The sequence below is a fragment of the Nannobrachium achirus genome (genome assembly GCF_963921795.1).
Source record: "Nannobrachium achirus genome assembly, chromosome: 15".
In the NCBI taxonomy this organism is placed as follows: domain Eukaryota; kingdom Metazoa; phylum Chordata; class Actinopteri; order Myctophiformes; family Myctophidae; genus Nannobrachium; species Nannobrachium achirus.
In genome coordinates, this window is record NC_137822.1 from 31,545,394 (window position 1) to 31,665,393 (window position 120,000).

A 120,000-nucleotide genomic window follows, 5' to 3' on the forward strand; every position below is an offset into this window, starting at 1 on the left:
CTGGATGATGATGACTTTGCTGCTGTAGACAGTGATGAATAACTTAGGAGGGCTGCATGTAAACTCTTTGAGATAATACCTTCAGTGGCATTTCATTTGAACACCAGCATCCTTGTCCTGGGGGTATCTCCTTTTGGAACCTCTCCCTCCGCTATGCAGCTGCGAGATGAGGTTCCTCAATGTCGTCAACCAGAATCGGCCGACTGGGGAGAAGACACTTCTTACCTTTTGTGAACATTCTATCCAAAAAGTAAAGGTCCTATGCCGGTCTCTCATCTGTTTACTCCTCAAGTGTTGGAAGAAAATTTCAAAGCAACGAGTTGAAATAAAGAGTTTATATTGCTCATTTTGTCAGCCGGTTCTATGTTTTCCCCATAGACTGTAGCTCTGGAGCCCGGAAGTTCCAGATAGGCTAAAACACAGAACCGGCTGACAAAATGAGCGATATAAAAGCTCTTTACTTCAACACATTGCTTCGATTTTCTTCCACGCTTGAGAAGTAAACAGATGAGAGACCGGCATAGGACCTTTACTTTTTGGATAGAATGTTTACAAAAGGTAAGAAGTGTTCGCGAACAGCGGATCTTCCCCCTAGTCGGACGATTCTGGTTGACGACAGAGAGGAACCTCATCTTGGAGCTACATAGCGGAGGGCAGCCCATTCTCACCCCCTCTGCGTCACCCTCCCGACGCGTTCCCAACTCGCTTTCTGCTTCACCCGTGCGACGCTTTGGAACGTTCACAGCGTCTACAGTCAGACGAGAACGGAGAGTCTTAGTACGAGAACGGAGAGTCTTAGTACGCATGCGCCGACATGTGTTTACTGGAGTATTTTCCAGTCACGGGGAATCAAACCCTGGTCTCAATTTTAGCTGTCATCATGCTCTACCGACTGAGCTAAGGGGACGACTGGGAAACCTCTTTTTTTGGGCTTTTATCTTTGACAACATGGATAATAACGTAGTCCCTTCTTTGAGCCGCATTCGGAGGCGGAAGCAGTCCCCTGGTCAAAATGTACTATTCTGTCCATAACGGCACATAATTCGGTAACGCCGCTGAGTCGGCTCATGCGCCGTTCGCACCGTTCGCCACGGCGACTCGGTCGCTACCGCTCCCTCTGCGGCGGCTCTCGGGGCTCATCGCCGCCTGAGACGGCGCGGCTCCGTCGTTTATAGTGGCGTGAACGGTAGCGTCGGGTGGCTGGTAAACCCTTCATAGCGGTATCGAATCTCGCTTCGGGAACTACTTTTTTTTTCTTTCTTCTTAGACCACTGGCCATACCCAATTCGTCCAACCCTTGACACAGTAGGCAATCCCAAAGCGTCCCATCGTCCGACGCAGGACAGTACTTGACAATGCGTCGGTTGTATGACGCTATAAAGGTGAGAATATGTTGCGGAGGGAGAGGTTTCGAAAGGAGCTATATGTCATAGACATCATAGTGCAATAGTGTAAATAATAGATCTACAGAGCTTGTAGATTGTCTGCCTGTGCATGTGTGTGAGTATGCATTCTGTGTGTGAATATACATACTTTTGTGTGTGCACATGTGAGCCGGGCGACAGTGGCTCAGGAGGTAGTTTCTTCAGACCTACAGAGACCTCGAGCTATCCAATCGTCTGGCTCTGCGAGACAACTCGGGAGGTACAGTATAGAGAGCGGCCATCTGGGAGACTGAAGGTTCCTGGTTCGATTGCCTCCTCCAGGCTGTGTGTAGAAGTGTCCTTGAGCAAGAAGACACTGAAACCTTGACTGCTTCTGATGAGCAGGTTGGCGCCAGGCACTCTTTACAGAATGGGTTTGCCGCTCTGACATGACACTCTGGCTTCACTGTGATGTCACACTAACAGAGTCCCACTTATGCCCATATATGGAGTTCCCTGATGTCATCAATATATTAAGCCCATATCTAACAGGACTTCATATGGAAATGCCCATATATGGAGGCCACATCGGCCAAATACCACACTAACAGAATCCATATATGGCCAAGACAGTCCATATCTGTGAGGCTGGTTCTACAGACAGGGATCTCCATGTATGGGCATAAAAGGGTATGATGTCAGATGTCATAGACATCATAGTGCAATAGTGTAATAGCCCAATAAGTGTAATAGTGTAATATGGTAATACGTGTAATAGTATAACAGTGTAATAAGTGTAATAGCGTAAAGGCACAATATAACTGTAATAGGTGTAATAGTGTAATAGCACAATACGTTTAATAGTGTATATAGTGTTTTGGTTGTAATTAAAGCTGCAAGCAGTGATGACCGGCTCCTCGCAGCTCTGCACGTCGCAAGGGGCATCACAGGTCATCTCACATTTGGGTGACTGGATCCCCTGCTATGGAGAGAGCACAGTGACAGAGCACAGCAACCAGTGAGAATCACTTCATAGAGGTCCCTAAACGTCACACTATCAGTCTATCTGGTCCATCGTTGCTGTCGGGCAGAAACCTCTTATCTCCATATTCTAACTTTCTATGTTTTTACATAAATTAATTTAGGCCTGAAAACATTATTAATATTATTATTGCTTATACTGAGCAATATTTTATGCTTTAAATATTAAAAAATAGCAGATCTACAAGCTGTGAGCTTGTATATTTTTCACTGGTTAAAGCATTCAATAATTCTAGGCCTAAATGGGTTAAAGGTTTAGTTCACCCTCAAAATGTCTTATTTTCTAGCGATTACTCACCCCATGCAAACTTAAATTCATGGATATTTGTTTTGTTTTTGTCGCATTCCTAAGCCAATCATTTGAGGAGACTCTTTGTGTCTCCATAGGGAACAACGCAGGCTCTTTGTGTCTCCATAGGGAACCACTGCTGGTCATCAAATTACTGGCCTAGGAATGTGACAAAAAACAAACAAAATATCAATGAATTCAAGTCTCCACGGAGTAATCGATAGAAAAAAATATTTTTTTGGTGGTGAACTATACTTTAACAGCCTACTTGATCATACCACATCATCACACAAAAACATTCGTGCCGCGTTTTGAGCTTGAAGATCTACTACTTTTGAATCCTGAGACAGTTTTGGAGATGTGAGGTTTCCACAACAGAGACGCCAATTATGCATAAATAATTGTGATTACCAAATAACTTTGATCAGGTGATGGTTATGTCGTGATTGTGACAGGTCTCACCTCAGGCTGTGGAGTGGGCCAGTCTTTAAGTTTGTCTTCTGTAAACCTGTACCCAGGAGGTAGGGTGTCCTCCCTCTCCCCAACACGAACGCCCTTCTCTGCATGCACTTCCCCCTCCTGCTTGCAGTCACACACCACCTGATTCGAATGTTATCATCAGATACCATCTGAGATTATCACGTCTTATCAGCTGACATTATCCAGCTGCCGACTGAAGCGTGTATCGACATGCCCTACAGACTGAAAAAAAAAATCCCTATAGTGGGATTTGAAATGAGCCCCATAAGTCACTGCCGAGCGAGCGGCAGCGAGCGAGTCGTTGTGACAAACGGTGCGACTGGCGCATGAGCCGACTCAGTGCCGTTACCGAGTTATGTGCCGTTATGGACAGAATAGTAAATATTTACCAGAGGACTGCTTGTGTCCGAATGCGGCTCAAGGGGACGTTGTCAGAGATAACACAAAAAAAGGAGGTTTGGCCAGCTACTCGGTAGCTCTGTAAGTAGAGTAACGTGGCTACTATAACCGGGTCAAGATGTGTCGGCGCATGTGCACTACACTCTGACCGACTCAGTCGGCAGAGCATGGCCCTTCTCCCCTGGATAATATCGGCTGATAAGAAGTGATAATCGCAGAGGATATCGGATGATAACGTCCGAAGTGCGGGCGATCGTTATGTCATGATTGTGACAGGTCTCACCTCAGGCTGTGGAGCGGGCCGGTCCTTAAGTTTGTCTCCTGTAATCCTGTACCCTGGAGGTAGGGTGTCCTCCCTCTCCCCAACACGAACACCCTTCTCTGCATGCACTTCCCCCTCCTGCTTGCAGTCACACACACACAACACAACACAACAATACAGAACATGCTGTAAAATGACAAATGAACCCATGACGTTGTACCATTGTACATTTTGTTTGTGTACACACACGCACACACATACACATTTCAGCTTGGCAAATAGTCTAGTAGGAAAGGGGGGGTCCACGTGCATAGGGTGGATTTTCGCCACCTGTTTTTTCTTAATCCTTAAAGGGTATATTTTAAGATTCTGCCAGTTGCCAAGCTGAAATATTGTCCCAAGGGCTTCATTTTAATGATTGCTAGCACCTACCCATTCACTTGGTATACAGGAAAAAAGACCCTCCAAAAACATCTTCTTTAAGTAGCATGTGAGGGGACTAACTAGGGTTTTTTCATGATTAATCCATTGCAAGCATTTGTTTTGCACTAAAAACATTCCTTGGGCCAAAAACTGACCCACAAAACTAAGTTTTTTCACAGTTTTGTGGGGAGTCTTTTTTTTCTTCTATAGTAAGTGAATGGGTAGGTGCAAGAAATATAGAATATCTGCTGTGAAATAAATACATTGGTATTTACCAGTAAGACTCCCTAATCCATGCTCAGCCCTGCACCAATCAAAGATACTGGATTGAAAATAGGGACTCAACAAAAGACACTGGTCTACATGACAAGAAAGAGACACTGGTGACTACATGTTGGCAAGACAGAGAGAAGAGAAAGTGGTACAGTCAGCTTGGTCATTAAGGCCACTGTGGCCTCAGGGCACGTCATTTTTGAAGGGGTACAAGGCCAAACTGAGGGGCAACGACAGCCATGGCCTTCATGGCCTCCATGAAATTCCTGCCCTGCCTGACGATATTTCAGATAGGTCAGATCAGTAAAAACTTGCAACATGCAATAATTTGTCTATCAGCAATGAGCTTGCCCAACAATAGCGACTTAAGCTGAAACTTGGCTTCTTCGGCCTGGTTATGAAAACTGACGAACCACCAACCACCACAAACAGATGCATGTGCAAGGAGGCTGGCAAAGAGGCCATAGCTGTGTGCCATCCTAGTTGTAAAATAACATTAGCACCATGACAAAATGGTTAAAAGGCACCGAACAGCCATCAAACAGTCATCAAACTCATGGGACAGTTGAGAAAGCACACACAAGCAAAGCTATCATGAAGATGAAATGGTGGGTGGATAGATACATACATACCATAAGTTTGAGAGTTTATCCCCTTTATATTATGTTTTATGTATATTCCCAGGATCCTGTCTGGAGAACAGATAACCTCAGATTCCCTCTGTAGAACCACTGGAGGCTATGGAGTGCTGTGTGTCGCATACTAACACATAATTCACATAAACACACATCTACACACGTACACACCACAGCACAAACTTGCTGCTCCTCCCATTGGACCCAAGCCCCTCCCTTTCTCCCACAGTAGTTGACCAGCCTCAGTCAGTCAGTCCAGTCAGTTTGCATGTAGGGGATGTCGTACATACCTAGACCAGTAAGACTCCCTAATCGGGAGATAAGTGACCATCAGGTCGCATACACAAACCTTAGAAGGCAATGGTAGCCAATCAGTAGGGTATATGGTCCATGTTGATGACATGACTTTAGAGATACTGTGTACCGCTTTGCGTGATTTTAGGGCAACGTCGGTAGGAGCAGTGTCCAAAAATGTGTTTTGCAAAAAAGTGGGGCATGTGAGAAATCAGGGGCGGAGGTTGTGGTTTGCCAGCCAAGGAGTGTGTGTGCAAAGTTTGGCATGGATAGGGGCAACGGTGCTGGAGATAAGAGTAGGGCCAAAAGTGTGACGTGACGGACAGACGGGATTCCGTATTTGGGATTTCAATATTTGGGTCTTACCAGCACATTTATTACTTCCATCGCACATTATGAGCCAAAGGGTTATGTAGGTGCAGAGGTGAGTGTCATATGGTTTATTGTAGAAATTGCTGGCTTGTCAGAGGTTAGTTGAGGTGAGGAGGAGATCAAGTTCTACCAGTTCTGCCTTATCAATCCAAAACTATTTTTTTGATATCTTGATGAGAAAGTCTTAGACCTTGCATAGTTGTGATGCAAGATATGTGGAAAATGGAAATAGAAAGGTCATGTACTGTACATGACGTACATGACCAGTGATAATGATAAAGGGCATGGCAGGTCAGGATCTAAAGGAATGCAGTGTCACAACTACTTTCATGCAATGTCTCCTAACTTTAATCAGAGGTGAGCAAATTTATAAGCTGGAGGTCTGATGGTGAATGTGGACCCTAGGCTGATTGTGGAGTGTTAATACAGTTTATAGTTATTTTTGGACACTTTCAAACGAAGATATTTTTCATCAAGCTTTACTGGTCCGGTCCTGTTCTGCCCTCACACTAAAAACTGCTGGGTAGATTCATCTACCCAAAATCTGAGTAAAAAATGGTTTACCCATTATGGGTTATTATAATGGTGATTGTATGTATAATGGGTTGTTTTGTACAGCTCATACATTACCCAGCTGCTGGGTAAAATTGTTTTACTCAGTATTGGGTAGTTTTAAACTTAAGTTGGTCACCTGGTATGCAAAGCATGCTGGGAAAAGCATTTCTCTAGGTTTTCAGGGATATTTCTAAGCTTTTGGTAGCTAAAAATGCTAAATGTATCATATCCATGTGTCTGCCTTGGCAAGCTGACTGTCATATGTCAGAATTTCATTTGAGCCAAAACCCTAACCGTAACTGCTAGGCTGCTAGCTTATGGTTGAGCTCCCTCCCCCTACTGTCCTGAAAGAGAAGAACTTATGATACATTTGAGATTATTGTGTTGATCTACTCTAAATTACTCTGATTATAGCTTTTCAACATTGTTGCATATATTTACAATTATGCACCTTTATGTTGATATTGCTATACTTGTAACAAATTATCTGAGAAAAAAACCCTGAAACAAATCTTATCTTATGTTAATGTCAAATAATATTAGCATGGTCATTTACGACGAGTAAAATATTCTACCCACATGTGGGTAAAATATATACTAAATAATAGTGGTTGACCCCAGAGCTGAGTAAAAAATTCTACCCAGGATGTGGTAGAATATCTTACTACGTGCTGGGTAGAAAGGACCTACCCATTTTTCTGTGTAAGATTTACTACTGTTGGGTAGGTCCAATAGTTACCCAGGGGTGGGTTATAATACAACCCAGATCGGGTTATTTTCAACCCATCCGTTTTTAGTGTGCTCCTTTGCTTTTGTAGCAAATAGATCTGAACAGATCTGTTTTTGATATTTTCCTGCAAAATGTTTCACTGTGGTCCCATTGACTTTAGTTGTTTCATTGTCTGACCACACCATATGAATCCATTGTCCAAAAAATAGGTTTCTCCAACAAAGGATTAAGCACACGTTTTGCTATTTTCAGGGAATTAAGGTAGTTATTATCAAACATTACTTATAGCTGTCTTCTCATCTGAGGCAATCATGTACAGTACCATGTACAGTACCACAAATCTCCTGTAATATAATAAGCAAGTCATCCCAACACAATTAGGTACTCACCAAAGAAAATATTTATATAGACTATATTTTTCATTGAAAAAAAATAAACAAAATGGGCACAGACAAGACTTGACACGGACACATTTGTCCTTGTACGGACATTTTGATGACCACTGTGCTAAACACATTGTGTAAATGGGAGGGGAATACACAGTTAAGTGAGATACTTGGTCATTATCTTGTGTATAAACTAAAACTTAAGCTTACTCAGCTAAGATGATTTTCTTAAGACATTTGAATTTAAATGATGCAACAATGTAAATGATCAGCTCATAATTTCAATCATGCAAAATGTAAATGATCAGAAACACTTCCTGTAGGCCTACTAGTACTAACCCTATTCACCCTGAACTGTCAATCCCCTCATATCTCCATATACAGTACATGGATCTCCATATATGGGTACCAGGGGTCTCCATTTATGGGTAACTGGTCCGATATACATCACTGGTCAGATGGTCAAGACATGCTTGTCGACCTTAGGCGTCTTACTGGTATGTAGGCCCAATTTTGCCACGGACCCCCATCCTAAATGAACAGGGACCCATATGCAAGATTTGTGTTTTGGGTTGTGAAAAGATTCAAAACCTTTCACATTTTGTTTAAGATCTGCCAGCTCACAACTTGCAAAGTAGATTTAACCATTTATTGCAACAAATGGAATACAGTTTAAACTTGGCATCAAAGGGCTCCGCGTTCAGAGATGTTCCCCATAGGGATGCAATAGTAATACAATAGAGCAGGGGTCTTCAACGTTTTCAGGCCAAGGACCCCTTAGTTGAGAGAGAGATGGAGCAGGAACCCCCACAACCTGCAGATTCCATAGTTTCATTGTTTGACAGCACAATCATCAGAGTATTTTGGATTCATGTCAATTTGTGTTTTCAGATATTTAACCACTTGAACCGTCAATACTTGTAAAACTTGACCTTTTCACTATGTACTTAGTCTGCTCTTTCCCCCTCTACACCAAAGCTCTTTGCCAAAAATAGCAGATGTACAAGCTCACAACGCCTCGCAGCGCGAGGCGTTGTGAGCTTGTAGATTGGCTATTTTTGGCTAAAGTTCTCAGAATATGGATTCTAGGGTTCAAGTGGTTAATATAAAAAAAGTCACTCAAAGATTTGGAGGACCCCCTGTAGTAACTCTGGGGACCCTCTAGGGGTCCCGGACCCCCTGTTGAAGACCCCTGCAATAGATGTATAATAGCTTGAATCAGCAAAATCACTTTTATTTGAGCTTATACCAGACTATGATCAAAAGGTGGAGGAGACTTCAGAGAAGAGAAAGCAAGCCGTATTTAAAGAGGCCTCCCTTACTGTGCATGAGCTCTGATTGGAGTAAGACAGTGTGACTTAATGACCAGCAAATCTGTGAATGAGGAACAGGAAAGGAGCTGACTGACAGCTGGGCGGGCAAGACTCTTGTGTCCTGCATAAACTAACACTATATGCTTAATTTTGTTAGCTTGTAGATTGTCTATAGTTGGCAAATAGATTTTGGTGCAGACTGCAGAGGGATAAAAGGCTAGGTGGCCCTATATAGTCAATAATATAGGATTTAAGTGGTTAAATGATATAGGTCCGTCTTTACACTCTCAGATTATAGAGTGGAGTAGAACAGTATTAAGGGCCCAGGTAAAATGTTTTACAACGGAAGATCTTTACTGTGCACTTGCTGACCTCAGCGCGGGCTGTTAACCTCACAGGTCTGGGCCAGACTGGGTGTACACAGTAAAATCCTCAGTATTAATTTATCCATGTAACCGTGAGCGCAATGAATTGTGAGCTTGTAGATCGTCTAGCTTGGACACGGCACGCTGTCCTGTGCGACAGAAGTATAAATCAGGCTTTATGCGCTTCCTCCCCACGCCCTGCGTCTCTCTCTCTCCATCTCCAGCTCCGTTCGTCCGCCTGGGTTTCCCCCTCCCACTCCCCTCCCCTCTCCTCTCTTCCTTTAGTGTCCCCTCCCCCACTCCTCTATTCCCCCAGCCTCTCCCCCTAACCTCCTGCTTGAATAATGTACAGCTGCAAGGACCATTGTCCTCGCTCCAATGTTAATGTTGTGTCCTTGTCACCGGGTCACTGGCGTTCCTCGCGGTTAATCATTGTCATAGTCATAGATACATAGACACACAATGCACACATAAGGAGAACAAAGGGACACGTTCGTGTAGCTTGTAGCATGTAGCATGTAGCCTGTAGCGGTTCAAAATGCCACAGTTACAAACGTTGCGCACCGAAGATGCAAGCACAATCACTATTATGGTTCCATGTCAGTGAACCCTGTTTGTCTACTGTGCCAATTTTATTACGGCTTAGCGAGGTAGGAGGCCAGCCATGCATAGAAGAGATTGTGTGCGCGCGCGTGTGTGTGTGTGTGTGTGTGTGTGTGTGTGTGTGTCAATTTACCCACACTGGCACTGCCAGTATAGGCCAAAGACGTATACTGTCACGTGTCACACATTAACATTTTTTATGGCTTTATGTCTCCGCCATGCCTGGAGGCATTGTATTTTCCATTTGTCCAACTGTCCGTCTGTCCATCCGTATATGTATGTCTGTATACGTACATACTGTATAGCCAGGCCAAGTATAACCTATGACGTACTGTAGGTCCCATCCTACGGGACAGTAGGGAAGTTTCTCAAACTTTTAAATTTCAAGTAGGTCTCCCCTCATTCTCTCGAGACAGAGTCTGTAGCTACTGAAAGGAGGAGGGACAACCCGAGTGGGCGTTCCCATTTCTTTGACGATGGCTAGCCAGATTGGTCTCCCCTTAACTCTAACAGTGTACAAATGGAACCAAATGGACCCCTTAGGGTTCCTTTGGTTCCATTTGTACACTGTCAGAGGTACAGACTTGTATGGGTCCATTTAGACTCCCCTAAAGGAACCCACAGTCCCTGGAATCCACTTTGAGAAACACTGCTAAGTTATATCTTAGGAACGTCTTCAGGGAATTGCATAACATTTGGCACAAAAGTCCAAACAAGAAAATAAACTTTAATTAACAGATTAACCTTACTGTCAACAAGGAAGTGCCCCAGTGAATGTCTAGCCTAATTTATACTTAGTTGCACGCACAAAAATAGTCTACTCCCATCTACAAGCTCACAATGTGCCGCAATGTATAAGTTGGGCACAATGGTCTACTCTACACAGTCCTGTTGGGATTTCCCATCAGTGTGGGCTGAATCCGTGGCAGGCTACTTCTCCACAAGTCTTGATTAGTGAGGGTTTATGGATTCGGTCTGGGACTGATGTTAAGCTTCAATGGGTGGGTACACAGTTTTAGAGCACAAGTGTGTGCCCACATACTGTAAGAATGTGGGCCTTGCACGCGCACTGTGTGCGCACGCACGCGCGCGCGTGCGTGCGTATATGTGTGTGTGTGTGTGTGTGTGTGTGTGTGTGTGTGTGTGTGTGTGTGTGTGTGTGTGTGTGTGTGTGTGTGTGTGTGTGTGTGTGTGTGTGTGTGTGTGTGTGTGTGTGTGTGTGTGTGTGTGTGTGTGGGATGGGGATTAGGTTAAATAGAACCATTAAAAGATGAAAGGTTGTTGACAGCTGATGAGGGAGTATAAATCCTCACTTATACACCAGGGCTAGAAGCTGTGTGTGTGTGTGTGTGTGTGTGTGTGTGTGTGTGTGTGTGTGTGTGTGTGTGTGTGTGTGTGTGTGTGTGTGTGTGTGTGTGTGTGTGTGTGTGCGTGCGTGCGTGCGTGCGTGCGTGCGTGCGTGCGTGCCTGCGTGCCTGCGTGCGTGCGTGCGTGCGCGTGTAAGTGAGAGAGAGCGACAGAGAGAGAGAGAGAGAACCAGGGTGGGGGCCAGGGTTTAGGTCTAAGTGCTGTCAGGGTGCTATCATGTTTGTTTGATGGAGGTTAATTAAATAGGTAATAGAAACCAGCCTACTCTCATCTCTATCGATAGGACATGCACACAAGTGCACGGACACACACACACACACACACACACAAACGCGCGCACGCACAAACGCACGCACTCAGTGGAGGAGAGAAAGAGAGAAAGGAGCAAGAGACAGAGAAAGAAAGACATGACCGTTAGAGAGATGGAGAAATAGAAACAGGGGGGACAGGGAGATATTATACTGTATGACATGAATAGATCAATGTATTATTGTATTATTTAGTTTTATACTGGAATCAACTCAGAACTCCATTATAATATACAGTATAATACCGGTATATACTAAACAGAATAAAAACGTTCAGTGCAGCAACTTCATCATATCAATGGTTGATTATTACCAATATGTTTTGGTGTGTAACATTTAATAGGATGTTGATTGATCCTTGATGAAAGGTTCGTCCATAGAAAACACAAATTAGACTATAAGTCCCTCTCTCATGTCTGGGTCTTTGGAACGATGCAATCAAGGGGCGGCTGATTGCATTTGTTTGCTATGCGCTGACATCCCTGGATGCCAACTTGATAAATAATCATTAGGCAGGCCTAAGCATGAATAATGAACAGGACAACAAAAACGAAATCTCCCTCTATCTATCTCTCTCTCTCTCTCACTCCTGGCCTCTCTGCCTCTGAAGACCCTTAATGGTTGCGTAACCAACTGTCTGGGGTGAAATCGGTTTGCTGCATTTGTGTGTGTTTGTGTACATGGACATGCATGTGTATGTATGGTTACAGTATATCGTCATTGTCGGGTGGAGACCTCGTATCTCCAAGTTTCAAATGTGTATGTTCTTTCGCAAAGTAAAGCCCTGCTTCATCATACAAGGCCGTGTGCGAGGCGTTGTGTGCTTGTAGATTGGCTGTTTTCACTAGTTTGAATCCTTTTTAAAATGATAAATGTAAAACGAACGGTTTTGGACATACAAGGTTTTCACCCGACAACGACGATACGTTATGTATGGGTATAGGTGCTTGTGTGAAAAAGCAACTATAGGGTGTGTGCGTGCTTGTGTGAAAAAGCAACTATAGGGTGTGTGCGTGCGTGCATGTGTGTGCATGTGTGTGCATGTGTGTGTGTGTGTGTGTGTGTGTGTGTGTGTGTGTGTGTGTGTGTGTGTGCGTGCATGCGCGTGCGTGCGTGTGAATGTGTTCTTGACCTAGAAACGTCTGATGGTCTCTCTTGGCTTCATTAGGACGTAAACTGAGAGTTCAGAAAATATAACCTTCAAATTATTACACCACCCTTCACGCAACACACACACACACACACACACACACACACACACACACACACACACACACACACACACACACACACACACACACACACACACACACACACAGATACATATATACACATGCATGCACGCACGCACTCTCTGAGAGTCACTGTCTTTTTTTCTTTAGGTTTGTTCCGTATCAAGCTCCTCACTTGGCCACTTAACCCCTATATACCTTGTACATTTTTGATTTTTCATGACAATATAACATTATTATATTTTCATAACATAATACAACATAATAATAGTGCTCAAACTAGGATAATTTTCTTCACTATCACCAGCTGTTACCACGTCTCATAGTCTTTGCCATCAGCTTTCCTTGGACAAAATGAATGTATCTGTTTCTAGATAGAATGCCAATAACAAACATTATCCCATGCATCAGAGGAGAAAATTGATCAAGATATCTTGAACTCTAACTTGTAGCCTGGCTTGACCAGGCCAGATGTTGCATTTAAACCTGACATCACAATTTTGACCATGATTATTATTATTCATGTCCACAGAACTCCATCTTCAGTCGAAAACACAAACCTATTAATTCATTATGAATTCCGGGACAGCCAACATGAGGCATACTTTTTTCACATGCACTGAACAAGAGACATCATAAACGCATACTTTCACACAGTCAATTAAGAAACAATACCTCAGCTGCAGCAAAGGAAAGGGACATTTTTGTACTAATTTTAATTTCAATGTGCCCCCCCAAACACACACACACACACACACACACACACACACACACACACACACACACACACACACACACACACACACACACACACACACACACACACACACACACACACACACACACAGACACATGCATGCACACACACACGCTCGTCTGCCTAGTTGAAACTGGAGCAACGTCTTAATCGAGGCTCTGAGACGTGAGGGGAATTTCTAAGCAACCCCCATCTCTCTGCAGCATAGTCACACACACACACACACACACACACACACACACACACACACACACACACACACACACACACACACACACACACACACACACAGTCACCACCACACACGCTGCTTGGCATGGCAGCCAATTAACAGCATGCCATCCAGCGCCAAAGGGAATAACTGCATGTTGATGAGCTGGCGGCTGTGTGTGTTTGTGCACCGCTTGTGTGTGTGTGTGTGTGTGTGTGTGTGTGTGTGTGTGTGTGTGTGTGTGTGTGTGTGTGAGCTGGTGACAGTCAGACGTCGGAGCCGGTTACACAGAGAGAGGGATATCTCTTTTATATGTTAAAGAAAAAGGAGAGGATTATGATGCATTATGAACCGGGAGGTTTATAGGAGGTGGGAGTTAGCGTAGGAGATAGTCTTTGTGTGTGTGTGTGTGTGTGTGTGTGTGTGTGTGTGTGTGTGTGTGTGTGTGTGTGTGTATGTGCGTGCGTGCGTGCGTGCGTGCGTGCGTGCGTGCGTGCGTGTGTGTGTGCGTGTGTGTGTGTGCGAGCGTGTGTGTGTGTATGTGTGTACATGCTTGTGGGAGGAAGAACAATGAAGTTTTTTTTCACACTGAGCAAATCCTCCTCCTCCTCATCTTCCTCGATCGTCTTTACCCCTCTCTCTCTCTCTTTCTCTCTTTCCCTCTCTCTCCCTCTTTCCTTCACTTCAGGGAGTTCATCCAAAGGTGAGCACTTGAGAAGAAAATTTGCCCCAAATAAAAATCAAAGGTGTATTTCCATCATCTGTCAACGATACGGATGCGAGCCTTGATGAGGCATCCCCCACCACTGCACCACCAAGGCATCATTGTCAGCCTGTCAAGGTTTCATTGTGGTTTCCTTGTTTCTCGAGAGGAGCGAGATCTTCAAAATATTATTATGCATCCGGATGCTGCATCGTGTGTTTGCCGTCCCGTGTTTCTTTTTCCTCTGTGTTTTTGTCAATTTCCATAATACACGCTCTAATAAAAAAAGAGAAAGAAAACGAGATATTGCACCAAATCATATCAGTCTTCCTGTGTTTCATTGTTATTCTTGTTTCTTGAGAGACGGTACCTTCAACAGATGATTGTGCATTCAAATCCTGCACGGCTGCATTTGATGTCCCATGTTTCTTTCTTATGTGTATTTTATCAATTTTTATTTACACACGTTCTCAAAAAAGAAAAGACAGGGTCTAATAACAGCATGGCTTCCCTCTGCAATCTACAGTAGCTATGTTTAGCAACTTCCTTGGTGTGCAGTTGGTGAACGAATCAGCAGTGATTATGCTAACATGAACTAGAGCGTGAGTTAAGCAATGTCAATTGAGTAGTGATATGCATACCATGAAACATGGCAACACATTACCAGTGATGTGCTGCTAACACAATGTGAGATGTTGTGTACATGCATACATGCATGCATACATACATGTGGCACATGTAATACCTATACCAGTGTTTCTCAACCACTGTGCCTGCATGGGGACCTTTGGTGTGCCCCTGAGAAGGGTCAAGTGTGCCCCTTGAAACTGCTTGAAAGAGAGAAACAGTATTGTATTTATCATTTTTAAAATTATTTAAACTAGTGAAGCAAGGCGTTGTGTGCTTGTAGATCTGCTGTTTTCACTACTGTTGTTGTGCGACAGCCTTGTATGATGAAGCAGGGCTTTACTTTGCGAAGAAATGTACACATTTGAAACTTGGAGATATAAGGTTTCTTCCCGACAGTGACAATATTTACACCCCTGTATTATGTTGGTGTGCCCATGGATTCTTGGGACATGAAAAGTGTGCCCATGCAGAAAAAAGGTTGAGAAACACTGACCTATACACATACGTTCATACATTCATAGTGTGCTTACGTATACGTACATACCGGTATATACATACATACAGAATCCTAATCAGATTTATTTGTCACATCACAGCTTTCCAAGTGAACCTGTAAATATACAGGCTGCCAACCCTCCAGGATCCTGCAGGAGTCTCCTGGATTTCAACCTCATCTCCTGGCAGACTCCTGGATTGTCATTTCTCCTGGATTTCTCCTGGATTTGGTATCAAACTCCCCAAATTCACCAGAACACAGGATATGACACCTACTACTGTATGTTAAACTTTTTTCTGGGGGAGGCACCACACAGACCCCCATGGGCAGTGCATGCAATCAATAAAATCATACAGAGATATTCACAATGGTTATTATTAAAGATGGTTCTTGCATTGCTTCAGTCATCAAATCAATTTCTGTACGCCTACTTTTGCATTTTAATGGCTGAAATACCCATAATTGTCCAATGCCAGTAAAGCAAGCCTGATAAATGTATTAAACACACAAAATTCACCAGAAAATACATCTACTCTGTTCAAAGGTTTCGGGAAGAGGACCCCAGACCCCCCGCTTAGGGAGTAAGCGTGCGGTTTGAAAGTGTTCATGCCAATTAAGTCACCCTGGATATAAGAGTATCCTTAAAGGCCTTAATCAGTGTGGTTGCTGTAGCCAAAAGCAACCACATCGGTCCGAGGTTTTTTCCCCCAGCAAAGTGAACCTGTGTTTTGTAAACTTGAGTAATGTTATCCGGGTTGGGCAGCTGCACAACAGAAAAGTGAAGCTTTTGGTCATGCTTCACTTGACATCGCAATATATACTATATATACTCATGTCACGTCAACCACACTTGCAATTTCTCAGAATTGCATCTTTCTAGTTCTAATCGTAACTATTTCTTCAATTGTGACAGTCTAGGCTAGAGAGAAGGGTCGGGTGAGGGCAATAGAAACCCCACAGAGTACTCCAAACCCCAAAGCGGTGGTAGGGTGCTCCTGAAGTCTTGCAGTGCAAACCTATTAAAAAAGGACACAAGAAACGGCTCAGTAGAGTAGTCCTTTCATTGTATATCTTAACCCAGTTAAATTATAAGAGACTATTCCTCTCCCGTTTAGTTGAGCGCGCTTTCTGACGGAATTGAGCGGAATTGAGTTGTCTTGTTCCTTGACAACGACATTGTATTTTCTTTTTGACCTTATGGGTATTTATCAGGTCTTCATCAGGCAAATGTGTGTGTGGGAGTCACACCACACCATGTCGATTTTCATTTTCAACTGACTGAATCAAGTCAGTTGCCTGTAGCTACTGCTGATCCTTAAGTGCAATAGAACATGGCTGACATCTAGTGGTACATGCACTGTTAGCACAGGCCCTGGATATCTAAGTAGACCTATATACTGTATGAGTGGATCAAACCAAACTAGGTGGAAAAAAACTCCCATGTCTGCTGGATGAAAAACAACAAACACAGCAGCAAGAGTTTTGAGCTGACAGAAGAAGGATGTCCATTGTCCACTAAAACACAACCACCCTAAGGTCCATCAAATGTGCACAGAGAGCCTACTGATAAATACATTTGAAAACCTACTGCTACCTCTGTAGGCCTACTTTTAAATCGCTTGCACCTGAATATTGCTATTTGCCTCACAGGTTGTATACCAATGACAGTTAACCTTGAAATATTGCTATGTGTTCCAAAAATGCTTTAAACCAATTGTCTTGATGTACAGTACTATAACTGCTCTAACCTCGCCTACCAGGCTTTCTGGGAGGAAAATGCTCCTATAGTTATACAGGATAGACGCCTTTAACAGCAAAAGCATTATTATCCTAGTTTTGCCAGATAGTTTTCTAATGTGACACAGCTTTCTTTATTCCCTTTCATTTATTATTTGATTCTATTTTAATCATTTTTGTACATACATTTTCTTTCTTACTAGTCTAGATTTATGTTTATTTTGTTAGTTGCATTTTTGCTTTGGCAATGTTTTCTCATGTCAATAAAGCCCCTTTGAATTGAATTGAATTGATTGTCAAACATTTCCATATCAAGGACAATACATTTATAGGCCTATGTATTTGGCCAATCTGAAAAGATGTTGTGCCAGGGACCCGGACACCCAACACAATGAACAAATGAACGAATGAATGAATGAATGAATGAATGAATGAATGAATCAATCAATCAATCAATCAACCAATCAATCAATCAATCAACCAATCAACCAATCAATCAATCAATCAATCACGATTTTGCTGATCTGCTATTTTCAGGGAGACGAGAAATTAAATGGGGAACTGTACCTCATTTTGCTGGGGACCCACTGGAAGGAACCCCATCAAGGATCCCTGCGGCTGGGGGTCCCCGGGTCTGATGAACCCATAGAGTATATGGATGAACCCACCATATTGACCACAACCAGATCAGTACTTTTATACCTGCTTTTATCCAGGGTGTCCACAGGAGGCGGTGTTTCCCATATTTCTTCTTCATGTCTTCTTTCAAACCAACATACGTCACGCTGTTCTTCCGGCCGGGCTGCTGCGTGCATGTTATCCACACGTGTTTTCATCTGTGAGTGAAACGAGTCAAGGATTTACCAAAACATTTAAAAAGGACTAACTTCGGGACAAACGCATGTATCACTGGATTATTGGACCTTTTATTTACCCTTTTTTTTAATATAATAGTAGTTATCAAGTAAGTGTGTCAACAGTCAAAACTGAACTAGTTTGAGAAACGTGTCTATGGCAGGCTGTCCTGTGCACAGACATGTTGTGACATGTCCTGACTAGAACAAAATGTGGACGATATGAGAAGATGTAATGTAATGTCACCTCAATTCAATATCATCATTCCACGGAGATAAAAGCCCGTTTTGGACACATCCCCGGACGCACCTTGTCATCAACAGATGGATTCTACATTCCCACATCAGCTCTTCCCGACCTATTTCAACTCCGGGCCGCCGACTGGAGTGTTCAAACACACCGCGACTGGATGGGGGCAATACGAGCACGCTGTTGGCGTGTGCACTCAGGTAACGATTTTTACATGAGATGAATCACACACTGAGCTGCTGTAAGTAACGCTCATAACTCCTGATAACAATGAATGACACTGTTGTTACACTCACTGTAATTACTTAGCAGTTGCACAATACACCCACTCAGACCCGGGGACCCCTAGCAGCAGGGGTACTTGAGGGTGTTCCATTCCAGGGGGTCCCTATCCACTCATCCCACTCCCAAGCTACATTTTTGGTAGTTGGGAAACGAAATGGACCTTTACAGGTCTGTAGCTCTGGTCCATCGCTTTCACAATGCGGGAGGTGAAAGCGATGGACCAGAGCTAACAGGTCTGTAACTCTGTACACTTAAGTGATAAATTATGAATTACTATCAAACTTACATGGGGGTCCTTGAAATTAAAAGGTTAGAGAACTACTCATGTAAACAGACACACTATCCATCCAGATAACAACAAACACCCTCAGTCAGCCCAGGTACTAACAACACAACCTTTAACTCTGAGAGTAGAAAAATTGATACTACAATACAGGACAGGTCCAGTGGATACATTGTTACAAACTGTATGTAACGCAACACATATCTTTATGTGATGATTTTTTTTCTCCCACTGGACTGCATGTTAACATCCATCCATCCATCCATCCATCCATCTTCAACCGTTTATCCGGAATCGGGTTGCGGGGGTAACAGTTCCAAAAGAGATTTCTAGTTTCCCTCTCCTGAGCAATATTATCCACTTCCCCCTTGGGGATCCCCAGGCGTTCCCAGGCCAGCGTGGAAATGTAATCCCTCCAAGTGACTGAACTTCTCACCCTATCTTTAAGGGAGATGCCCCACACATGATGACAAACATGAATTGAATACAATGCCATTACCATGTTGGTATGCAATATTTATTATTTAGGTCTCTGTTACTCTTGTCTGATGCTATTAAGAACAACAGTGGTGTATTGTTAGTATTTCAGGGTTTGCTCTTGTCTTTGCAGGATGGGTCCAGTCAACTTGCTGACTGGAAGTTTACGACCAGCCATCAGTTCAGAGGAGAAACATGGCTCCCAACAGAGCCTGTAGCAGTGCCTCTAATGTCTCCTAAAACCGGTATTATTATTATTTTATGACAGGAATGTTGAGTGATTTTGTATGTCGTACTTTTGTTCCTCACATTTGCACTGTTACTGTGTCCCTATAAATCCAGTTGTTTTAACCCCATTTTATTTATTTGTTGAGTCCTCATTGCAATCTAATGCTTGACAATATACTGTTTGGTCAGTGTGATAGATGTGAGCAGGCATTGACACTAGTAAGGCTTGCCCACCTGCCCCCGGCAGGTAAACAAAACTTTCGGGCAGGTGGAAGTTTGCTTTCAGGTTGCCTGACCGGGCAAGTGCTCATTTCAGAGGGGACGCAACCGTCTGCAAATGTAAAATAAGAGCACTGCTGACCTATAATGTGCTGTTTTTACACTTATACTTGTTTTTACACTTCTCTGAAACCTTAGTGTCAACCCCTGTGTGAGCTATGATATAGGGCTGGGAAGTTAACCGGAAATGTGTCGGAAGCGATATTTAATTGATTAGCCTGTTAACCACTTAACCTGATATTATACTTACTTGGCTTCTTCTTGTTGCATGCCAGCTCACTCATATCCAATTTCCCACAGGTTTGACATGCCCTTCAGTTTCCCCAGGAGACATGGACTTCGTACACCACGTGAGTTCATTCATTCAGTACTTCTGAAAGGAACACAGACCAGGGCAGGAAACCAAATTTTTACCCATATAATCCATTTTCCATCCATAACAAACGTATTATGTATCATGTCCTAATTCTACAGGCAGAGCTACATTCTATGTAAGGAAGAACCTGTTAAACTAGTAGCCAAATTTCTTATTTATTTTTTCTCTCTACATAACCTGTAGCAGTGCTGCAGCTGCTGCTCTGCAAAAGCTGCACAGAATTTATCTTTTGTCTGTGACTTGCCCTGTATTGGTAGTGATCATATCTGCTCTGGTACTGTACATACAGTAATAAGTATGAGTGATGATATCTGGTCAGATCAGATATAAATGCTTGTAAGTAAAGTACAGACATAGGGTACGGGCAGAAAGTCAGCATCAAGCAGCAGAACTCTCATCCACTCCCATGTGAAGGGGGAAAAAAACGAAAAGTCTCTACCGAAGCGTCAGTGGGCTGCAGCTGATGCGCAAGAGAGGCAGACAATTCTCTCTCTCACTAGTCATGTCACAAGTGTTGTATCATGTGATGTAGTTCTGGATATCCACACACAGCAAACTACTTCTCCAACTGGGTCCTGCATTGGAAGTCACTCGGTTATGTAGGCTGTACTGTATATTGCAATGACAATAATATTGTGCTGCCAGCGTACAGTTGCCAAGTGACTGATGAGCTCAGGAAAAGCTATGTCAGTTGACCAGGAGTTTAGGACAAAAGGGATTTGTATAAATAGGTTTCTATTGTATGTACACATTTCTCACATGTTGAACTCCTTGAGTTGAATTTGAACATCAGAGATGTTGTGTGTCACCCTACCTATTGTTCTGTGGAGCACTTTCTGGCCTGTCAAGTTTATTATTACATGCTTTTTAGATGCAGAACTTTTACTTGGAAAACTATGAGGATGCGTTTTACTCCACCAGCCAGGTGTTGGGAGAGCACTTATTCTTCCGCAAGAAAAGAAATCAGGTAAGAAATGGTAACAACATTTTAAAAATAAGGCTGTTGTAGAACATCTAAGCACTTCACCGATTTTCAAACTTATCTCTATCTGAGTTTAGGAAAACTGTGAAATTGACTGAAAGATCAGTTTCCCCTCTATCTTCCTCTAAACATACAGTATATTGACAATTGTGGTGGACATGAAAACTATAGGTTAGTTTAGCTTAAATCTCTATTCTCCACCGGTCTCTCTCTGTATTGTAGTAGTCAGTGGGCAGATTTTCTGCGCACAAATAAAGTATGTGCCTTGGAGTCCCAAAAAAACGTAGAATAAATTCCTTACCAATACATTTCTTCCCCAATGTGTTTGTAAAGGTGTCTAGAAACACATCTCACAAAGATTGAAATTCAGTTTCCCTAGGGGAATCAGTGACAGCTGCTTAAAGTTGGGATACCATTAACTTCACTATACAGGAACAAAATACAAAAAAGAAACTGCTTTAAGTAGCATTGTGAGGAGTCAAACTTTCTTTTTTTTTTTTTTTTACAATATGTTTATTTTGTTTTTTTCTCGTTTTTTTTTAAAGACAACATATACAATACAACAAAAGACCACACTCAAATCTCAGTGTGAGGAGTCAAACTATGGTGTTTTCATGATTTTTAATCCATTGCAAGCATTTGTTTGCAATGGAAAAACACTCCTTTGGCTAAAAAAAGAAAAAGGTTTGTGATGACCTGGAAAAGTGGCTATGGACGTTTTTAGGTGCTGCTGACATGCATTTGAACTTTGCACTGAACTAACTTCACACTTGCACTTGATCTGGGTGCCCTCCTCTGCAGACAAGACAGTGACAGCTATTTGTAGAACAAATATATTTTCCAGTCATGTTAGACATGTATATGTAAAATTAAAGTTTTAGTCTGCAAGTTACAAAAAAACTGTTTCTGATCAGGAGAGGTAAACAAATATTTAACATTTAATAGTATTAGTATGTGACAAAAACACCTTCAATATTGGTGCCCACTTTGTGTACAGTACCTTGAAGGTTTGGACAAAATGTAAATACAATATAAATAGGCAGATTAAAATCAGAATAGTAATTGCAATAGCAGCTGTACAGATAAATATGTAATTGTATATTCTATATTCTGTGTGTGTGTGTGTGTGTGTGTGTGTGTGCGCGCGTGGTGATATTGGAGATACGGATACAAGTTCAAAGGGAATAAAAATAGAGCAATAGAAATGCAGTATAATCTTTACAGACCTTAAAACTTTAATTCTGTACAATGTGCCCCCATTTTAAAGACTCATGCCTGAGGATAGAATGTGTCCCTAGCTCCGGTTCCATTTGCCAGACAGTAACAAGTCTATTGACCATAAATAGCTGGACTCCAGCGTTAGAAACATACTAGTCTACATTCATGCTGGCCAGCTAGCCTAACAGAAAACAGCTGACTGCAGTGTTGAGTTACTACACAGTAAAATCCACAGTGTTAACCACTTAAACCCTATATCAGGGGTCTTCAACGGGATGTCCGGGACCCCTAGGGGGTCCTCAGAGTTACTACAGGGGGTCCTCCAAATCTTTGAGTGATAGAAAGTTTTTTTCTCCTTTTTTATATTAACCACTTGTCCATATTCTGAGAACTTTAGCCAAAAATAGCACATCTACAAGCTCACAACGCCTCGCAGAAAGAGCTTTGGTGTAGAAGGGAAAAAGAGCAGACTAAGTACCGAGTGAAAGGTCAAGTTTATTAAGTATTGACGGTTCACGTGGTTAAATATCTGAAAACACAAATTGAGATGAATCCAAAATACACTGTTGATCGTGATATCAAACAATGAAACTATACGGAATCTATGAAAAGGGGAATCTACGGGGAATCTACGGGGAATCTACAGAATCTATGAACTAAGGGGTCCTTGGCCTGAAAACGTTGAAGACCCCTGCCCTATATACTTAGTTAGTCCCCCAGGGCTCGATGCTTGGTATGCTTCTCTCTCTGGTGTTTTAGGCGAGCATGTAGATAGCCAGAAATACCCGATATACTGTACAAGCTAATTTGTGACGATTCGATTTTTGTGGAGCAAATATGAGCGTACCAAATGCAAGTATAGAGGGTTTAACTCATCCTGTGCCGATCCCGAACTAGTTCGGCTTTATTTCAATCCAATACAATTTTTTTTTATTAATTCACTTACCCCGAGCTGCTTGTAGAGTCGTGGGTGGTCCTGGCTCGCTAGCCAGCTAGCCATTCTACTCTGACAAAATGGGAATAGCCATTCTGTTAGCATTATCATCCGGGACCTTTCCATGACGTGCATGAACGTGAGCACGTGAGGTCCTGGAAGGTGAGGTCCTGGAAGCTAAAGCGCTCGCCTATGAGAGATACCCTGGCATTCTATGGCCCCTAGAGGGCGCTGGCACTAAATGAGTTAAGTGATACTGGAACTGCAGCTCAACAAAAGCAAATTCATCTGATCCTAGTGTATAACAGTGGACAATTTCACAATAAAAGTAAATCTTCTCGATACAATTATTGTGTTAGTTACGAGCTCATCCCATCCCTAGCTTATGATACCTAAAATAATGAATATATCTGTTTTCACTTTCAGGGCTCAAGAATTGGAAGAGCTGCAAAAAATGCAAGCGCAAAAGAAAAAAAAATAATAATCAACATGTGGAGGACCAACCGTTTCATGGAAAGACTGCCATATAAGATGTAATAAGCATTATTGTAATTTTTTGGATAGAATCAATGTCATTATGAATGAATGAGTGTGCCATGTGAACAGATCTTTAGTTATATGAAGATGTCTTCTTGTGATTATTGATCTAGTTTCTAGTTTGGTGAATGTTGTGAATTTCTAGTTCTGCATCTTAAACTTTTATTTGTCAATCCCTTGTCCCCCCACCACCCTCCTTCCAGATGTGAACGCGGTCACCTTAACAACTCTGTGATCGGCTACAGCAACTTGCTGTACGACGTCGTCCCCGACGTCCCAGTAGATCTGCTGGCCAGCCTAGTTGAAGAGGAGCTCAACCAGCACAGGGACAAACTGCAGTTGAACGAGCAAACCATAGGGGGCGCCCTAGCGTACATCCCCTTCACACAGGGCAGCACAGGAGGCTCCCAACATGGCTGTCTTGTCTACCCCGGGAAAGAAGCCTTCAGCCTGCTCAGTATCCTTTGATTCATTTTTCAAGGAGCCACAAACGGATACCGGTTGAATTCTTTTTTTCTTGGCTCCTAGAGCCGGTCCTCATGTATGTGTTAAAGCAGTGGTTCTCAAAACATTTTCATGTCAAGTACCCTCAAATTGATATGACGCGTTGTGAGCTTGTAGATGGATTTTTGAATAGGGCTCAAGAGGGTAAAACCTATGATCTTAATAGTGAATCTTAGACATTCTCTAAATTCAAATTCTTAAAATGTTCCTTATTTTGCTGGGGACCTCCCGAGAGCCCTCATGTTAAAGTATAACATTGGTGTTTTTTATTTTAGTCCATACATCATGAAAATGATGAACGCTGCGAGCATACAAAACAATACTTAACAATGGCACTGACAGATAAAAGTCACGCAACAAGTAGACATACTAATGTGTTGTCAGACTAGTGTCACTTTGCGTATTCAGTCACTTATTACATCCCTGTAACTTCACTGAATTGCAAGTTTGCACAATGGCTGGTCTAGCTCCTTGACGCAGTACCTCAGAGTTCCACAAGGTGGTGATGGAGTTCCAGGAAGGGAAGCCTTCCCATCTGGACACAAGAAGCAACAAACCACTCTGTTTCCAACTCAAAGGACCCATCAGACAGATCTCCTCCGCCTCCCTGCTGAACCAATGTGAGTGTAACCCAGCTCATATTGAATTGGTACAGCCTCTTGATTGTATCTCAGTTTGTCTTGTCTTGGAATTATAGCTGTATTAAAAATTGTATTTTTAGAAAATGCATGATGTTTCCATAGTTAACTCTTTTACTGCCATTTATATGATTTTATAAGAATCTAAGGATGTCTTATAACGCCATAAAAGTAGCTTACCTTTGCGATTTTATAAAAAATTATCCATCCATTATTTCCAACGGCAGTTTTTTGTTAAAGTGATCCCTGATTTGTAAGCCATGTAGGCCTTAATCTATCTATAAATGCGACAAATCTCTGTCTGTTTGTTTGTTTGTAAGCCGCGTATCTCGAGAACCGTTCGTCCCACCGGCTTCAGATTCGGCACGCGCGTTCCCCGCCGCCGCGCGGAGTGCAGTGCCGGGCCTCGACCCGACCCGACTCGCGGTTTTCCGAAACCGGCGCGAAACGTTCGGAATCTCCTTATGCGGAGCTGATTGTTGACATCAGGCTGTTCCGGAGGAAATCGGCGCAAGCGCTGAGTCATTGTGACATCACTTCATAAAAGGCTCTGACATCACGTACGCCACATGAGTCAACACAAAATCTCTGTGAATGTGTATGTATGTATGTAATCCGCGTATCTCGAGAACCCTTCTTCCCACCGGCACGCGCGTTCTCCAGATATGGGCATAAAGTCTGACATCAGAGTTTTCTGCAACCGGTACTGTGTGTGCAGAGATCTTCATATATGGGCATAAGTGGACAAAGACAAACAGATGGTCAAAACGTGTCCTATGACAACAGGTATATTGGGGTTTGCATTAAAGGGTGGGGCATTCATGGGGTTTGCATTAAAGGGTGGGGCATTCATTCCCTATTTCAAATTCGGCACGTGCGTTCCCCACCGCAGCAGGTAGTGCAGTGCTCGGCCTCGACCCGACCCGACCCGATACACGATTTTCTGGAACCAGCACGAAAGGTTCGGATTCTGATGTCTGACATCAGGATTTTCCGGAACTGGCACTGTGTCTGCATAGATCTCCATATATGGGCATAAAATGGATGCAGACAGACAAATACAGATATCTCCATATATGGGCATAAATGGACACAGGCAAACAGATGGTCAAAGATCTCCATATATGGGCATAAAGTGGACGCAGACAGACAGATACAGATATCTCCATATATGGGCATAAATGGACACAGGCAAACAGATGGTCAAAACGGGTCCTATGACAACAGGTATAATGGGGTTTGCATTAAGTTTGTCTCCTCCTCCATCTGTTTGTCTGTGTCCCTTTATTCCCATTATGGAGATCTCTGTATCTGTCTGTGCCTCCGACTGTGTTGCAGACACAGTGCCGGTTCCCCCTTTAATGCAAACCCCATTATACCTGTTGTCATAGGACCCGTTTTGACCATCTGTTTGAAAAAGCGACAGAAATCTCATATATGGGCATAAAATGGACGCAGATAAACAGATATCTCCATATATGGCATATATGGGCATACAATGGATGCAGAATCACAAAGATCTCCATATACGGGCATAAAAGGGACACAGACAGACAGATACAGAGATCTCCATATATGGGCATAAAATGGATGCAGATAGACAGATATCTCCATATATGGGCATATATGGGCATAAAATGGACCCAGAACTATAACTGCAGTGATCTCCATATATGGACATAAAATGGACACCGACAGACAGACAGATACAGATATCTCCATATATGGGCATAAATGGACACAGGCAGACAAATGGTCAAAACGGGTCCTATGAAAACAGGTATAATGGGGTTTGCATTAAAGGGCGGGGCATTCATTCCCTATTTACATTGTTCCGAGTTGGCCAGGTCGCCGACTAGACGCTGGGCCGCCCGAGCTTCTAGTATGTTATAATAACCCTCTTTAACTGAAATATACCTTTTAAAACACTTGGAATATATTCCTTTGAGAGAAAAAAAGGTATATGTTCAACCCCTGGGGGGAGCCATTGCACTGTTCGTCGCATGCAGTGATGACGTAGGCAATGCATTTTGGCTGGTCGGGCCCATTTAAAATGGCGGTGTAAACAGGTTTTAGATGTTGAATTAAACACTTACAGGCACGGCAAAACATCCTACTTGATATGAACAGAACAGAAAAGCACCACACTACTAACTACAGTTAATCTGAGCTTCAAGACAATGTTTTAAATATTGTAAAGAGAACGTTGTTTTGACGTTCCATATTAAACCTATGGGCCCGACCATCCAAAATGCATTGCCTACGTCATCACTGCATGCGACGAACAGTGCAATGGCTCCCCCCAGGGGTTGAACATATACCTTTTTTTCTCTCAAAGGAATATATTCCAAGTGTTTTAAAAGGTATATTTCGGTTAAAGAGGGTTATTATAACATATTAAGGCCTACATGGCTTACAAATCAGGGATCACTTTAATGACCAGCGTATCCCTCATCGTGTTGTGAAAAAAGAAAAAAAAGTCGAACGGGCGCTGCCGTTCCAATGAACGAGGCTGAAGTTTGTACCTCGGTTGCACCAGTTGTAGATATAGAAATACAGATCTACAATATAGAAATACAGATCTAAACTAGATCCAGGCATAGAAAACCACCAGAAAAGTGATCCCGCCACCATTGTTGTTTATGTGCGCTCCAGATTTGAGACTAGCGTCACAGGAGCTGCTGCTACTGTACACACATGCGCTACCCCTCATCTGCTAACAGTGCTCAGACGGGGAAAAGAACAAACACTCGTTATGGCGCGGAGGATAAAATAACTAGCGTTCGTTGTGTAATCGTGTTAAATAATCGTGATCTCAATATAGATTAAAATCCTTGTGATTATAGTTTTGGCCATTCTCAAGCAGCTCAGAAGGAGAAGATGCATTCATATACTGTACATCCAGGCTAACTTACTGTTAAAAGTTAAATAGTAAAACATTTAAACACAATCACATTCATTATCACTGCCTCCACATGAACAGTTTATGTAGCCTTACTTGCCTATAATGGATATAAAAATGGGATGTTTGCAACCAGCCCTGGTGTTGCCATTGTTACCATTTTGATTATTGAAAAAATAAATGAGAGGTTTTCACTAAATACTTTGTTACTCTTACTCAAGTAATAATTTGGATAACTATGTTTTATTTCTGCTTGATTCTTATTATTCTAAAGTAACAATACTTGAACTTGAGTGCGGTTTTCGGGCTACTAGCTACTAGCTACCTCTGGTTGCTCCCTAGGTGAAATAACAGCATGCCTGGTTCGGGGTTTTGTCTTTGATGCAGGTTGTGTTGGTGTGCGGTCAGACTACCTGTGTGGGGTGTGGAGACTGGATGAGACCATGACACCACGTCTACTGAAGGTGGTGGAGACCCGAGAGCCTGCTTCCTGCATCAACGTCAGGTAGGACTGCTTGGACTGTATAGAGGTGGACTGATGGGTAGATAGTATTATGGATAGATTGATTGTTTTATGATTAGATAGATAGATAGATTGGATTAGATGGAAGTATGGAGTAGGGTTGTGCGATATATCGGCGGCCGATTAATTATCGGCAATTATCGTCTGTTTTTTAATTAATCGGTATCGGCGCGATATTCAAAAAGCTCCGATTATTTCAGCCGATTATTGATTGATTGCTTCTGTGTCAAAATTCTGTGCTTCTGTGCACTAAAATGTAAATGTTAACACAAATCTTTGCCAAATTAGCCAACAACTACCAACAATAGAAAAGGATTTATTGTGGGATCGATAAGGAACCCATGTTTAATCATTAAACATGGGTACAAAATCTCCCCTGAGATATTTTTGTCCTTTTGTGCCTTTTTGTTAATGATAAATTGTTCTTAAAATCTGACTTTCCTAGACCTGCAGATACCCTGTTACATGTATTTTTCAGAATTGGCAAAATTATTATTATTATTAAATACATCGGCCATAACACCAATTAATTATATCGGATATCTTTATCGTCCAGAATTTCACAGAATTGACACAGATCAGTTTTGTATATTTTGATTGGTGTGCACACAGACATAATATTTCTGCTATGAATGAATTTATCAGTTAATTAACCATTGTGGTGTGTTTATTTTGTCAGTCCCCATGTCCTAGGTGAGGTTCTGGTGGCAAGTCAGAGTGGAGCAGCTCATCTCTGGACTGTCGGCAAAGGGTGAGGAGGGCTAATAACTTAATATTTATGGCAATACTTCTCAAAGACAATGAATGAAAGAAATGTTAAAGCTGCTATTCATAGTCTCCACATTTTGCATACTACATTTTAGCTTAAAAAGCTCTCAGTGCACCTTTAAAATCTATTCTCCATTGTGAAACTTCATGTGGGAAAATGGGAAAATATCGTGAATATGTAGAGTGATTCTAGTCGAGACAGAAATTGTGATTATGCATCAACACATCTTTTGCAATGGAGACGGGATGCTGAGAAGGCAACATTTATTGAATATATGAAAAACATACATGTTATGTTATGTTATGTTTTATTTATTTGACATGGACATTGGACGAACCAGATGCATTGATATAAATGATTATAGCACAAGTGCTAATTCTCATCACCTGTCCACAGGAGGCCTTTCTATATTAGTCAAATCTAACAGTCAAGTACAATAAACATTAATACTAATCTAAAACCCAATCAAGTAAAAAATCTAATACTAATCTAAAACCCAGTCAGGTACAAACAATTATAATATGTGTTTACTAATAAGAACTAACGAATGTTAGACATACAATGTTTCCGCCCGACAGCGACATTATCCATGGCTAACTATTAGTCATGCCCAAAGTGCTCAATAGGCGATGTGCTCTGTCCCGTCAGGGTGCAGAAAGTCAGAGAGGAGGACAGCAACATGTACTTCAACGCCCAGTCTCCATGGCGATGGTGTGATTTCTCAGGCCACCCCAGGGTGATGGTGTACGCGGACAGGACCGGAGCGGAGCTCACAGACATCAGGGTAAGACGACATGGGGGCAGTTGTGTGGCTACAGGAGTGCGTTTTTGGCCATAAGGTTCCCAGGTCGATCCCCTGGAATTGGCAGGAAAAATGTGTGGATGTGAAAATTAACGAGCAACACGCACCCCTCCCTCAATTCCAGAGTTTCCGTTAGCCGGCATTTATTGGACATTACGGTTTCAGATACTGGCTGAAAAGTATTATTATTATTAGGCTATTACCATCAAAACAATGGGTTGCTGTGATTAAACTGAGTAAAAACAAGACCAGTTACAGGGTTAAATGGTTTAGTCAAAGGCTGTGTTACTTGTTGGATATGGCTACATACAGTATTGAGACACACAAAGTAGCACACATTAGACTCAAAAAGAAATTTGACTGTGTTCACATGCTCAAATAAATCGAATGTTCTCAGTCATGTTTTTCTTACCCTCATTAAGACCAAAATCCAGCTTTGGAAATCAGATACAATTACCATTTCAATATACAGAGAGAGTTTTGGGTTCAGCATATTTTATGTAAACTAGGTTATTATTTCAGTACTTGTCTGTGCTCCCTTTGTCTCCCGCATTGTAAAAAGTGATAGAACAAGGCTAGTTATACTTTGTATTGTCTAGGCCAGTGTTTCTCAAACTTTTACATTTCAAGGTCTACCCTTAACTCTTGACAGTCTACCCGTGGAACGGGTCCATTTGGTTCCATTTGTACACTGTCAGAGTTATAGACTTGTAAGAGTCAATTTAGACCCCCCTAAAGGAACCTTATAGAGTCCCTGATATCCACTTTGAGAACCACTGGTCTAGGCCCCTGTGTGATTTAATATGTTTATTTTTCTTCCTCTTGTTTTAAGTTGGTTTGAATGAAAAACTTCTCATTTGCTCTATCTCTGTCTGTCTGTCCATCCTCCCTGCAGACTAGCCCCTGGTCCAGTCACACTCTGTTCCGTGTGGGTCAGGGTCCAGACTGTAAGAGTGGGGAGAGGGTCATCAACACCAAGTACCTGGGAGACGCGCATACCTTCCATCACCTCGTCACCACACAGGTACATGCACACACACGCACATAACACCTTTTCCACTGCCTCTCTCTGCCACCATCTCTCTCGTGGTTTCTCCTCTACCAGCATCTTCTACTCACTCCAATTGGGCAATTCTTGCTATTCCTATGTGTCATTATTTCGACTAAGGGTTAGGTTTAGGCATAGTTTTACTTAGGTTTGGGTTAGGTTAGGCATAGTGGTTAACATTCACCAGGTTAGCATTCACCAGCGTCGGCAGGTTAGCATTTCACCAGGTTAACATTCACCCGCGTCGAACAAATCGAACAAATGTTATGTTGCACGCTCGACACGCTCCCCTCCAATTCACCTCCTACAACCCCCATCGTTCTCCTTCTCACATATCACTCCTCGTCTGCTCTCAACCTTCTTGCTCTCTCTCGCACCGTCTTCCCCTCCCTTTTCCTTCTCCCTGTTTGGGTAGAGGGGGAAAAGAAGGGGTCCTTGGCCTGAAAACGTTGAAGACCCCTGCCCTTCTTCTCCTGTACCTATCTTCCCCCCTCACCTTTCCCTCTTGACCCTCACTCTCTCTCTCTCTCTCTCCCTCTAGTTCTCAGCTTACATCCTGGATGAGCGTGTCCCTGGCGTGCCCATGTTGAAGTGGGAACACATGATGGAGTACCCACCCGTGTTTGGTCATGTCCTCCCAGGCTCCGCCTCTTCCTCTGTGGTGGGAGGTGCCAGCACCACCAAGGTTGTGCTGGGTTCCCAGACCTCGCAGGACCTCACCCTGCTCCAGTATTCAGGTAGAAGGTTACTGTAGATGTGTTATAACATCTACCGTCCATGACACTGTCCTAGTGAATTAATGAATGTGGTTTTCAGAGGCGGAGCGACTGACTTGAACCAATACTATAACACAAGGGTCTTCAACAGGGGGTCCGGTCCTCCAAATCTTTGTGTGATAGAAACTTTTTTCTCCTTTTTTATATTAACCACTTGAACCCTATTGTCCTTATTCTGAGAACTGCGAGGCGTTGTGAGCTTGTAGATCTGCTATTTTTGGCAAAGGTGGTTTGGTGTAGAGGGGAAAAAGAGCAGACTAAGTACAGAGTGAAAGGTGATGTTTATTAAGTATTGACGGTTTTATCTGAACAAATTGACATGACTCAAAAAAAAAAACTCTGTCGAGGTGCCAACTTGCACCTGTGTACTTGTGGCCATGTATGGCCTACTTGTGCGCCGGCAGAATACACCTTGTCATTTACATCAGGGCGCACTTGTTGATGGTGATGTCACCAAGAATGCTGGTTCCTCATTGGCTGTTGAAGGTGACATCACCAGGAATGCTGATCCTTGATTGGCTACGGGCGTAAACACAAACAGAGGATGCGACAGAAGGCAGTATTAAGTAAATATTACATGGTTATCAAGAAACACCATTTTTATTCGAAACAAGCTCTGATTGTTCCCTGTGACTAAAGGCATCAACCTATATGAAAGAGGCATTAACTGTATGAATAGTTTGGATGTGAAATACTAGCTGGTGAGACCTTTAGTCTTTAATATGCAACCCCCAACCCTTTTTATATACCGTAATATAAAAAGAACCCTTCTTATGCAGGTCTGGAAAGTGTGAAAATGAATTGCAAAAGTATGCACGGAAAACTATTATGCAGCTTAAGAATAAATAAGTACTATACCGTCGCTGCCGGGCAGAAACCTTGTATCTCCTTATTTCAACTTTTATGTTTTTTTCATAAATGAATGCCCTACTTCATCATTCAATAGTGTCACATGAAAGTAGTGAAAATAGCAGATCTACAACTCACAACATGCCGCGTCAAGCTTGTAGCTCTCCAATGTTCACTATTTTATATTATTTTCTTTTGGACATGCATGGATTCTACCCGACAGCGACAATATATTGTATAACAAAAAGCTTAAATTATTATGATAGAGATGACGATACTTGCTCAAATGGTTCATCTCCGGGCTATAACTAGTTAGACTGAAATCTTCTTGCCTCATTTAATCATCAATCATTCAACGTGTGACTCTGAAAGCAACATATTGACATATGTCACTAAGCTCAGACCGAAGCTCAGAATCGGGTGCGACTGCATTCTTAACCCAATTAAGAATGTTGTGACGTGACATTTATTTAAGATTTATTTCTGTTTGCGATGGGGAAAGGGAGTGTGGAGTGAGGGAAGGATGGATGGATAGTCAGAGAGAGAGAGAGAGAGAGAGAGATGGAGGTAGATGAAATTGAAATAAATGGACGCATAGATGGGTACAAAAATAGATTGACTAACTGGGCACACAGTCAACTTTATGTTCCCAAACTTCCCACTATATCCCAGTATGGCTGATCTACCTCCCCAGTGCTTTCCCATTATATCTACAGCATGTCCCCGTTATGTCACCTTCCTATATGTACATTTTCATAACGTCCCCCAGTGCACCCGGCACTGCTCAGACAAAAATGACATGCAAGAAGGACTGGTTCACACATTCGTGACACATTGACATATATCACAGCACTGGGTCGACTTCCAGGCTGTTACGTAACCACTGAAACTGATCTAACTTCAGGCGGTGGGACTGATGGTATGGTATTTAAACATGTTTCACATGCTTGAAATGCAAGGGGGGAGCGGGGAGAACGAGTGGTGAAGAGACAAACAGTGGTGGGAAAAGTACTCACATTTTTTACTCAAGTAAAAGTATCAACACTGCAATGTGGAAACATTTGGTACATACCAAATGTACTGAAAGTACCAAAAGTAGAATGTACCATTTCACAAGTTTTTAAATGTGTAAAATGTATAAAACCCTTTTGAAAATAGCAGATCTACAAGATCGGCTATTCTCAAATGGCTGAAATGTATATAGGACTGAAGTGGTTAATGTATGTTTCGTATAATTGTAGAGGAGTAAGAAGTTCAATATTTGCCTCTGAGATGTAGCGGAGTAAAAGTATAAACAATTGGAAATACTCCAGCAAAGTAAAAGGACCAAAGAAATTTAAGTACAATACTTGTGTCATCTACCCGCTGGAGACGAGTAGATGGCCTAGTATACTTGTGAGCAGTACATACACTGTGTGCACGTGTGTTTACCGTCTGGACAAATAACGTAAATAATGTCAAATGTATTCAACAATGCATTATTATTATTATGTATTACTATTATTAGTTTGAACCAATAACCACTAGAACCCCATCCATATTCTGCGGGGAACACAGACCAAAAATAGCAGATTTTCACATGTTAGCTTGTCAATCAGCTATTTTTGGTGAAGATATTTTGTGTAGATAGAAAAACATCTGTACATTTGTAACTCAGACTAGAGGATACATTGTTTTACAAGTTAGGGTTGGGGTTAGGGATATAAATGGAAGTAACATGATGTGGAATAAATAAAACATAGAGATTTTTTTTTAAATAAACAATGGCATAAAAAGGCAAGAAAGAAAACAATGGACTCATAAGACCTTCAAAATTGCATAACCATTCTACCGTTTAGTCAGGTCATATCAAGTCACCTTTATTTGTAGAGCACATTTTAAAACAAAAAGTGCTTTCCATTCAAAACAACAACATGTAGAGTAGACCTCAAAATTGGAGATCACTTTAGTCAATCAGTAACAGAACCTCCCGACCTTGTACCATATACTGATTTGCAGAGCAGGGCTACATAATCCACTGGCCACAGAGTATATAATGCAGTGTACTAGTTCAAATACATTAAGTAATAGCTCTTCCAAGCTCGGCCGATGTGTTGGTTTGGACGATATATTGGTCACTCACTATACAACCCTTTCTTCTTCTTTTATTGTTTTCCCAATGTGTCAAAATGTGACATGTTGTGTGCTTGTTGATCGTTTATGTTTGTATTTTATATTTACTTATTTGCTTGCTCATTACTGTATATTGTTCTTTTTTTTCTTGCGCAAAATGTCGGTCAAAACATCAGTAATCAGTCGTCTAGGACTCCCTAAAATCGTGATAGTCATCTGACCCAAATGTCTGGCATCGGTCGGGCCCTATAGCTCTCCATAGGATATAAGAACAAGTAATAACCTCTTGGCGCGCCAGGGCCTAAAGCTGCCTGAGGTGTACCTTTTACAACCTCAATCAATCATCCATAAGTCTACCCCTACCTCCCCTCTTCTTCTTTCTGATATAACTTATGACTATTTTAAGGTATTTCTGTGTTGTCTAGACAGGACAGTGGAGTGAGAGAGAAGAAGAGTGATTTGTGACAGGCACCTACAGTAGGCCGGAATAAAAACCAGGACACCCTTTATATTTGTGTTTAGGTGGTTGGTGCCTTAAGTTCATTGACACTTTGTTAGAGGTCTGGGTTGTTTTAACTTGTGTAGTTATGTTGCTGTGATATAACTACAAACATTGGCAAGATATCTTCTCCATTGATTTAGAAATTGATAATCCCAAAAGGTTTCCTCATAGACTCTTTTTGCACTTAAATAAAGGCTAACAAATCAAATTCTGGCAATACGTAAGTTCACAAAACCCAGGCTAGTACACTAGTACACATTGTTATTTTGCCGTTTGTACCAGGAAGAAGTCCCAGATCTGGGTCTTCAACAGGAAGTTGACATTTATCTTAAAAAAATAAAAGAAAGAATAAAGAAAAAGAGAGAGCCTTTGTACTGGGTTTTGTGATATTATATATTGCATTTGTTTAGAGAAGTGGTTCTCAACCTTTTCAGGCCGCGACCCCCCCATCCTGATGAGCACCAAGAGTTGAGGCATTAAGTTTTGTATAACACAGTTCTATTGTGAAAATATCAGATCTACATGCTCACTTTAGAAATGTGCAGATACCCTCTATGCACTTAAACTTTATGTTGGTTTGTTTACTAGAAAACAATGTTGCACATAAAGCTAATCATCTGGGGACCCCCCAAAATAATTTCCCCGACCCACAGGTTGAGAACCACTGGTTTAGGGGCTAAAACAGTGACTTTGAGAGTTGTTTCGGTGTGCAATGTTTTCTGTATCTCTGTCTCTAAATTCTGAGGATTAAAACGCAATAAAAACGAATGACAAAATGTGTGTGTTGTAGGTGGCAGAGCTGAGGCCTGTGTTAGTGTGGGTCCTCCCCAGACGTTACTCAGACCCAGGGACAGTCTAACACATCTGCCTGTTCAGATCCCTCATCGCCTGCAGGCAGCCCTCACCAGAATATCACAGCCTGCTGCAGGTATGAATACTTATCCAATAGCTCCCTATTTACAACTTCACTGAAGTGTGTGTGTGTGTGTGTGTGTGTGTGTGTGTGTGTGTGTGTGTGTGTGTGTGTGTGTGTGTGTGTGTGTGTGTGTGTGTGTGTGTGTGTGTGTGTGTGTGTGTGTGTGTGTGTGTGTGTGTGTGTGTGTGTGCGCGCGCTCCCATTAGTTTCTCCATGGTTATTGTTGTTTATGGATGCTGTCATTAATACATACTGTAACTATTTACTAATGTATTAAGACTTCTGGGCAGGTGCATGAATGTGCATTGCTTTTTCCTCTGGCTGTAACGCACACTAACCCAGAAAGGTTATCTATTGCTAGGTCTGACATGTATCCAGAACAATGGTGGTGGTGATGGAGGTGGTGTGGATTCCATCTGGGTTCTTCAGCTGACCGAGGCGGGAGACATTTTCTACCAAGTCCTTGAAGAACAAGAACAACATGGGAACGACATGTCACGGCCATCACAGGAAGAGTCAGCACGGCCTCAATCAGGAGGAATAGACGAGTCTCCGCAAAAGCAACACCCACTGCCAGCATCTCAGACAGACACCACCGCGTTTCAGGGAAAGCAAACCGTCAAAGAAAGAAAACTACTGTTGCAGGACGGGAAGCCTAATTCTCAAATGCAACCGTTGGTAGCGGACACGTCTAGCGATGAGGATATAATTGGGCCATCTCAGTCTGAGAGTTTTGTGCCTGAAACTCAAGTGATGGAACACCCGCAGTTACCATCCCTCGCAATGGACATCAGCAGACAAGCGAGGGGAATGAGGAGAATGTCTGGGTCCTCCTCTGATGATTCACAGGCTGAAGGCCCTCGACGGCGCCTCCTGGCCAGCTTGGGCCTAGAGGTGGTCGTCAATGCAGAACGTGACGAACATGACGACTGTGACGAGAATCCTTTGGCAGCGTCTGCGTCGCAATCGACTGATAAAGACACTGATGTCGGAACACAGGAAACTGTCCTTTCCGTTCACCGTGCGGAGGAAAACACAGATGGTTTGAGTTGCATTGATGTTGAACGCACCGACCCACCAAGTTCGCCGGTAAAACTCGGCGATGGTGCCCTTGCTGCGTGGAAAAGATGGCTACAAACACTGATGATAAAGACTCGCGTGAAAAGGCAGCCGCAAAAGCAACCCCTGACAAAACATCCCCAGACCTACCAAACGGTGCCAACCAGAAAACTCCCACTTTCTCCGTGCCTCCACCCCAACCAGAGCAGAGATGCCATCGAGGAGCAGCGCTTGGCAGGCTTGAGGCAAGACATGAGGGCGTGCATGGCGAAGGGGTCGGTCTTGGTTAATGCCAGCACTACTGAGCTGGTACCCCTGCCCAACACGGTGGACACTACGGTGTGGATGGATGATCTCAGTGAGCGACTGACCGTCTCCTGGAAGGGGGAGGAGGAGTATAACAACTGGTGGCACGAGCACCTGGGAATGAACAAGGAGGCAAAAATGGATTCGCTGAGGAATAAAAGAAAGCGGCAGAAGGAGGAGAGGAGGAGGAGGAGGGCCGCCTCTGGTGCATCGGAATTCTCCGGGAGCTTCTCGAGTGCTTCCGGCTGGTCCTCCTCCACGACTGGGGTTGACGGTGGGTGGAGCGACGTTGACCTCGACAGCAGTGTTGGTGGATTCTTGTCCCAGCAGGAGTTTATGTCACAGTCCAGTACGTTGGCAGCACATCTTTCCGACACGTTGGCTGCCGTGTCAGAAAGGCAAGAAGCAGGTCAACAGCAGCAGCTGGATGCAGGGACCGCCCACGATGGCTCTCCTGACCGGCCCATGGAACGGTCAAGGCTTTCGTATCAGGAGAATGTGGACTCATTGGCTCCATCCCAGGTAGGATGAAACGCACAGACACACACATTCTTATCCCACTTCATTGCCACACAAGTATGCTCACCTGCCAGGTGATCATTTTTATTGTCATGTCATCCAATCCTGGCTACCTGATATTGCTAATACACAATCAATCTGTGATTCAATCAGCAGAAGCCTATCACCTACGAGTGCTTCTTTTACCATGTGCTATATAAAGGACGTATGCACGTACACATACCACACATACATGCACGTGATAATTACTGATTGACACTGGCATTGAAATATTTTTGATGATCAGATGGGTTGGTGATGAGCATTTTGGTGATGCTTATTTGTATGGCAGTCCAGGTGTACAGTATATACAATACATCCAATGTGTGCTGGGGAAATCTGATTGCTAAAACCACCTCAGGAAGTGGATACATTTTACCACATTAATAATAAAATGTAAAGTCAGTGCATCTCTCATCAGTCTCATGCAATAAATACACTACAGCTACTACATGAAAGGAAATAACACTGCAAATCAAATTAACCACTTGTACACCTAGATTAGAAAACGACTAAACCTGTCATTTAAACTAGCAGGGACTTGTTTTTTATTAATTAGATCAGTGATTCTCAACCTTTTTATCTTCAAGGACCTCCGGTTGATATGCATTAACCCCATTTAATATGATGTTTATCTCTGGAACCCCAATCTACACACTATAACATCCTCAGTGTTCTTTTAGAGCTACAGACCTGTAAATGTCCATTTGGTTCCTAACTATCTATCATTTAGCTGGTGACCCAACATGAGAATCACTGACTTAGATGACAGTTGGTACTGTATGGAACACAATGTGGCTTGCCTTCTTCCAAAAGGTTGTAGATTATGTACTTTTACATTTTGAGTAGGAAACCCATCCGATAGCAGTGTGTAAATGTGTAAATATTATAAACTGGCTAAATAATATCTGGACGCTACTTAAACGAGACTCATAGTATTGCCAGGTATAAATAGGGCTAATGTTCTTTTTTTAAATGTTTTTTACCAAGGAGGAATCCAGAGAGGCACAGAATGTTACTGTGGATGACGTTGGGACTACTGCCATCGATTCAGCAATCCCCGACCGGTCCGCCACTCCCGCTTCGGCTTCGCGGCCCTCAACTCCTGCTTTGCGGCCCAGTACTCCTGCTTCGCAGCCCTCTACTCCTGCCCCACGGCCCTCCACTCCCGCCCTGCGGCCCTCAACTCCTGCAACACAGCCCTCCACTCCTGCCCCGCAGCCCTCCACTCCCGCCCCGCGACCCTTCTCTCCCCTTGGCTCCCAAAACACACTGCTGTCGACGCCACAGGATCCCATAGCCAGAATGGGATTCTCTCAGCCCACTGTTCTGCCATCCTTTTCTTTACAACCTTCCAAGGGGGCTAGGCTGAGCCTATCACAGATACAGACACCCAAGAAGAAGAAGTCACGCATGGGATTTTGAATTTTCTCTCTCTCTCACTTTTGGGGGGAGTTATTTTGTGGCATCGATTAATGGTTGCGGAATTACAAAAGAGGAAGGTGGAGTTGTTGTGACATACTCGAAAAGGAATTACCTCAGGAACCGTTTTTCAATTTTTGTTTTTTACAGCAGTTTGGGATTTTCCAGTGCCTTTGTCTCTCTAAAAGAGGACTTTTCTCAAATGTTAATAAACAGGTTATACTGATTGGAGCTGCTTGGAATTCTTGGGACATAATGTTATTCTGGACTTCCCCCTATTCTTATCGTCACTCCTGTCCTGATGCTAACCTACCAGGCGTGTTTCTTCCTCATCTCCCTTTTGACGCTTGTTCTTCTCCAGCCAAACTTGGGTGTCTCGTCCTCATAAAAAGATGTGTTGTTGAAGAACACACTGTCTTGATGACGGCAAGTCCCATTTATTATCATGTTTGTTTTACCATTTAAATTGTGTGTTTGTGTGAGTTAACTTGTCTGCCTATGCTTTTATGAAAAATGTTGAATGTTCTGGCTTTTGTGGCACTGGGTGCAGACTGAGTTAGACATGAGGCTTTTATGTTGATTTGGCATTGATCATAAGATGTAGTTTTTCATCCAGTTTATTTTTTTTTATTTGCTGACCTAAATAGTGGAGTTGTTGTAACTTGTCTTCCCCAACACACAAACCGAAACCAAAGGCATTCACCAAAATAACTTCTCCAGATAAAATTGTAAATTGTCAAACAAATGACAGGGAAACAGTTTAAAAATAACTTTTTTTTATAAGATTTTTGTTTTCATACAGTTGACAAAAATGAATAAATACGTTATCTACAAAGAGCTATTCACAGTATTTTTTTTTTTACATTATGTACAGTTTTACATATTTTTATAAACATTTTTTTACATTTTGTAAAGTTTTTTAGCTTTTTTTGTGACTCACGGTCAACCTGTTATTCCACACAACATTCCCGCTTAAGAGCTCTAAAACACCAAAAGGTTAACGCTACATCCTAAATTGGCATTTTGTTAAACGTTTTTACAAGACTCATACATACATCCACACACTTACATTTCTGATCATAACACCATGCAAACAAATCAGATATTCGCTCCTTAAGTTTTAATCATAGGGCTTGAGCCTCATTTATACTTTGCCGTACGACAGGGTCGCTCACCGAAAATGGACCATCTACAAGGTTGCAACACTTGCAAGCTTGTGGATTGGCTAGGTCTGGCGAGTGACACCATCATACAACACGGTATAAATTAAAACGCTATACTTGAAAGGGATACCTGGACGTTTTAACATTTTAAATGTTTAGAAAATGTGCCACCATGTTCCAGAATACGTACTGAATATTCCAACAAGGCAGAGCTCATTACCAAACAAAAATGTCAAAATACATTGAGGAAACGAGCAAAAATCTAAATACTGTAACGTCAAAAAAAATTTCTTCTCTTAACAGGCACCAACTATCGTCCTTTCAGCCATCCAATGATATAACACTTAATGAAACAAAACAAACCTGTGCAAATTACAGTCTTGGGAAGAAAACCCCTGACATGATTCTTTTTCTTTTAAACAAAAAAACAGTCTTGTTTTACAACAGTCAAAACAAACAGCGTTCTGTTAAAGAAATTATATCGATCTTTGTCAATAAAAGCACTATGATCAAAAGAACTTGGCAAAGAAAAGTTGACATGTTCCTTTGTCTCCAGTGGCCTGGAATGTGACATATCCCAACATGCACCACCAGCTATCAAAATATTTAACTAAAATAAGTCCTAACACAACTACTAAAAAGTACATTTTTTTCTTTTTTTTACATTTTCAGCTGCCATCATTGTGCAATTTACCCTTTTTTCTTTTCTTTTTTTTAACCACAGTACAATTCCTGAACTGGGCGCTTACCGTATGTTCAAAGACTACAGTATGATTGCTTTCAATATAGTTGTAGTCGTGTGGGCCAAGCGAAACGGTGGCCCGGACACGTAATAACAATAATATTAAATAATAAATAAAGATATTGGCTAAATAAGTATTTGTTGCGTTAGAAAGGTGTCGTTTTCTTCTTCAAAACGAGGCACTGTTGGTGGAGGTGGTGGTCTAGGGGGTGAGGTGTTTGCGTTGCTTTTGGCTGCGGAGGTGGAGGGGGAAGTAGAGCCCCTCGGCGTCGCTGCCAGGAGAGCTGCTCAGGCTTTCCTCCCCTGAACTCAGTTCTTCACAGGAGTCCTCGCTGGAAGGAGAGAGAGATGAATGTTTAGCGTTTGAGTATTTGAATATCACTAGAAGGACACACAGTTCTCTGTACAGCTGTCATTTCTTTCCAGAGAAAGAGGAGGCTCAGAATTGTTTTCTTCCCAGTGCCTGAGTAATGTAGAGCCTTTTCCTATAATATCGATGAACCACTTAACTTCTATTTTGTACTCTAATTCATCGCACAAATGGTGTCGTTTAGAGATGTATGCATGTCAGTCTCACCTGTTCTTGCATCAGTTGGTGTGTATGTGACTGAATCAGTCACATGTCATTCACAAGGAATATGACACATCCATTTACTACACCACTAGTTGCATTAACTACCGCTGCTACAAAACAGAAACTGCTGGAGGCCTTCGGCCTTCCCTAACCCAGTCTCTGACGTCATGGAAACTAAGTTACAGTGGTTGCTAGGACGTTACCAACGACAAGGACTCATTATCTCAGTCCTGTCTGGAGGTACGAGAGAGAAGCGTGTGAGAGTCCAGACAGCGTAGTGTTGCTGTCGGGTGGAAAGCTCATATGTCCAGAACTGTTACTGTTCAGTATTGAATTAGAAAATAGCAAAAGATGCGACGCAATGCTACTTTTGTGTGACACTGTAGCATGACAAAGTAGGGCATTAAAAAAGTTTAAATGTGGAGATAAGAGGTTTTTGCCAGACAGCGCTGATATGAGAGTTCACAGGAGGTGCGGTGGATGTTATGAAACCAGGGCCAAAGGGGGAGAGAGAGAGATAGAGTGCGTTGTCAGAAAGAAGTGTGAAAGAGGAGGAGACAGACGGAGGGTTGTCTTGGGTGTAATACAACCAGGCGTGACGTGGGGTTACAATAGACAAGAAACTCCCTGTCTTCTTGTTCCCCAGCTAGTTGCATAAGCAGAGCAGTACAGAGAGTCTGTGAAAACTGTCTTATTCACTTATTATGTGAAACGAGATGATTTTCCCCCCATTTTATTGGGACAAGTTATCCCCCAATAAGCAATTTTTTAACCGAATTGTCTAGAAGCTGAAGCTGAACTTTATGGTCTCGTTCAATTGCAGAACCAAGTTTCAATTATCAGACAAAAATGTGTACAAATTCAAATTAACCCCAGATTTCATAACTGACAAGGTTTTACAGTGCAGTGCTGTTGTAAGAGTAGAGGAACTGATGTGATGTCAAGTCACAGTGACACACACAGAGGGCGTGTCTGTACGGTTCCTTTAAATGGATGTTTGTTGTGTTAGTGAACTGCTGGGTAATTTCCATAGAATTCTCCGTGCCAAGCGCGCCCTGACGTAGGCCTTCTACCCCTTCTGCTATTTTCTCCACCACTGTTACTTCTGTGTTGGATGGATCCAGCTTATGATAGCTGGGTTGGTTTTTGTTTTGTTTCTCAAACTAAGCTGTACGTGTGTCTGTGTGGAACTTACAAAACTTTCCCATGTACTCTCAGGCATTTTTAGTATGCCTAGAATCAGTGGGGAACTGAAACCTTAAACTCCGGCATGGCAGGTGCCTTGCTCTTGCCACCCAGTTACAGAGAATGGAACCCTCAACTCTTGGTTGTATGACAGTGCCTGCCCCAAAATGTATTTGACAGAAGTGCCTTGCTCTACCAGTTATTCAATGATGAAAATCATTAGCTGCAACCCTAGAACGCAGTTGAGGGAAAGAAGGAAGAAACAAGGTAGAGAGGCAGAAAAGTGAATAATGCATCAGTAGGATTTACCTCTCGCTCTCGTCCCAGCCCCCCTCGGGGATGGTGGGCAGCTCCGGCACGCTGCAGTAGCTGCTCTGCAGGTTCTGGGCAGTACGGCGGGACACAATCCACACCAGCTTCTTGTGGTTTGGCTTGCTGCACTCAGGCGAGGCGTAGTCCGAGAGACACTTGGCTACCAGGTCACACCAGTACAGCAGCTCACTGTCTGAGATCTGGAAAAAACAACAACACACGTGTTCATGGTCATATACTAAAAATGTGTTTTTAAGGTTTAAAATGATATGGAGACACTTTTAGTTAGTCTATTTTGGTTCTATATGATTACAATCACAACAATTGGTGATATTGGTAGGTAGGGATTTTAATTACAAATGTTTAACAGGTCTAAAAGTCATTTGAGTTTTCACTGAGGCTCTTGTAGAGAGATTATCAAAAATGTTTCCAATAGAATAAAAAACAATGCAAGCAAAGAATTGTGTGCACCACAAAGGCCTGAACCACAGTTAGTACCATGGCAAGAGTTTCTTGTGCATATAACAGACACCTCGATAACCGGTTTTCCCCATTTCTGTTTTTGAGCACAGAAACCCTTGCCCTTCCCTGGGGTTGTGAGATTGTGGAGAGAGGCGACACAACACCAGTTTACATAATAGTCTGTCAGCAGAAATACGTTTTGGGCAGGATATCAAACTGCCAGTGGTCAGTAGTATCAACTAGACGCTGACTGCCCTGGCATTCTAACCCTCCAGACCTCTATAGACGAGGCCATGGCCAAGTCACTAAACTAAGAATAACCCCATGCTATTTTAAATACAGTACCGCTGTGCATGGCACAGGGTCAACTGGAATGTGAATTCAAACAACTCGTAGGAAGGAGATGATTCTTAAAATGACCTGGCCTGTCATTAATAATGAGCTTTGTGTTAAATTACAGAGCAAATGTAGTTTGACTCCTGCATTCATGACCTATGACAGTGCTTCTCAACTAGGTCAGGTCTCCAAAGTGGGTCAATTCTGATTCTGTTGCCAAACAACTTGAATACGGGGATGTTTATGTTTTTGATGTTGTAGTCAGTGTACTTTGCAATGAAATCTGGTACCCAGCAAAGACGAGAAAGCATCTACAAAGATGCTGTGCTGTAAAATCAATCCAGAAAGTCACAATCTGTCGAAAGTCGAAACCTTAGCTTTTCTGTGTTGTGTTTGTGTAAATGTGATAATGTCTGGCCCTGGGTGTCCTTGTACTAGAGATAAGGCCCTGGGGGGCAGTTAAGGGACTTGTTCAGTGGTGTTTACCTTGAGGTGTCTCTGGACGTGATGTGCTATTTCCAACATGTCTGCCAGCTGACCAGCTTCTATCTCCTGCATCAGGAGAGACAGGGCCAACACGGATGGCTGGAGAGAGTGAGAGAAACGGCAGGACAGACAGGAAAGTGGGAGAGACAAACCCAGAGCAAAGAGGTAGAGAGTCACAGAAGATTACCCAGGTGGGATACAAAATAAAGTCGGAGGAGCAGAAGAGAATGAAAATTGAAGTGGAAACAAGAACAAAAAAAATGAAAGATTAGTTTTGCTACCAGACCAACTCAAAATTGCACAAAAAACAACAATAATAACCTAATTATCTGCCATACGTGAGGCTTTTTACTGCTATAGGTCTAAACTGACCCTAAAAGGCCTCATAAGACTAAATCCTACCTTGGCTTTGGAGAATGAGATCCGACACAGGCAGGCTTTGAGCTGAGCCTCCAGTTTATCCAGACTCAGTGTCTCCTTCCTGCCAAAACATAAAAGGCAAAAGTCAGATCAAAAGTTTTTATATCAATTGTATTAGCATGCACTGACTTGAGTCACACTTGTAATGCAAAGCTGGTCATTTTTTATGGTGTTCACGTCGCTGACCATGGCATTTTAAGCATTTTCTTTTATCAAGGATACTACAACAGAGTTGGTTATTTTAAGTTGCTGAAGCTGGACTTTCATCGTATTAACAGCAGATTATCTTGCTCTCACAAAATGTTCTCTTCTTTCATGAGTCTATTTAACAAGTTGTTTCACTTGATCCATGACAATTTTTTTAACCACCCTTGTAGATATAGAACAAAAGCAGCCAGCTCATTGTAATCTGTGATTACCAACCAAAATGTTGTCGCACTTAAGAGCACTTCTATCAGGGTTATGTAAGTGTGAGGTGTTTGTTATGAAGGTAGACTGCAGCAAATCTTATCAGTGCAGTTCAGTGTGACACTGGGGTTGATTGATAATTCACTGCTGCTCAACTTGGACTTTTCGCCTACAATGATAAAAAAAATGTATGCCGTCGATGTCATGTGGGAACCCCTATTCACCATTGAGTAGTTATCACCCCTGCCTTTTTATTAGCATGCCAACATTTGGCAGTTGGCACATACAGTATAGAAAATGCCCACTCCATACACATATTCTAGGTTTGTTCTGTACATTTTTGCATGCACATAATGTTCTACAGCCCACAGGTCAGAGTGTCCTGTCTGTTCCACACACACACCCACACCCACACACACCCACACACACACACACATCTCACCTGTCCGTGCAGTGTGAAAGTGCTATCTGGTGATACAAGTGCAGAAACGTTAAGGCAGTGATCGCTTTGGACTTGAAGTCGAGCTTCTCGGACACAATCTTTTCCATGCGGCTGAGGTCGGACACAGTGAATTTGCACTGGCCAATGCGGATGAGCTCATCCGTGGAGGAGAGGTTGCACTCTTCCTCTGTCACCTTGGCAGCCATGTGGAGACAGCTGACGCTGACACAGGACAGGTGTTTGGGCTGAATCTGAGGAGAATGTACACATTGTAAAATTAAAACACATACAATTTGACAATAAAGGACTAAAATGACAAAAAACAAGACACGGGGGAGAGGCTATACTATAGTGTATACCAATGACTATATAAGTGGGTAATGTTGAAATGTATATGGTTCATTGTGTGCCTACTATTTACATATTCTGAGTGCACCGACAGAATCGGACGCCAATACTTGAAGCTTAGCAGATCTGTCTGAATTAATATTTTATCCACACCACTATTGCATATAAAACCGTATTTACCCTTATCATGGCTAGGAATCTGTCCAGTAGATTGACGGCCAGGACAAAAGTCTGGGTGCTGTAGCCAAAGAAACTGGTCAGACTCCACAGGTCTTCCACCTTGGCATCTCGACACTTGGCCGAAATCCGACATTTCATGTCATTCTGGAAAGCAGAGACACATATCCGTGATTAGTTTTGCTTGCGAATATTATTGGACAGCTTTAAAAGGAGTTCATTTGAACATGACAAAACAGGGACACTTGAGACAGACACAAAAGTGGACAAACAAAAACATTAAAATTGTATTTAATATTTTTCTTTTTAAACCGTTTCAACTTATATTATAAGTTGAATTCGGTTAAACAGGTTTCTAGCTAATATATAGTAATCAATCCACCGAATAATGACAAATGTAGCCTTATTTTCAAAACACCTAAACCATGACATAACATGCAGAGGCACAGCCATTGTTCAGTAAAGTGTGCCACTGTGAGCACACGTTAACATATTAATACCGCTCTACACCAGAAACAATATATATTGTGTCCTAAATGTGTTGTATAATGATATGGGTCAGGCCTATCAGGTTACCTGTGTTGTGGATTCAATGTAGTTCAGCCCTGTCTCCTTGGGAAGGTAATAAACTTCTTGTTCATAATTCGCCCTCAGTTCTTTCATCAATTTGAAGGCATCCATCTCTCTTGACACTTGGCACTGGATGCAGTGATCTCTTGAAGGGTTATTTCTTTTATCACAGTATTTTAACTGAAAAACAAAGAAAGTGTGTTGTTGTTGTTATTACAGGGTGACATAGTAACTACTGTTGTAGTCTGCATTTACCCAGCCAACCGATAGGGTCAAATATTTGCACCAGGCATTTTTTTCTCAAACATATATTCTACAAGGCTGCTCTTCCTGCTAGGCTCCTTCAGTTCAAAGACAAGATCAGAAGGGGAATACAAATGTTAAGTCAGCACCTGATAAAATGTCTACTGACTTCTGCCCTCTCAATCATTTTCACAGACATGTCATAGCAAGGTAAAGACAGACAGCTGCAGCTAATCAAATTTCCCACTAATAATTTCATCGGCTGCAGCTGTGTTGTACCCTGATTACATCTAAAGACGCTTCTCCTTCATTCACGTTTGTTGAATGTAGCCTTGGCCAGGAAGAGTTGACTTGTATGACTGTGAAAAGCATCTATTGTTTAAAATATCAAATAGCATAAATTATAAAACATTCCAAACCAATCATTTGCATTTAATCATCATCATTGTTCATTGTATATAGGCCCATAAAAATAAAAGGTGTTCTGCAATATCCTTCCCCAAAATAGTGTGTACGTGAGCTTCGTTCATGGCAACAAAGTGCCTTATACAGCGTTGCCAGGTTTTGTGAGAGAAACAAGCAGGTCTATGAAAACAAGCCCTTTAAACCTCAAATAGCCTATCTAGTAGCTTGTAGATCTGCCCCCTTGTAGATATTGAACAACTCAAATCATGAAAATGTTTGAGAAACAGCTGGTTTAAACAACATTTAGGAACTACATTTAAGAACGAAGCCCCCCCTCCCCCCGCACGTAGCAAGCAACCCGCACGTAACAATATTTGCAAGCAGCTTATAACAAGCGGACATGGCAACCCTGTTAGCAAAGCTTTACCCAACCCCCCTCTGCTCTGCTCTCTCAGCTGGGATTCAGTGTCAGATTTCCTTCGTCGGTTAACGCCTTCTTCTTTACTTCGACTCGAAAACAAAGATTTTTTTCTTTTCTTCTCAACGAACCCCCAATCATTTCATCAATCGTAACTTAATAAATAACCCCAAAAGTCCATCAAATGTGTGTATTTCGATGTAGAATACACAACCCTGCCAGTTCCGACTGTAATAACATGATAGTATTTTTGAAAAGCGGGGGGAGGGGTTGGATTTTTTCCATTCTCCTCGATCAGCTGGTTTTACGTTCGGGGCCAAAAACAACAAATCTCAATTTGATGCGCAATTCTTGAACACAAATCCAAGTGTTTACATTATATTATTGCACACAGACACATACGCACCGAGTACAATACGACTAGTAAAGCTATTGGGGCTATTCTCGGCAGTAAATACCGTGTTTACGTTTATGACGGTGTTATACACAATTATCCGCACATAAACACATCATTACACAAATATATCACATTAATTCGGATACATAAAGCCTATTAATAGTACGCTTCGGAATGCATTATGCTTATGGCCATATAAGATGTATACGCAATTCAAGTGATATTGTTGTAATTCAAATACCTGCCTGTGTGGTGCTGACAACATACGAAAAACATCGATCCACGCAACTACATTTACATTTAATGCTGTAAATGTAGCCATGAAACAAAACTAACCCTATAGATTGCCATTAAATGGTCTTGATTGTGTATTGTTGCTGACTACACCAGAGACGATTGACCAATAATAATGCGATCGAAGGGAAAAATCAATTTCGACCTCCCTTCGAGCATTTTGCATGGAAAAACACACTTAGTAGAACCACATTATCGACACCAACGATGTCAAATACATGTCAGATTTGATCAATGACCCAACAACACTGATCTAACACTGGCTTTAAGTGTAATACATATCCAGATACTTTGAGGTTGTGTTAGCCTACATTTCCTCTCTCCGATCCCATCCTACAGTTAACATCCCCATGTTTTACTCAAAAACACTGTAAATAGAATGAAACCATGGGGTATTTTGAATAAGATGAGTTGTTAATTACCTGTAATGTTCAGTTAAATCAACATCGTATAGTCTTTCTTTCTTCTACTGCTCCGTCCTTCCCTTCCTTCCTTTCTTTCTTTCTTCTCTACTGTATCTCTCTCTGTCTCTACTCTCTCTTTTTTTTTTCTTTTGTTGATGTTGAAAACGGCCACGCCTACTCGGTGATAGCAGCCAATCAGGGAGCGGAGCGAGCGTCAAGGACCGGCCCTCTTTGACGATTTAAAACAATTATTGTGTTTGTATCTTTTGTTCTTCGAATGTTTTAGCACGGCCGCGTTGCATACAGTTTGATAAGGTTTTATTTGGTGTGCTTGTGTATTTTGATTGAGTCGTTTACCTGAGGAATCGTTGTCGTCAGTAACAGACGAGACGAGCCCCTCCTCTAATATTGACGTTTCCAGCAGCCAATCATTTCGTGTCATTTTGGTCCGTTCAAATAGTCCGCCCAAAATCAGAGGTTTTAATTGGCTTTCTGCCCTGGCCTGTATAGAGATATTAAATTACATCATATTAGATTAGAATCATGTAGGCCTGGCCAAGTGCCTTGTTGTGTTCAGTGTGTTGTGTTGTGCTGTGTTTGTTTGTTTGTTTGTTTGTTTGTTTGTTTGTTTGTTTGGTTGATTGATTGATTGATTGAAGACTTTATTAGAAGTTTGCATATAGGAAAGGTACATGACACAGTGACAGTACAGTTCACTGGTACAAGGTCAACTGTGTTGTGTCGTGTTGTGTTGTGTTGTAATTGTGGTGTGGTGTGGTGTGGTGTTGTGTGGTGCTGTGTTGTGTGTATGGTGTGGTATGGTGTGGTATTGTGTTGTGTACAGTTGATACACTCTGACATGAATCCTATGTTGTCATTGTCATCTATGTTTTTTATTTTCTTTCTTTTTTCTTTTTTTATAAGGCTATTTTGTCATCCAGACAGAGAGGAATAAAAAGTGACAAAATACACAATTATGTCAGACTTGTAATAAGATGGAAAATTCCTTGTGAGAGCCTATTGAAAGTCATAAGACGGTATTGCTCTCACTTGATCATAACACTATAAATACATTAATGAATAAATAAATAGGCTAATGTGAGTTAAACAAAAAAAAGAATAAGAAATAAACAGGATTTTTATGGCACTCCTACCAATGTGGGCGGAGCCTCTAGATCCCATTGCCTGGCGGGACAGTCGATATGATTGGCTTGTTCGTTGTCAAGCAATGAAGCAACTGCCAACTGCAGACAGAAAATAAAAATACATTTGAAATCCGAATATATATATTTTTTTATAAAGATTTGTATTTTATTTTTTATAGGACAGCAAATAGGGAGAGAGAGGCGTAGTGACATGCAGTAAGGCCAGGGCTCGGGAATCGAGCCTGTGACTCAGCAATAGAACCACGACTAGGCCATTGGCATCCAGAATGCATTGCACATTTGCCATTGGTCTTCTCTCTCTCTCTCTCACTCTCACTCTCACTCTCACTCACTCACACACACACACACACACACACACACACACACACACACACACACACACACACACACACACACACACACACACACACACACACACACACACACACATTTTTTGTTATTATTACAATGTAGCCTCGAGCGACTCTAGGCATAGATTGTCTACCTGGCAACCAGCTAGCCAATCACATCACCTACGCCGTCTCTTTGGGCCATGGGATCTTGTCTGTGTGCGTTCACTCCTTCCTGGTCCCTTCCTCGGAAGTAGACGGTATCTGTCTATATTCCGTTTTTATTTTTATACCCCTTTTTTCCCCAAAAAAGGAGCAACATGGACGGCAAGATGGACGAATAAATAAAAGGACGGGAGTCAGGATTTCGCCCCCTTTGTTTTTTTCATGAATTTAGTGGACCGGATGAAATCCAACTGCTTCGCAGGGGAGGTGAGTGGCTCCGTCTACGTACTGGAGAGAGCCAGGGCTATGTGAAGAAGGAAAGGTCACATACGTCAAGTTCACGGGCAAACTGCAGTTGAAAGTTTGATGGCTGCAGCCTGCAGGCAGCATGATGATGCATGAACGAGTTAGTATGTGAAAGAGCGGAGTATGAATGAATACGCATTATTAATACAATAAACTTGAATCTTTGAATTACAGCTACCTTTGTCAAATAAAACGCTTTCAGGGAGTTTAATAGCCTAACACTAAAGCTGGACTTGCACAGCACTACAAGGTCTTTATACAATCTTAGACGATGAAATCTGGTAGCATCACACACACACCACAGGATAATATTATTTTATCTGATGATAGTGTAGTTTACAGTACTATAAGATTATTTTATTATATTTTAGTAACTCTGTGAGCTCCTTCTTAAACATACTCCTTGGAGCGAACACCGGCTTATCACTGGAGAAAAAAAACGACGTCCCTTTAAAAATGTCCACTGCAATGTCCCTGAGCCACACACATTATGATTATGAATCAACACTTTTTGTTGATATTATTTATGAATGAACGCTTATGATTATTATGTATGACACGAACTAGTATGAGTATTGAATTTATTAATTTGAAATCTAAATTATGTTCCAAATGAGCAAAAGGTATATTTGGTCCGTGCAAACGACAGGGTCGCTATCATGGTGTTTACTTTGATGTTTCAACTTCAAAGGAATACCAGGGTGGCTACTGGCTACTGTTAACTACACGACAGAGTGTAACAAATGTAACCAAAACAAAGGGGCCCACGGGTGAGGGTTGATATGGTTACATTTTGGTTACATTTGTACAAATGATGGATGAATGTCTGAACACTGAACGATTTGTACTGTGTCATGTTGAAACAGCAGCTGTGTGTTTGTGTGCCAGTGGATAGTCTGAGCCAGAAAATTAAATAAACCATAGCATATCTGTAGCTGTCCTATTTGGAGGCTATGTCCAAACCCAAAGGCGTTTTTATCATTTTGTTTACTGTGACGCATTGTTATTTAACAGTGCCTATAGCTTATCTACATAATGTACGTGCTAAATGTCATGTCATGTCATGTCATGTCATGTCATGTCATGTCATGTCATGTCATGTCATGTAAGGGCAGACCGGGATGTAGGTAGGGATGCAACATTTCACCCCCAATCAGGTCAAAACCCACAGTGCCTGCAGGTGTGCTATTAGAGTGTCAATTTAACTCTTGAGAAATGTATCTTTAGTGTAGTGGACCCACTTTTGTACACCGAGTTACAAATGGATTTATTAATCCTGATTATTTTACTGACAAAAGTGAGGAAATTGTGAGCAAACCATCTTTGCTTGTTGTAGCCTATCTACCAGTGCCTGTTTATTTATTTGTTGTTGTTGTTTTTGCAGCCATGTTGTCAGATAATCAACCTAAGCCATGATCTTTTCAACTCCCAACTGTCCCTTATCATTTTGGTCAACTAACCTGGCTGAGTTTAGGGATTTACTACTGCTATCTACACTCACACAGTCATAAAATAAACCAGGGTCAGTGTTACAATGCAGTAAAGGCAAGGTCAGTTTAAATGTAAAGCACATTTCAACAAAAAGGCAATTAAACATTCTGTTTAAAAGAAATGCAAAAATAAACACTTAATAAAATGACATTTGGAGTAAGGTTAATGCTCTGCAGTTGCAGCGCACTGCTTTATGCAGCTTGATGTAAATGTCAAATGTATATTTAGTTTGCACGTAACCATAAGTCTCATAAGCCATAAATCTGCACATCCAAGCCATGCTGTGCTTGAATAATGTTTTGACATGAAATGTAATATCTTGGTCTCTGACTCTTTGTAAGTTGAGTCAAGTTGAGTCTAGTTAGGAAATCAACTAAACGAAAGGTACACAGATCGCCATTTGAACTGAATAGAACATTATTTATTTTATTGTCTATGTTTTGAATGCAAAAGGTAGAAATTTTATTTATGTATTTTTTGTGTGCAATATATAACATTCTGGAAGGAAGTACACATTAAAATACAATACAAGCAAAAGTTGCAACATTAGAGTAGGTGCATATATTACTGTAGTGTCATACAGGGTAATATGGTAGCGATTTGACTTAACTTTCTGTTTTCTACCGATTGCTGTTCCAAGTGTTGCACTATAGGAGGTGATCAGTATTGTTATATGTCATTTCCAGGTTGCTGTATCCAGTGGGGAGGTAGGCTCAACCAGGGGTGATCGTAATGAAGTACACCGAACCCTGGGAGCACCAGAGGCTGTCTTTTCTTCTGGAAAAGGCAGCCTCTAGGGAAGCCAAGATGTGGAAGGTCTACGTGCCAAAGAAGCCCTCCTCACAGGTCAGTATGTGTCTGCCATCTACAAACAAACACTATTTTCTTTATATGGGATCTTGCCTTGTTCAATCAAATATTCAATAGGCCCAGTTGGTATTCATATTACCTGTATGTGATTTCATTTTAAATAGGCCTATTTGATGCGAAAATGTGATGCTGAATTGGCAACAAATACAGAGTGTAACATGTGACCGTGTATCATCTCACCAAGCACTGTAATGATAATTATGTGAGCATCCACACTGATGAACGATAATATTCTGTAAACACTAGCACTTAATTAACACGCTCCACAATCTAGCTCTGTCAGAGCCCACACAGAAGGAGAGAGAGAGATCTGTGGTGCTGAAAGAAGCATGCATTGGATTAGCTGACTCTGATTATTAATTATAAGGAGGCGAGATAGTTGTAGTAGCCTACCACAGTAAACATATTTATATAAACATATTTATAGTAATAGTTATCGTGCTCTGTGTGAACAACACTTTAGTCTCTAGTATCAGAGTTGAGAACTAATTATAGAACTGGTTTTATAGAAAAGTACTAAGTAGTATAGTTCCTCGGGTATGGTTTTGTGTTCCCACTTCCCTCTACTCATCATCCACGGTTGTGTCATTAGATCAATGGCCTGGCTTCTCTGTATTGTGTTTTGTTATGTTGTTCTGTTCTCTTCCCTTCTCTTTTGTCTTCTCTTCTGGTGCCACCAATATGTTCTAATCTATACTGGTACACACCAATGTGTTATTTTCTGATAGTAAATGGTACAATTATACAGTCTATCTCCAAAGCACTTGACAATTAGCATTACATTCACACTCTCACATTCCCACTCCCATGGTGGAGTCAACCATGCAAGGCACCAACCTGCTTATCGGGAGCAGTTGGAGGTTAAGTGTCTTACTTAAGGACACCTTGACACCAAGCCAGGAGGAGATTGGGATCAAACGGGGTTACTTCAGATTCCAAGACGAAAACTGCCACTCTACCTTCAGTGTTCTCACACACACATATTTTACCCCCTATTCTACTATTCTACTCTGTTTATCAATTCTATTCTATTCTATTCAGGTATCTGACCTCGTTCCAACTCCCCTGTCCCCACATAGTGTTTCTCTACCCAGGGTAGGGCTAGGGCTCAGCCGAGGTGTATCTAATGAAGTTAGAGGACTCCGCAGAAGGGAATCCCTGACAGTTAATCTGTAGGGCCTGCTGACTTGCTGAGTCATTGCAGCATACTCTTAGCTCTACTAGCCTAATATGGACAGTCAACTGCTGCTCACTTTGTTGTTATTGCTTATGTGCATGATATCCCTTGAGTTTTTTTTATTTATTTAACCTTTTATTTATGCAGGTAATAATACTCTCATTCTCAAGAGCGACTTGGTACACAAAGTATGCATGCGCGTGCGCACACACACACAGTTGCAGCAGTAAACAGCAGTAAATAAATTAAGTCACCTAGTACATAGTGGACAGTACATTCAATACAGAGACCAGATTAAAACAGATCATGGGACGTACATTAAAACGGCTAAGTGCAAACCTCCTCCTGCATTTGCAAAAGAAGTGTATGTTGTTCAAGAGATATCAAGCTGGACAGCTTCAGCTCCTGCTGTAGCGTGTTTGGCTTCCGTTTGACCTAAATACATGTATATAGCCTGCTTAAAGGGGCACTACCATGATTCACAACATTATCTCTATCGTTGCTGTCAGGCAGAAACCTTGCATGACCTGAACCGATACTTAATCAAAACCCAAAGTGTTGTGAGCTTGTACACCTGGGTACTTTTGCACACCACTGTCATACGATGAAGTATAAAATAGGCCAGGGCTTAAGCATTAAGTGGTTAAAGGATGACCAGATAATACATTTAGGGGCTGGATAGCAATTTAATCCAGTTAGGAGAGAGAACTCACAGGACACAGGGTGAAGTAAGGATAAGGACAATTGGAAGTAGTACAACCAAAAACAGAATTGGAAAAAAACATTTAAGCTGATACATGGTTCCTCTGCAGATTGGATGAAATTGGTGACCCACCTGAAAGTGTTATTTTCTGTTTATTAATGAAATGGGGAAACTGATGTTACTGAACAAACACTCTATGCAGCAGTGAGTTCTAGCAGTGATCAGAATATAGAGCTATTTAACAAAAAATTTGCAGGGGCAAAATACTTAGGGTTAGGGTTAGTTTTATTGGGCACTAAAAAGCTCCGGTGGATTTGGGCCTAGTAGTCAAGTGTCAAATAGCCACTGCACCCAGGTGTCAAATAAGAGGACCAACAGAGAAAAAGAAACGTTTAATCTGTTGAGGGTTCTGTATGCTTAATCTGCTGTTGCCAAAACACAGAACCCCCCACACCAATAGTACTTCAAGTCTTGACATGTAGTATGAATGTTGTTAGTAATTTGTTATTACGCTGCCGTGTTGTTTTTGCTTGTTTTCAGGATACAGACATCTCCCCAGCCCAGCGGGATGAGGTAGTGCGCTGGTTGACGGAGCTCCACAGTCGACTGCAGCTGTACCCAGAGACACTGGTGCTAGCTGTCAGTATACTGGACCGCTTCCTAGCTTCTATCAAGGTAAACAATACTAATATTACTATGACTACAAGGAGGCTGTATACAGTTTTGTTTTGTTTTTGCCATTAAAAATTGAGTAAACTGGTTGCACTCTGCACTGCGTTTTTTCGTTCCGTTTTCCGTTCCGAAATCCGGAGGCCAGGGAGAGAGAGAGGAAAGAAAGAGAGAGAGAGCATGGGACTCAGTGGCGACAGCTGCGAAAATCGGAAAGAATCAACCCTGGTCTGAAAATAAATACGAATCGGGCGGCAGTGTGCAAACGTGATTGACATAATGTGAGGTTGATTTTTTTATTTACGTTCTCCGAAATTCGCTCCGATATTCGTCTCGAAAAACGCAGCAGTGTGCAAAGACCTTAACGTTTGTATTTTGCGGTTTGTGTAGAAATGCCATGGCTTGGAGTACCGTAGCTCTGGTGGCTGCAGCCGCCCAAATGGGGATTAGTTCCTCAGGCAAAACGGGGGCTTCAGTTTGATTTGGGATTTCTTCGATCCCCATTGAAGTTATTTCCTGTCATTTAAGATTGAATCTCTGGGTGAAAATGTCACGATATACTAAAGACAGAAATATGCAGGATCAGGTTCTTTCAGGTTAGTTCATGAGGACTGTATAAGGAATTGATTTAAAATATTGCCATGGTTCGCTCAACCGGAGGTCCCCAATGTCAGTTATTTAAATTGTCAACACTATTTATCTCTAAGTTCTGTTAAGCTAACATAAATAAAGCTGTGGTCCAGACAACCTGCACATTCATGAGGCAGAGCTCATTGGCTCAGTAGGGAGACAGACAGTAGGACAGCTGAGATTGAAGACGGGCATTAGAAAAGATGAGAGGGAGATGGGCAGTATAGGAAATCTCTGGGTGCACCCAGAGATTCCCAGAGATTTCCAATGCAATTCAAGTCAATACAAACACACGTCATCTTGTAATATTTCTTGTGTACACCCAAAGTGGCACAAAACACTTAAGTATAAATATTTTCATCTCAAGGGGTTTTCAATGAAGCAATGGCCTGTGTGTATATATCCGGTGTGTATACAACAGAGTCACATGAATCACTTTTCCCCCGATATGATTGTCTCCACTAGCCGAAGGCTGAGGGAGAGTATGTTTTCCCCTCCGTCGGTCCGTCCGTCCGTGCGTCCGTCCGTCCGTGCGTCCGTCCGTCCGTCCGTCCGTCCGTTTGTCCGTTACCAGCTAATCTCCGGCGCCGTTGGCCCGGTCGCTGCCAAACTGTGCACACACACTCCCTCGACACCAATTCAGAACCTCTGCCCCAAATATTTCACATGGGCCTGTTCTAGCGCCACCAGGAGGCCGACTTTTGCAAAACTAACTTTTGCCAGTACTCCTACAGATTTTGTCCAAAAATCACGTAAATCAGTAGACAGTATCTCTACAGTCATGTGATCGACATGGATGTGTCAGATTTTCCATATTCCATCCTGATTGGCTAAAACTGGCTTTCAAAGTTTGCAGGATTGGTCAGTTTTGAATAAAATGCCTGAAATCCTGAACGCAGTCTGCGATTTTGGTGAAATTGTGCATGCACATTCCCAATAGGCAGAGGAATAAATGCCACTTAAGAAAAATCAAATCAGCCTCATGGTGGCGCTATAACAGGCCGATTCATGTTTTCACCTATAACTCCACCGATTAGTGTCAAACTTTGTATGCGCACTCCTTAGAGGCCAAGGTAAAACCTCTCCCCTGCATTTTTTACATCAGCCTTTTATAGCGCCATCAGGAGGCCGACTTATGTAAAACACATTACATGCCTGACCTGGTGGAGACCTGTGCTCGGAAGAGCTTTGCTTCTAGTTATTTTTGTGTCCGTTGTGAATGCACTTTTAGAGATATTTTGGGGATACAGACGGTAGGAAAGTTGAGAGGGAACCAATGTAGCAGAGACACAGTAGAGAAGATAGTTGTGGGGTTTGATTGTAGGCCAGCAAATGTGTATGTTGTTCTGGTGTCAATTGTCTGAGCCACTACAGCATCAGTGGGCACGGGAACGTGGACATTGCTGTTGGATTGTCCCAGGCTCTTTTTCATTCTTGAGCGCCCTGGACTAGATGGTCATTTGTTGGGGTTTGTTGAGCCAGTGTTGTTGGATTAGAGCGAAGTTCCTGATAGCTTTGTTTGTGTGATCCACAATAGCTTTACAGCCTTTGCAGCGGACTGGCCCATTCTAGTGTTGTATGGTCATGAGGCTTACAGGCAGCTCACCACACAACTCAAGGCTTTGTTTTGTGTTTATACGGGAACGGCAAGTAGATTCAACACAGCAGGGAAATAATGTTAGAATTTAAATTAAGACAGGGCAAGTAAAAGTATACTACATCGTGAGAATGCATACTTTGTGTGTGTGTGTGTACAAACAGTATGAACTTGAAGCATTGTCGTGCTTTTGCTCTTTGTGGAAGTGATTGATTTATAGTTGTGTTGATAACAAAGCTTCCCGTCTCATCTCATCTTGTCTCATCTATTTATTCTCATGTATTCTATTGTTGTCTCGACTATTATTGTTGGCTCTCACCCAGCCATTCCCCTCAGTAGACCTCCTATCATGCTATTCCCAGACATGAGAGTGTGTGTGTTTCTGTCTCTGTGCATCATCTCTTCTCTCTCTTTCTCCATCAAGCCGGAAATGCATGCTGAGTGTGAAAACTGCTGTACCCTAGTGGTGGTGGTGTTGTCCTATTGCGACCCCCCACCTCAGCGTTGATGCTACCTTGAGCGATGTGTAGCGTTTCTCACATTGACCTTTTGCGTCCAATCTGAGTACAGTTCACATTTGCCCTTTTTTAAAATCTTGCCTGCTCGCTATGATGTCTGAAGCCCAGAGATATGTTCATATTAGATCAGTGATTCCCAAACTTTTTTAATTCCAAGGGACCATATAGTAATTCTGAGATTTACAGACCTGCAACGGTCCATATAACTCCCTCCGAGAACCCTGAGGGTCCCTGCACCCTACTTTAAGAGCCACTGTATTTTTCATGTGTTTTTTAGATTTGTGAAGGTAGGAACTGTACACACACAACAAAACATCTGTAAGGCAATCTAGGGCTGAAACTCGATTATCATGTTAGCTGAAACTCGGTTATCGTGTTAGTGATTATTCTATCGGTTTCTTTTCGACATTTATTTATTTATTTGGCTCTGCACCCAGCCAAGCGGTGAGACGCTCATTGTGCCTGCTTAACCTTCTTAACACCCCCCCCCCCCCCCCTCTCTCTCTCTAGCTGCATGTATGTGTATGTGAAACTAAACACTGTCTGTAACAGAAAGTAGGTCCCTGTGTGCGGGAGTCCAGAGGGTCAGTGAAAAAAAAGTTTGTTTTGGATACAAAAGCGTGTGTGTGTGTGTATTGTAATCTAAATTATATGATCAGTTCATTACTGCCATAGCGCCGCAGAGAAACCGCTGACTCATTTGAATCTCACCCCTAGAGACTGCTCAGTGTTGACAAAATGCTGATTTGTGTTTCGGAACTTCTGCAAAACTTATTGTATTATAAGCATATTATGAACTGTGCTATGGAAGCGAAAAAGTTTCCAGTTGGATTTCATGCAAGATTTCATGTGTTAAAAGCGGTACTTTGCAGACTGTTCTTCTATACATCTAAATCCTAAAATAAATTATTGCTATTTACTAATTCCTACAATTTAATCACCACAATTCCCTGCATGGTCGACTCATGCTTCTTACACAGAAAGTAAATGACTGTTCCAGGAGTTATTGCTGTGCAAAGGAATACATACTGTAGCCCCCATTGCTTCTCATTATGGTGGATTTTCCAGATGACTTCTAAACAGCATTTTTAACTGAACACTGCGGCCCAGAACAATCAGTGTCCATGCAAAAAGTAATAACCAATTTAATAGCTGGGTGCATTTAAAATAACTTAACTGTTCCCATGACATAATAACAGCTTGCCGGTAGTAGCTACTGTGTGCTTGTCTAACTTTGAGAGCCCAGTGCTGTATTGGAGGGGGAAGGCTGGCTTCTTTTGAATCACATTTGATGTTATTGTAATTACATTTCTTTAATGAGCATTGCAACTTTAAGATAATGTCATGGACATTTCTACATCATGTAGACAGTACCGTCTAGACTAGAGAGACTGGAGACCAGGGGAGAGACAGGAGGGATTATATGCAATACAGGTCCTGTAGATTTGAATCCAGGATGTTTTTTCCTCTCCACTCATTAACTGGTTGCGTATTGATTGATTGATTGATTATCTGGTTCCACAGGCCCGCCCGAGGTACCTGCGCTGCATCGCCATTGCCTGCTTCTTCCTGGCTGCCAAAACCTGTGAGGAGGACGAGGTGAGCATATACTGTACACTTAAACACACGAAAGAGAGCTGGCAGATACTGTATATAGGACACCGGCAAACACAGGTACATACTGTACTGTACAGTAGGCTGACACACACACGGATATGATTTCATTGTAGGTATGGGGAAATCTGAACTATTGTCAGAAAGGATGAAACAAGGAAGTCGCTAGGGAAAGGGGTTAAGCCCAGACATTGGGAGCTGCTTTGTTTGAGCAAGAGGTCCAGCTAATAGACAGCATCACACACAGCTAATCAGTGTTAATTTAATTTAATTTAACTCATGAGAACATAAACATTCTCCCTTATACTGTACTATAGGACAGGTCAATTGAATTTATTTGTAAGTTAAATTGTCATTGACAGTCAACCCTGTGTGTGTGTGTGTGTGTGTGTGTGTGTGTGTGTGTGTGTGTGTGTGTGTGTGTGTGTGTGTGTGTGTGTGTGCGTGTGCGTGTGCTTTGCAGCATGTGCCGTCTCTGCGCGAGCTGGTCAGTACCAGTGACTGTGGCTGTTCATCAGCAGAGATCCTCCGCATGGAGAGAATCATCCTGGACAAACTCAACTGGGACCTGCACACTGCAACACCACTAGACTTCCTACACATAGTTAGTTGTTTTTCTTTTTCACTCACCAGCGGCCGCCGCAGCACCTGTTTACCTGGTTACCATGGTAACCAGCTAACACTGCTGTGGCCGGTTTAGGCAGTGAATCCGGCTAGTTTAGTTAACCCAGCCGTGGCTGGTTTTGGCAGAATATGTGTAACATCACTAGTGTCAAATGTCAGCAGCCAAAATGGGCCTAATGCTGAATGCCAAGAAGACAGAATGCCTGCTTCTGAATGAAGGACACGGATCCTCCAACCATCCGCTCCATTAACAGCAGTGGCATTAAAGAAATTGAGGATTTCAAATGTATTCAGTAGCAGAAAGAAAGAACTTCCTGCCAAGGAAAGGACAGGCATGGAGTGCCTGCAATAAGCTACATCATCACCACACATAGATCTAACCCTAGATCTGCCATTTTCACCAAATGTGTGCCACCGAAAAGGGAGAGGCTGGGTTTATGTGTTTAAAATGAACTGCATACATTTCTTGGGGGGTGCTGTGATCTCATCTGGCCCTCCCTGAGACGTTCTGTTTGTCATCATGGTAATTGTCTTGTCCGTCTTTGTATCCTGTAGTTCCACGCCATGGTGTTGACGTGTCGGTCATGGTTTCTGGAGTCTGTCCTGGGAATGAACCGCTCCCAGCATCTGTCACTGCTCACACAGAGACTGTACCACTGTCTGGCTGACCACACGCTCATACAGGTACGCACGCACGCACGCACGCACACACACATTATGGGAACAGAATTACAGAGGGTGTGAGGTGTTGGAAAAGTGTAAAAAATAACGGTTCTTGAAATTGATAAATCTCCTTTATTTATCCTGGTTGGGATAAATAGTGTTTCTCATGTAAACAACAATGTCCGGGGAATCAGATGTCTACAATTACAACGTTTATGTTTTGTTTAGCTTATCATGGAAGTTTGATCAGTGAATATTTCCAACTCAAACGCTAATAAAAAGCAGCATGTGTGATACAGGGGAAAACAAGAGATACAGATTTGTTTTGACTGAAATTTCTCTTAGGGATTTGTTTTACATGTGTATATATACATGTATGTAGTGTGTTTTCATCTTTTCATGTTCATGTAGGTACAAGGATCCATGCTGGCTTTGGCCCTGATCACCTTAGAACTGGAAACCTGCTGCCCTGACTGGCTGGCTCTAACCATTGACCTACTCAGGAAGGCACAGGTAAGCTGTGTGTCTCGACACTTTTGACACCAATAGAGTCTAGCTAGTCTATCTGACCAGAGAGATGGGTCTGACACAGCTCGGCTGTGGTATGAGAAAGGGGGGAACACAGGATACTCTCCTGTGGCTTCCTGTTTGAATTAAGAACAGTCATTGGTTACAATCAGAGGCGCAGGCATTAGTATGACCATGCAAGTAATTGTGCGGTATCGTCCACCACAGCACAGCAGCTTCTCTCTGACACAGCTTGATAGGTGTTTGATAGTTTGTTGTGTGTTTTTATCGAGATTGGGGTCATGAGTTAAACCAATTAAATCGTTTGCACTAACTGCCATCATGTGCCATGTTGACAAAAAATTGTAGACATAATATTACCAGCCAATATGTGCTCACAGCGGATATCCTCACCCTCCTTTCCAAAGTATGTGGTTTAAATCCAGCTGAACTCTACAACTGTTTATCAGAAGGGGACTCGATTTCGCACGATGCCGATTTAATGACATTGAAACAGCCACGTTCAGCAATAACTCATATGGAAGTAAACTTGTGGACTCAGGTCTTGTGTGAAAGGTGACGACCATCCTGTGTCAGCGTGTGTGTGTTTGTGTGAGTGTCTGACTTGACTGTCTGTCTGAATTGCCCATTCGTACTTTTTTTTAAAAGACACAGGTATCTGTCTCACTTGTCTCACCGGTCTCTCTGTCTGTCTTTGTGTAACACTAGAAAGAGAAGTTCTGCCGTTTCTGTTTAAAGATGTATAAATGTTTCTGTTTCCTCTTGTCCTCTGCCTTTCACTCATCCTTTTCTCAATCTTCTCTCTTCTCCTCCCCTTCCCGTCTCCCCTCTGCTGCTTTCCCCACCCCTGCTCCTCTCTCCACTGGTCTCCTCTGCTCTTCATCTCTTTGCTCATCTCTTATCCTCCTCCCAGATTGACAGCTCTGAGTTGATTCGGTGCAGAGAGCTTGTGGCTCGTAGCCTATCCACACAGAGAGCTTCCCTGCCTCCCAACACTGTTTACATCTACCAGCCTCCTCTCCTGCCTGGTGAAACAACCTCCTCCACTACTCAGCCCCATGACACACGGGACCGGCCAGGACACCGCAACAGCACACACGGTACCAACATTTTGTAATTTTGTGTGCATATACAAAGCATCTGTCCCTTTCCTCCAAAGCTATAATACACAGACAGATAATTGTGGGCCTAAATGTGACTATATGCACTTGCCCAAAACGGGTGTCGATGTACTGTATGTACTTGTAAGCCCAGTATACATTCAGACATACATATAGGCCCTGTGTTTCTACTGTATATGGAACATTGCATACTAACAAGCTTCCTCTATACTTAACTTGGCCAATCGAAAACAATCTGTGCAATGTGCAATGTATTCCTAAAAACACTTTCGGATGACTTTAGAGTTCACCCTAAAATCAATTTTGTACAAAACTCCTCGTCCTACCTCTGATGTATACTTTTGTTGTACAAGTCCAACGGTTTCGTGCCCCAAAAATAGATGATCTACAAGCTCATAATCTGTAAGCATTAGTAGTGTGAACTACTGAAGTATAACAGTGTAGTGCGAGTGCCAGAGTCCAATGTAACAGGAGTAGGCATGATAAATGATACACAGGTTAACAGTCATGAGATAAACTAACTGCAGACGGGATATTGAGTGACCATACATAGGTGTGCTTCAGCTGCAGTACACAGAGCTGTGTAGCATAATGACAGACAGGTTTAGGGGTGCGACGATTCAGTCAAACTGATGCATTGGGCAGGAACGCACCATGTGGCCATGATGTAAACAAAAACTACATGGCCAGGTGTCGCGTTGTCTTTTCTTTCACCCAGAAAAGAATAATTATGATCATCCGTTCTTCAGTTAGGGTCCGTAGGGTTTCACAAAAAAAAAACACAATCTGGGAAAAGAATCCGAGATACATGGATTTTTCTAAATCTAATGACATGGAGGCGGACGGAGCAAAACATTTCGGGAAGACGTAATTTCCGGTTGTATTCTGGGATTTTGTAGTCCTGGATCGCTCGCTCGCTCAGCGAATCCCTGAAAACTCGAACATGATGCAGATCTACGTCCTTGGCGGTGAATGTATGAGACGGCTAGTGTAGTGGCAGATTTCACAGGATATCATCTATTAAATGCATTTATTAAAATTCACCCGATAGCATCTATTGAAATGCATCTATTAAAATGCGTAAATTGTATCAAATGCTGATCTGCTGGCTGCTTAAAATGTATCTAGATGCATGTTGATATGAAGTATCAACATGCATACAATATCTGTATAAAAAAAAGAAAGTTGCACTATATTTAAAGGGGAAGACCACCCATTTTCAATATTGAACTATGTCATTAATATACCTTAGAGGAGTTGTGTGGAAATAAATAAAAAGTTCCCCCTCTTCTGTGTTGCCTAGAACTGGAGGATTGATTTTGGGGTTTGTATTGCAAATTACAACTTGATGACATCACACATTGTACTTTACAATACAAACCCCAAGATCAATCCTCCAGTTCTAGGCAACACAGAAGAGGGGGAACTTTTTTATTATTTCCACACAACTCCTCTAAGGTATATTAATGACATACCGGTAGTTCAATATTGAAAATGGGTGGTCTTCCCCTTTAAGATCAAAAGGTCTTGGGTTATATTTGTACAGGAAGGGTACATTTATGTATTGATTGTTGTTGGGCTGGCTTATGGACGGTATTACAGTGCCACCATGTGGCCATTCAGGGTTATGGTCCTTGGTCCTGGTGACACTGATTCCCATGAATATGACCAAATGCCACTTCTCTCAATTGGTGTGAGGAAAGTAATGACACATGAGTTGAGGAAAGTAATGACACATGAGCTTTGAGCTTTAACTTGTATACATGGGGGAAAATAACTAAGATAGGCATCACAGTATCTGGTACAAGATTAACAATATAAGAGTCAAAACTATTGGTAATGATCTGTCCAAAAGAAAAAACACTATAGATATATTTTTGATTCAGCCTTTTCGGCCAGGTTAATTCAAGATATCGATATCAGAGCTGAGAAATGTGTTTTGTGTTTGTCTTTACATTGGTAAGTACAGACAAGTCCAACTGGTCGTACACCAATCATATAGATTACAGACCCTAATCTCAGCATTGTTTATGTATTGAGTATAGGTGCCTGTATCAGAGAAAATAACTGTTTGTTGGTTTAATCTCTTGAACCACACAGGGACCAGCAATGCTGTCGTCATCACCGGGTCCTCCAGAGACCAGGGTGTCGGTGCTGCAGCCTCTGCCCATCCTCAGGCACCTGTGGCTGGGGAAGGAGGCCGGCACCCCTGGGCCCCAGCCTCTCCCACCTCCAGCCCCAGCCCTGCACTTCTGTCTCCACCCAAACGCTACCAACAACACCATCCTCCGCTCAACCACCTGCAGAACATCATCGTGCGGTGCAAGGCCTCTGCCAAGCGCAAGGTAATAATAACCTGACATATCTATAGATGGGCAGACAGAGGCCATAAGACGGATGGGGAGATGGAGAAAGAGATGGCTAGGCAGGCAAATAAGTAGAAATTAAAAGCACTCTATTGCTGAGAATTCATATAAATAATGACTTACTTGCTCCATACAATATATATATTACACAAACTCAGGCATTGGTCGTCATGAGTTTGCAAGATTTATTTATAAATGTACTTGATGGTGTGGCGCCGAAGGGGCCAGCCGTCTAGAACAGTGTAGGTCTGTATCTCTGTCCCTATCTGTGTCCCCACAAACGTAGACCACACCACCCTGTGCATACAGCACCAATGACAGCGCACAGTTGATAATGTGGTTCAAAGCACCACGTTATCAGCCTGCCTGTCGTTACCAGGGTTATTGCGGTGACAAGGTGTCGTAAATGTTCAGTCCATATATGGGCATATGTGCACGTTCGGTGTACCAGGAGGCTCAATTATTGACTGAAAGAACAGGAAGACCAAGTACTCAAAAGTATCAGGCAGTGAACTCCAGTGAATACAAGGTGCTCTTGAAATAAAAAAACAAACAAAAAACTATCATATCTTTATTTGAAGGTGTTGATTGTATTTATATCTGTACATTTTGTAAACATCTTTTGTAATAGATATGCCTGTACTTAATTTTCTTTGCAATAAACAGATAAAAAAAAAAAAAAAAAATATATATATATATATATATATATATATATATATATATATATATATATATATGATACAGAAAAGGGAACCAATAAAGGTTCCTACTTCCAGCAAACCCGCACAGAAGCAGGAAGGTCCACTAAAAACCACTAGGAGATAGCAAAGAACAGACAGCTGACCGGTTTCCCCCAAACAAGGGCTTCCTCAGGGCGTAGCTGGAAAGACTGTCATCTTCCTGCTACAGTAGTGGTTAATAAAGGCTGTGTGATTGAGAAACTTTCCTGCTCTGTGCGATTGCCCTCTGAAATAAGCCTAAGTGACATCTAAATGATAACCAACTGGACAGACAGGCAACCAACATCAACCACTCCTCTTAATCGTTTCTCTGTTCTAATTCATGGGTTGCATTTGTAGTCCTAAACCGGACATATTGAGGACCAACACAGGTGTTCAATGTGTCTGATTGGCGTAGAACCAATTTTCTACGTTAATCAAAACACCTGTGTTGGTCCTCAAAATGGCTGGTGTAGGACTACAAATTCAACCCATGAATACTGTCATTCTTACAGGTGGAAGAGATGGAAGTAGATGACTTCTTTGATGGGATCAAACGCCTCTACAACGAAGACCCTGCCAACACTACCGCCCCCGTCCAGGAGGGGGTGACACCAGCTGTGATGACGGGAGCTCTAGTGGGCGGTGGTGGCGGAGAAGGTGTTGGAGGTTGCGGGGGTGGCGTAAGCTTCCTGTTGCCCCGGCAACAGAAAGGTAGCTCCTCCCCCTGCCCGCCTCTGCAGCCCGTCAGCGATGCCACGATGTAGAAGCAACGGAAGGAAGAAACCCACGTCCTTTTCTGTCTTTGTTGGCGAACCCCCGTTTTTTACTGAAAGCCACGTTTCAGCACTGAAGCCGTCTTTGTCTGCTGGATTGATGAATTGACAGGAGTTATTTATAAAGTAGTGGGATTAGAGCAAAGCTTCTCTGGCAGGTAGCGTTGTTCATTACACTGGCAAAAAGGTTGACCTGTTTACCACTATATTCATATTCATAAAATACAATGGTACAATATTAACATACTATGTCCTACACATTAAATCTATATGGGACCATACGCTGTGGTTACAACCAGGCAAACATAGCTGCAGTGTGCTGGGTTTGATTCCTACTCTGCTGTCAGACTTTCCCGTCATTCCTCCCTGTCTGTTGTTTAAACCAAATGAAGGCACTAAATATAAGCTATGCATTCGCAAAACACATTGACGTACAGTACAACAGTGCAGTAAAACAAAGATGATTTCAGTGCTGAATACATGTTTTTACGAAAAAGTGGGGGAAACACCACAGAGTCAGTGAAACAACCTCAGAAATGTTCCAAGTGTTCATCGTTCTAGAAGCCAGTTATTCTGACCTCACAGCTTCAAAAACTGAGCCCCCAAAAAAAAATCATACAAGAAAAAATACCTGCTGCTATATGATGTCATTATTAATATGTGTTGAACACAAATACAAAAGTAAAAAAAAAGAGATAACTTTAAAAAGGCAAAAATGCACCTTAAAAAAAGTAGAATTTTCCATGTGTCTCGCTCACTCTTTTCTCTCCTCTTTCTCTCTTGGTGGATTATCCTTTTTTTTTGTCACTAATGTAACTTAACATGGTGTTTGTCAAATTTTATATGTTGTTACACTGTACCCATGTGGTCCTCCTTTCTTTTCATTTATTTGTTTGTTTTTGGAAAACTATCAGTTTTTCTCCCTTTCACTCTATTCCTTTAATTTCCCCTCCTTTTCGTCACACACGCACGCACGCACACACACACACACACACACACACACACACACACACACACACACACACACACACACACACACACACACACACCCCGTTCTCTATACAATCTCCCTTCAAAATAAGCTAACAGTAGTCTTTGTAGTATTTGTAGTATTTATACTCCGTTGTACGATGGGGTCGAGTTGCGTGCCGAAAATAGCCGATCTACAAGCTCACAATGTGTGAATGAGTCTGTACTGTATACGTCATACAGGATACAGAGGGTGTAATGTTTCTCTCCTTTCTTCTCTTCCACATGTCGATCATGTTTCTCTCTGAGAATAAGAGTTAAGAAATTGAATGTACAGTAAGACTGTTTTGTTTGTAGAGGATTATACATGTAGTAACTCGCCCAAGTAGAAGAAAACGGTGATAACAATTTGATTGTTAATAGAAGATACTAATATAAAGAAAATAATCCCCTACACAGCAAAATCTGGATTGTCAGTGTAACACTTAAGACTTTACTGTGTACAATCGATACAATTTCTCTCTCTATCCTCCCTCTTTTCATCACATCAGTCCCCTCTCATTCAGCTTGTTTGTACTAGCAGAAGAAATCAATAGAATAATCCTGTCTCTGAGCACCCTGGCCACAATAGGCGATGTAAAAGGCATGAAGCTGCAGACACCGGAAGTGCTGCGGTTAACGGTGAAATTCTCCCGGCGGAAGTAGAACCGTTTCATGCCGTTTCAGCCTATGGATGTAACCAGGCTTTTCTCTTCACAGATGAGTTAGCCTGGCTACGCGAGGCTAGTCTCTGAGACCGTATCAACACGGGAATATAATGATTTAATTTGAACTGTTGTGTATGTCAGACCTAGTCGAGGCGAACTAGACCTAGCTCATGTCTAAAGTACAAGATTTTCTTGAGACGAATGCATTAACAGGTATGCCAAAAAAAATAAATTTTAATATATTTGCTTATTGAAGTTGCCCAAACCATTTTGTGCAATGATGTTTGACTGGGGTTCACTGTATTGAGCTCCTAAAAGTAAAGGATTGACTACCTTAACTCTTCAGTTCAAAAAACAAAATAACAAAAAACAACTGTTTTATCTTTTTAAAGTTTTTGATTTTGTTTTGTTTTCTATATTTCTACTTCAAAAAGGCATGTTTTTCCTGTCTGGCAGGGGTTTTTAACTGGCTCTGGATGGGTGAACACCTTGTGGCACCAATAAAGAAAAAGTGTCCAAACTGACACTGTTGTTTGGTCTTCATTTTAAACCAATAGGCCTATACAATATTCACTACTTGTGATGATGCTCACTTCTGCAATACGTTTTAAAGTTACATAATCCATTGAAGAGTCAAACAAAACAGCCATGTTTTGGCCAATAATGGATGTTTTGAGAAATAGAATTAAACCACATTAAATGTACACTTAGTAGATTTCTTGTTTGTAGAGGATTATAAATGGAACTTCCCAAGTTGAAGATGTTTAAAAATATTAATGACTGTCAAATATGTGTGTAGTCAACCAAATTCAAATGGGGAAAATAACTCTGCAAACTTACTAAATGGCCCACCTTAGGTTGCCTGCCAAGTTGGCAGAGTAGACAAGAGCATAGGCACACAAAATAATGTTTGCTCCTACTGATTTCATGATCGGGTATTTCTAACACAGACTCAAATGATCTAATATACCATCCCATAAGTGCTGTCAAACAAGTCTGAGCACATGCATAGAAACCAGGCTTGGATTGTAGAGGGAAAGAGGGGTTGGTGAGAGTGGAATGTCATTCACAGTCACCCACAGACAGTAGATGCTGTCATGTTCAGGCAGGCATGTGCACACTGCACAGCTAGAGCCCAAGTGGGGCTTGAGCACCATGTCCCTTTGCCCTCAGAGTCACAAAACATGCCCTTCTTTTTTGGGTGGTGGTAATTTAATTTCCCAGTTCAGTTATGGTGAATGATAGGACTTGGGTAGGCACTGTTTAGTAAGCTGTTTTGAAACCTCAAATTCCAGGGACTTGTGTATCAGGCATTTTAGAGTAGGACTGCTAGAATCTTATAATTAGCCTAAATCTTCCGGGAGAATAAAAGGAGTGAAACTCACGCAAATTGCAACAGAAAATTAAGACATGTTTATTACTTATAAAAGTCTCAATAGATTATAATAAGTCCTAAAAGGTATCCAAGAAGGTTTCCAAGGTAGTCCTTAACCATAACCTCATTACCCTGGTACTGTACAGTACATCTTTTTTCAAGGCAACATGAATATAAATGTTGTCATTGATTAACATAATTTAAAACTTGATTTAAAAATAGTAAATCTTACTTTCAAAATATTTGTGGCTGTCTAGGCTACACCAAATTGAAAGAATAATTGCAATATAAGAAAAAATCACATTGCTGGCCATGCTCAGAGTAAATTGCCTTGTCTTCCTCGTCATCACATGCAACCTGAGATTAATTTGCAGTCCCTGATATTTCACAGTTGCAAAAGAACACTCCTGCTTTGTGCATGCTGCAGTGTGTCTTGCAGGTGCAGCTGATGACCTGTAAGAGTCGCTGTGGAGCTTGTGGTCAGTCAGATTGGATAGGCCCCATCACTCTTTACAGCTGCATTCTTGTAACAAGTAGTTAATCTACAGTGTATGGTTCTCTTATTTACAGATGTCTTCATATAGATTTATTTGAGTCCTATGGACCGAGGCATCCTGCATCAGGCACCTTCAATCAAATATCAGGGGCTTATTTCCCAGTGTCAGGATATCTCTTAATTTCTCTATCCTGCAACCAAATACGTTTTGGTGTGCACATTTTTGTTTTTGCAGCCATTCCTATGTACCAATGAAGATTGGCAAATACATGCTGTGCTCATCACCAGCGGCCAAGCAAAGAGGAACCTTGATATTACAGTATGTTGTTTGCATGAAGCACAGACGATTGTGTGTGTGCTGCTTAAATCGATGTTGTCACATTTTCTCAATAATAACTGTTAAAATGATTTTGTAATTTTCACATTTTGTCTTTTTATATTTCAACAGACAATCTTAACTAATTCAAAATGCCAGAAATATAGACTTTCTTCACACTCTGACTCAAACCATTCCTATTCAGGTGAGTCCATGGGCCCCTGGGCCTTGGCTCAATGGGCTTTTTGGTCATGGTCATGCAGAGGAATGTAAAAACTCATAAAACAAAAACATCCATTCATATCGTCCACTGACCACCGTCAAATCACGCTCAGGTTTGCTAGTTTGAATGTGAAGCCCAACGAATCGGTGTGGGCCTTGCAGGTGAAAGCAATCCAGCCTAATTGCACAAAGCTGTTTTAAATGGAACCTCACCTTTATTCCCTCACCACTTGCTCCTTCACTCACCAGTCTCCTCATCAGCTGCATTTGAAAAGGTCACTGTCCATTGCACCAGTGTGTGTCATCCTGCATAGAGTGATGAAGGCCCCTGTTAGAGATGTCCCTGGAACAAGGAAGATGAAACCAGCAAAGAGAACAAGAGCTCACTCCACCTTCATCTACAGAGCTCAAATAGAGGTCAGCACTGCCATTCTCCAGTACGGGCCGGTATTCCGACACTAAAACTAACCCTAACTCTACCCCCAACCCTAAACCTAACCTCAGTAAACCTTACCTCAGTAACTAACCTGCCGACGCTAAGTAACTAACCTGCCTTACGCTAAGTAACTAACCTGCCTTACGCTAAGTAACTAACCTGCCGACGCTAAGTAACTAACCTGCCGACCATGTCGGAACAGCGGATAGTCGGGATAGTGAGCGCTTCCCGCAACGCATTGCATTTTAGATGGGCTATTGTAAAGATTTGAAAGTTCTATTGCATCACAACAGATTTCATTTTAGATGGGCTATTTTAGGAGAGAAGAATTACTCACAATTATTTTAAATGTTTTGTTATGTTTATTATAGGATCCCCATTAGACTCATGAATGAGCCTCTAGTCTTCCTGAGGTCCTGTGGTGTGGGGGGTATTTTGCTGTGGTACATAACAATATTTGAATCCCAGTGTAAATCAAGTGTATTTATCATACATTAACCCCTAATGTAAAATTCTTCTACAGGGCGGTTCTGCAGGGACTGGAAGAGTGTCCCTGGCAGGTCAACGTGGCTGTCCAACAAGGTTTCTGCTTCAACTAGTGGGTCTGGAGGCTTCTCGGCTGTCTAAGACCAACAGGCACAGAATCATCACTCCACAAGTGATCCACATGGCTGTGACACTGGTAAAATGGAGGCTAACATCCAGACCTGCTGCATGAAGAGTCCCAACCTGAACATTTTAACTTAACGATTGAAGATGTATTTTAATGTAAATTCCAACCTGAACATTTTAACTTTATGATTCAATATGTATTTTTTATGTAAATCTTATTTGTATTAAACATGTATAATTAACAATCCATTTACTCATTACTCCATTCATGGCAAACTAGGGCTCTTAAACACTGAAGGTAGCCTACTGTATGTAGTTTGGCAGACGGCCCAGACCACACCAATGCAAGTCATTGCAACAAAACAGTTTAAGGCCATGTCACAACAATGCAATTCCTCGCAACTCTGCCATTGGGCATAATGGTTGCAAGTAGTTGCATGTTGCTAGGAGTTGCATTGGTGTGGACTGGCCATAAGGGTGGTGACTTCAGTTGAGTGACGAGCTCGGAGAACGAGAAGACATCAGGCATTATCGCACAAGTAAGTTCTGAAGTTTATTATACACAAAAGAATGTGAGATCCTCCACTCAAAGTGGTGGACAGGTCTTCATGAGGGTAAGAACATTCTTTCCCTGATGAAGACCCTAAAGCCTCTATCATAGTCCAGGGTGAAGAGCTATCACCTCACCATGGTGTAGTTTTCTAGTTCTCACCTAAAAATGTATAACAAAGCCTAGGTGATAGCTAGAAAACTACACTGCGGTGAGGTGATAGCTCTTCACCTTGGACTGTGATAGAGGCTTAACATGGGCAAACATGGCTGTTTATAGAGTTGTATAAGATATGTTAACTTCATTTCCTCTAAACCTTTGAGTAGGCCTACTCGGATCTCTTCCGCTGATCCTTGATACACCATACACTTTTGACGTTTATATCCTATGAGCATCTGGCTGGCCTTTGTTCTTTATTATACACACAGAGACTATTATAGCAGTGCTGCTGGACACATGTCTTGACCAGAAGATGTGAGACATGGGTAAAAGAACAGAATGAATAGGAAAATGCATCTTGTATCATTTGCACACAGATGTCAGTCTATCTGATAAAGTAGTTGATGTTATGGCAGGGGTTGACACTAAAGCCCATTTTCCACTGGCCCAACTCCACACCACACCGCCCACTTGTGCCAGGTTTTCCACTACAAGGACCTGGGTAGAGTGGTGTGAAAGTGGTACTAAACAGGGTACTAAAAAGTATCCACTCTAGAGTAGGTCTGAGCTAGGCCAAACGGGGCCAAACACTTCATAATGTCTGATAACTCACTGACTTTTCATTTAGACCACCAGGATATAGTTGTAATACATGATAATAGATTCTATTGTGTTATAACCACTATTATAATCTATTATAGTGTATTTTAATTATCATAGTAATACATTAATACTTTATAATGTATTATAATCACAGTTATAATCCATTACAGTGCATTATAATTAGGATAGTTGTAATACAAATTTATATTGTATTATAATCACAGTTAAAAGGGTCAATTTGTTTCTTACCGATAGGGGTACTTTTTTGTAATGGAAAATGTAGATATTTTTATGTGGTGTGGTGTAGTGTGGTGTGGTGTGGTGCTAAAACTGCAGTCGAAAAGGGGCTTAAGGTCTCAGAGGCACAGGTCATGTTCTACTTGCCCAAAGGTAATGGCCACTTGCCCGAAAACTAAATCGTCAGTTAAGATTTTAATGACGGCTCAATTTAACACTTATTTCTTTACTTTCTGGGGCTGTGCGATAAAAAAAAGTCATACATCAATACCTCCAAATACTTACATATTGTCTATGGTTTCACACTTGTAATTTTATATTTCAAGTGTAGCAACAGTAAAAACAGCACATTATAGGTAAACAGTGCTCTTATTTTACATTCCATAGACCAGAAGACGGAGCGCTCTGGCCACGTTCAGGTGTTTAGACAGATATCTTGTGTTGTGTTTATAGACACTGTTGCGTCCTCTCTCAAAAGAGCACTTGCCAGGTCGGGCAACCTGAAAGCAAACTTCACCTGCCCGAAAGTTTTATTTACCAGGTGGGCAAGCCTTAGTGTCAATGCCTGGATGGCATCAAGCATCAGTGCTTGATTGATTCAACTCATGGGGGGGCTACACTTATGTAGTAATAAAACTACACAATTGCTGTGGGTGGAAATGAATTCACAAGATGTTTAATGTTACAGTATGCAACAAAGTTTAATTATCTTTAATCCAGGTGCAGGAATTTCATTTTGGTGCCAAGGCCACTTTGGTGGTGGTCTTTTTTTTTAGGGCACAAATGCCAGGGCAGGAAGGCCATCAAATAAACAAGAATTTAGTCCATTGAAATAATTGAATAAGGGTCAAGGTATCTAAAAAAAAAACACTGGTGTTACATCCATATAGAATACAAACTCTTCGACTGGTTGTTTCGACCTGAGTCGAGACCTGCTGTGATGGCATCCAAGGAAGAATTAAACGGGATGCCCTTAGTAGTAGATGGAGCGTCAATGGGATATGTGGTGCTTAGTCTCTTTAGGGTAGTTGCTGCCTCAACTGACTCCCTACGGAAGCTTCCCTGCCTTTATGTCGTTGGCCTAAGCACTGGCATTATTATGGTGATGTCGCTGTGCGTCAGTCATAGAACAGAAGCCATCCTGGAGAAGGAGACGAGGAGAAACCAGTCATCTGGGGCATTAACACCACTGTGGCCTCAGGGCATGACCTCTTTCTGAGGGGCAACGCCGTCGTGGCCTCCCTGAAATTCCTACCCTGTTCAGGAGTTTATTGTAATGAGAACCTGACTTGCCACTCTTCCCAATTTTGGAGTCCTCCTGGGATCCTTGGAGATTACTATTACAGTGAATCTTCATTCGTACAAGAGCAATTTTCGACCAAAATCAGACAGAATCATGTCTTAACTAATGTTATAGTAGCCTACCAATTGGGGTCCACAGTGTGGCCCAGTATCAAACTGGGGTTCCTTAAGATTATGAATAACTGGTGTAGGTCAAAATACATTTTTACAGACCACGATTAAGGTGTTGTGATGTTATTTAGGTTAAAACAAGGTTTTTCTGTTCACTAGCCTGTATTCATCTCTCCAACACTTTAGTAAACATACGATTTATCAGCTTGTCAACAGTGCAAGTGACTATTTTCTCATTAACCACTTATTAAAATGTCACTTGTTTAGCTTTTTTTGTTGTTGTACTTGCTCTAAAATAAATGTTCGGTTTAATAAAGAATGACAGGGAGACCCCTGTTTACTGACAAACATGGGCAGTGATTGCTATCAAAAGCCTTAAAAAAGGATCACTTACACTAGGGGTCCTTGAGGGAGTTCCAGAAAGTCCCCAGCTAAATGATAGGAACCAAATGGAGCCTTAAAGGTTAAATGACATTCTGTTTTTACCAATCATAAAAGTCTTTGCCCTGGTCCTAAAAACATGTTTTAAAATGTTTAAACTTGAAAATCCACTCCATGGAGCCATGGTGTCTCTCTCTGTTTAGGTGTCATGAAAAACGGTCTGTCACCTGAAATACTCTAAACTCACCACCAGGGGAGCCTCTCTCTCCCACTCATTCTAACAAAATAAATATTAGTAGGCCTATAGTGTAGTAAGTACATGTACTTGAGTACAATTTTGAGTATTAGCCCTAACCCTAACCCTAACCCTTTCCAATTCTCAATTCTTATACTTCTACTCCACTACATCTCAGAGGCAAATGCACTTTATCTCTCCACTACAATCATTTGGAGGCTTTAGTTACTAGTAACTTTGTAGATTTTGATTATTAATACAAATCAATCACTTCAGCCCTTATAGGACAGCGATTCTCAAACTATGGTACCCAAAGTGGCCACACACACACACGCACGCACACACGCACGCGCACGCACATACAGATCTGCGGCCGCCCCGGCTCCAACACACAGAGATGCGTGCTCGCATTTTTTGTTGCTTTCGCACAAGACAGTGGCTGTGACACAGACACACACACAACCATGGCAGCTAAAGAGGCTGAGCTAAGCCCTGGCCTGAGGCATACGCGTCTGCATGATCAGCGGGGAATTGTGTCATTACGAGCCGAGGCGCGGGTGTTTTTTCTTACCCCGGGAACGATACATTACCGGAGCCCTGCGGTTACTATGTACCTTCGCGGAGTTCAATTTAGACCGTCGGCGCCGCGGTAACGTTCAGCTCCGCTCCGCAATGCAGAAAAACGTCATGGTCCTTTGTAGTTATAGCAACATATTTTGGCTAAATGCCTCAGTTTAGAGAAACACCTATTGCTTGTGTTATAGCGTTTTACTGTCTGCTCGCATTACTGTCTGTCTGTCTGTCTGTGTGTGTGTGTGTGTGTGTGTGGGTGCGCTGTGCACTGTCACAGCAACGACAGAGTGTCGGTAAAAGGAGGGAGGTTCCACTTAGCTCTACCCCGGGGAGCAGTGCACTGTTAGTCGGACACAGCCGACACAGAGTGTCGGTAAGAAGGAGAGAGGTTCCGCTGTGCGCAAATACATAGCGATTTTAATTATTTCACTAAAGCATAAACAGACTACTTGATGTGAAGGATATTGATGTAAATAAGATATTTGAATGGATAAATGTATTTTATATGCCCATATTTACAATTAAAGGACGATATAATGTAAGAGGTCACTTCCTCAAAACTTGGGCTGTGGAGAAATAACTCTATGGGAGAAATACAGACAAGGAGAGTGGGAGAGAGGAGGACTGACGACGTATGAGTCCAGTATCCAATGAACTGCGCGTTTGAGACTCATTATGCAGAAACCGGCACAAACACACAGATAGCAGGAAAACCACTGCATGTCAAAAGTTGTGTTTTTTTTGGTGTAATTGAGGCCAGGGAACATTAAAAAAAGCATAAAAAACTCAAAATTTGTTTTTGGATGTCACCACCCCTTTAACTCAGTGTACACATGGGTCGTTTCATTTGTACACTCAGAGTTAAATTAACATTGACAATATAAATTGGGGCCTCAGAGATAGAAATGCCATGAAATGGGGGTCCGCGTAGCCTATTGCATGTCAAACTGGGGGTCCTTGAAATTAAAATGGTTGAGAATCACTGCTAGAGCCCATAAAAATCTCTTATGGGGGTCCCTGGCATATTTTTTTGCCCAAATGGGGGTCCGCGGGCTAATAAGTGACATGGAAAAAGATTGAGAGCCACTGACTCTACACCACAGATTTGACAGTGAGTCAGCCAGTAATGGAATGCAGGCACTCCAGGTATGCAGCCTGCAGGTGCAACCAGGCAGCATTAAATATCCATGCAGAGCTGGGGGGAGTGGAGAACTGTCAGTGGGTGGAGTTATATTTCACCACACACACACACACACTGCACTGAGTCACTGACTGACTGACATGATGAAACCACAACGACCTTTGCTTTGAAACTTCGGGAGAAAGAAAGGAAGAGCAGGGAAATAGAACATCATGGCCACGGAGTTCACGCAGGACGCGGTGCTGTACTTTCTCCGGAGCAACGGGGGCAAGGTGAGAAACGCCGAGCTGCTGGCGCACTTTACCGCCTTCCTGCGGGACGGCGACAACCAGCAGCACCACCGAGAACTCTTCAAACAGTTCGTCAACTCTGTGGCCACCGTCCGACAGGAGGACGGGGTGAGGTATGTGGCGCTGAGGAAGAAGTTTAGAGGCACCACCGGCCCGGTCGTCCCGGTGGTGGTCGCCCCCCACGTGCAGGTCGTCCCCTCCGGCCACCACCCCGGGAGAAAGAGCGAGCAAGTCACCGGGGACCGCTCCCCGCGCGACGTCAACCGAAACCCGGCGGAGGAGGGCCGCGGGGACTGGGAGAAACCGCCCCCGGCCAGGAGGGAGACAACAACGGGAGGAGTCCTCCTTCTGACCGAAACCACCAGGGGGAAAACAACCACCATCCTCCCGGCGGCCGGGATCATCGTAAGCAACAACAATAACGCGGGGGAGACCAATCTTAATTTGGGGATATCATCTCCTCCTCGTCTCCTGCCCCCCTATGACAGCACTGAGGACGCACCACCACCACAGCAGCAGCAGGTGCCCCTGGTCAGCAGCAGCAGCAGCAGTACAGAGCAGCTGGTCCCCTATTATAGCACCAAGCCCACCTCTCCACCAGGTAACAATATTAGTCATGATTTTGACAAAGCAGGACATGATATCACTACTCTTGGTTCACTTGGCCAGAGTTCTAGAGACCAGTCTGCTTACATTGCTGCTAAATTGGGACAGCCAAGAGGACACCCTGACACCCAGAGAGTTCAGGCTTCCTGTCCTCCTCCTCCTCTTCCTCACCTACCTCCCACAAAAGCTCAGGAAAAGCGTGGAGAAACCCTCCAACAGAACACGGAGAAAAGGAGAGACGCGTGTCTCAGGTTTATTGAAGCTGAACGACAACAACAACAAACGGCAGTTGTGCCTCCTCTTCATCACTGCGACCACCTCCAGCCCCAAATAACTCGCCATGCCAGGCACAGAAAAAGCTACAAAACGGCAGTCTCTTGTGATGACGACGACGATGAAGATGAACAGGAGGAAGCAGAATTGGAGATCCCAAGCAGGAGGCCTTGTTCAGAAGCAGTTGGAAGAGGTGCGTGGCCGCTGAGTGTTCCTCTGGAACAGGTGAACAGGGCCATCTCCTCGTCCTCGCCGTGCATCTCCAACTCCCCTGCTCCTTCATCGGTTCGGTTGGACTCCTCTTCCTCGCTGACCTCCGGTTTCGTGTCTCTGACCGCCTCGGGGCTGAGCTCTGAGAGAAACAGTGGCACCCTGCATGGCTCCCAGCCACACGGCATTCCAGCCATTCACATCGAGAGCTCGGCCCCCCAAACCAACACAGGATGGAGCCCAGGGTTCGGGCAGGCCGCTGGCCCGGGGGTGAGGCTGGCATCGCCCCCCGTGCACTCGAACCAACCTAGACGCAGCCTGCCCTTAGACGCAGAAAACCACATGCTCTCATCACTCGGACCTCATAGTCATCGCCATCTAAGCAGCAACCACCCCGGATCCCAGTGTGACCCTGTTAACTCAACACAATTTGGGTCTAATCCAGAACAACAGTTGAAGCCAGGCCTGGCGCTTGATCCAGACCCAGGGATATCTGGGCCAAGGGGCCTCGAACAAGGAGAGAGGCTGTCTTCCTGCCACAGCAGTCCTGTCTTCCTCTCTCCGGCAGAGTACCCCAGTAGTGATAGGCCCCAGTCTGGCTCCGCTAGAGCATCAGATTGGAGCAACAGTGATGAATCACTAAACAAGGAAGAAGGTAAAGCTATACATCATGGTTTTGGAAAATGGGCAGTCCACCTCCATTTGTCATTTATTTATTCATTTATTTATGTATTACATGTATTATTTATTTAGTGGGCATACATCTTATCAAGTGTGTTTTAAAACTACTTACTCCCACCCAGCCAGGAGCACACTGAAGAAAAGTAAAATAATTAAAACAAACAAAAGAAGGGAATACTAGGCTCAACTCCATGCAGAGATGTGACATGAGCATCCGGGGTCTTCATCACCACATCTGTGAACTCTTCAATCACTCTTATTTTTTGAGCCCGACCGATACCCGATGTTTGGGTCTACTGATCCCAATTCTGGAGGAGAATCGTAGACCAACGGTCACAGATGTAGTGACTGATAGTTTGTCAACAAAAAAGGCCACTTTAGATTGATTAAAGTTTATTTTTGCAAACATTTAACTTGGAAGCAAATAAAGAAATAAAAATAAACAGCTTTTTGATACATAATATTTTTTAGATTAAGTGTATATTAAACTTCAAGCTGCGAGCTATTTTTGAGTGTGAGAACAACTGATTTTAGAAGAAATCATTTGTAGAATCGGCCTCATGTGTTAATATTCTATGCTTTGTTGATGAATTGAATATACAGGAAACAAGTCTCAGCCTCTCAGGACATGTTTGTATTATGCTTTTAGCGCAAGTGTTTTACCTTACCTCTGTGCTGTTTACATGACTAATACTGCACTATTCGTTCAATCGATCCTAGGTGAGGCTGCAGCTGGGACCAAAGTCCAGCCAGGACAAAAGCGACCTGAAGAGACCAGACTCCTGTCTCTGATGCACCGCTCTGAGAGGAAAATAACGGCGCCGTGGCATCATTCCACTGGCCATCTCCTGGACAACGAAGATGCTCCTGCTAGTGTACCGTCATGGCAGCACTCCACAGGTATGGAATTAACTGGAACTGGTCCCTGCCTGAATCACTGGTTTGGCTGGGTTGGACATTTAAGTAACTTATTGGTTAAGTGATTTATTAAGACATAAAGGTCTAGGGGCCTCCAGGGGTCCTTGAGGGGGTCCCAGGCACATGCCTCCTTTTGCTCGTACAGTCCCATCCGTCCGTCCTTCCGCCCGTCTTTCCCAGACATTTAAAAAACATCAACATCCCCACATGGAGTTGTGCTTTCTAAAATGGTGCTGTGAAGACAGACGGCCTGCCTGACCCCTCAGTCAGGAGTTATCTTACCTCTCCTTCGCTCTCATTCTTCTTCTCTCCCTCTCTCCGCCTCCATCTATTTCTCCATCTTTCACTCTCTCCCCTGGATCCAGGTTCAAGGTGGTCTTTATGGTTGTATATTCTCCTCTTCGAGAGTCTCAGACATGTAGCAGCATTAAGTAATGGTGATTTATTTAGAGAGATATAAGAGTGAGGGAAAACAATAGTAATAATAAAAGAAAATCAACATATATACAACATAATACTGTACACAACATATTAAGCTTAAGGTGCTTGAAGATCCTGTGCGCCTAGTTCCTACTCCTAGGTTATCAACATCTAATGTAAACATAATTAACGAGCATGCAGAAGCATGCCAATGCTGTTAAAAGTGAACTGTGCCAAGTACTGCCAGGATGTCAACATCTAATGTAAACATGCTGTGAGCATGTGCCAGGGTCCTTGGCTCGATTTGAAGCCTACAAACAAGGCTGCACGACGTGCTGATCCATTTTACGCTCCTTTTTGCTAGTACATTTCCTAGAATTATTGAATGCTTTAACCAGTGAAAAATAGCAGATATACAAGCTCACAGCGCGGCACCGAGTGCCGCGCTGCGAGCTTGTAGATCAGCTATTTTTGAAAAAGCCGTGAAAATGTGTGCAAATCTTTGAATATATGTATTTTCAAAGCGAACGTTTGTAACTCAAATTTTGCTTCTGGGTGGTCCCTGGAACTAAATATTTTGAGATGGGGGTCCGTGGCCAAATAAATATCATTTTGGGGGTCCTTCACATGAAAAGGTTTGAGAACCACTGACATAGTAGTCTCTCAAGAACAGACTAAGCTCCAGTTAAGTGAAAAGGACCTTTTCTTTGACGATGGCTGGTCAGATTGCTGACATAGAAACATATGTTTTTCAAACAAATCTTAGAAGGATTCAAAAGACACTTATAGAATCGGGTCAAAATTCTAATTTTCACGATTTTTCAAAAATAGCAGATCTACAAGCTCGCAGCTTGTATATCTGCTATTTTTCAATAGTTAAAGGGGAAGACCACCCATTTTCAATATTGAACTATGTCATTAATATACCTTAGAGGAGTTGTGTGGAAATAGAAAAAAAAGTTCCCCCCCTTCTGTGTTGCCTAGAACTGGAGGATTGATTTTGGGGTTTGTATTGTAAAGTACAACTTGATGACATCACACCGTTGTACTTTACAATACAACCCCCAAAATCAATCCTCCAGTTCTAGGCAACACAGAATAGGGGGAACTTTTTTTCTATTTCCACACAACTCCTCTAAGTTATATTAATGACATAGTTCAATATTGAAAATGGGTGGTCTTCCCCTTTAAAGCATAAAATAATGATACACAATACTGTGTACCCGTTCTAAATGGGTTAACTCATTTGCCACATTTTCCACAGGTCATCTCCATGACAGCCAGGAGGAGGCGGAGTCCAGTGGGGGTTCCACCTCCTCGCTGACGGTGCGAAGGCGTCCGGCGGCGGCCAGGCGTATCAGCAGCAAGCTGAGGAGCAGGATGTGTCGCAGTCTGGGCGCCGGCCTCGACGACACCTTGTCCGGAGGCTCCGGAGCAGAGGAAGAAGAGAGGCGGGGAAGGAAAGGTGACTGGAGTGTTTGACACCTTATTAATAATTCGCATGTGGAAAACACCTTTACAAAACGTATTGGAAAAAGATATAATGTCTCTGTCAGGGGGAAACCTCATAATGTCCAAAACTGTTACTTTTCAGGATTCAAATTTTAAAGATATAAAAAGCAGCAGATCTACAAGCTCAAAACGTGGCAGATCTGCTACATTTCCTTCTTTTTATTTTGTGGCGCTGTAGTATGATCAAGTAGGGCATGAATTTATGAAAACAATAAAAGTTAGAATATGGAGATAAGACGTTTCTGCCCGACAGCAGCAATATACTGTATATATTTGCCAGATTCTGGGGTCCTCCAAGAATAGTCAAAAAGTTCTTTACTGACTGACTGAAAACCCATTGAAACACAGACTGTCAAGGCCAGTTGTTAGGGGTGTGAGTATGCAATATATGTTGCATCCCCTTTTTCCCCTAGAAGGGGACGTAACGCCAGTCCAGACCAAAGATTCACAACGCAACTTGCAACCTCTTGCAACAGAATCCTAATACTGTGGTTTGCAACTGGATAGTCAACACACGCACACCCAGGCGCAGAGCTGCAGCCGACCGCCGTTTCCACAGCAATAATTCCTTCGTACAAACAGACAAGGCCTTCCCTAAACTAGACGGTGATAGACGGACAGACACATCAAGGCACATAGTTAAACATTGCCATGGCACTATAAACTGTTATATCACCTACATCTCGTATAAAAATGGGAAATTCTCTCTATTTTCTCTCTCGATAGAAAAAAAAAGACTTGCACGTGTGTGCGTCACACACACAAACACACAATATTGATTTAGCTATTACCGTCTGCATCCATAGCCAATGCAAACAGAGGCAGAATATCGGTCCATTCTTCAGAAATGAAACATGGAACACCCTCAAGGACCGCTGGGGGTTTGCGGACCCCCACTTTGAGAACCACTGCCTTAAGTAAGTGGCCAATCAGAACTGAATACTCAACAAAGGTCAATATGTTTCAGGAACGAAATCGTCCCGTCAGGATCGTCTCTGCCTCCTCTCCTCCTCCCTCAGCATGAACTACCATTTCTCCAACTCGTCCCTGTCCTCCTGCTCCACTCCATCTCGCTGCCACAGCTCCATGGACCTGGCAGAAGCCGAGGAAGATGAGGGCGAATGCGATGGGAGCGGAGCAGTAGAGGGAGGAAAGAAGGGACTGCCGGCTGCCGCCATCACCTCCTCCTCTGCTTGTTCTACCGCTCACGACACCTCATACTTCAATCGAGAGGTTAGTCCTGTCACAATTATTACATAATCACTATTACTATAACATGATATCTAAAATAGCCCACAATGAGTTGCACTGAGCTTGTAATTTTTTATTTTAGCTTATTTTTGGCGATAAAGCTTTCAAAGTAACGATATGTAGGGCAGGCACAGAAACCTGACCTAAATGAATGAATGAATGAATTAATTCATGCATGTTTGTTTCCAGTCGTCGGTTCCTCTGGATCGTAAGGAACATGACTGGCTGGTGAAAGGTGCGGCGGGGTCTTGGACAGACATCTACTCTCTGTTCAGAGAGGACCCTTCCCTTCTCAACAGACGAGACTTCATCTCGGGATACACTGTCCTGCACTGGATCGCCAAACACGGAGACCACCGTGTCCTCAATACCTTATGGTAATACTGCAGACGTATACACACGCCCCCCCACACACCAACGCCCCCAGAGTCCAGACACGCTTAGTAATGACTTGATTTTAAAGTCTGACGTGCCAGTTAGGATGGAGCCTAACGCGATTATTGACCAGCTGAGTACAATTAAATTACTATTACTTTTCTTTACTTTTCTTTTTTTTTTACTACATTTACAACTGCTGCTACTTGTACCTCTACTACAAGTACTACTACAACTAATAATGCTGCTAACACTACGATAACTTCTACTGCTACTATGAATGACACGACTACCGCAGCTCAATATGCGTTGCAGATGCTGCAAAATTGTATTCAATACGTTATTTTTCAAAAAGAAACACTTTATTTCCTGCAAACTGAATTTCCTAACAAAACATTGGAGACCTCTACAATATGATAAAGCTTTAGTTGGGTGGCTGTCACAAACACAGGAAAAGAAATAGACAAATAAGTGGAAGCATCACAGCTTTGCAGCAGCTGACATGGAGGACTGCCCCATGGTTCGAACTCCCGTTGGTCCGAACACCGTCGGCAGGTTAGCTACTCACCAGCGTTAGTTTTACTGAGGTTAGGGTCAAGGTTAGGTTTAATAATAATAATAATAATAATAATAAAGCTTTATTTGTACTAGACCTTACCCGTTCAGAGAGAGAGAGAGAGAGAGAGAGAGAGAGAGAGAGAGAGAGAGAGAGAGAGAGAGAGAGAGAGAGAGAGAGAGAGAGAGAGAGAGAGAGAGAGAGAGAGAGAGAGAGAGAGAGAGAGAGAGAGAGAGAGAGAGAGAGAGAGAGAGAGAGAGAGAGAGAGAGAGAGAGAGAGAGAGAGAGAGAGAGAGAACGAGAACGAGAACGAGAACGTGTGTCTCTTCACTGCAACATTCCTAACTGTGAGAGAGGTGTGTGTGGGGCTATGGGATCCCATGGCCTGGAGGAACGGACCGTAACCCTGACAACAGGCTGAGCTGAACAGAAGTGGTGAAGAAACGCTAATAAATAGCTTGAATTTGGGAAAAATGAAAATCGGGCTCCGTCAACGTGTGTATAATGCTAATGGTCAATGCCATGTGAAAGTTTGGATCAGTCGCTGAAGCGAGTGAATAGATAATGCATTGTGACCTCTGACTGACTGACTCCTCTAATTATATGATAGATAGCACCTTTCATGACATGAAATGCAGCTCAAAGTGCTTTACAAAGCAGAAAAATAAAAACAAAACATTGAAGAACAATCTCAGAACAGCGTGGACGTCAATAGCATCAAAGAGATTAAAAAATTCAGCTAAAAGCAAGAGTAAAGAAATAGGTCTTGAGCTGTGCTTTAAAGCTATCCACAGAGGATGCCTGTCTTAGGTGTAGTGGGAGTTTATTCCAAACTGTTTAGGCATAGTTTTACTGAGGTTAGGGTTAAGGTTAGGTTTAGGTGGTCGGACCAAAGGGAGTTCAAACCAAGGACATGTTACCCTGACATGGTTTGGATGGATAGTGCTGTGGCCATGTGCATCTTTCTGCAGTGTACTACCAAATGTACCACAGTTAGTCCCAATGTTGCATTGTGATTGGTTGAGAGGTGTGCAGGTATCTTTTTTTTTTTATAATTCAAATGTTTTTTATTTTTTCTTCTTAATACAAAAAGTGGTAATGGGTGGTACAGTGCAGCACAACAACAGGTACAAATATATATACAGTCAGTCCAAGATAATACAAAAATAAAAATACAAAGGAAATAAAAGTAGGAACCTCTTCACATCTTCAAATAAGTGTCATATATGTTAGAAAACTATCCCATATCTCTTTCATCTTTCCCATACCATTCACTCTTCCCAGCATGTACTCATACGATGTGATTTTGATCATCTCCTCGTTCCACTCTTTAAAAACAGGAGTTCTTGGGGTTTTCCAGTTCCGCAGCAGGATTCTGGCTGCTGTGACCAGTCCAACCTTTACTATTACAAAAGCTTTTTTATTTAACCCAGGGACCACTGTCCTGTCTCCTAAAAGACAGAGCAGTGGTAGTGGGGGTATGGTAAATCCCAACCATTTTGACAGGTAATCAAGAATTGTAATCTTGTGATAACAGTAATCTGAACACATCCACCTTCTTTACCCTACCTGTAAGTAACGTAGCAGTGACCAGCGTCAGCTATTAGCAACTCATGTAGTTTTCATGGTCTTTGTTTTCTAATCATATCTTTCATGAAACAAACAGAAACTGTGATACATTACACTCCATTAGATATTGGCACTAGTTGTGTCTATTGGCACTAGTAGGACTTACTTTAAGGTATTATTTTTAACCACTTTCTATCTAGCGTCCCTATTTTGGGCATGGAGCTTGTAGAATAGTTATTATCGCTGTTGTTTGGTGAAGTATATGGGGCTTAAGTAAATCAGAAAGGCCTTGAAATGCAAACTAAATAGTACCCAGGCTTTGAATTGTATTAATTTTGAATGAAGGCATGTTTGGTAAATGGTGTAATTATATATATATAGTACCTTTTATCCAAACACACATTACAATATGCATTACATTCACCCGTGTACACACTAACTGTGGAGGAAACCATGCAAAGCATCAACCTGTTCAGTGGGAGAAGTTCAGTAACTTGCTCAAGGATGTGTCAACACAAGCCAAGAAGAGCCGAGGGGATCAAACCAGGAACCTCCTATTACCCAAGCAGCAGCTCTACCTCCTGAGCCACTGCTGAATGAAGACGGGATTAAATGAAGATATGTTTTTTAAATACCAAAAATCCTCTCTCCCATGCTCTCTTGCTCCTAGGTACGGCGTCAGTAAACTCGGTTTGACGCTGGATGTCGATGCCAGGTCTGCGTGTGGGTACACACCCCTCCACCTCGCCGCCATCCACGGACACAAGAAGATGATGCGCCTTCTGGTCCAAAAGTTCAACGCCAACGTGGGACTGAGGGACACCTCTGGGAAGAGGCCCTGGCAGTATCTGGATCAGCCCCGGCCCATAGACATGCTCCAGCTCCTGAGCGCTCCTGAGTGGGTCTGTGAAGGGCGAGGAAGAAGAGGAGGTGGCAGGAGGAGCGAGGGGGGAGGAAGCGGAGGGGAGGGTCACCACCACCACCACCCGTCACGCTTGTGGGAGAAGGACCGTCACCACAGGGTGACAGGCGTTTCAAGTCCTGCGGCAAGAGTCAAGAGGTCGTCGTCTATCGCCGCGTTCCTGAAACACAAATCGCTGCTTCTGTTCCCTGGACAACATTCGGACAGCTTTGTCTGAATAGGCATAAATAATGATTTATATTTATAGCCAATCTACATCTCACAACACATTGCAACGCAATCATTGTGACTGTAAAAAAAAACAAGATAATGAGACGGAGAACACAGAAACTAATTGTTTATTTTATTTTGTCATGTTGATATTTTCAGATTATGTGGACCCTATGTTTTGGAACTGATTTGTCATTGTCACCCTGGATTAGAATTAATGATCATTGTGAGCTTGTGAGATCTTCCCTTTTTGATGCACACCCAAGTACATACAGTATAGTAGCTCACTGACTCAATGGCTGGCTGACTTGCTCACTGGCTGATCAGCTGACTTTTCTCATTTAGTTAGTTAGCTGTCTAACAGCTTGACTTTAAAGACTGACTGACTGGCTGGTGAGCTGGATTGCTGACTGACATCTGACGGGACTGGCGGATTGGTTTTCCTCCGTTATTGTAACCCTTCAAATGACAGCCCAAGTACAATGGAATGTGGCTTTAAAACTATAATCAGATATTTTCATGTGGGACATGTACAATTATCAGAACATTTTGTGCACATACATGTAGACACAGTTGATGTAAAGTGACTGAACGACTGGTTGGCTGACAGGCTGTCAAACTTGTGTTGCCTGGCGTGTGACCGCAGTAGGGCTGCCAGTGTGGGGCTGTTCTTCTGCATTACTGGAAGTCTTTTTGAGGAAACGGCTTGTTGTGTACAGCATGTTTGGATGGCAGCAGTGTAATTAGTTGTGTTTTGCGGTGATCTACACACAGTACAGAGATGCATCCTCTTGGCTCTTATCAGGCTCCCAGATTATTGTTCAAACATCGTTTGACCTAGGCCTGAGTACAGTATGTGTACTCAGTGTGTTTGCACAGGCATCCACACTGCCTGACAGGAACTCTTGGCATCTGACTCCTAACATTCATACACTCTCAGTTAAATTAACACTCAAGACTTGACTTTGAATGTATGTTTCTGTCTGTGGTCCTTCTGACGTAATCTTTAATTTTTTTTTTTTTACCAAATGAGTTCCCAGATAGTCTGACGTTGAATCAACATTAATAACAAAGGGCTTTTCTCCACTGAAAACTCAACTTTACACGCACTTGCGCGCGCACACAGACTGGAGGGATACTAGTTCTGTGACTGAGCTTTGGATATCACTGGATAATGATCTGCAAAAAACATTGTTGCAAAAAAGAACACACGTTTTATTAGAAGACATTGTTGTACAAAGTCTGTTTTCTCACCTGAAGCATTATAGCCGGAATAAAAAGGAGAAATTGTTTGCAAGCACTTACCTGCAGAGTGGGTTGGGTTTCATTGACGTTGACTGGTGGCTTTTGTTGTTCAGCTGTGTGAAGACAAGCTTTAATGGCCCTCGGGCAGCCTACATTGTATGTTTGTGTACTGTGCATGCCTGGACCTGAGTGTGTTTTCTTTCATTCCTTTTTATTTTTCTTTCTTCTAAAAAGGTAAGCATTCCACTCCCCATGGTATGTTTTGTTTTGTTTTTCGGCAGAGGGAGGCAGTCCATTGTGGTCCACCTACAGACAGTGTAGGAGAGACTTGACAGTAGAAAAGCTGAGAGCGAGGTGAGACAGATGGTAGGAAAGATGAGAGGGCGACACCGCTGGCGGACTAGACCAAAGTGCAATGGTTGAAGCTAATGTCTGATTCATTGTTTAGCCACTTAAACCCTAAATACATCATTGCCTGGGGTCCCCCAGGGCTATATACTTGGTCCCTGTGCATTGTGAGCTATCGGCTATTTTCACTGAATGTTTGCCTATTTCAGCTGGATGTTCTATCATGACATGCCTAGAACAGGGATGCTTCATGCTTGGGTTCAAGTGATTCAACCCTTATCTTCTCATGCTATTCAAATGGATTGCAAATCAATCAGGCTGATTAAAATGTGCCTTCAGCTCTGATGCATTGAGGTAGGACCTTGTATATAGTGAAACACTTGTATATAGTGAAAATGGCAGAGCTACAAGCTCAACGTGTTGCGATTTAGTGCTAGGCTTGTGGATTGGCTATATGAATAGGGTTTAAGTTATTAATTCAAAATGTTACTTTTGTAATTTGGTGCCGAGGAGACACCAAATGTATCTTTTGGGTCTTACACTTAGGTTTGGGAATCAGATACTGTATATACTGTAGGAAGATGTTACCAGAAGCTTAACTCATAAAGTTAAGCATCTTTTCCAGTGCCTGCAGCCATTCCATCATCATCTGTCTCCTACTGATGTTCTCAGTGGTATTTGTGTGAAGTGATGTATCCTGTCTGGAATGTTGATATGCTGTAGATTAGAATTGAACTACTTCATTGACCAGAGTCCCTCAGGGGTCTATAACAGGCCCCCTCCTAGTTTGAGTATTTTCCCTCTACACCAGATATCGCTAATAGTAAGAGAAATAGACAAGCTTGTGGTTTGGCTATATTCGCTGAATGTTCGCCTATTACAACATTCTCAGACAATATTCTAGGGTTCATGTGGTTAAATGACACTTGAGTTACAAATGGATAAATTAACACATAGGATATTATTTTGCTTTAGGTTTATTGCAAGCTAATCTCTTATTTTGAGCAATCATAACTGGTTTGCAACTTTGACAATGGACCATGGAAACAACAATCGAGGAATTGGAATCGTAAAATTGGAATGTTCCACTGAAAAGTCCAACTCCATTCCACTGAAAAGTCTTAACTCCATGCCAGTGTATCTTTCAGAGCAACGTGCCAAATGTGGCAATGTTTTGTTTTTTACAGCAGGCCTGTGGAAGCCATGTCGATACACCAACATTGGTAACCTTTACTGTACTGTACTTTGTGGTCATCCAAGTTCTAATGGAGCCATGATGTCTCTACTCCCTAGAGAATGAAAATACTGTTTCAGACAATGCTCAGCAACCACAATAGCAAGCAAAACGCGAAAGAAAAGAAAAACGAAAGCACCTCCATTGCATAACTGTAATCCACTTTTGCCATCGTGACATGCCCAGAAAAGAGGCACTAGGCTGCATACATGTGATCAATATGATCGTAACAGCTTCCATGTAAACAATGTAGGCAAAGGGAAGAACTTGTACTACCAGTCATTTTAGTCTGTCTTAATAAATCCAAAGACGATTGTTACTTCTGATGTCCATGTAGGCTACTGTATCACCAAGTCAGAACTAATTTCTCAAAACACTTGGCTCTGCAATAGTTTCACACTGGTACCACTGTACCATACATTTATATTAACCATAAAGATTGAACAGAATACATTAATATAACACTATTCCCCCAAATAAAGTTGTTCTTTGGCAGAACGTCTCACGACCAATTTGTGTTGTGAACCCATTGACACACTTATAGACTTGCTAATGTAGAACAGTATGTGTCTAACTGGTTGGTCAAGTTTAGTATCTCCAATACTGGGTTTAATAGAAAAGGCAATCCAGGCACACACTTTAAAGGAGAAAAACTCCCTTATTGTTTGCCAAAGGTAAACATTTTGTAGGTACAGGTTAAGGTTTTGGGTTTCTTTGGGGTCACTCCTTAAGTTCACTCTCTTTTCCGTTTCTTCCGAGGTGACACATCTGGGAAGAATTTCCTTACAGCTGCATCATAGCTAGAATGACCTGTAACATTGTAACAAGAACACACACAATGATCACTTGGGCTATACGTGGCACAGCGATAATTAACAATTGTCTAACAGCTGCTGACGACAGTCATGTTTGTAATATTTAAAAGCTAAAGAAAGGAATAAAGTCAAATTGTATCCAATCAGGAGAGAGAAGCCGGCAAAGACAAGTTGACCGATTTGTCTCTCCTGACTGGATACAATTGGTATCCCGACCTGAACATTTATTTTTTGTTCACTAAAGAGCTTGTGAGATCTGGAGACCTGAACAAACACTAACAATGATTGGAATATACAGTAGACCTACAAGCAAGTGTATTTAACATTTTTCTATTCTTTTACAAAAAGAAAATGGCACTTTGTTTTGTAGCATTAACCCACAATAACTGCTCCAGAGAGGGATACAGGTATCTCAGGTATTTACCTGGGCAAAGCTTTCTTTCCAGTGATGACTTCACTTTCATCAACTCTGGGTTCTCTGCATAATCTTTCTGGGCATGAAAGCTTGTGAAGTGGTACGAGGGCCACCAATCTTTCCTTGTCGCCATCGTTTCAGAAACAATGCTCCCAAATTCAGTTCCATTTCTAAAAGAAAAGAAATAACAAGACCTTTAACCACATGAACCCTAGCGTCGAACTTTGCATGAAAATGGCAGATCTACAAGGCCACAATGCATTGCGAAAGAAACATTGGTCATTTCTGGCAAAGAGATTTGGTGCAGAGGAAAATATTAGCGGGCTTAATTTAGAGCCCTTGGGAACTGTGGTTAACTAAGTATATAGGGTTTAAGTGGTTAAAAAGGTATTGCAACAGTCATTATCATTGCAATATTTGTAATACAAATAGAGTAATAGAACTTCAAATAGACTATGATTGCCATATTGTCAGGGGTGACTACAACTTTGCTCTCGCAGCACTCAGCATTCCTCTATCTGTCCCTCTTTTGAATCTTTAAGTCCAGGCTCAAGACTCTTTTATGCACTAGCATTTGCTACCAAAATAGGGGTCTATTATCAATCAAATATTTTATTAAATGATTGATTCTTTTTTATAATCAATTAAATTGATTAGATCGATGAACTGTTACACGACTTGATATTTATTGGAAAGTGGAAGTGGTTCATGTCTCATGTACTGTGTACATACTGTTGCTTTAATCTAGTGACGGTGGTCTTCAAATGGCTCCATACATCCAAACTGCTCTTCCAACAGGCAAAGTCCAGCATGTCCAGAGCAACCTCTAATGCAGTCTGGACACAACCTTCTTTGTCTGGGAAAGAAGGGATGGATGTTATTGGGGAACAATGGGACAAGGGGAAACATAAAATATTAAGTAGTACATACAGTAGAAAACATGTTAGACAGCAAATAATGATCACTATAGTTATCCATTTCCACGTGGTATTTGCCTGAATTTCTCTAAAACAAATAATCTAATATATTGTATTTAAAATAAAACGATATAATATTTAGAATTATGCAATAATTTTGCATTCGAGATGGGTGGCGATTTATGATATCCCATTTTAATGTAAGTATTGAAATACACATTCTTTTACCTGACTGAAGCAGCAGAGTGCTGTATTCCAGCATCAGCTCATGGCTGGGGACTCGTGTGTGGAGAGTCTGAGACAAAGGGAAGTAAAGGAAAAATCTCTATTTAGACCCCATTTCATTTTGTACTTAACTTCATAGTTATTACCAGGGAGACAGTCTTTATAGCACTAATTTATTCATGTCTGAATGGTTCTACCTTCAACGCGTTCATCTGGTTCTCCTCTGGACGGTCGTGGCGCTTCAGGAACTTGTAGAGGTAGACAAATGCGTTGGGATTGGATGGAAACGTGCTGTCATACGCATAGTCAGTCAAGACCTTCTCAGCCCCCTCCAGATCACTGTAGAATTCCAGCAGCTGCCCATAATATCAAACAGAGGTTTTGTTTTCAAACTCGACCCTGGTAATTTTTTTCCAACTCACCACAGCCATCTTTTACAAGATGTGTTATGCTCATTTTGTGCAGAAAAGTACTAGAAGTTGACATTTTGAGAAGACAATCCATTCCACATTTTGAATGTGCCTAATTTATTCAGCATCTTAAAGGAATATTTGTGTAAAGGGAGGTTCCACTGCCCCTCAAGCCTAAAGGCTCTTTTCCACCGGCAGCGATAACGATAACGATTTAAAAAAGTGGGTTTTCAATTGAAGTGGATCGGCAGCATCCACCCAACACCGATAAAGACAACGATAGCCGACAACTACATCGTTAGGATCAACAACGATGTGGTTAAGATCACAGTGATATGGAACTGGGTCTCTGACAAACAGCTGGAGGTGCGCTCTGCGCGAGCGGCTGTTAATTGGCGCCTCTTCACATTGATGTCCGATAAATTTATCGGACATCAATGTGAAGGCATAATTATCGCTGTGATATTTTATGGCTATCGTCATCATTATCGCTGCTGGTGGAAAAGGGCCTTTAATCAGGTTGGTCTGATGCTTCTCAGGAGCATAGGACACTCATGGAACAATCAATTAGACTTTTAGCAAATACCTTTGGCAGTGACTCGAGACACTGGATAAGGTGATGAAAACTTACATCAATGTAACAAAGTATGAAGGGATCCCAAATGCCTGGAGACGTGAGGATTGCCATAAAGCTCACGCAGGCTTTTCTGAAGTGGAGATGCAGCTCTGGGTCAGATGCCGGCTCTTCAGATTCACCTGAAACTGTTTAAGTTAATCAGTTAATCTAACAGGCCATGTCCATGCTCTAAACATTGCTTTTTTCCCTCAATTAAACAGTTTCATCTGTAGGTGACAACATAATACTGAAACTTGCAACAAATAATAGACTCTTGGAGGGGTGTCGTGCTACATATTCCGTTACCTGCAGTAAATTTGGATTTTCTGTCGCACCAGATGATATAATCCAGCATGCCCTTGTAGGCCTGGATCAGTCGCATCCTCTGATTCTGTGCCTCTGATATCTTGCCATGTCTCCAGCACTCCGCAATGGACAGCTGTTGATGTGCCTCCATGATCTGGCCATTCACCAGTAGGTGGAATGCATGTTCCAGAGAGATCTGAAAGATGGGGAAACTAGAGATGCAAATGCAGCACAAAAACTAGGACTCTATTGAGTCGAGTCGATTTACAGGTTTACACTGTCACTGTCTTGTACAGGTACAACAAACCTAAACCGGTTTGATTATATGTGGGCCAACTGTACTATTATCATTATGAGACATGCTGACAAGTTAAAGGTACTACATCAACAACATGTGCCGACAGCGACACTGTGGATTATGTTTGTTTATAAAGAGAGCCAGTAGTGTGTCTGAGCCATGCACAAGTTAGGGACAATTTAAAGATGGCTGGCAACAATAAGGCATGATGTGTTTTTTAGTTTTTAAGGACAATTGTAAAAACTGCCTGAAAATATGGTTGCAATAGGCCAAAGTCTTATTTTATTCATACAGTATAGGTTGAAGTGTTTAATTTGTGACAAATGAAAACACAATTAGTCACTCTGTTGGCCTGATTGTGTTTCTTACACTCGTTCATGGGCTCTCAAGGAGAGATTTATAACCAGTAGCCTATTTCCGGTTCCGTCTGGTATTTCTTTTTAGAACCACTGCTCTAGACACTGAAACTTAAGTAATACATACCAAAAGATAACCCTTAACTCCCAGGTTTTTCATCTGAGCATAGAACCGGCTCTTGTCCTCCGTCTTTGAGTTGGGATGTTGGTGCAGAATCTCTGTGCCAACTCTCCAATAGACCTGGGATACATACGGGCAGTAAAGAGAACGTGTAAGTAAGGGTAAGGAACCTTTGCATTCTGCACTTTAACCCATTTAGGCTTAGAATTATTGAATGCTTTAACCAGTGAAAAATAGCAGATATACAAGTACTGCAAGCTTGTAGATCTGCTATTTTTGAAAAAGTCGTGAAAATGTGTGCAAATCTTTGAATATATGTATTTTCAAAGCGAACGTTTGTAACTCAAATTTTGCTTCTGGGGGGTCCCTGGAACTAAATATTTTGAGATGCGGGTCTGTGGCCAAATACATACCATTTTGGGGGTCCTTCACATGAAAAGGTTTGAGAACCACTGACATAGTAGTCTCTCAAGAACAGACTAACTGAGCTCCAGTTAAGTGAAAAGGACCTTTTCTTTGACGATGGCTATAGCCAGATTGCTGACATAGAAACATGGGTTTTTCAAAAAATCTTAGAAGGATTCAAAAGACACTTATAGAATCGGGTCAAAATTCAAGTTTTCATGATTTTTCAAAAATAGCAGATCTACAAGCTTGCAGCGCGGCACTCGGTGCCGCGCTGTGAGCTTGTATATCTGCTATTTTTTAATAGTTAAAGCATCCGATAATTTTAGGCCTACTGTATCGTTGCTGTCGGGTGGAAACCTGGCACGTCCAAAACCATTGCTCTACGGGAAACGGGATCCATATGTGTTCTTATGCACTGGTTCCCAAACAGTGTGTCGGGACCCATTTGTGGGTCACAGACACATTTTTGTGGATCCCTTCATTTTTTTGTTTCCTACATTTTGTTTTTCATTATTATTTCAAAACATCACAGCAACAGCAAACTATTTTATTAAATTAAAAACTAAATTAAATTATTTTCTTCAATAATTTCATGGAAAAATGTAAGTAAAACCTGCTATTTTCACTAGTTTTGGTCCCAGGGCGAACGTCAAATTTCTCTTTTTCACAGGCTAAAAGGTTCGGGAACCACAGACTGTTCTAATGGATCAACAACAGAGTTCATTGGTTGAATATGTATAAAGCCCACAGACAGACTTAACCACTTTCAACCTGGTGGCCCTATTTTTGGGAATGTTATTACTGACTACGATTTGTGCGCAGAAATAGCCGATCCACAAGCTCACAACGTGTCAGATCGAGCTTTATGTAGAGTGGCAATCTTTACAACTTTTGTCCAACACTGTCATATGACCAAGTATAAAACAGGGAATTCATCAATTAAAATACATGGAAAGAAGAAATATGAGTGGTAAGGACACACACCAACCTCATTCATGACCGGAGGTATGTCTCCTTGTGCTGTGTCTTCTAGCGCTTGGGCATAACTGGACATGTAATCTAAAGCCTCTTTCCATCGATGATGCAACATGGCGTCTCTGATATACTGCAGACAGGTCCTGGTGGACTTGTGATAGCCAGTCTCTTGGGCCGTTTCTGAGGATGCAAAACGTACAACATATTCTAAACATGTGAAATAAGGAACACATGGCAGGAAAAGACACTTTGTACAATCTACATCAGTGGTTCTCCACATGACAGTGACAATTTGAGGACTTTTAAGACCTAAAGAAAATAACAAAAGAAAAATACCATTACTGCACCAAAAGTAATCAACAAAGCTATATGCTACTATAAAAACTAGTTAAACACTGGCCAGATTATCAAATAATATAAGCAGCACGAGCCGTCGTGGCCTTGTAGATCTGGTATTGTCAATGCTATGTTATCTATGGAACCAAGTCAAACTAAATTGAATGCCTCAACTCCTACATTCCAAGCACTTGCCAGGAGGGGGGTCATGGCCTGAAAAGGTTGAGAACCACTGATCTACACAACAAAACACAGCATTTTAGGTCAAATCCGGCTCACGTGTAAATAAGGGATCTGGCTTGGGTAGTTTAATTTTCTTGGTACGGGTGTCTTCTAGTTCTAAAGGTTCATCATCCTCATTGGGAGACATAGGCTCTGGTTCAGTGTCATCCATGATCAGCACCTATTCAGACCTGAAAGACAGACAGCAATCAACTTATGACTAAATGACTATCCTGTTACTGTATATGTTACAGGTGACATCTACTGTACATAATCTTTCTTTTCGGTTACTAGTCATCTCTTTGAATGAAAAACTGTACCTCTGTTTTTTCTTCTTTCTTTTCCCAAACTGTTATGAAGTATTCACTATTCACTCAATCTAATCTGATCATTTTGGGAAGGTCACGTTTCTAAAAGCGTTAGTAGTACGACTCCATTATAAACTACTGAGCAGAGTTGATTGATGATACAGAATAACTGGGTTGAAAGTAATCAAACCTACAGTTATTCAGTGCCCTGCTGTTGTTCTTTTCCTACAGGAGCTGGATCAGACAATGCTTAACTTTGGTTTCTAGACTTTCTACCTGCTATAGCACCTCCGTCCGTGCCTCTTATTTAGCACCTACCTTCCGGAGGCTAGTAGTAATACGTAATTAAAGTTAAACGTGTTTATTTAGGGTAGTAAACATAAAGTTAGTGGTAAACTACAGAAGGAACCCACGTTGTGTACAGCCGCTCTTCTTCTACTGTGTTTTGGATCCCGTTCCAACTTCCGTATTCCGTTTATTCTACAATTTCTGGTTGTCGGTTTTGACCTCCGATATGTTGCATTACCGCCCCCTGTGGGCCCTGTCGTATTTTCATTGAGCTGAGAGGGAAAACGTTGCTCTGGATCTGGAACTATGATCTGGATCTGGAACTATGTCAAGGACCCCCAAATTGACACTTAGTAGCCCGCGGACCCCCATATAAGAGAATTATCTCTGAGACCCCAATCTATATTGTAAAATCAATGGTAATTTTTACTCCATTTGGTTCCATTTGACGTGTCCATCTGGTTCCATTTGGAAAGTGGACCACTTTATGCGTATGTAGGCTAACTCGGGTTTGAAAAGTCCCACAAACTTTCTCAAGTCCTCATTTGGAGAGGGATACAGGAGTGGGCACCTAAATGTTAAATTGGCTATTTATTCCATAATGTAAAAAATTAAGAATAAATGTATGCTCTGGGAAATTAACAGAAATAATATTATATAATCAGTATATTATATAAGTATACAAGATTTGATTTGAACATGCACAGTACACAGTGTGAATTTAATACCGGGAGTTCCCGGCAAGAACTTCAAGCCACTTTAACCCCTGGTTTTGGGGGGCCACCAAAAGAAATCTAGCTTAGGGCCACCAGAATCCTAGAACTGGCCCTGATCATGCTCTGACATCACTGTGATGTCAGGGGAACCACACAAACAGAATCCCTTTTTATGCCTATATATGGAGATCCCTGATGTCATCACTATTAAGCCCATATCTATCAGGACTTCATATCAGAATGCCCATATATGGAGGCCACATCGGCACATAACACACTAACAGAATCCATATATGGCCAAGACAGATAGCAAGACAGCTTATACTGTGTGGCTGGTTTCCTCAGACAGGGATCTCCATGTATGGGCATAAAAGGGATTGTATGTATGATGTCAGATGTCATAGACGTCATAGGACTTTCACATAACAAATAACTGAGTAAGCATGTTTGGGCACCCCCTCACAGCATATCTCAATATACAATACATGCGTCTCCATATGGGTAACTGGTCTGATATACATCACTGACCGGTCAAGACATGGCAAGACATGTCGCCCTGAGGCGTCTTGTCTAGTGTATAGTATAATACCCGCTAACAAATAACAGTCTTTTAAAAAGGGAGTTTTGGTGGTACAAGATCACAGCAATGGTAAAATCAAAATGAATATATCAAGACAATTTCATGTTGATGTTATTGGCCAAACTTGTAACTTTTGAGTAATAAAAATTCAAAAAATGACCCAAAAATGAATTGAATTACTTGAGGCAGTACACAAATATGAATGTAATTCAAATTACAGCAAATAACAGCCAAATGTAATTCAATTAGGCCTACATAATTCAATTACATGTAATTAAAATTTTCCTAACACTGACGGTACATCATTTCAGACCCACATTTATAAACTTCTTGCTTCTTCAGGAGTGTGCCAATGTTTATGAGCCCGTGTGCCGTAGATGCGATTGCGCCATCTTGTGGGCATACACTGGTTGTGTTTTTTCACACGCACGCACGCACGCACGCACGCACGCACGCACACACACACACACACACACACACACACACACACACACACACACACACACACACACACACACCACACACACACAGCTTGAACCCACACGATGGCGCTGTCGTATCTAATTACGGCACATCAATATTGGCTGAAGCCACTTTAGTGTTGGCCTATAATAACTCTATCAGCTGAAACAGACCAGCGTGATAACACTCTACAATAACTCTTATGGTCAATTGACAATAAGGCCCACCTCCAGGCTCTCACCCATGCAACAACAACTGAACAACAATAAATCTAATCTGACCAAAACCACCTGACTTTCCTTTTACCAACAAAAACAAAATTCAGCCACCTCCGAAGGACGTAGTATTGGTGTGTATCCACCCACCCAACCCCCCCCCCCCCCCCCCACCCCCCCCAAACCACCAGCCCCCCCCCCCCCCCCCCCCACCCCCCACCCCAGCCCTTTGAAGTGGTGTCTGCAAGAACTGTAACTAAGTAGCCTATACTTATAAGTACAATGTTTAGGTTTTTACTTGAATAAGGCTATATTCTACTTTTACTTCTACACAACATCTCGGGCAAATATTGTAGGCTACTTCCACTACAATTATTTTAAACCCTTTATTTACTATGGTATTTTCAAATAGCCACAGTATAAATAAGCTAAAGTGGTTTAATTATGTTTTATAATATTGTAATTTATATCTGCAAAGTAACTATAGTTACTAAAGTTTTCAAATAAATTGTAGCAGAGTGAAAGTACAATTGATCCAAGATTTGATAGCCTAGAAGTAAAAACACCACCACTGGAGTAGGCCTAGAAGTAAAAGTATTGGAAATTGGAAATACTCAAGTAAAGTACAAAATACCTCAAAATCCTACTGAAGTAGCCTATATTACTTTAAGTGAATGTACTTAGTTACTTTACACCCACGGGCACCACTGGCCCATGCAGTCCAACCGGTTTGTCAGGTCGAGCGGAAGGAAGGAGGAGGTACCATACAACAACGGCAGGGCTGGCTGCAGGTACAGGTAGAGTACAGGTAAGGAACAGAACAACAGAGAAAAGCTAAAGAAACCAAGAAGACAGAGAACAGAGACCAAGAAACTACTGGCGAGGACTACTGCTTCAAACTTACACAAGAAGAACCAACCAATTAACCAGCATAAAAGGTACGTTTTGGGCATTTTCTTCCCACTCGTTTTGTTTGTGTTGAAGAATTATTTCTCCCCCCCTTTATTTTATTTTATTGTTTTACTATCTTAGCTATCAGAAATGGATTAACCGCGTAGGCTTTTATAGACCCATTGACCACGTAGACATCACTGCTACGCAGCCTGTGTTTTTATTTGAGCAATTTGAAACCAAGCCTTGAGTTCAAAACAACCACGCTGCTGCTTGCGTTTAGCAGATGGAGACTGGAGAGCTCCTGTCTGTGTCTTTCTGTCTGTCTTTTACTCGTGTTTTGACTACTGCCTTCTCTGGGTAGTCTGCTGTGTTATCCATCTTATGATGCAACAATTATTGAGTTGAAATGTTTTTATGAATAAGGGTGGATGGTTCGCCACCAGTGTATACAAAATTAACCTCGTTTCCAGGCTGATGGCGTCAGCTCAGCTCATGCCATCCATTCTCCTTCCTCCATCTCTCTCTCTCTCTCTATTAGCATGACAAATACACTTGTTGCCAAAGCAGTATTCAGAATGTAGGCAGATACCTGAGGGCATAGCACAGACAATGAACAAGTTTACTAACCCTTCATTAATGTAACCTAACCTACTACTGACTGGCCATTAACAAAAATAGCTGTGCATTTAACAGTGTGTCTGCCTCTTTGCCATTGAGCAACACACAAGAAAACCCCTGCACCACCCAGGTAATATTTTATGCTTATCTTAGTGTCAACAAGTGTTAAAGTATGATTACCGGTAACTAATTATCTCTGGTATGTTGGGCAGCATCCCAGATGTTTGCAGGTCACAGATTTTCCGATTTACAGTAGGCTACCATGCCTTATCATTCATGTTGATTGGTAAAACCTTTAAACTGTATTCTACTTTGATGGTGTGGCTCTTTCTAGATGTGTGTGTGTGTGTGTGTGTGTGTGTGTGTGTGTGTGTGTGTGTGTGTGTGTGTGTGTGTGTGTGTGTGTGTGTGTGTGTGTGTGTGTGTGTGTGTGTGCGCGCGTGTGCGGTTGTGCGTGTGTGTTTGTGTGTGTGTGGTTGTGCGTGCGGGCATGTGTGTGACTATCTGTGACTTCTTGTGCATTCTGCCACTAGGCCATGGAAGTATATCCACATTCTTTCCCCCATGTTTTATTATTTTTGAAATGTAGGCCTATCTTAGATTTTATAATGGATGTTCGAGCTGACACATGACTCCAAATGTTGGAGTCTATTGTCACAAATGCATCATACATCGATGACTGAGGTCCTAGACTGGCCGCACGAAATCTGATATCCACATGGGAGCATCTCCATTATTAGACTCTGTTAAGACTCTGTTAAAAACTGTTTTCTGCATACATTGGATGGATGACGTTGTTCCAGACTAGGCAGTCATCATGTATATACTGTAATCAAATGCATAATAGACCTAGCATTGACCAAAAACAGAATCTCTTATTATTGAACCTACTAAAACCAAGTCGGTAGACTCGGTACATCTCCTTTGAGTAAGTAAATCTTATGTTCCTTATGGAAATGGACAACCTTGACAACCTTTGACGAAGTGACTAAGAATTTGAATAGTGACACAAGAGGCAAATGAGTACATTGAACTTGAGGGGATGTCAAGACAGCCCAGCTCATCTTCAGTTTTCCAGATGCTTTGGCTGTCATTATTGTTATTGTATCTTGTGCATGACAGATGTGCAACTTTAGATTTCCCCCCTCTCTGATTGGCTCCCCATTAGAGTCAACGGCAACCACACTTGCAATTTCCAATTGCATCTTTCCAGTGTGTTGCCTGACAGAGTAATTGTTGCCCGACAGGACACAGCCACAACATCTTGGCACCTCCTCATGCTGGTCACCAACCTAGCCTCACTTTGCTGTGGGATGGCATCCCATTCCTCAACCAGGATTTGTCGCAAGTCAGCCAACATGGTTCTGTTGGTCACTAGCACGTACAGCTCGCCCAAGCTGATCCCACAAGTGTTCAATTGGGTTGAGGTCTGGACTCGGGGCAGGCCATCAGGTACTCTCTGGTGATCCTGGCTCTGTGTGGGCGAGCGTTGTCATCCTGGAGGATAGCATTAGGGCCCAAATTCTGTCAGAACCCATGCTCAGGTGCTTGGCACACACCTGTGACTGGCACACACCTACCAGTATTTGAAGCCCAAAACGAGAGTGAATGCCAGCAGAACAGTATACAGGCCATTTTGGCAAATATTTGGTTGGCACCCACACATTTGGCTATGTTGCTCATGCCACGAATGCCCGATGCTTACAAGCTGTACCTTGTTGTAAAGGTGACTAATCAATGATAGAAAATGATATAAATCACAATACCAATTGGTATTATTAAAGGGGAGATATAGTGGACCAAAGTCAAGTTAACTGCACGGTTTATGTACCGTATGTATATATACACACATAGGTGAAATTTGTCCTCTGCATTTACCCATCCTATAACAACTAGGAGCAGTGAGCAGTCATTGGATTCTACGGTGCTCTGGAGCAATTAGGGGATAAGGGTCTTGCTCAGGGACACATCGACATTGCTGGGCTGGCCTGGAATTGTACCTGGGACAACCAGGGACTCTGGCTCGCACTATGGCCTTTATTTAGGGAGGCCCTGGCCCTGGCCTTTATTTAGGGAGTAGGGGGCTGCTGCCAGAGAGATGGGAGATGTGACATTTTATTATATATTAGTCAGGGGCTGAGCCACCAGGCTCAGACCTGGTTGGTCAGACTTGATCACTTTTAAAATGTAATGCTAACTACAACAAGGCCACATTTTCTGAGGTGAATGGACATCATCTGCAATAATCACATTTTTGAAGCAGTGACACTGGAAGAACGTTTGAAGAAGAAACTCTCATCGTTCAGTGTGTGTGCAGAGACAGGCCTACAGCATAGAGGGTACAGCGGACATTCCAGAAAGGACATTCCAAATAAGAGTCCTCTCTGTGAAAGCGGAACCTACAGTATGTAGACGATTTGGGCCTTTTGCGAACAGGACACAGTCATCATCATCTGTTTTAAGTCCGCTTTCCAGGCACTGCTGGGTTGGACTTGGACTGGCTTCTCGCTATGGCTTTCTTCCACCGGGAACGGTCCATGGCCACCTCATGGTCGATGCCGAGTGCCCTCATGTCAGCCACCACGGTCGTCTGCCAGGTTTTCTTAGGCCGGCCACTGGGTCTTGTCCCCTCTTTGTTAAACAACATAACTTTCTTCACCCAATCATTCTCTTCCTTCCTCACTACGTGTCCGTACCATCGCAGTCCGCCTCTCCTCACCACATCTGCAATAGCCTCCACTCCCATCTTCTGTCTCAGTTCTGCACTGGTCTTTCTGTCCCTCATTGACACGCCACACATCCATCTAATCATCCTCATCTCTGCTCTGTTCAGCTTGTCTTCTGCTACAATCTACAGCTCTTAATACCAGACAGTGTCGCTAGTAAACATTCTTGGCTTTGATGGTGTAGTTTAAGAAATGTGGTGGTAGGTCCAGTGTTTATACCGAGATAGGCACAGAAACAAATGTGTGTGTGTGTGTGTGTGTGTGTGTGTGTGTGTGTACACACACACACAAACACTAGTTCAAGACATTTGTTGGTAGGTTCAGTAGTTAGTTAGCGAGATGGGCGAGAAAACACACACACACACACACACATTACTAGACGTCTCGCCTCGCCCCATAGGAACCATGCACTAACAAGCAAAAGACCACAATGAATAGAACCCATAATTCTGGCTGCCTACCTACCGTATTATGCTGAGATCTAGCTTTTCCATCACTAGGGAATGGCAAAGTCACTGTTTGCTCTTGGGAATGAGCCCATTGTATGGCTGTGTGGGAGATAATTGACCTCATTGAGTGGCACCCTGTAAGCTAAGCACTGCTGGTGTTCATTCAATTTAACATTTAAGACTGTCTAAACACACGTCGGCTCTCAATTATAAAATAAGCTTTTCTCGCACGCACGAGCACACACAGGAATGGGTAGATTGTGTGTGTGTGTGTGTGTGTGTGTGTGTGTGTGTGTGTGTGTGTGTGTGTGTGTGTGTGTGTGTGTGTGTGTGTGTGTGTGTGTGTGTGTGTGTGTGTGTGTGTGTGTGTGTGTGTGTGTGTGTGTGTGTGTGTGTGTGTGTGTGTGTGTGTGTGTGTGTGTGTGTGAATCTGTCACAGTGCAATGTCAACTTTTAGCACTTACATAGCTATGACACAGGTGTAGCATCTCTTTGATCCTAGAATTTAGAACACTTGGAATTACAAAACAGCAGTTATATCTGGTGACTGAACCAAAAACAACCAAGTGACCCATTCTTTATCTGTGGCCAAAATTAGAGAAACAACGGATTGAAATGAATAGTCCCCCCAGGTGATTTAGAAATCTAAATTCAATTCTTAAACAAGCCTGATATTTACTGTAAATGCTAGAAAGAGGTCTGATTAGAGCTAACCCCACCCTGTATCTGTCCTTTGTCTCTGTCCTTTCACCAGTTCAATCTCTTCCATATAGCCTAAAAGCCAGTTATGAAGAGATTTGAACTGGTGAACTCCTGTTAAAGGATGTGTGGCTGTAATAAATCATCTAAAAGTCATTTCCAGGTGTAGACCGGGCTGTTTGTTCTTTGGTAACGACGTGGCTACGCCCTGGTGTAGTTTGCATTGTGATTTGACATGATTCAGCTCTGGAGTTGTTCTGAGATTTGTTCTGTTTTCATTTGCTATTCTCTTTTGGGGGTGGGGGGAATAAATAAATACATTCTATTAAAATATGAAAGTAAAAAGGATGGAAGAAAAAATATGCAAATAGTAAGCCATTTTTAGCCAGTTGATATAACTTACAATTGAGTAGCTAATCAAATAAAGCATGATTTAAATAATAACACCAACAACAATGAATGTAGTGCAAAACTAGGTAAAGCAGTATAAAGATGGAGAATGAAGTCAGCTTTGGCTTTGTAACTCAACTGAACCCACCACAGACCATTGTTTTCACTTGAGTGCTGCAGTCATTAAAGCCATATTAAATATTGATTGGTGATGGCACCCAGGTCCTGAGGTGGGAGGCATGCCCTGGTGGGTTCATGAGCTCCAGTTACCAGACAAATAGACACATCACACATTTTATAATCCTTGGTGTTCAATTAACTCTGAGACTTAAATGTAAGAATCAAAAGGTCAAAGTTCTTCTGAAAGTACGTTGATAATAATGGCAAGTTTATTATATTATTATTATATTTGGGTGTTTTCTCCAATTTCTTAACATTGTGTTGTACCTCTGAGAGCCGTTGAGGCGACAGACACCTCCCCCCTCCTCTTCTCAGATTACAGCTCAAAGGCAGTCAGGTATGCTATTGTCAGTCCTCCCCTGTTGACTCCTTCTTTTGTTTTACCTTTTTTGGGAGCTCTTTTCTCTTTTAATTGGATATTTCATTGTAGGCAATTATGCACCTACCCACAAGCAAGTCATTGTGATTCAAATGGCAATGACTGCAGTCAGATTCCTGTAGGAGATGTCTGTGGCTGCAGTCCCTCCCTGCTTCTTTCTCTTTCCGTGTTGCTGTGGTGTGGTGTCACCCAGGCCAGCCACCCAAACCTGTTTTTCGGACCATCTTCATAGAGGAGTTCTAAGTACCAGAAACAATTCAGTGCATGTGCTTGCACACTAAACCCCTCTGTCTGAGCTAAATTAACATAACTGTGAGACGTAACAACACACACTGGGACCCTTCTGGTTTAGTTTGGATTCGTTTGGCATTATGAAGAGTGTCGGAGAGAACAGCGACGCAAACACTGTCACTGATATCAATCTGTTTTTAAATTCCTGTTGGTTCCAGTGGTTTATTTTGAGGACTGCTCTTCAGGTCCCCAGTCAGGTGACCCAGTCACCCAGGAGAACAGTTATTTTTTAATGGATCTACAATTCTACATTCTACATCTTGATAGTTAATGTGTGTTTCATGCGTGTATGCAAGAAGGATTAATCCTGCTGATTTATACAAAGGTCCTGAAATCTGTGTAATTCATGGGTTGCATTTGTAGTTCTAAACCGGCCATATTGAGGACCAACACAGGTGTTCAATGTGTTTGATAGGCATAGAACTAATGTTCTACGTAATCAAAACACCTGTGTTGGTCTTCAAAATGGCTGGTGTAGGACTACAAATGCAACCCATGAATTGTCAACAAATATATGAATTAAGCCCTATATACGGTAGGCCGACTTTGTCATACGATGAATAGTGAAAATAGCTATTTTGGAACTTTTGGGAAATTAATTGCATGCCCGCAATAGAGATGTCAGGTTGAAAGTTGTTAGACTCCTATCTTTGCAATAAAAATAGAGTAGTTTGGCTGGTTTTGTTGCCATGACTGACTGGCAGGCTGGCTGTTGTCAGTTTTTAATTTTTGTCTTGACAAGGAACAAGGAAATGAGAGATATGAGATTTCAATGGCTTAACAACAAGGCACAGCAGAAGGCCACGCATACCTCGGCGGTGACAACATAATGAATTTAGAAGTATGAAGGCTTGTCCATCTGCTGGCTAGTACTTTAGGTGTGTGTATTTTCTGGTGTGACACACGTATTTGGTCTTTGTCTTTCTATTGCTGCAATGATCACAAACACGTCACAGCAGGGTGGATACCATGACTGCATTTTATTTTTAGCTCACATGACCCCACTAAAACTATGACAAAAAATGTTTGTCAACTACAATTTTTCACTGACGAAAACGGCATAAAGACTAGGCTATGAATATGATGACTAAAAATACTAAATATATTGACAATTTCGTCAACAAATAAAAACCAGACTAGAAATGTTTGGAATAGGGACTATTGTAGTGGAGAAGAGATCCAGTTGAACTATAAGACAAGTCATTTTATATTTGGTTGCGCTTGGGTGTTGCGCTCTGAAAATGGCAGATCTACAAGCTCTGTGTCACACTGCAACAGAGACTTATGAGCTTGTAAATCTGCTATTTTCAGCAACCAAGTTTAAAATCAGCCATTACCACACCATCGACAAATTCAACTGTATTTTTAGTCTATAAAAATCTAACATTTAGTCGACTAAAACTAAACTAAAACTTTTTCAGATTACTAAAATATGACTAAAACAAAATTTAAACTTTATTCAAAAGATTATGACTAAACCATATCATGATTTGCTGTCAAAATTGCTATGTAAGATTATAGAAAGTTGAAACAGATTGTTCCACAGTTGTGTCATGGGTACGAGCATTGTCGTTTCTGCATGGGACTGTTTGTAGTGGTACAGATGCTCACCACTTAAACCACAGTTACCCCTGCTGGCCTAGGTTCAAACTTCAAATCCCAACAGAGCGTTACGTCCTGCATCTACTTTACTCTGTCTTGTTTGGACGGAAGGAAAGCTGGCATGGAGATTCAAACATTCAAAGATTCTTTATGTAGTGATGCGCGGAAGCAGAGATTCCCACTCGCCAGACCAATGCATAAACGACCGAATCGTCTGAGCCGGATTGGAATAGGGCAGAGCCCTATTGGCAGGGCTGCTGTGGTCTGGTTCATGGCTGTACTAACTATGAGGGCTACATTTACATCCTATTCTATAATTCCTTTTGTTTAGTGTTTCTTTTTTTTTTTCTTTTTTTTTTATATATATATTTTTTAATATTGTATTGATGATCACAATTGTGGAGACAGTGGTTCCTGGACAGTGTACTGATGAACACTGGTGTACCTTGAGAATTTGAACCTCAGAGGTGAATTCTATACTATTCCTAAACAAAATAATTTGACCAAACCTGGCATCCCTAATTTTTTATTTTTTAAATGTCCCTTTTTCCCCCCACAAAGAAAAAAGTATTAGAAGAAAATAAACATCTACAGAGTGATAAGAGTGATAACTCAGGCCTATTTGCATGGATTTGAATGCAGGTGTGCCTTGGCCCTTGGGTTTTGACTTGCCCTTTGGTGTGCCTTGGGCACAAAAAGTTTGAAAACCACTGGACTGCGGACAGGGTATGTGATTTGGTTTGTTTTCCTTGTTAAATGTAGGTGTTTAAAGCCCTTGAGACTGTACACAGTAGAATCTGAGTTTTAACTCGGTGTGTACAAATAATTAAATAATGTGTCCATTTGGTTACATTGGTACACAATCAGAGTTAGAAATGGATACTGTGTCAAAGGGATTAAGAGCTATACAAATAAAGTTACATTAAATTAATTTAGTTCAAATGTGTGCTTAAGCTTTATACAACAGGGTCAGTCACTGGAAGATGTCAGGGTATTCAGTTCAGTTCAGTCTATAGACTATAGGTACACCAAAGAGACTAAAGGTTTAAAATAAAAACAACAATTGACCACCAGCATGCTGTTCCTTGAAGAATGTTTAGTTCACTGTTGCTACAATTAAAATATAAAATAAGTGTGAACCCACCCACAGTCGTATTCAATAGTGTATATTGTATATTCTTTCCCCATGTAGTAAACCCTGCTGTCATTAATAATATAACACTGAATATCACCTAAAATACAACTGCTGACAAAGTCCTTTATTTGCCAAATCAAAGGTCACAGAAATAATTTCAATCAAGTTACTCAATACAGATAAAAATAACCGTGACTGCCTAACAAGGCATTATTATTTCTGTCTAATACATTGTGCAACACACAATGTCATATTGATTGGCTGTGTGACTGTGAATCATTGCTCTGTTTTTGGGAAACACGTTTGTGTCAGTCACACTGGAATTGCATCATGGGAACAGGGAAAACTGCCTTGAGGAAAAACATGGGATTTGGAAGGGTGGGAGATTTGCGTCTTGCATCACTTCAGGCCATCCATAGGTAAACAGGGCGTGGAAACACACACACACACACACACACACACACGCGCGCGCGCATACACACACACACACACACACACACACACACACACACTCTTTGTAAAAAGACACCTACAGTATACATACAGTACATGTGTAACATTCTTATACTATGACACCATCTGCAGTGTTAAAACACACTGCTGACACACACACACACACACACACACACACACACACACACACACACACACACACTGGCACATAATTGTATACTTAAGAGTAGGCTACTCTGTACTGTACGTACACAAATGGAATCGAAGGATCTCAGTTGAATCCCCGCCCTCCTGTATGCGTGTTGAAGTGTCCTTGAGCAAGACACTTAATCCCTAACTGCTCCCAATGGGCAGGTTGGAGCCTAGCATCGTTGCCTCCACTGTCTGTGTGTGAATGTAATGCACATTTTAAAGCACTTTGGATAAAAGCATTATATAAAATGCACCATTTACCCAGTTGTTCAACATATTACCATCCTACTACCTACCTGTAAACATTCCGAGCATCAAGGAACTGGACAAGGATGGATCCACATAGAGTGTAGAGCCAAGCTTACACTGAATTCTTTGATATACTTTGTTGTGCAAGGTGTCGGGCACTGACAAAAGCCGATCTGCAATCTTGCAAGGCGTTGTGCTGCGATGCGCTGTGGGCTTGTAGGCTGGCTATTTTAGTGCGGGACCTCAGCGTGCAACTAAGTATGAATCCTGCTTGAAGGCAATTATTGGCAATTAATGATAATTAAACCGATCAATAAATACATAAAAAAGAAATGAGAAAAGAATACGTCTGTATAAGGTGACCAGAAGAGCTAGTTGAAATGTTTGTGTCGCAATTAAGCATCTGATGTAAGTATCACATAATTGTATTAAGTATCGGCTTATTAGCTCTAATGATTTGTTCCTTCTACTTCCTGTTTAATATATATTTTTGTTTCAGTCCATTTCTGAATGATCCATAACAGTTTGTTTTTGTTTATGATTTCTGCTGTGTTGTTGGAAAAATGTTTTGTTGGCTTGTCTGAAACCCGAGTTTTGTCTGACAAACTGATCTTGTTACCAATGATGCAGAGACACTAATTTATGGCTAGGGCACATTGGCTTTGGTCAACCTGGTCTTATGTTGCCTTTTCTGGTGGTGTTATTTTTAGAAACCAGTCTAATGAAACTAACCAGACCTGCTAATTGTCCCTCTAGTGTGTTAAACATTTACACGTCCAGACCAGGCTTGGTTTGGCAAGCTGGCTTCGCCAAACTGGTGTGTGTTTGTGCGTGCCTGTGTGTGGATGTGTTCAAGATATTATCTGTCTCTAGTTCTGTGTGTGTTGGCAGTAACAACATCTCAAGTGTTCTCAGTCACTGTTAGTGTCGGCTATGTCCTAAAGTATTGTACAAATTGACTAATGGCTGGTAATGATTAGCTAGCAGCAAGCCAGTGCTCATGGTGCTCTGGTTCTGGCAAGGCTCAACAGAATTTGCTTTAGTCGTGGGTGTTGTCACACTTACTCTGCAGACAGCTGGAGCGGACTTTCAATGGTGGTATTGAGACGTTGTGTTGTGTGTTAAACTGATGAAGCAGACAAAGGGAATCCTGTATTGTCCCACAGGATCAACCATTAAGCACAGGGATAAATACATAATCAATAGGTTCATTATCAGAAGAGTTGTCCTGAAGTCTGAAGATATTTGGCGTAGAGGGGGGAAAAGGAGGTGGCCTAGTATAGAGACCCCTGGGGATTCCTGTCAACGAAGTAGACAGGAAGTAGATTTGTTTAAGTGGTTAAAATGAAATCAGGAATATAGTGAAACGTTTTGAAATATACTATCTTAGCAGCAGTAGTATATTCAGTTCATTTCAGTAAAGAAGCAGCCTGAGAACTCAACTGCATCCTACAGTGAAACTAAGTAATTAGCCTAAATGCACTTCATACACACAGTAACAAGTAGAGTCGAGTTTCTCACGCGTGTATCCAAAAGGCACCCTGGTACAGTTAACACCCGCCTGCGGAAGCTTGTGATTGGCTGATTGGCCGGAGGTACCAGGGAGTGCTCCGCTGTGTTCACTTGGACCACGCAGAGGGGACGAAGATGTACTATTCTGGCACCCTGGTTTACAACTTCTAGCGGCGCTGAGTCGGCTCATGCGACCTTCGCAACGCTCGACACGGTGACTCGCTCGCTACCACTCGCTAGGCGGTGTCTCACATGGATCAAGGTTGCCTGAGACGGCGCGCCTCCGTCATCTCCACCGAAAACAAGCGCTCCTTTACAAGAACCAGACTAAAACGGGGTGCTTTTAGGATTCACATGTTTCTCACCACTGGTCCTCCTAACCCTAAGAACAGACTACTACTTACTGCTTGTTCTCAAATCTCTATCCTTTTCTTTTATATTTCTACTTCTTCGGCCCAACCTGTTCTCTTATGATGAGGATCTACAAATTACAGCATATTCTAGTAGTGATGTAATATATTAATTAGATAAGCACACTACTTAAATTGTAGAATAGGAGGACAATGTACTGATGATGCTATGGGAGATAAAAAGGTGTGGCACATTCCTCTCATTCCTTACGGCATGGCACTGTAGGGGCCAAGCCGCCTAGAAAAGGGTCTGTCTGTCTGTCTGTCTGTCTGTCTGTCTGCAGGTGTGTCTGTTTGTGGCTAACTTCACAATTCGCTGGGCCAATCAGCACTAGCGCAGCTAAACTATCTGCCATTGCTAACACAAGGGAGATCTATCCAAGCAGTGTGATATTGTCTGGCTAAGCCAGGCTAAATCAGCACCACGTGTCTTGTGCACAATGGCAGTAGGACAAGGAAGAATATCGTCTTACTTATCGTTGCTGTTGGGCAGAAACTAGCTATATCCAATTTTCTACTTTTTCTTTATTTTTATGAATTGGTGCTATTGTGTGTGGGTTTTACAACTATTGAACCATTTGAAAAGTATTAATAAAAAGCGTTCTGAGCTTCTGACTAAACCTCCGAACTCCATTGGATCCTCTGTTGTTCAAACCACCGAACTCCAACTTGTGGAGTTGTTTTGTTCATCATTGATCAGAATGACGAAGTGATGGTAATTTCACACAAACCGCCTTTGATGAGGCAGTATTGTGTTTGTGTCCAAAAAAATGTTTTTTCATTTCCTGAAAAGCTAATATTTTTCCCCTCTGCACCAAAGCTTTTAGCCGAAATAGCCGATCTACAAGCTCTGCTATTTTTGGCTACAGTTCTCAGAATAAGGACACTAGGGTTCAAGTTGTTAATATAAAAAGGATTGGAAGGACCCCCTGAAGTAACTCTGAGGACCCCCTAGGGGTCCCGGACCCCCTGTTGAAGACCCCTGTGTTACAAAATGTAAATCAGGAAAATGCCCTCTGTGACCAGACAGAATTAAGTAAAGTCGACCTTAGACGAGGTCAAAGAAATTTGTCACTCACACACACACACACACACACACACACACACACACACACACACACACACACACACACACACACACACACACACACACACACACACTCAATCGCACTTTAGCTGCATTGCTAGGGTACTGTGGATGTAATTCCAGTCACTGACACAGCTGGGGATCAAACAGATTCACTTTCAGCTACTGGTTGCCACCCCAGTACCTGCAAAATAGAGTGAGGAAAACTTCCTCAAAGTGCTCGTGGCGTACGTGACTCCTGAAGAGGATGACTAAGCGTTTTTGAAGGAAAAGGTTCATGCTCCATCCTCTTGGTTTCTTAACCCATTTAGTCCTAGAATTATTGAATGCTTTAACCAGTGAAAAATAGCAGATATACAAGCTCTCGGTGCCGCGCTGCAAGCTTGTAGATCTGCTATTTTTGAAAAAGTCGTGAAAATTGTGCAAATCTTTGAATATACTGTATATATTTTCAAAGCAAACGTTTGTAACTCAAATTTAGCTTCTGGGGGGTCCCTGGAACTAAATATTTTGAGATGGGGGTCCGTGGCCAAATATATATCATGTTGGGGGTCCTTGACATGACAAGGTTTGAGAACCACTGACATTGTAGTCTCTCAAGAACAGACTAACTGAGCTCCATTTAAGTGAAAAGGACCTTTTCTTTGACGATGGCTAATAGCCAGATTGCTGACATAGAAACACAGGTTTTTCAAAAAATCTTAGAAGATTCAAAAGACACTTATAGAATCGGCTCGCAGCGCGGCACTCGGTGCCACGCTGTGAGCTTGTATATCTGCTATTTTTCAATAGTTAAAGCATAAAATAATGATACACAATAATGTGTACCCGTTCATTCCCTGGCCTCTACCTTCTACCGTCGTTCCATCTTTTCTTTGGCATTCATGCTCCTCGGAGGAGGAATCCTACTCATATTGGCGACCTCCTACCTTTCCTGTTGCTCTTGAATGCGGCAATAAAACTCATCATGTTCTCGTCTAGAACATATTCTCTCAAAAAATTAATTAAACATTGTTGCAGACTGAATTGACTTTCACTGTTTTATGTTTTTTTTGTTTTAATATATCCGTGGCATGAAGAGTAAAACATCGAACATTTAAAAGGTTTAAAATTATGGACACCAACTTGATCTAGCATCTTTGCATTGTTGCAGCAGCTTATAGCCTTCATCTTTTGAACAAGTAGTCTATATTATGATTACAGTATGAAGAATTGATGATCGCCTTATTAACATAATAATTAATTGACGTTAATTGTCCTCTGTCCTTGTTCCAGGTGACTTCGGGTGTGACCATGACAAGTCGAGAGCGTGCGGACTCCCAGGGGTCCATGGGACCCAACGATGAGGTCATGCCGTACAGTGACGACGAGACGGATGACGAGTTGGATGACCACTCTGATGTAGAGGCGGAAGGGCCTCCGGGAGCCCCACACGCAGCTGTGGAGGCCAGAGTCAGTGGTCAGTTGATGGCAGATATTATTAAGATGATGGTAGGGCAGCACTAGAGGCTGTGCTGTTGTAGTTGTGGTGCTCATAAATCCTAACGGTAGTACCAGGGGGGAAGTTCCGCTGAATTAAGATGAAACAAACCCAGAAGAACAAGTTCCTATACGAACGGCTGCTAGTTTTGCTGTCAAAGATCTTATCCATCCCGACTGTTTCAGATGCTGCCACCTAGAAAGTGGTTCTGCAGCCACAAGGGCCCTGGCAGTAGATTGCTAAAGAGCGTCTTCCTCCAGAATATTGGACACACAAACAATCTGGCCAGAGATGGAAAAATAGGATTGGGAAACGCTTATAACCCACCAATGAATAAGTGAAACCTCAATGCACTGAATGCAGTTGTAATAGTAGTACTTTGTTGTCTAACTGAATACAAATTACGCGGGAAGCAATTGACATTGGTTAGTTTTACTTGTGATTGTAGCTATTATTGTCTTAATTATGAATCCATTTTCAGAGAGACTAATGACTAAGCCAGAGCCAATTCTCTCCTTTGTGTGTTTCAGAGATGGGCTGGAGAGTGAAGGCCAATGACCGTGCTTTCCATCAGCTCCCTGAGTTCCAGATGAAAACATTTCTTTGTCTCAAGAAGAGCAAGTACTCTGTAAGTGCATCATAGTGAATTGATTCAATGGGTGCCATAGGCAGACTGTGTACTCCTGATTTCCTGACATTGTGGATTTAAACTGTTTTCACATTCTGTTGGCCATTTTCTCCGATCCATTCATGAAAGATCATGGAAATGTACTTGCAGCGACTTTAAACTTGTTTAGACAACATTACGTTTGGTAACATTGTAAAGACTCAATGCACATACGGTACATGCAAAGTCTAAAAAATAAATCCATTGTACTGACAGCAGTATTGCATTTTGAGTGCACTCAAACATTATTGTATGGTCTCTAGTCCAGGGGTGTCAAACTCATTTTAGGTCACAGACCAGACTGGGCAAAATGGTCCAGACCAGCTGTAGTACCAGAGCTGACATTTATTTAAATTTGCAATCTGTTGCAATCTCATGCCTCTCAGCCTCTGCTACAAAATGTTTATCTTTATTTGTAATGTTTCTGTAATGTTTTTATTTATTTCATCAATCTTTCATAAACCATACATACTGTAGGTCAGGTCAACACCGGTATATATGTCACGGTTTGTTAGAGAAACAGGACGGTCGAGAAACGGAGCACTCGTGGTGCCGCACGGGGCGGAGCAAGCGGTCGCCACAACACCGTCCTCCAGGCGGAGCCGCTCGATTGTCCACGACATTGCAAGCGGCGCGAAGGCCAGCGGACCTTGGTCCTGCTCTTCGCCCCCGAGCGCCGCAGGCGCGAGTGGCCGCGAAGAGCGGGCCAGGGCCACGCGGCCGGCGGAGCGCCGCGCGAGTTACGAAGCCGTGGTGAATGCAATCGTTACGGCCTGGGCAAGCCCACGATAAACGCCCTGTCCAAGTGACTACAATGGAGCTAATGGCTAAGCTAGGCTAGGCTAGGCTAGGCTAGTAAATAAAGAAAGAGAGTCGCAAACGAGTGACGTCAGCGCCTTCACTATTGAATGGCTGCGACGCCATCTGGTGGTGATTAGTGTGTGGTGAACGACAAAACAAGCGCTCTTACTCTTACCGTCCTGAGTTACCCAAACATACTGTAACATATACATTGTCATCACAGGTGGTAGAACCTGTTCTGAGGCTTTCAGACATAATGGAGGCCCAAAGTTACCAAATATTTACTGATAACACAGCTAGCATTTCCCCTTTTTAGCAGCGCTTTCAATGTTGGTGTCTATTGTAATGGTCAAATTCTGCTTTCTTAGTACTACTAGTAAATGTCATGTCATTATGCATGCAGATGGCTATTTTTGCAGCTAATGTCTTAATTTCTTGGGACTATTTTTCAACTGATACCATCTGATTTATCTGTTTTAGACGCGTTACCTGTAGAATATAAAGGACTAGATGAGTGGGTGGGGAGTCTATTGTGACGCTGGTGGGTGAGGTTTAGTCGGGTGAATAGCAGGGATACACGTATGTACATAGCCATTATCTGTACCTTTTATTCTTTGTGTAAATAACTCTGGACAATTTGGAGCATAAAAGAGTTGCTAATGGAGGTTGCAGATAATAGCAGTGACAGATGGAGGAAGTGAAGATGATAAATCATTTAGAGCGGTGAGTGAACCCATGACCTTGTGGTCAAGAGGCGACTGCTCTACCAACTGAGCTACGGGAAGACAACATTGTAGTTACACGTAATATATATATATATATATATACGGTATATATAGTCTTTTTTTATGATGTGATTTGATCAGCAACACAAATAAAAACACAATTTCATTTACTCTAATTTAGTTTGGCTGATGCTTTTATCCAGAATTACTTAGTAGTGAGTGGTCAAGTAGTTGTTCAGTGAGGAAGTACCTATAGGGAAAGTGAGGTGCAGGCTGTTCTCTTTTACCACTCCGGGAAAAGAGACTGTGTGTGAATTTCTACCAATCTCTGCTGAAAAAACGACGACATTTGATTCAGTGATTTAGTATTATTCAAAAATGGACACCTCTTCTAACTTTGCCTTGAACAGACTTGGGTGTTGTAGGGCTTTTGTTTAGTGGTGTTCTTATGGGAATTCTGCCAAGGTTGTAAGGAGATAGCTTCTGTTGAACTGACCTGTTTCTAGGTGTTTGACACACTAGACAATTCTCAGAGTGACACACACACACACAGCACACACACACACACACACACACACACACACACACACACACACACACACGCACACACACCGATTCGCTCTCCCACATCCCGTGTTTAACACTCTCTATCCCTCTGTCTGTCTGTCTCACACATAGACAGACAGACAGACACTTTCTCTCTCACTGGCATGCGCACACATATAAACACAATGTGCCTCCGCAATAAATTAAAATAAAAGTACAATACTAAGAATCAAATAATGTAATGGGAAAATAAGAAACATACACTGCCGTTATGATATATTTATATTAAATAACTTAAAGTAAATTTATATGGGCACCATGATGATATATCATAATTATCATAAGAATGTATTTTAGTTGCATTTAATGATACTCCCAAATATTACTACTACCGCTTTATTCTGTCTCTCTCTTTCTCCCTCAGCCTTTCTCTGTCTCTCACGTCCTGTGCTATTGTGTGGCTGTTGTTTATGTAAATGAGTGTAAGGGAAGGCTCATGGAAAGTTCCATTTTAAGTGTGTGTGTGTACTGTATGCTGGTGCTAATGTTTTGTGGATGAGACTACAGCAGCATCATGCTCTTCTCAGATTAAAAGGCAGCGCTACTGAGGTCCCCCACAGTGGCCGGTAGGGTACGATAATTTTAATAATAATAATTAAACTTTATTTGTATAGCACCTTTCATGACATGAAATGCAGCTCAAAGTGCTTTACAGAGCAGAAAATGAAGCACAAGTGCTTTTTAAAGATTTGTTTTGGGGCTTTTTATGCCTTTATTTGATAGCACAGTAGACCGACAGGAAATGGGGAGAGAGATGGGGAATGACATGTGGCAAAGGTCGTCAGGATCGGGAATCGAACTGGCGACGCCAGCAGGCATCATAGCCCAGTATGTGGTATGCAACTTGACTACAGTACTGTATGTGTCAACACAGTAGACTTGTATTCATCATCATGTATGTTCTGCGTTTTCCTTCCTTCCTTTTCTTTGTAGGGAAACGGCATAAAAACATACAAATACAACGCTCTGACCTTCATCCCTCTCAACCTGTTCGAGCAGTTCAAGAGAGCTGCCAATCTCTACTTCCTGGCCCTGCTCATCTTACAGGTAAAGAGTGCAGACAGACACAGTCGTATAGAACAGGGGTTCCCAAACTTTTTTGTCTCAGGGCACCCCATAAATATTGTTTGAATCCGAGGCTCCCCTACATTATAATTTTAACTCCCAGCACCTTCTATTTATACTAAGCATATCGTCGTTGTCGGGTGGAAACCTTGTATGTCCAAAACCGTTCGTTTTGTATTTATCATCTATAAAATGTACTAAACTAGTGAGAACAGCAGATCTACAAGCACACAACGCCTCGCATTGCGAGGCGTTGTGTGCTTGTAGATCGGCTGTTTTCACTAGTTTTGTGCGACAGTCTTGTATGATGAAGCAGGGCTTTGCTTAACCAAAAGACGTACACATTTGAAACTTGGAGATACAAGGTTTCTGCCCGACAGTGACGATATTTTAGTGATTATGTTGCGCAGAAGTGCAACTGGAAGAGGCGTGCCCTCCTTGGTCCCCACACTCCCGTGCCTTTGCGCACAGGTTCACCGGGAAATACGTGGTCGCAGTCTAGATAGAAGTAGAAGAAGCGCTACGTGGATCCGTAGGTAAAGCAAAAAAAACTGTAGTGTGGACAGGTGCTCTTTGGAGAGGGTATAATGATAAGGACAAAAAAATCTAGTTCCATTCCATTGTATAGAAGATGTGTAAAGATAAGATGGCGAACTTAGACAAGATCCAAGGCAACTCTGTTACTTGCAGGTAGAAAACTGTTTATTTAAATCATGGCAGCAAAGTTAAAAAACGACCGACGCGTTTCAGCCTCGTAGGGCCTTCATCAGGGTCCGCTAGAGATGACATACACAGACGTCATTAAATAGCGCCCACAATCAATAGACAGGACCTCACCACTTAGTGATTAGTATCAAAAACAATACATATTACCCTCCTATTACAAACAAGGTGCTTACCACAAACCATTAAAAGTCAATACAAAAAAAGAGAAAAGAAACAAGGAAAAACATATAATAAAGAAATATAAAATACATCAGGTTGGATAAAGGGGCCACATGGAACAAATACAAAAATGAGAGCTAGGCATCACAGCATATGATGTTTCTAATCTGTGTAGGATCACAATAACAATTAAAATTAAAAAATGTCAATGCAAATACAGAAGGGCCAGTCAGTTAGAGAAAAGGAGAGAAGTCAATCTCCTCGTTGAGGCCAGGGTAAGTTGTGGCTTTTAATGTGGTGATCCAGAATGGTTCTCTTTGGAGAAGCTGTTTTAATCTGTCACCACCCCTAATAGATTTTGGAATAACTTCAATCACCATACGTGGTCGCAGTGCTGACTGTAGATTGAAAGGATTTGCATTGCCTTTACCTGCGGCATGGCTGTGATGTAAAGTAGTGGTACATAATACATACATAGTTGTGACTGTGAGTCACCTATAGATAATTTAAAACTGACAACAATTAGCCTAAAACAGTGACCAACATCCAACCTCTATGTGCTTCTGTTTTCTCTCCTAGATGTATATAAAAAAATAAAATCAAATAAATGTATTGTTTGTTGCTTAGCTGTTAGTTTAGCTAACTAGCTAGAGACAGTGTTGCTTTTCTAATGATTACAACAATGTAACAGTAAATTAGACATGTACTGATATCTCCCCTTTCGGATGTGTCCCTTTCAGATAATACCAGAGATCACCACACTGCCCTGGTACACTACACTGGTTCCACTTGTACTGGTCCTGGGAATCACGGCCATTAAAGATCTAGTAGATGACCTGGTAAGTGTGTGAATCACATTTTGAGTTAACCACAGTACACAAGCAGACGGTCGGTGACCACTTTGAAATATGTTATTTAAATAAACATCTCCTTTGCTCATCTGACTGTTCATGTTAACAAAATCCAGTATGTGCAGTGTGAACTACATCTCTCTCCTCTCTCTCTCTCGCTCTCTGTCTGTGTGCTTCCCCTTGTTTC

General features: G+C 42.1%; 7 protein-coding genes across 8 annotated transcripts in view; 4 read left to right on the forward strand and 3 right to left on the reverse strand.

The window, feature by feature from the left end:
• Positions 1–739: 739 nt before the first annotated feature.
• LOC308299762 (uncharacterized protein) lies at positions 740–5,847 on the reverse strand (the record flags this gene model as incomplete). The annotated part of the gene is made up of 4 exons (XM_080743550.1): positions 740–748; positions 3,157–3,294; positions 3,857–3,973; positions 5,827–5,847. 4 exons carry the CDS (start codon positions 5,845–5,847, stop codon positions 740–742), a joined length of 285 nt encoding a protein of 94 aa, XP_080599676.1.
• Positions 5,848–18,404: 12,557 nt separating this feature from the next.
• On the forward strand, positions 18,405–38,025 carry taf1c (TATA-box binding protein associated factor, RNA polymerase I subunit C; the record flags this gene model as incomplete). The annotated part of the gene is made up of 11 exons (XM_080743551.1): positions 18,405–18,530; positions 19,509–19,606; positions 24,133–24,386; positions 24,922–25,053; positions 28,361–28,478; positions 29,176–29,247; positions 29,914–30,049; positions 30,963–31,091; positions 31,657–31,852; positions 36,145–36,282; positions 36,632–38,025. Coding segments are annotated over 11 exons (2,793 nt in total), but the record flags the coding sequence as incomplete, so codon positions are not given.
• Positions 38,026–40,380: 2,355 nt separating this feature from the next.
• ccng2 (cyclin G2) lies at positions 40,381–49,529 on the reverse strand. Its single transcript, XM_080742612.1, has 8 exons — positions 49,420–49,529; positions 47,247–47,420; positions 46,674–46,817; positions 46,146–46,396; positions 45,278–45,356; positions 44,876–44,974; positions 43,589–43,791; positions 40,381–41,852 (listed from the first exon to the last, which is right to left on the reverse strand). The coding sequence occupies exons 2-8, from the start codon at positions 47,349–47,351 to the stop codon at positions 41,723–41,725; spliced, it is 1,011 nt and encodes a 336-aa protein (XP_080598738.1). The 5' UTR covers positions 47,352–47,420; positions 49,420–49,529; the 3' UTR covers positions 40,381–41,722.
• Positions 49,530–51,107: 1,578 nt separating this feature from the next.
• On the forward strand, positions 51,108–69,633 carry ccni (cyclin I). Its single transcript, XM_080743239.1, has 10 exons — positions 51,108–51,328; positions 53,545–53,704; positions 56,149–56,283; positions 60,547–60,621; positions 61,100–61,240; positions 61,816–61,944; positions 62,335–62,436; positions 63,365–63,551; positions 65,673–65,917; positions 67,173–69,633. Exons 2-10 carry the CDS (start codon positions 53,591–53,593, stop codon positions 67,422–67,424), a joined length of 1,380 nt encoding a protein of 459 aa, XP_080599365.1. The 5' UTR covers positions 51,108–51,328; positions 53,545–53,590; the 3' UTR covers positions 67,425–69,633.
• Positions 69,634–78,017: 8,384 nt separating this feature from the next.
• On the forward strand, positions 78,018–87,658 carry sowahb (sosondowah ankyrin repeat domain family member B; the record flags this gene model as incomplete). Its single annotated transcript, XM_080743552.1, has 6 exons — positions 78,018–79,892; positions 80,639–80,818; positions 82,521–82,721; positions 83,736–84,001; positions 84,209–84,396; positions 87,190–87,658. The coding sequence occupies exons 1-6, from the start codon at positions 78,071–78,073 to the stop codon at positions 87,656–87,658; spliced, it is 3,126 nt and encodes a 1,041-aa protein (XP_080599678.1). The 5' UTR covers positions 78,018–78,070.
• Positions 87,659–89,898: 2,240 nt separating this feature from the next.
• taf1a (TATA box binding protein (TBP)-associated factor, RNA polymerase I, A) lies at positions 89,899–97,636 on the reverse strand. Of its 2 annotated transcripts, none has more exons than XM_080743030.1 (11): positions 97,620–97,636; positions 96,956–97,089; positions 96,354–96,520; positions 94,964–95,077; positions 94,183–94,378; positions 93,892–94,022; positions 93,048–93,206; positions 92,854–92,920; positions 92,441–92,564; positions 91,718–91,878; positions 89,899–91,288 (listed from the first exon to the last, which is right to left on the reverse strand). In XM_080743030.1, exons 2-11 carry the CDS (start codon positions 97,068–97,070, stop codon positions 91,212–91,214), a joined length of 1,311 nt encoding a protein of 436 aa, XP_080599156.1. In that variant the 5' UTR covers positions 97,071–97,089; positions 97,620–97,636; the 3' UTR covers positions 89,899–91,211. The 2 variants fall into 2 exon arrangements, with proteins under 2 accessions (XP_080599156.1, XP_080599155.1); XM_080743029.1 differs by lacking the exon at positions 97,620–97,636 and adding an exon at positions 97,219–97,321.
• A 16,390-nt stretch (positions 97,637–114,026) lies between these two features.
• atp8b1 (ATPase phospholipid transporting 8B1) overlaps positions 114,027–120,000 on the forward strand; it is a gene marked incomplete at both ends in the record, with an annotated part of 29,733 nt that continues 23,759 nt past the window's right edge. Inside the window, 4 exons of the mRNA XM_080743180.1 lie at positions 114,027–114,192; positions 114,744–114,841; positions 117,946–118,059; positions 119,703–119,801. Coding sequence (XP_080599306.1) covers positions 114,027–114,192; positions 114,744–114,841; positions 117,946–118,059; positions 119,703–119,801 — 477 coding nt within the window. The remainder of the gene's footprint in view (positions 114,193–114,743; positions 114,842–117,945; positions 118,060–119,702; positions 119,802–120,000) is intronic.

Excerpts from the sequence above, each read along its gene's own strand:
- ccng2 (XM_080742612.1), bottom strand. The coding sequence starts at position 47,351 with ATGGATGCCTTCAAATTGATGAAAGAACTGAGGGCGAATTATGAACAA. Across the intron at positions 43,792-44,875 it reads ACGTCCAGAGACACCTCAAG|ATCTCAGACAGTGAGCTGCT; the intron begins GTAAACACCACT and ends TGTTTTTTCCAG. Across the intron at positions 41,853-43,588 it reads GGCTGGGACGAGAGCGAGAG|CGAGGACTCCTGTGAAGAAC; the intron begins GTAAATCCTACT and ends CTCTCCTTCCAG.
- ccni (XM_080743239.1), top strand. The coding sequence starts at position 53,591 with ATGAAGTACACCGAACCCTGGGAGCACCAGAGGCTGTCTTTTCTTCTG. Across the intron at positions 53,705-56,148 it reads CAAAGAAGCCCTCCTCACAG|GATACAGACATCTCCCCAGC; the intron begins GTCAGTATGTGT and ends GCTTGTTTTCAG. Across the intron at positions 61,241-61,815 it reads CACTAGACTTCCTACACATA|TTCCACGCCATGGTGTTGAC; the intron begins GTTAGTTGTTTT and ends TGTATCCTGTAG.
- taf1a (XM_080743030.1), bottom strand. The coding sequence starts at position 97,070 with ATGGATGACACTGAACCAGAGCCTATGTCTCCCAATGAGGATGATGAA. Across the intron at positions 96,521-96,955 it reads GCCAGATCCCTTATTTACAC|AAACGGCCCAAGAGACTGGC; the intron begins GTGAGCCGGATT and ends TTGCATCCTCAG. Across the intron at positions 92,921-93,047 it reads ACCAGATGAACGCGTTGAAG|ACTCTCCACACACGAGTCCC; the intron begins GTAGAACCATTC and ends CCTTTGTCTCAG.